The sequence below is a fragment of the Chrysemys picta genome, chromosome 4, assembly GCF_011386835.1.
Source record: "Chrysemys picta bellii isolate R12L10 chromosome 4, ASM1138683v2, whole genome shotgun sequence".
NCBI classification, from domain to species: domain Eukaryota; kingdom Metazoa; phylum Chordata; order Testudines; family Emydidae; genus Chrysemys; species Chrysemys picta.
In genome coordinates this window covers 120,578,565-120,722,743 of record NC_088794.1, presented here as the reverse complement: position 1 = coordinate 120,722,743, position 144,179 = coordinate 120,578,565, and the positions used below count along the sequence as shown (strand labels likewise).

General features: G+C 41.0%; 1 protein-coding gene across 6 annotated transcripts; it reads right to left on the bottom strand.

Annotated features, from left to right (window-relative positions):
- Positions 1–42,808: 42,808 nt before the first annotated feature.
- On the bottom strand, positions 42,809–108,889 carry FLRT2 (fibronectin leucine rich transmembrane protein 2). 6 transcript variants are annotated; one of them, XM_065593479.1, is made up of 4 exons: positions 105,954–106,189; positions 71,884–71,977; positions 67,336–67,374; positions 42,809–49,152 (listed from the first exon to the last, which is right to left on the bottom strand). In XM_065593479.1, the coding sequence occupies exon 4, from the start codon at positions 48,730–48,732 to the stop codon at positions 46,747–46,749; it is 1,986 nt and encodes a 661-aa protein (XP_065449551.1). In that variant the 5' UTR covers positions 48,733–49,152; positions 67,336–67,374; positions 71,884–71,977; positions 105,954–106,189; the 3' UTR covers positions 42,809–46,746. The 6 variants fall into 6 exon arrangements, with proteins under 6 accessions (XP_065449551.1, XP_005285410.2, XP_005285409.2 ...); XM_005285353.4 differs by lacking the exons at positions 71,884–71,977; positions 105,954–106,189 and adding an exon at positions 108,634–108,889; XM_005285352.4 differs by lacking the exon at positions 71,884–71,977 and having other exon boundaries at positions 105,954–106,684.
- Between the last annotated feature and the right edge of the window lie 35,290 nt (positions 108,890–144,179).

Genomic DNA, 144,179 nt, shown 5'->3' with positions numbered 1-144,179 from the left:
TGCTACTCTCAGACTTCAGGCCCTCACCGCGGTGCCGTAGCCTCCTCGCCTGACTTATCTGCATCTGCCTCAGGGAAAGGTGGATGATAAGCTGCGAGGCGTTGAGAGCGGCCACAACTGCAGCGATGGTCGCAGCGTGCTCCATGCTCGCAGTGCTGTGGCGTCCATGCTGTCACTGACTAGAAAAGTGTGCGAACTGATTTCCCGCCGGCGCTTTCAGGGAGGGAGGGCAGGAGTGATGGACGGATGACGACAGTTACCCAAAAGCACCCTGGACACATTTTTTTTACCCAGAAGGCATTTGCGGCTCCACCCAGAATTCCAATGGTCAGCGGTGACAGCGGGAACTGTGGGATAGCTGCCCACAGTGCACCCACAGTGCACCGCTTCCAATGTTGACGCTTTCCCCGTTACTGTGGACTCATAAAGTCGAATTACTGTCCTTAGTGTGGACACACACGTTCGACTTTGCAATATCGATTCCAAAATTCGATTTAAGTAAAATCGAACTACTCTCGTAGTGTAGACATACCCTTAGTGTGTTTATTCCATAATGTATCCTAGTGTACCCACAATGCTTCTGTGGGTTATACTTATTTCACACAGGACTGTGCTCAGGATATAAGCATGCAAGGTTTGCACTGGAGCTGTATGGGAAAAGATGTGCTAAGTGTACTGAGTTCTTCCTACATGCTTTGCAAATTTGAACTGTAGAAGGTAAAGCCACTCTACAATAATATGACAATTACTCTATATATGACTAGCTTCACCTCTACTTTCATTTCTATTAGGTCAGATTATTAATGAACATGAATAGGGTGAAAGCTGTGTCTACAGTAGCAGACCTGCTCTGGGGAAACTATTCCATTTAAAAAGATCCTTCGATACAGGAATTGTGCAATACAATTTTTTTTAATGTTTATATCAGTGAGAAACTGAACATCTGAAATTTTGTACAACCTTATAGCTATTCTGACCTTTTTTATTTGTACTTTTGGGTCCATCCCTAGTCATTCCTTGACCTCTTTTCCGAAACTGTTGACCATGAAAGCAAATCTGATAGAGACATCTGTCCACTAAGTACAAGGTCTAGGAGACCATCCAATTCATTTCACATAAACCACTGTGCAACCATCAGATAATAATCAGTTGAATTGCAGTCATTGCAACCCAAGGACAAGATGTAAAAGTGTGACTTTACAGATGAAAGGCTCCTTATCTCATTACTTATTCCCAGCCACCTAATCACCCACCAATTCGTTAATGTATTCTGACCTAAACTCTGGCATTATTCTGTGCTACATTTCCCCATTTCCTTTTTTCTTTTTCTTTTCTTTCTCTTTTTTATTAGAAGAGCAATACATTTTATTTTACATCGTAGTCATTCAAAACTTTTGACAAAATTGTCCTTTGCAAAAAGTTAATATGTTCTTACACTAAGCCTTTTAAACATGATTCATTTAACAATTGCTGTATTAAGGCTTTGATCAGGTAGTTTAGTGTTGCTGTTGCATGGGAAACATGCTCACTCATTTTACTACCAAGACGTGCCTAGAAAAGAAAACTTTATAAAAATGTAATTAATTACACACTTTAAAGGTCACCATTAATAAAAATGAACGTGTAGATTATTAAGCCCGTAGAGAAAATCATTAGTGATACATTCGGGTGTTGTTAAAGCGAAATATTCTAAAATGCAAGTATAATGCATTATATTTGAAGGATACAGCAGACTCCTTGTCCCTTGTCATATAGGAAAGACCTTCATAACTTATTGTGGCTACATCACTATTTGAGTTATGAGGTCTTCGAGAAAAGTTTCTCCATAAATTTTAGTCTTCGTAGTTGCTCATAATGTATCCTTCAGTGCTTCATCAGGATAATCCATTTTATCCAGGGTTATTGTGATGCTGCTTTTCTTCCTAGATAGAATTATGGGGTTTGGAAAATTCTTCAGTTCTTGCCATTTCTCTTTTTCCCACTAATCACCATAAAAGTGTCATTGGAAGACATTAATATAGAAAGTAATAGTAAAGACATTATTAATAACCCAACTTGTCCATTAAGAAGGAATTCAGAATCACTGATTATTCACAATCAAAAAACTTTGTTCAAAAGAATCCAGGCAGTTTCCCACTGCCATGAAAACTGTAGCAGATCACGCAACCCAGATTAGACCATCCAATCATGACTTTCTTCCCCTATTTGATTCTTTTCTGGAAATAATCTGTTGGATGTCTCTTGTTGTTTTCATTTGGGCTGATTCAGGGTCAGATTCTGATATGTTTACCCACGTTGGCTGGTTCCTTACTCCATGAGCAGTCCCAGAGAAGTCAAAACGGGACGCCTGGTATGTGCAGTAAAGATTTCCAAACAAATATAATCCCAAAATATGTTGGGGCTGATACTTACTTACATGAAGACCCCTTTACACAACTCTGGCAGTGGGAAGGGACCCTAATCAGGGCTGGCTCCAGGCACCAGGCACCCAAGCACATGCTTGGGGCGGCACCTGGTAAGGGGCGGCGGGGGGAGCACGGCACAGCATTCTGCGAGGGGGGGGGCGCTCCGGCGGCGCGGCGCAGCGCTCGGCGGGGGGGTGGCGCAGGGGCGGCGCTCCGGGGGGGGTTTCGGTGGCGCTCGGCGGGGGGCGGGGGCGGGCTCCGGTGGCGCGGAGCTCGGCGGGGCGGGGGGGGGGGGGGCAGCACAGGGCTTGGCGCTCGGGGGGGGTTTCCGGTGGCGCGGCGCTCGGCGGGGGGGCGGCGCGGGGCTCGGCGCTCGGGGGGGTGGGGTTCCGGCGCGCGGCGCTCGGCGGGGGGGGGCGGTGCGGGAGGGCGGCGCTCTGGGGGGGGGTTCCGGCAGCGCTCGGCAGGGGGCGGCGCGGCGCTCGGCGGGGGACCTCGGGGGGCGGCGCTTTTTTTTGCTGCTTGGGGCAGCAAAAAAGCTAGAGTTGGCCCTGACCCTAATGACTACATATAAATGTATTTTTTTGCCCAATTTCAGGGCCCTGTATGCTGCCAGAGTTATAAAATACAGAATTCAGCTATAATAGGCCTGGTTCCCATTTACATATTTTTATTTTTATTTTTATTTTTCAACTGTTGCTTTGTACAGATGTAAAAAGAACTCCTTATATCTTTGTATTACTTACACTCATACTTCCAAAAATACTAAGAGACACTCACGAAGGCCAACAAAATAAATCTGGAGTTTGCAGGCCAAGCCAAAAAGGAGTCAAAATGAAAACAAAAGTTAGGGGCTTTTAAAAACAAAAAGTCAAAGATAGGGACATTTTTGAAACACCGTTCCTTTCTTAATTTTTGTCCAGAACTCCAAGAAGTTAAGATAGGAAATGTTAAATACCAGGAGAATAGGTTTCATTCGGGCGTGCTTTGTAAGTTTACAGGCTTGGTGAAAACCCAGCTTGTAAAGAGAATGTGGCATCAGTCTTAACTATAGAGTGGCTATGCCCATGTAATGAGAAATGAAAATTATTAAATGAATTTCACAAGTGCAATCCCATGTGATTTATAGAAGTATCTACATATGAGGACATCTGGTCTCCTGTCTTGGATAGGATGTTTTGTAAAAGCAATTTTTTTAAACGCCTTTTTGATTTAGATCTGCTCTAATAGTTCAAGGTTGGAGCTGTGAGAGAAGCAGATATGGGGAACTGAACATAATATGGAGTCTCTCTATTGTACCTGAAAGGAGACAATAGCAGAGAAACATGACATCTTTACTTGGTTAAGGCCCAAAACCTGGGCAGCAGCACCCAGCCTGAGTTCCACTCTGTGCAGTTTGCTACACGGAGAGAAGGAACCATTCGTCAAACTTCCTCTTACCAGAAGGTCCTCTGGCCCCATCCTTGTCTCCACATCTTTCTTACATGCTTGTGTGCCAAGGTTCCAATGGACTCCTGTCCACCAAAAAGCATGCTGTTCCCTCTGCCAAATAAGCCTGCAATCATAGAGGTGGGGGCAGGATTTACCCCTATAAGGAGAAGTTTCTTTTCTGAATTACTCTTCTCTCTATGAAGTTAGAGTCCAAGTCTGTGATGTGTTCAAATTCTTCCACTCCTACTGAACAGCTGAAAGCAGTCAGCATCTCACAGGATTGGGTGCTTACCCTGTGCTTCCATGTAGGGCCAGACTAGTCTCTTTATCAGTGCGAACAGAGATGCATTGAAGACAGAGATGCACTCTTATTTGCTGCCTCATCTGTGCCTCTGTTGCAGTGTGGCAACTATGGACTGCTGCCAGGGTAAAGAATTGCTGTGGTGCAGCTCTGCCCTGGGCAGGCTTCCTCTGTCCCTCATCTACCACTTTTGCCCCATCCTTGGCTTGTACTAAAATGCCCCATCCCCTGGACCCAGAGCTCCTACAGAGCTGGTACAGAGTTGATGGAGATGGCTCTGCATCAAGCAAAGAGAGTTCTTTTGCCTCTCCTTGTGGGAGGTTTACATCTGCTTTACAGACCCTTTGCACCAGCCTAGCTTGAATGATATACAGAGCCCATGTTTTCCATTCAGACACTGAAGTAGACTATATAGTTCCCTGGACTCAAGTCATTATAATGAAAGTGAGTAGCTGGGTTGATTAGCGTGATGGTGTTTTGTGTTTGTGACCAGCAAAGCTGAAGGCAAAACTTTGATTCTTATTCCCACTATACAGTGCAAAATTCCTTCTGACATTTTTTCTAAGGGTTTTGAGGAAATGGATTTGCTCTAAAGGTCTCGCAGCATCGAATGAAAAATAGACGCTGCCTGCCATCATGAAAAGAGTGTGGAAAGTTTGTCTCTAAATACAGATGATTTTGATCCTCATGGACAGAGACTCAAGAGGAAAAAAAAGTTGAAATGTCTTGGAGGAAATCCAAATGGCAGTCTGGTATTGAGGGGAATGACAAATATGCACACCAAGAACAAAATATTCAGACATAGTTATAAAAACCAGAAAGCTTTATGTGTACATGTAAATCAGGAACATCCAAACGGCAGAAGAGTCTTATAATATTGCATGGAGACTTTACTACCCTTTTTTTCATAGGGCCTATTTCTATTTTTCTCTCTCTTTGTTCTTTTACCCATATGATTTTTTGTTGTTGTTTGCCCAATTTTTATTGTGATTACATTTTAAGTGCTAGGGTTTGAATAGCAATTTGAATGTCATTAATGGTTATTGCCAGCTTTTAGCCTCTGAGACCAGCATGTACACACTGTCTGGGATAAAGTTCATTATCCACTGTGGACCTGATCCTGCACTACTGAAGTGAAGGGAGCATTACTATTCACCTCAACAGCAGTAGGATCAAGCTCTATATGAACATGAAAGATGTTCACTTCCCAGAGTGACAAGTCATTGATTTTTCTGTATTTCAGACTGTCTCTCTTGTAAAGGATGCATATAAAATGTTTATCAGTGAAGTATAAAATGTTACAAATACTTAAATCAAGTTTTAGTTGTGGACTACAGGGATCAGGTATATTCATGATGTGATCAAATCACATTTTAATCAGAAGTCCAAATCAAGTCCACGCTGAAAATTATTACCATCTGGCAGATGTTGGATGTCCTACATTAAATGAATTAGTGGGTCTCAGCCCCATTCCTAGTAGACAAGTGTCCATAACCCAAAAGCAACCATTAAAATTCACACACTTATTGGGGAGTCTGAATGGGCTAAGGAGACTTGAACACTATGGCACCGTGAGGTGGTTCTAAAAGGCTCAGCACCATTAAGATATAGGCGTATACTAGGGGAAGCCTATACTGCTGTTGCACTATTTCTGCCCCTACCTATATCATCTATATCTATATCTATATCTATATATTAGCCATTTCACAAATAACTTGGTAAAAGATTTATCTAGCTTATCAAACAAACCTGTAAGGTCTGCACATAAGGATGCTGTTTAATGTCAACAGCAGATTTTCCATTGATTTCAGTCAGTCCAGGATTCATCTCCTAATAGCACCTAGCTCTTATACCATCAGGAGATCTCAAAGTGCTTTATGAAGGAGGAAAGTATCATTATCCTCATTTCACACATGGGAGAATGGTGACACAGAGAGGTTGAAGTGACTTGCCCAGGGACTTGCCCAAGATAGCAGCAGAGCTGGAAATAGGACTTCCTAGATCTTCTTAGATTCCAATCCAGTGTTTTATCCATTAGGTCTCACTGCCTCCCTTACTACTGTAACTGTAGAGAGGAAGCAGAGACCATTCTAGCATATTGCCTTTCCAGGACAGTAATGCACATCCATACATGAAAAATAAGAAATAAATGTACTGGTTCTATCCTGTTGTAGGTGATGCCAGTTTTTGTTTTTTTTCTATTGTATTTCAGTGATGACTCACATAGCAGGTACCAGTGCAGTAAAGAGAGCGGCTATAAAAGCCTGGAGACACCAAGGGAGCTTTGGGAGCAAGAATCAGAGAGCTTAAGGGTGAGCAGAAACCCGGAACAGCCAGACTCATTGCTCATCATTCCTTACCATCTGTAATCTCCTAGTCATGAATTCAAAATTAGGCATTAAGGAGAGATTGCATGGCTGCAGCACAAAATGATTTTGTAGGGTTAGAGGCATAGAAGATGCAAAGTTAAAAATGCTCATTCAAAGGCACACACTCAGTTGATATAACTGCTCTAACTTTCTAGAGACCGGGACTAATTTTCCTAGCAGGTTTGAGCGAACTCAACCCCAGTGATACCAGACATGGGGTTACTTCATTTACAAGCTGTTTGTTATGATATCACAATGCAAATGTATCACTTTATGCCACCAGATTAGATCCGATGAAATCCAGGAGTGCACCCGCAGACTTCAGGCAAGAGAGGGATGTGCATAGGGAAATTGTGATGCTTCTTAGGGGCACCAAGGGTTGGGAGGCACCTCACTACTACCTGCCCTTAGTGTGAGGAAGCCTTGTCTTCATCTGCTGTGTGTCAGCTCCCCAACTACTCCACTGGTCACGTGCAACACAAACACTCCCCTATTATTCTATACAGGCTCTACTGACCCTCTGCAGGTTAGAGATTGGCATTCTCCAACTCCTGAGACCTCCAAGTGCCCCCAGAGAATGGCCAGCCCTTGTTCCACAGAATAATTGCAGTATTGGCAAATTCACTGCTTCTAAGGCAACAGAACACCCCCATTTACCAATTACACCTCAGGTCACATTAACACATAGCACTTAGATACATTTATAAGAAAAACAGGTAAAAGTTTATTTAACAAAGTCTAGATATTCAAGTGATAGCCAGCAGAAATATTGAAAATAAATGGTTGCATATTAAAAAAACCCATAACACACTTTCTAGAATCTAGACTTATTTAACTAGCTAGTGTCATATCTTACAGAGAAAAAGCTCACCCAGAATCCTTCCAGCGTATTACAGCCAGGCTTGGCTGTGATCTTCTGTTAACGAGACAGGTCATGCCATCAGCTGAAAAAGAGTGGAAAAGATCCCAGGTGTCTCTCTATACCCCTTTCTATATCCAATCCAATCCCCAATCCATTGTCTTTACCTGTAAACAGGATGGCCCCCTGTTGATTGTTCTTTTCCTGTGTACCTTTTTCTTGTCATTTTCACAATCTCTTGATTAGCATTTGGCTCAGACTGTAGATAAGCCTCTACTGGGGACAATAATCAGAACACACATGACTGGGGCCCTACCAAATTCATGGTCCATTCTGGTCAATTTCAGGGCCAGAGGGTTTAAAAATTGGTCATTTTCATGATTTCAGATGTTTACATCTGAAATTTCATGGTGTTGTAACATGAGGGTCCTGACCCAAAATGGGATCATCGGTGCGCGGGGAGGAAGGGGGGTTGCAAAGTTGTTATGATGTCACAATGCAAAAGTTGGACTGAAGGGGATTCCCAAGATTAGCACCCTCCTGCAGTTAGAGGAGGTTCCTGGAGGTGGATAGGAGCCCGCCCCTTCCCCCACTGCTGGGAGCACCCCAGCTGGGGGCTCCTAGCTGCTAGTTCATGCCAGGGACAGATTAAGGCAGGGGCCTCCAGCCAATTTGGGCCCCTCCAGGAAAAACGGGTGCCCCAGCCCCAGAAGAAGCCCCAGGGCAGAAGCCACTAGCGGGTCACACCGAGCCCTGGTAGGATGCACGGGGGGAAGAAGCACTGACCCTGGGCGCCCTGAACCCCGGCTGCAGCCGCGGGGCTGAAGCCTCGAGCCCGAGCAGCCCGCAGTCAAGACTGTCTCAAGTCCCAACTGGAGTGGCAGGGCGACAGAAGCCCCTAGCCCGGGCTGCCCCTGCTGGAGGCGGGGGGTGGTGGGTGGAAGCCCTGAGCCCAGGCTGGAGCGGAAGGGCGAGAAGGGGACGGAAGCCCTGAGCCTGACTGCCCCAAGCTCGGCTGGAGCTGTGGGGGGGGGCAGAAGCCCTGGGCCCAGGCTGCTCCAGCTGCAACCACCGGGCGCAAAAGCTCCTAGCCCGACAAGAGCCGCTGTGGGGGAAGCCCCAAGCTTAGCACCCGGAGCCGCAGGGGCAGGAGCCCAGGCTGCCCCGGCTGGAGGTGGCGGAACCCCCGAGCCAGTGCTGCCCCGACTGGAGCAGCAGAGGAAGCCCCTGGCCCAGGCTACCCTGAGTCCTGGCTGCAGCCTCGAAGCTGGAGCCACTGCAGGAGCCGTGGGGGAAGGGGCAGAAACCCAGGCTGCTCCAGCTGCAAACACTGGGAGCAAAAGCTCCCAGCCCCACTGTGGGAGGAAGCCCCGAGCTTGGTTTCTGGTGCTGCGGCGGGGGACGGAAGCCCAGAGCCCAGATCCTGGGCTGCTGCAGTGGAAGTGGTCCTGCTTTGAGCAGGGGGTTGGACTAGATGACCTCTTGAGGTCCCTTCCAACTCTGATATTCTATGATTCTATGATTCTAAGTGGGGGTGTGCCACCCTAATTTCTGCACTGCCTCTGGAGGTGGGTCTGATCTCCCCACCAAGAGTGGCGCTGCAGGGGAAGGACAACTCCTGTCCCTCCCCAGCGTGGCCTGAATAGCAGCGTGGAGCCCTGGGCTCCCAGCAGCAGGGGAGATCGGATTTCAAGGGGGAGGACTGATTTCACAGTCTGTGACACGTTTTTCACAGAGGTGAAATTGGTAGGGCCTACACATGACCAACCAAAGAGAGAGAAGTGTCTCTTCCTCCCTCCTTCCTTGTGTATCACCTCTTGGTGACCTGTCTTAACTCATATACCTTAACACCACCATTTTCAGCACAGATACATAATTCCTTAAACATTATTTGTACATACATTTTGCAAATGAGCTCTTGGCAAAGACCTCACTTGCCACCTTTGGTAAACTTAATATGCATACGTCTCACCCAAGGGATCCCTGTAAAACTCTAAGAACCCTCTGTGCCCTCTGCCAGGCAGCACCAAGATGTTCCTGGGTCATAGAAGCTATCAGTCCTGGTGAGCTTATCTTTGTCATCAGAGGGAATTGAATGCAGGACCTACAGAGCTAAAAGCCTTTACAGCTTGAGCTAAAATAAGGATCTTATTCAAGGCCCACTACAGTTCATGGACTCATTTTCATGTCGGTGGTCTCTGAGCTAGCCTCCTAGGTAGCAACTGTAACAGACTCATATCTATCCTCTCTGGGTCAAGCACAGAGAGGGATGCTCAGCACACACTGAACAAAGGTTATGTTTGCACAGTGGAATCCCCTGTCTTTGGAGCTCATGTGGCAGGAGACGCACTAGTTGCATGGATAGGTGAGCAGCCACTGGGAAAAAAATACACTTGTTTGGGATTCTATGCTTTGTACATGAGGAGGGGGAGAGACTGCTGAGTGCAGGATCACAATGCTAATCTTTGGGCTCAATCCTCCAAAGTGATGAGCACCTTTTGGTGGTGGTGAGCACTGTCAATGTTCCCTTTGAGATTGAATTATTATTAACCCATCTCAGAAGGGTTCATGCAGTACCCAGACCTTTTGTGATCATGAATAGAACCAGTATCCCTACTTCTGCTCTAGTTCCTAATATGTTTATCAATTTCTTAAAAGGCCTACTTCCCCTTGTAAAGACCACATCCCATGCTCCCTGATGAATCACTTCATGTATCCTTGTAAACGTCCCTCTGTCACTAACTTCCAGGTGTAGGTGTTCACTTGAGTCAATATATCTAACAATATTAATTGAAACAAATCTACAAACATGGAGCAGCTACAGGTTTTTGAAAAATGCTTTATGGGCACAGACTCATCATCGCCCCCCTTGCAGTCAAACTTTCACCTGCGTGCGCACCCCCTCCCCCCCAATACAACTCTGCAGCCATTCTCTGCAGCATTTATTCTACTTTAAACCGTCTGTCAAAACAGCCATTTAATTAACTTAAGCTGTCTGGCTTTGTGAAACCGTTTTACTGTTCTCTGTTGTCTTTGCAACAAAATTAATAGTTTGACTAACTTCTAAGGGAAAGAAGTTTTTGCACATCTGAAAGTCAAATTAAAGCCACCTTTGCCAAACAGGATAAAAAAGAATTCTTCAAGTCTGAAACTTTGAAAGCAGCACTTCATTTATTATAATCTTTTTTTAGTGCCAAGGTACAAATTATGTAAAGGAGTAAAACTGCAGCTTTGGGGAAGCCAGGATTATAACGTGTAGCACATACAACCCCTGCAGTTGGTAGGACAGTTGAAAGATAATGAGCTGATCAGAAAGCATGAACTGCCTACTGCACAGCCTAGTTACTAACCAAGGCTCTGAAAGGTCATAGAATCATAGAAATGTAAGACTGCAAGGGACCTTGAGAAATCATCTAGTCCATCCACCTGTGCGGAGGCAAAACCAAATACACCTAGAACAGGGGTGGCCAACATGAGCCTGAGAACGAGCCACAATTTACCGATGTATGTTGCCAAAGAACCACAGTAAGACGTCAGCAGCCCCCCACTCCCAGTGCCTCCCAGCCACTGGCAGCCCCACCAATCAGCGCCTCCCCCTCCCTCCCCGAACTTCCCTATCAGCTGTTTCAAGGCGTTCAGGAGGCTCTGGGGTGGGGGTGTCGGGTAGAGCAAGAGCACAGCAAACTCAGGGGAGGGAAGGGGAAGGGGTGGAGTTGGGGCAGGGCCTGTGGCAGAGCCAGGGTTTGAGCAGTGAGCACCCCCCAGCACATTGGAAAGTTGGCGCCTGTAGCTCCAGCCCCAGAGTCAGTGACTATACAAGGAGCCGCATATTAACTTCTGAAGAGCCGCATGTGGCTCCAGAGCCACAGGTTGGCCACCCCTGACCTAGACCATCCCTGACAGGTGTTTGTCTAACTTGTTCTTAAAAACCTCCAGTGATGGAGATTCCACAACCTCCCTTCGTAACATATTCCAGAACTTAACTAGCCTAATAGAGTCAGATGAGGGAAGGAAGTTTTCAGTGATTATTATGATGCTAAATATTGATGTTATTATTTAATAGTTTTATTAAAAGGGTGTCTGAGGACTCAGGTCAAGATCTGGGCTCCATTGTGCCAGGCTCTATAAAAATATAAAACATTAAAACTATAAAATTATAAAACTGCTCTGAGAAGCTTTCATGTAAGAAGACAATTGTGTGAAATGTGAGGGAGAGAGATTTTATTGATTTATTGTTGTTTTGTAGTAACATACAAGTATTGACTATCCCCAACTGCCCCTCAGGAAGGTCATTAAACATTGACTAATTTGTTTAAGTGTAATACTTCCCTTCTTGCATAATGGTCCATGGGATCTTTAGTGGTCATAGGTGGTCAGAAACTTGATTTTGTGTTTCATCTGAATGATGGCACCTCCAATAGCAGAGAGGTGGGGCACTGGTTTAGTCCTTCCTCAGGAGAATGGTACCACCTATTGAATCACCCATACCTCATTATTTTCAGCATTACCCTGAGTTTTCCTTGAAGAGATCTCTTCTTTACTAGGTTTCATCTTGCTTAATTTATGAGAATTGATGTGATCCTAGCCTGAGATGGAGTTGCAGACTGTCATTTGATTTCCCCTGTAGAGATATGAGCTTTAGAATGGTGTATCCCCTCTCCTGTTGTCCCAAGCAGACATCAGTATGGGCCTTAACCTTACCTCACAGTCAACAAAAAAATCCTACAAAAGATGACATGATGACTCAAGATCTTGTTCTGACTGTTTTCTTACATTTGGTGCTGCTAACATTTTAATTTTCCACTGACTTGTGGTGTGATTTTTCATGCATTTTCATCATCAAAAGTTGAATGGATATACTCAAAAATCCCACAGATTTAAAAGGGGTTAATTGGACACAAGGGCTTCTCTCCATGTCACCCACTTGGCTACAAATCCAGAGATCTCTCTCTCTCTCCTTCTCTCTCACACACACATATGTGTGCACACACACAGAGTCTTCCCACTCAAAATACCAAATCATTATATAACACACAAAGCACTCTGACAGATATGATATTACACGAGGCTATTATTATTGCCACGCAGAAGTTTTGACAACAAAATGTATTTTAAAAATCTGTGGCGTACTTAATTTGTTTCTCTAATAGTGCTTTTTAAAACATTGCAAAAGAGAAAAAGAGAGGGAGAGAGAACATGTTTATCTTATAATAAACTTTTTGATTCTAAGAGCATATGACATATAGTTCTGTAATTTAGCAAGTGTAACCCAGAAAAAAAAACCACCTCTGTGTGTGTGAGTGTATGAGTTTGTGTGTGTGTGTGTGTGTGAGAGAGAGAGAGAGAGAGAGAGAGTGCTTATGAATTGGTTGGTTGATCTGCAAATTCTTTTCTCTGACTGTCTATCACATTTCATCAATCTCATTTTCACTTTATAGCTTCATGGGAAAAGAATGATCAGTGCTTGAAAAGCACTTGGCACAATGCTGTATTGATGCTAGTAACTGCTGGTAGATGAAAGGTTTGCCTGAGCATTGAGTCCATAAGAAGCTTTTGTGACTGAACATCCTGAGTTGCTCCACTTTAAAATTACTGATGACAAAGGGCTAGATGCTGACACCCCTGCCTTATATGATGCCTCATTCCACAAACAGTCCCATTGACTTCAATGGAGTTTTGATGGGGCCATTTGTGGAGTCAGGAGTATCTGCTAAAATCAAGCTAAGTCCTTCAACATAGCTGAAGACCGCAGGAAAATAGCTAGATTACACTGTGATATTTAGGGGATTGGTGTGACTTTGCACAATGTCAGTATGGCCACAGGAATCCCAAATTTAAAGGAGAAATAACTCTTCCACTCTCTCTGGTTGTATTAAGAGTACTTATTTTATTTGGCCTCTAAACAATGTTACATATGATACTTCTGGGGGTGCTGAATCCTATACACATGAGTTAGAGTGACCAGACATTCCGTATCTAAAGGGACAGTTCTGTATTTAAGCCCTCCTGCAGGTACCCCGACTTTTTCTTTAAAATGGGCAAATTGTCCCGTATTTTTTGTCTCCCCACCATTAGTACTGGTGGGTCCTGCTGCTGGACAGATCCCTGCTCACCAGCCACTCGCCCACCAGCAGCGGGTCCAGTGGCTGACAATGGGGCTGGGTGTGCAAGGCTGGTGGTGGGGCGAAGATGCAGCATGCAGGGCTGGCTGCTCCCCCTACTGGCCCGCCAGCGCAGTCCCTGCTGTATTCTGGCTCTTGACCAGCAAGACCCCCACCCCGGTCCTGTTTCCGGGAGGTGCTGGCTGTGTACTGTGAGCTGTGGTGGCTGGTGAGTGTGGGCAGGAGCCAGGGAGTGGCCGGTTATGTCACCTCTGCTACCCACCCATCGTCCCTTTACGTGCTCCCCCTGTCACTGTCCTCTCCCTGCTTTGCCCCTTTGCCCTGCTGTTCCTCCATACACCCATCTCCCCCCGCTTCCCCGATGGGGCACGTCTGGCTCCCAGTGCTGTACAGAGAACCAGCCCCTGGTCAGAGTGCTCAGCTCACCAACAGCCTGGCCGGCACGGCAGGCTCCTTCCTTCCCCCACTGCCTCTGGCCGGGCCAGCGCCCCAGGAAAGCCCAAGACCCTCTGGCCCGGGGTGCTGGCCAGGAGGAGCCAAGCCCTGCATTTGCCAAAGCCCTGCACAGCGCTGGTACAGGGAAGCCTCCCCGCCCCTCAGCTAAGCTCTGGAGTGGCCATGTGGGGGAAGTGATTTCCATCCTGTTCGCGCCCCAACCTTGCAGGCTCCACAGCAGCCCCCCAGGCAGGGGCTTAGCACCCTCTTCACCTGTCCCCTCCCTCCCCCCCACTGCCCTGGGTCCTGCCTCCGGAAGCGTGGGGTTGCTCCATCCCCTGGGCACTCTCCCCTGCTGAGCTATCTCTGGCAGAAATTATGTGTGTGTGTGTGTGTGTGTGACCCCACATGCCCTCCTCCCACGTGTTGCCTCAGGAAAATGTGGCGCCAGATACCAGGAGAGAGGCGGGTCCATCCTGGGAGCCCAACCAGGCATGGAGGGCAGAGAGCGCTGAGCAGGGAGGGTTGGGTCAGTTGGTCTCCCCCATGTGTGAGAGAGATGTATGTGTGTGTGTCACCTCTCCCCATGTGTGTGTATGGGGGGGGGGAGTAAGGATGTGTGTGTCACCCCCTCCCCTTGTGAACCCTAAAACCTTAAAGATAAGATGGTAAATAAAAAGAATCCAACTATGCAGTATTTCTTTTTAAGAGGGGCTCAGTCAACTTGATGTTAATTGAACATTTGTACTGCATAATTCTGATTTCTTGCTGTTGGTCTCGCTTGAATACGAGTAATTTTACCAGGTGTCCCATATTCAGCATAGGGAAATATGGTCACCCTAACATGAGATAGCAGCTGAACCCTGTTTGTTTTCACACATTCATTTTCCCACCTCCAGTTGACCAGCTGAAGTGAATACAAACTCCCTCCACCAAGAATGAAGATAAAATGCAAGTCACACACAGCTCCTGCCCAGGCAATGGATGCAAGTCTAAAAGGCGCTCAGAAGGGCAGGGCTACAACTGTAACACACTAGGAACACTGTAATCTTACTATGAAGGCTTGCTTTCATTAAGGAAATTTGCATCAATGTAACTACATCAGTGCAAACTTCTACTGGTGATGTGCTACTAAGGCTTGGCTATGCTAGCAGATTAAGCTGCTCTGAATGTAAGCCCTGCTTTCTGACAATACGTTATGTCCGAATTAGGGACTTGAACCACTGTAACCACATCAACATAGCTATACTGATGCAAATTTCCTTAATTACGTAAGGCCTAAAAGTTTAACACATTTAGTCCAGGGGTAAAAATGACTGGTGTTCTATCCATAAAATAATTTAAAGTATTTTGGAAAGGGAGACAAAAACATGGCACCTATAAATTATATAGACTTTGGGCTTGAGTGAGTCATCTGAAACCTTCTGGAGGAAACAAAAAAATATATGGGGGAAGCCATTCTCATTTTATTACATATAATTTGTAATTTATGTTAGTAGGAGTTAGTACGTGCATCAGTGGAGATATATAGACCATAATAGTAATAAATAGCACTTATATAGCTTCTCACAGCCAATGCTCTCCAAGCGCTTTACAAATATTTACTAACTAAAACTCGCAATCCCAATGGGATGCCAGTGCAGTATTGCCTACCCATTTTACAGGAAATGGAGGTGCAAAAAAGTTAGTGACTTGTTCAAGATAACAGTGGGCAAATGAGAAGTCTGGTTTCTTAGGTCCAGATCCTTAAATGTACTTAGATGTTGCTCTGCTCAGCATTGCAATGCCTAGCTCCCAGGTGACCTGCCACCTAGTCATATCCTCAGCCCCCAAGCTAGGTACCCAAGCTCCCCATACATAGCATGGGGTGACTTAGGCACCTAAGAAAGGGATCCTCACAAGCCAGCAGGCTGAGCAGGGACCTATGGTACCACATAAGCTAGCCAGGAGTGTAATGCAGAGGAGAGGAATGGGGTTTTGTTGCCTAAATGACTAACCTAGTACACCTGACTGACAGGCCAAAGTTGGGATCCTCCCTCTTTGGGGCTCCTCAGCCACAAAATTCCTGCTGGAGTTAGGCACATGAGTCCAGTCAGCTCCTTAAGGAGTCCATGCCTTGGCATCTGAACCCATTATTCTGTGTGTGTGTGTGTGTCTCCTGCTCACACTTGATACCTCTATCGTGCTCTCTTTGAATGTCTTTTGTGTGGATACCATTCTGCCCCCTACTACCAGGTGGCCTGCCTCCAGAACCTCCTTCTGTAACCCGGTATAACTGGTATCAGGTCTTAGACATGCTCAAAGAATGCTGACAGGCCATTTGTCCAAGTTTAAGCCAGACCATCTTGCTTTTCAGAAGGTTTGTCCCCCATCCAGTACTGAGACCAAACGGGATGTGGTTTTGTCTGGTATTGAATGGGAGATGCCATTTTGTATTGTGCACTGCCTCACCCCCACTGGCGTGACCTCACACAGTGCATGCAAGGTCATGTTGGCTGGGAGGGCTCACGGCATTTCAAGAAGTATTGAAAGGTCTGGTATTCTGGGGATGCATGAGTGGCCTCCCTGATTGGGTCCCCAGGTGAGATAGGTATTCTCCTCCTTAGTTTGAGAATCCTGCTTCGGGGCCTCTGGATATTCAGCTTGAGCAAGGGCTCTAAGCTGCTCATTAACAATGGGGCATTGTCTGGGCTTAGGTAGCTTTGAGAATGCTGACCAGCAGGATGTGCCTATCGGTTTAGGTGGCAGCAGAGTGGTGGTTTTGAAAATGTCACTGGAGCATAAATATTGGACTTGGTGCCTAAAGAGGCAGATAGGTGCCTAACTACCTTTGAGGATGTTGGCCTCAGTCCCCTGCTGGCAATAAGGCATGCCACAATATGTTTTGAAGAACAAGGAATGTTTCTGCAATCTCAGTATTGTATCTGTTCCTTACACAAGCTGCAGAATGGGGAGATGATTCCTGCCATCTTCCTCCCACGCGGCACACCCATGCAAGGAATAGATACAAGCTGGCTCCAAGTAAATACAGTGTTTGGAGTAATAGACATAGAAGGTCCGACCACACACTCAAAAAATAACAATTGTTATATTAAGAAGCTTAGTTCAACTACAAAAAGAAATGTCCTCGCTTATTCCAGAACTGCACCCACCCAACATTGCCAGTAGGAAACCCTCATCTAAGTAGAGATATACGTGATGGAGGCATTACATCATCTAAAAACTTCTCATAGGTTGAACATACACTGTAGGCATGACACTGCTTCCTCAACAACATGTGAGTGCTGCTCTGTATCTTTTGGGTAGGTGGAGTGGCCGCTCAGTATTTTTTGCATGGTATAGATGCCACAGTAAAGAAACTTAAGGATGCTCTAATAACCGTCTCAGATCTTTCCTGTGTAACTGACAGAACAAATATTATCTCTGACTATTTGTGTGGTAATGACACCAAAGGCAGGGCATTGTCTACTGAATAATCAATACCTTGTCCTGAAATATGCTGAGTTTTCCTTGAGGGTCTTTGATTCAGAGGTCTCCTCTGCTTAATTGGGGAGATATGACAAATGACAGTCTAAGGTGGCATGGCTAGAAGCCAAAATTAGTTAGTTTTTTGGGGGAGGGGTTAAGATTATATATTTTGGGGACTGAATTCTTGAGTGATTTTATTTTTCAAATACTATCTGGTTAAACTATAGACTCCCAATGGTTTTACAGAGCCCACTTTCAGTTACCTGTGAGGTGTTGTCTAGGCTTGTTTACAGAGTTCAGTACACGGTGAAGCTTGTATTAAGTACCACCCGAGGGACCAGAAAGATGTGTTGCTCTGTTGAGATGGTCTTTAGGTAAAGGTCAGATAAAACTGTAATGGAAACCTTGGGGATGCTTTAAAGTGGTTGCTTGAGACAGGGAGCTGCTTATCATGCCTGGGGTTTGTAGTTCAAGTTTCACTGTATTTCGTAAAAGTCAGAGTTTAGGTGAGGTACATCTTCAGGAAAGGGGGTCTGTAAAATTTGTCAGCATTGTCATTATATGTGCACACAGGCATTGATCCTGTAAGTCAGCGGTTCTCAAACTGTGGGTCAGGACCCCAAAGTGGGTCACGACCCCCTTTTAATGGGGTCAGCAAGGCTGGCTTAGACTTGCCAGGGCCAAAGCCGAAGCCCGAGGAATTCAGCCCTGTGTAGTGGGGCTCAAGTTACAGGCCCCCTGACTGGGGCTGAAGCCCTTGGGCTTCGGCTTCACCTCTACAGCCCCCAGGGCTGTGGGGCTCAGCTTTGGCTCGCCCACCCAAGGAAGTGGGAATCAGGTGGACTTAGGCTTTGGTCCCCCCTCCTGGGGTCGTGTAGTAATTTTTGTTGTCAGAAGGGGGTTATGGTGCAATGAAGTTTGAGAAGTCCTTGTGAGTCCTTGTGAGGTGCACAGCAGGGAGAACAAGGCTATTGCACTCTGGCGCAAGTGTGAGTGGAAGCTATGTGTGGGTACAAGTAAGGCTAAGCACTAGGTTTGATCCTCCACAAAAACCAGCAGTATGTCTCAAGCCCCCTGTGAACACACTCTCAAGAGACCAGGAGAAAAATGGGGCAGAGTGAATGAAGATTATGTGTGTATCTGAAGAGACATGGGCTATAGTCATACTAATAAGGTGCTTTGCTTATATTCCTGTTACTGGACAGGAGTAACCTGGCATCGAGGCAGCAGTGCTTTCACTAATGCATGAGCAGTTTCTGTTGCACTTTGCACCCTGCTCACTACTTTTAACTGCATTTATACAGGTAACACTACACCAGTGCTGGGCAGGACCATTCTCAGAGTGTTCAAATGACCTTGTAGTCCTAGAATGCTGCGGCTGGTGACCCAATAATGTTTCTCACCTGGAATAAAATGTGAGCATCTCACTTTGTGTCTATGTGAGCCCGACTTCCAGCAATAAATGCAATAGAAGAGTCCTTGCAAGCCAGGGACAATAACATGGTGTGACATTTAAGGAAACTTTGCTGTGCTGGCTTGTACCCTGAGTGGTCCAAGACCAGACTTTCTGTCATTTGTGCATTCTGGGTCACTTTTGTCTGCCTTTGAAACCAGTGTCCATAAAATGAAAGATTAATGAGATCATCTGTAGCCATCCCTCACGCAAATAACATTCATCCCCTCATCACTCTGCCTCTGCAGCCATGACATTTAGCCTGCTTCACACAATGCTGTCGGATATTACAAATCGTGCAGGGTCATTTCCTCTAGCATCCCGCTTCTAAAACAAAAGAAATAAGAAGAGTGAGATTTCGAACCAGCAGGGATTTCTGAAAATTCATTCCCCTGAAAAGGGTGCTCAGCCCAAATGCTCACAGGGATGAGTTTTGAAAGACAGACCAATCACTCTGCTGAGGCTTTGCCTCTTTGAAAGAGTTAATTTTTCCTTGCCTGGTAACATACTTTTTTAAACTACCTTTGACTGGCCACCTCACTATGACAAAGTAATCAGTTTAAGCAGACCAGTTTTGCAGGATAATTTACTGATTTTTTTCTACTCCCCACTCTGTTTTGGCTGGAAATTGATACTCAACATAACTTCTAAACCTGGCATTAAGCAAGGTTTTGTAGCAAGAAGGAAAGAAAGAAAGAAAGAATAGGAATTGGCTACTGTAAATAAGTGCATACATAGTGCATTCCTTAATGTACAGTAACTGCTGGCTCCTACCACCCCATCAAACTCCTGTGCAAAATGATTTATACCAAAGGTAGAGATGCATTTGGCTTTGTGTCCACATGGGCCATTTATTTTGGGTAAGGAAGAAACTACAGATCTGCAACTCAACTCCTTTTTTTTTTTTTTGGAATTAGCCATTTAACTAAAGGTTGGCTGGTTACCAATTTTTCAGTTGCTCATTGAAAATCCATTGGTATTTTGATCTTCAAAGGACCCCCCCCCCAAAAGGGGAAATTAATCCTTGCTCTACCATCCCTTTCTGCCAGCTGCACTGGTGCAAGGAGGCCACAGTGCAGGCAAAAGTCCTCCCTTCGGGAATCTGATGCCAGAGGCTCTGTGTGGTGACTGCAGAGCTGGTTTAATTCCCCTTCCCCCAATTTCTTTGTGGGAAGCCCCAGGCTAGGGAACATTTTAAGAAGAGCTATAGGCAGGGGAGGGATAGCTCAGTGGTTTGAGCATTGGTCTGCTAAACCCAGAGTTGTTAGTTCAATCCTTAAGGGGGCCATGTAAGGAACTGGGGTAAACATTTGTCTGGGGATTGGGCCTGCTTTGAGCAGGGGGTTAGACTAGATGACCTCCTGAGGTTCCTTCCAACCCTGATGATCTATGATTAATCAGGAGGTGAACTAGAGAATAGGGCTGATGTGTTCATAGACCCTGGGGATTCTGCGCTCCTACAAATCCCATAAGGATCCACTGCAACAGAAGCACAATTTAGGGTCACCCTCAGGGCTGCTCTAATCTACACTAGGGCTGAACTGCCCCAAGCAACTCCAGAATAGAGGTGGCACAAGCTGCCTCACCTCATCAATTTTCCACCCAGTCCTACATCAGAGTAACTCATCATTAATGTATTTTGTCCTAACAACAGCCCACTGAGTCAGGGAAATATAACCCCCATTTTACAGATGAGGCACAGAGTAGACTAAGTGATTTTCCCAAGATCTCACAAGATGTCTGTTGCTTAGGTGGAAATTACATGCAGGTGTTTTGAATCTAAGTCCAGTGCCCTAACCACTAGACTGCCCTTCCTCCTTTACATGAGGATTTTCTAACAGGAAAAAAAAAAACTAGACAGTGGAGCATTTGCCCATATTCTTTGCAGAACACAGGGACTAAATATTCAGTCAATTTGGCAGTTCTGTAGCTTGGCCTCTGTTTTCGTTCTTTCTCATTTATGTTCCTTTGCTCCATATTGCTCATTGTGCATTTGTAACAGCATCAGATATAAAACCCTTAAGAGTCTCATTTGAAGGAAGCAGTTTGACATGCTAAATTAAATGAAGCGCTATAGACAGCCATTCTGGGCAATAGAGATAAATAAGTGAAACAACAAAACAACCCACCCAAAAACAAACAAAAACCCTAAAGCCGAGTGTATCGGATTTGAAACCTTATTTCTCCCTCTGTGTGTGTGTATTTAACAGACAATAAAGCAAATGTAAAGGAGTCACATGGAGAGCAGTGAGAAAATAAGCTGCAAATTTGAAAGTCAGAGGCTGAATATTGGAGTAGGTGGAATGCAATGATAAAGCAATGGGTGGTGACTGTGTCATCATTAGGGATTCTCATATTTCTTTCATTTCAATCCCAGTTATAAAGTCCAGGGAAATGGATCTTGGTAATTGCAAAGTTGATTGCTGAATTGGGTTGCGGAAAATGAATATTGTTATTACTGCTGTGTGCACTGTCACTCTCTCTCTTCTTGCTCACTCATTGACTCCACTGATGGGACGCAGAGAAAGCTTTCTCAGCTAGCATGTGATTTATATATTTATTTATTTATTTTAACTAGCACTGGCATTCCCATGGCCTCTACGCACAGGGCAATTCTCTCCTTAAAGTGATACCATCTGCGGATGACAAAGCTGGAACTGCAAATCTGGCTCCCTGAACAAAACAAAACAAACTCCCTAACCACAAACTTAGAGTGGGAAAGGACATGTCTTGAGAGGAAAGCGGTAAGACTATGTGGCTTGAGAAACTGGAAATTGGAGTGTGTAAGATATGGATAGTATCACTTTAAATAGCTTGTGAGTTCTTTAATGGTCCTCACTGTCTTCTGTGTTTCAGAAGCCACCAGAATCTTGCTAGCACACTGGTGTATTTTATGTGCCTATGCCTTAAAAGCTATTAAAGTTATGAAAATAGTTATTTGGACCCCATGGTGCCAATGGAGTTTTTTTCATCTGATGTTTGTGTGAAGAGCAATAGACATAGTAACAATGCAATTCAGAATCTGTTACTGTAGGTCACTAGTTCAAACCCAACCCAGGTTGCTAGGAATGGAAAGTCATTTCCATTTGATGTCTCTGTTAGTTTTTGGTTGTTTCAATCTGCTTAACAGATAGGTAATCACAAACCACCACACGTTTGACACCTTTATTGGCAGGGTCAGAAGAAAGTCCAAATATTCAGGGTTGATTCTGCTACCATTATTTATGCTATGCAGTATATTACTTGGCAAGCAGTCTATGGGACTATATGTGCAGTAAGGTATACACTGGAAAAGTGGAAAGATGGAAGCTTGTCCTGCTGCTGTCCATGCTAGAATAATTGTGCTTCCAAAACAATGTATAGCCATTAACAGATTTCGTTTCATAGTCTTTATAAAGTAGGTATCATCACCCTCATTTTACAGATCAGGAAACTGAAGCAGAAACTGTGGTACAAGTCACTGTAGCTCTATCACATAGCAGGGGTCAATATCCACTAACACCAGACCTTACTGTTACAGAGAAAGATTGAGGACACACAGAAAGTCTATAACAGAATCAGGACATGATCCCAGAGCTCCTGACTCTGGAACCTGAGTCTTCTCCACAAGTCCTCCCCATGGTAATGGAAAAATGTAAGACTTAATTCTCAAGGGCTGTCAATATGTCATCTTTATTTTGTTCAACAGCTTCATTAATGATCTGGATGATGGGATAGATTGCACCCTCAGCAAGTTCGCAGATGAAACTAAGCTGCGGGGAGAGGTAGATACGCTGGAGGGTAGGGATAGGGTCCAGAGTGACCTACACAAGTTGGAGGATTGAGCCAAAATAAATCTGATGAGGCTCAACAAAGACAAGAATGGAAGAATCCCATGCACTGCAACAGGCTGGGTACTGACTGGCTAAGCAGCAGTTCTGCAGAAAAGGACCTGGGGATTACAGCGGATGAGAAGCTGGATATGAGTCAACAGTGTGCCCTTATTGCCAAGAAGGCTAACTGCCTATTGGGCTGCATTGGTAGGAGCATTGCCAGCAGATCGAGGGAAGTGATTATTCCCCTCTATTGGGCACCTGTGAGGCCACATCTGGAGTATTGCGTCCAGTTTTGAGCCCGCCACTACAGAAAGGATGTGGACAAATTGGAGAGAGTCCAGCGGAGGGCAACAAAAATGAATTCGGGACTGGGCACATGACTTATGAGGAGAGGCTGAGGGAACTGGGCTTATTTAGTCTGCTGAAGAGAAGAGTGAGGGGGGTTTGAAAGCAGCCTTCAACTACCTGAAGGGGGTTCCAAAGAGGATGGAGCTAGGCTGCTCTCAGTGGTGGCAGATGACAGAACAAGAAGCAATGGTCTCAAGTTGTAGTGCGGATGGTCTAGGTTGGCTATTAGGAAAAACTTTTTCACTAGGAGGGTGGTGAAGCACTGGAATGGATTACCTAGGGAGGTGGTGAAATCTCCATCCTTAGAGGTTTTTAAGGCCTGGCTTGACAAAGCCCTTGCTGAGATGATTTAGTTGGGGTTGGTCCTGCTTTAAGCAGGGGATTGGACTAGATGACCTCCTGAGGTCTCTTCCAATCCTAATCTTCTATGATTCTATGATCTTTCACCAACACTGATTAGCTTTTAAAAATGGGCAGAGTTTGGTGTGTGAGCACAGGATTAGATTAAAAAACAAATCAGAAAACCTATGAGAATTTGCTTTTCTGACATTTATGAACTGGAGTAATTTCTGAACCCAGCAGTATTTATGGAATCAGAAATAATATCTACTGAAAAACAAACAAACAAACAAAACCAACACTCAACATTCTTCCCAACCATTAAAAAGAGCATCCAAGCTGTCAGCTGTTGAACTAGACTGGATAGTTTTCAGCCTTGGGGGATGTTAGCTTTGACCTTTCCGACCCTTTGATTTAATAATTTTGCAGTGTAATTGAATTCTGATATTCAGGTACCTAGGGAGGGTAGACTGATTTGGGGCTGGTATTGCTTAGACTGAGCAGATGGTGAACACTGTGCCTGGGAAGAAGTGACTGATATTCTACGTTAGTTATGTTTGCACTGTGGGTTGCAATTAAATAAATGGAGTAAAAATGCATGCCCTATTTTTTTAAAGAAAGAGCACATTCTTCACCTGTTTGTGAGAGATAAGCTATAATGTATTTTTAATGTACACTTTTTATCTCTGCTCAGCAATAAAGTTGGTTTACAAATGATATCTCAGCCATAAGGTAAGCAAAGATAATAGGTCTGATTTGTAGGTAGCATATGGACCCATGGATTCAATCTATTTCCTTTTTCCTTCTTTTGTTTGCCTAAAGATTCTGTTCTGTGTGTTTGGGGTTTATTCCAGAAATGAGTCTTAAAGACTCCTCTTCATATTATGCATTTTTCTTATTATTAACAAGGTGTAATTCAGACATCTGTTAAAAAGTCCCTTAATATAGTCTTAACAAGGACAAATCTAATACAGTTCTAGCCAATTATTGTGTTAATTTTACAACGTGGAATTTGAGCCACCTGTCTAAAATAGAAACATGTTATTAATGGAAATATCAAGCAGTTTAAAACCAGCTCCTGAAATTCAGCCAATAACCTAGAGAGGAGCACATTTTTGTATATAAATAAATGTCAAGTGTCTCTTTTATATCATCCTTCTTGCATCACTTGCATGGAGAGAAATAGCTCTGTTTCTGTTCAGGTTTCTTTTTAAAGACAGGAGAATTAAATTAAACTGGCAAACATAAAGTCTCGTTTGTCTGAGCCTAAAATGCCAGGCCTTCCATAATTTTCTTCTTGAAATTCTGGCTCCACTGAAGTCCATAGCAAAACTTTTATTGACTTCAATTGGTCCAGAATTTGACCCCGTGTTTCTACAATATCAAACTTTATTATAAGAATACAGAGTTTAGGTTACTTTTATCCCCTCTGTCTTCAATGCAAAATAAAACTGCTCACTTTCTTTACTTCTTGAGCTTGAAATTCTGCCAGCAATTTATACTGAGGGCACAAGCTATGATTTGTATTCCTTACCCACATATAAACCAAGAATTCCAAAGGCTGGGATTTATATTCAGAGCATCAGATCTTGAATGCTGAAATAGAAAATATCCCTTTCTCCCAGAACTCTATCAGAATCATCAGGCAGTCCTCCTTAATCACATGCAGGAGGGATGGGATCTGGTTTTTATGCCTTGCCCTATAGAAGAAGCATTTTTATGTTCCAGTGAGTGAAATAACCACCAGAGTTGGTCTCTAAAGGAAACATAATCCATGCTCGCAGGCTTTGAAATTTCACTGATTCTGCTATTGGAAAAGCAGTAACTAAACAACAGGTCTTCACCTTGCATGTCCACTGGTAATGAATGCTACAGTGAAGCCAGGTTATGCTGACTCATTAGAGTTAACCCAAAAGGTTTTGAGGGAGATTGTCAAAGGCACAACGGGTAATTAGGCATCCAATTCTCATTTGTGCCCTTGAAAAACTCTATCTTAATTCACAATTATACTGACCCTAGTGCAGATTTTCTGTGGATTTTCTCAATGATGATGAAGAAACTGTGTTGATGACTCAGCAGGTGGTGCATTCTGGGTCAGTTGTAGTTAAAATTCCATTATTTGTTAAGGGGCTCTGTGCTGTTGGAAGTCCTATCTTTAGTATGAGACATAAAACTGTAGTTCTGGTACTTATGGTAATTACTTATGGTAATTTAAGAGTCCATGATGATTTTGTTGTTGTTTGTGATTTTTTGCAAAAGTCTAGAGTTTCCTGGCATCTTGTTTCCTGGCAAAATTTCCATGTTATGAAATTCCATTTTGCTCAGCTAAATTCCCTTTGCAGCTCAGTTCAGCTTTCCTGAAGAGCCCGGCACTAATTTCATATTTACTGATGTTACAATGGTGTGACTAGACCTGGCTGAAAATTTTCTGATGGAGCAGTTTTTCACTGGAAAATGTCAGTTCAGCAAAATCAAAATGTTTTACAGGGATGTATTGATTTGATCAAAATTGTCACAGGAAATTATTGGAACATTTTGTTTTGAAAAGGATGGAAAGTTTCATTTTTGACTTTGTCATTTCAATGTTCTATTTTAGTCAAAACAAAACATTCCCACCATAATGAAACATTTCAATAAGGTCAGATGAAATTTTTCAGAATATTTTGTTTCATGAAAAATTCCAAGATACCTACATTTTGTCCTGATTCAGGACCAAACAACATTTTGAAATCTCATAATTTCCTGCAGGATAAGATTTCCAATTTTTGACCAGCTCTAGATGTTACCCTATTGATTTCAGTAGAGTTATTCCTGATTTATAGTATGCGAGTGAAATCAGTATCAGATCCTGCTCTGGAAGAATGCTGGGATTTCAGTGTTGCCAACATTTATGATTTTATCATGAATCTCATGACACTTGGTATTTTTCTTAAAGCCTTAGCTCTTGGGTTAAACAATTGTATGAGAATCTCAACTTTCATTTAAATGATTGCAGAGAAAAGCATGACACATGTCCCGAGTGTACACAAATGTTCAAAAACCAAAGGCAAATAAAAAACACAACATATATATAGTTGGTTTAATTGTTATGGGAGGCTTGGTCCATGATCTTTTGAACACATGGACTGTTGTTTTATTGCAATCTGTTTGCCCAACCCCAGATCAGGACCTGGCTGTCTCCTCGTCCTTCTCAGAGCTATGCAAAAGAGCAATTTTGCTTTCCTGGGGCTTCCGTGGAATTTTTAAAAATGCTTTGTAATCATTTGCCTGTGAGATTTTTACTCTACGTTTCAGGTTTAAATTAACTCAAAGGTTCATAGGAAAACTGAGTTCAAACTGCTGAACATTGCATGAATTTGGGTCAGAAAATGATGCAAAACTGTTAAGTTTTGTGCAGTGTTTCATTTGAGTTAGACCTTAATTGTGAGTCCCCTCAAACAATGGGCTGAATTTATTAGCTTGGACCCATCTCTTTTGTCTAATTTTTAAAGCATAAGCTAGACTGTTCCTTTTTTAAAAAAAAATCTTAGTGAAATTCACTGCTGTGCATAGGGCTAGCACAAGAGTTATGTATCACTTAAATCCCACTTAACCCCCTTAAAACAAGAATTAGTTGAAATCTGAGTGCTGCACAGGCTTTTGCCCTGAATGAATTTCACCCTCAGTTACTACTTTCCCAATTTTTTTCTTTAATAATCTGTAACAATTACTGAGTGAACACTTTGACTTGAGAAGGATAAGCATGATAAGTGATAAAGACAACTGGATTAAACTGGCAGTTTTTCCCAATATGCTTAGAAAATTTGACAAATTGGAGAATTGCTTTGAAATCACCAAGATGAAAGTCAATAAAGACAAGTGCAAAGTACTACACTTAAGAAGAAAAAAATCAAATGCACAGCTACAAAATGGAGAATAACTTGTTAGGCAGTAGTATTTCTGAAAATGGGGGGAGAGGTTATAGTGGAGCACAAACTGAATATGAGGCAGCCATGCAATATATTTGTGAAAAAAGGTTAACAGCAACAAATAAACCAAAGGTCTAGAAAACCTGACCTATAAGGAAAGGTTAAAGAAACTGGGCATGTTTAGTCTTGAGAAAAGAAGACTGTGGTGGGGTGGGGTGGGGTGGGGACCTGATAACAGTCTTTAGATATATTAGGGTCTGTTATAAAGAGGACGGTGATCTACTGTTCTCTGTGTCCATTGAAGGTAGGACAAGAAGTCACAGGCTTAATCTGTAGCAAGGGAGATTTAGGTTAGATACTAGGGAAAATTTTCTAACAATAAGGATAGTTAAGAACTGGAATACACGGGGTCAAGGGAGGTTTGAAATTCCCATCACTGGAGGTTTTGAAGAACAGGTTAGACAAACACCTGTCAGGGATGGTCTAGGTATAGTTGGTCCTCCTCTGTACAGATGGCTGGACCAGATGTCCTCTTGAGGTCCCTTCCAGATACAAAAATTACAATTCTGTGATTATTTTCCCCTCCTCCATTTTTTCTCCATCCTTCTGAATTTACCTTTTGTTGTTGTTGTTGTTGGAATGGATAGCTGGAAGCTTGCACACTTCAGGGTTTCATTTTCCCGTGTTGTATTCTGGGATGGAATTCTGGTACTTGGTCAACAAAAGAAGTTAAGAAATATGAGGTCCTTTAGCAGAAAACAGATGATCTAATACGGTAAATAAAGCTGTATATTATTGTAAAAGATCACTAGATTGCATTCTTCTGCTAGATAAAAACAGAACATTCCAAGTTTAAAAAATAAAGTGTTTTTTGGTATCATATCTGGAGCTGGAAAAAAGACACATTCAAGGATGAAAGGGGGAAAAAAAGCATAAAGAGGCCACCCAGCTGAGCAGTGATCAGAAGCAAAACCCAGAGCATATTCATGAGTTTGTTTTTGCTGTGCTAAATTCTGTTTGGTAAACAAGTTCAAATAATTTCATTTAATGCTAGAATGAAGGAGAGAAACACCCACTCTTATAGAAGAAGCCCATAGAATTTGACAGAAAATCCTTTTAAAATCCAGCTTGTGGAATTTTACAGCAGGGATATAATTATATATTACATTCTATCAGTTGGTTTGGAAATTCTACAGGAAGGTTCTCATTCTTTATTAAATTCTTTAGGCTGCTTAGAGTGATTTCTGTAGAAGCCTATTTGTTTCATCATTATTAACTCCAGTAGGATTTTTTTTTTCACTAGGGCAGAAAATCTTTAGTTATTAATGAGGTTAATAATAGTCCTGAGGTTCCTTTATTTTGAATCTGTGGGTTTTTCATCCTTGCACATCACTTTAATATGTGAGATGTGTTTTCTTTGTTGTTCATCACCTGATAATACTTAATTAGATCAAAACAAAAGACTTTTAACCTACTGTGAATTTATAAATACACTGTGTCTCTATAAGATAGAAAAAAATAAAAAACAGTTCTTTATGATATGCCTACCAAAACTGAAAAATAAAATGAGACTTCAAAGCTTCAAACTTACAGTCTTTGAGAATGTCCTTGATTTAAAGACTTGGAACTAGACCTGTTTTATCAAAGCAACTAAGAATTTTGTTTAATTAATAAAATTGGTCAGAGCATCCTATAGAGCTTTTGTGAGAAAGTGCAGATGCACTGATGACCTTATTTAAATATAATATAACCTCCTATTATACATATACTTATTGCATTCAGCCTGCAACTGGCTGGATAGTTCCTATGCCTTTGTGAAGGAGTGAGGAGCTGGCATATAAAATGTAATAGTAGGAGGCAACATCTCTGTTACAATCAGAGAAAGTAAAGAAGGCAGTGACTTAGAGTGTCTATCTATGTATCTACTCTCTTAGGAATAAGCAATGCTTCGGCACACTTTTGTTACTTACAAGTGACTATCTCAATATTAATCTTAATTAATCTAAAATACCTACAACCTCAGAATAACAGAGATTTATTTATTTATTTATTTATTTATTTATTTATTTATTTATTTTTAATTAACTGAAGAAAATTCCAGCCAAAATGTGTCTGGGAATAACCCTTTGGAAGAATCTTATGAGAATTTTTTCCTTGATGGAGCAGAAAAGTATCATAGAGTAGCAGACACCACTTCTAAAAGGAAGTTCAACAACTTGTAACAGCTCAGTGAGAAAAGATGAGGCTTATGCGAAAAAGCGGTTTCCTGCCCCAGCTGAGATAGCAGAATCACTAACACCAACCTTTAATAGTCTGGGATCTATTTACACTAGTACAACAAAGGCTTAGGTCCACTAGGAACTTTTCTTTTAAAAGGGTTTATATAGAGTTCCTCAATCACATACCTTAATTTGGTGCTAGACATCAGTGCAAAATAAAAATAATCCGTTTGACCATTTCTAAAATTGGTACAAAAGTTTCTTTCACTCAGTTTACGCCACCTTGTATGTGTTCAACCCTGGTATCATTTGGGGTTTTTTTAAGCAGGCCCTTGTTTGTTTGTTTGTTTGTTTTCTAACAGCAAAATTATTACATTTGAACTGTATTTGGTGAGCATGCCCAGTGACTTTTTCTTTTTCATAACATTTTTAATACACATACATGATCATATATGACCATAACTCCATTCCGTGAGAGGGAATGCTGGGGGTATCATGGCTGAGGTCCTTTTGGAGCCTATCTATTGGGTCAAAGAAATTTGCTTTGTTAAATGGGTAGCCAAGTCTTAATTACACCATCATGTATCTGGGTGAATCCCATGGATTTCAGTTAAGTTCATCTAGGTTTATGCTGGAGTAATAATAATGATAATGCCTAGTTCTTATATGCCATTTACATACCAGATCAAAACGGAAGTCAATATTGTTATCTCCATTTTACAGAGGGGGAAACTGTGGCACAGGGAGGGGAAGTGACTTGCCCTGGTCACTCAGCAGGCTGGTGACATAACCAGGAGCAGAACCCTGGTCTCTTGAGTCTCAGTCCAGTGTTGTATTCACTAGGAAACACTGCTTATCAGAGCCTAACCAAGCCCCTAAATATGGATTTGCAGAAGCGCTCATAACTGATCTAACTGTATAAGTACTGCATCCTTTATCAAATTACAAGAAATACATCCAGAGGATCAGAATGTCTCCAAAAAGGTGTTGTAATCAGGTGATCAAGACAAGTTTTTGTCTAAAGTTGAATTTCTCAGTTAGGCCTCAATCCAAACCCCAATGAAGTAAATAGAAAAACTGCCACTGACCCCAATGTTTTTGGAGCAGGCCCTTACACAATATTCCCTTTGCTCTTTTAAACTTCCATGTGAATTATATATTTGATAGTACCATTAAAAAATGAAATCTCAACTACCACAGATAAATTCAAATAATCTTCAACAGTCTCAATTTGACTTAAAAAAAGCAAGAATAGTCAAAGCAAGGTTCAAATCCTCTTGTTTGCTTTAAATGCTGTTAGTTTCAGGAGTTTAAGTTAGGCCCTTAACATCATTTGAACAAAACAATTTGTGGTTAATGAATAAAAAGTGGAATATATGGGGCCAGATTCTCAAACCAGTTTAGAGTCCCCTTTGCACCATTCAGATTGTGCAAAGGGAACACAATTTCACTGCAAAGACCCAGCAGAAGATTCTCAAACTGGTCTATCAGTGCCAGCTCCAAGACTGACACACTCCTTCCTGCTTCCCTACACCCAAAGGGGTGTGTGTAAGGGCATGTGTGTGGTGGGGAGAGTGTTGACACAGCTACACTTCACTACTCTAATCCTCCCCAGAACCCTATGTCTGTAGTGTAATGTAGATTGGCCTGGCAAGTTGTGTTGAGCCTGGGGAAACGCTCAGATTCAGGCAACCAGAACTAGCTTTCACATTCCTCCCCCGGCCTCGCCCCCATACCCTTCCTGCCTCGAGCAGAGCTCTGGCATGTGACAAAAAGGGTCCAATACCGTCTTCCTATATGAGCTGCTTCAGCAACAAGAGCAAAACTGAAATAATAATAATAATAATAATAATAATAATAATAATAATAATAATAATAATAATAACCCAGCAAGATTAAAGAAAGTTTGAACAAGGGAGAAGAGAAAATCAGCATGACTGATACGTTTTACTGAAGTGTATGAACGATAGAACCAAGTATATTGTTCTACTTAAATAATTAGGGTATATATCCCATGAATAAAATTGCAAGGGCCACTATATTCATTAGATAATGTAATTGGCTAGCAAAGTGGCAAATTCTGACATAAAGGAAATCCAGTTATTTCTGATATATAAACCAAATATAAGAGTAAAGCAAGCTTATAATGTATATTGCTCATAATTTTTTTATCTCTTATGGTCATTTCAATCACATTCTTGCAGCATTTGTCAAAAGCCAAATCCAGCCATGTGCATGCAGTGTGTAAGAATCAATGCAGTTAAGGACCTCATCTGACAATAAATTTCTGTGTTATTTCAAATTAAGGTGGGCCTTTGAAACCCACAGATCCATTGCATCCCCTGATCAAACTCCTTTTGCTGGATTATTGGAGCATGCAACAATTTTTCTCCAAAAGACAAATCTCCTATGTAAAGGAGGAACAATTCCTGCTATATGGATTATTGTTTATTTATTTTTACCTGCATGAGCCTAGTTTTCCAAATTTGCTATAAACTGATTTAAAATATTACCAGGAAGAGGACACTTATATTGTCTGAAGAAAATGAAAAATGTACTTTCAATGAAGACAAATAAAAATTAAACACTTGTCAAATGTAAGGATTAAGTATTGGACCACTTCTTTGATTCCATACAGATACCACAGCAATGGGTTTGATAGAAACATCTAGATAGGGACAGAGGTTGTTATTTGTATTATTTCATTAGTGAATAAGTATATTTCTCTAGTACCTGGAAGACAAGGACTATGGAGCTCACTAACAATTTCTGAGGTTAATATGCATGTTGTGTGCTGGAGAGTTTATACTTCTTCAATTAATACATATGGTATATCCAGCATCATATACACAATATTACATACAGAACACCTGCATTAAAAAAAAACAGTACTTAGGTTGCAAAATTAATCATTCAAAAGGGATGGAATGAAATGAAATTTATTGTTGCCTGTGCAACTTTAATTATTCCCTGTTTTTCCTCCAACCTGAGCACTGAATGAGGCAAGGCTTCTGTGAAAAAAAATAGTAGATGATCATGTAATTAATGGCAGTATCAGAATGCCTGTGCACAAGGGGTATGAACCAAGGTTTCTTGGGAAATAATAAATCTGGGATTTCTTAACTTCCAAGTGCTTGATTTTACAACTTTCATGTTCTTTTAATGTATTTCCTAGTGTTACCAATCTCCCCCTAATGCATCAACAGCACAATTTGCATCCAGAACTTTTATCATGACAACACTTCAACCACTTCAACTACAAGGCTAATCTTGGAAGCAGGAGAAAGCTGTTATGCCAGAGGGAGGATGGATTACAGGGCCCAGAAGGTGGTTGGCAGTGGGGGCACAGATTGGCTCTCTTCCTCCCCACCAGGAGTTGGGAGAGCTCCAGCACCATGTGGTACCTCCAAAGAGGGAAGGGATGGGTTGCTGGAGCCAAGAGCTAGGTCTTGGAGGATTTGAGGGGGATGTGTCTAACCTATTTCTTGCCCCGTGCAGTGTCCTCAGAGGGGAGCATAAGTCATTAAAGGTATGTGCTGGGTCAATGAAGCCTGGCTTTCACTCCCCCCCTACCTCACTATGACCCTAGTACACCTGCTCTGGCAGCTACTTTGGCATCAACATGAGCTTGGCTTAGATTGTTTGTGTTCAGTTATTATTTTGGCATGCTGACAAAATTTTCCTGCTGAACAAAAGTAAGAGAAGGGAGATGTGGGCATCTAACAGCTCATATATCAGCAAAAAGGTGAACGGAATTTCATGGGACAAAGAAAAGCCACTTCTGTAACCTGAGGGTTATCCCTTTATTGCACATCAGAGTAGTATTGCAAACAATGGAGATGTGAAGATGTCTGAAATAAAAGGTTGGGAAAATTCTTCATAAATGGAAATTATAAGGCAACTTTAAGACATGATCGCTACCTGCTCCCCATATAATAATACACAATATGTTTATCCATGTTACTCCATCCCTGCTCAATGTTATTTCAACCATTATACAAATAAATTGAGGAGGAGATGGGGTTCATGAACTGAAGAGGGACTTATTTGGACCAGCTGAACTGCAGTAGGTAAGTGAGCTGAAGAGGTGGAGCATGAGTGGGGGGTGACTTAATTGGGTATCACAGTAAAAAGACCAGTGATGGAGTAGAGGACACATAGCAAATTACTACTACAGTAGAGCCAAACTTTTAGCCTGCCAGAACCCCTCTTTCTTTCTTTCTTTCTTTCTTTCTTTCTTTCTTTCTTTCTTTCTTTCTTTCTTTCTTTCTTTCTTTCTTTCTTTCTTTCTTTCTTTCTTTCACCGGACTCCTCATTGTTGCTTCCAGGGTGCTTATTTCTTGCATTGTGACTGTAATGAGTATTAAATATTTATTTAATAATATTGCCAAAAACAGCTCTAGAATCAAACCATGGAGTGGTGGAGACAAGAAATCTTAGCAGGCATATATTTAGGGCCTGATCCAAAGCCCGTTGAAGTCAATGGGAGTCTTTCTATTACTTCAAGAGGTCTTAGAGCTGACCTCTGATTTGTAACGCCATATATGGTATCTACTGTGATTTGCAACTACTTAATTAGACATGGAGAGAGAGCAGGTGGGTGAGGTAATATCTTTTATTGGACTAAATTCTGTTGGTGAGAGAGAGGAGCTTTCAGCCTATACAGAGCTCTTTCTCAGTTCTGGGAAAGGTACTCAAGTTGTCACAGCTAAATACAAGGTTAAACAGATAGTTTAGCATAAGTAGTTAGCACATATTATAAGGGACCATTCAAGGTAATGTGGCTTATTAACACCTCTGACTACTAAGATTTCATCAATAAAAGTAGACTGGGACACTAATAATTGTGCCTGAATTCTATCAGATTAACAAATCTATTCTTCTCTGCTACCATTTTCCAGGCCTGATTCTGATCTCTGTTACAGTGGTGTAAATCAGGAGTAACTGCAGTTAAGTCAATGCAGTTTTATCCTTGAAATCTACTGTAAAATCAGAATGAGACACACACACACCCCTTTGTATTTTCCTTTTTGTTGCACTGAAATTGTATTAATTTTTCTTGTGTTTTCCTCTGTCAAATATTCATATAAAGGAATATTGTCAAGGCAGACAATGAATATATACCCCCACTTTACTAATGACAGCTGAAATTATTTCAGCTAGAAGAATTGTGCAATCTGGAAAACTTTTCATCATTTATAATGTCCATTTATTATGACACTTCACTTTTTTTGAGCAATTCAGTTTGACTTACAGACTAAATTTCTTGTTTCTTGAGCAACAGTGCAGCATTGCTGTGTCTGGAATTCTTTCACTCCAGGAAAATATTTTAATATTAAAGACACTCCCCTCCACCAAAAAAACCCAAACAAAAAACAAAATGAAACAAACAAACTTTCCTCCTTCCCACCCCCACCCCCACCCTGCTTCTATAAGGCCGTATTGTCTCTTTGACACATCTCTTGTAAGCCTAGAAAGACTTAGGCATACCACCTCAGTGAGGAGCAGCGGGAGGCATTGTGCCTCAAAGACTGCCAACACAGAGTTCCCATTTTTCACTGTAGGGAGATGGTAATTTCCTACATCCTTTTACTGTGTGCAGTTTGTTGTCCTTCCACTGTCCTCCCCGCCCCCCCATACATACACAGACATCTGCTAGCTCCATTGGTTGACAAATAGGGGCTGGAGATACGACTCCACCTATTCTCCCTCTCTCTGCCATCCCATTTGTTTAAGGGAATATATGTTGCAGCTGTTGTTCTCCAGTGCTGGAAACCATGATATAGGCCATCCTAATACTCCTCAGCAAAGGGAAAGGAATCATTTCTCCTCCTCATCTCCTTGTGCACTTGTGCTAGAACTAGTAACACCCTCACCCATAGAAGTATAGGCTGTGACTCGGCAAGCCCTCATTCACCCACAACAATGATTCACTATAAACATTTGTACTCTTATGAAGTGTTAACAAATGTAGAACTGAAATTGAGTAGAAAAGGGCTTCCTTGCCACTGTCATCTTCTTGAATACATTCTTGATTGGGGAATTCATGGGAAACATATTTCTGACCATTCCTATTTCCTTAACAGGTGCTGGTTTAAATTGGCTCTACAGACTCTATTTTCTTTATATTGTTTTTAATGCTAATTGATAAAGGATACAGACATAACAAAACAAAACAAACAAAAATAAGAATGAAGTACCAGAAATAAAAATCTGTCATGGAGGTGAGTAGACAAATTATAAAATAACTTCTCCCTTAGAGGGCTCCTCGATGGTCATGTAAATATGTATGCGGAGTAACTTCCAGATGCACATCATTACCAACCTGGCAGACCATAAGGTACCATGGGTCTGATGCTATTCTCTTTACTCAGGCATAAATACCATTGACTTCAGCACTGGGCCTACAATATGAAAGAAGGTAACAGACCCCAATAAGTGTACCTAGATACAATACTTATGAAATGAAAGTAGTTAGAATGTGTGTTCAGTCGCATTCTTTCAATATCCAATGCTTCAGCAGTTCTGTGGGATTTTTTTACATGCCCAAAGTACTCAGTGGATAATATTAGATTCACTCAGTGTGTCTCCTTCAGATTTCCATTTCTTTTCTCTTTTCTTGCCAATCCAGATACGTGTAAATTGAATATGCATTGTACATCCTAGTCCTATGAGTACCTATGGTGAAAATAGTGAGCACCTATGAATGTATAGGAGGTAATATCTTCTTATAGTGTTAGAGAAGCAACATAATCCTGTCAGAAGAGGAACAGTACAATACAGCCCTATTTACAATCAGTGTGGTACTTGTCAGAAAAGTAGCTGTTTTAAAATGGCACATAGTTACTTTACATAGACTTGCTCCTGAAATCCCTACTCAACACAAGTCACTCTTAAATCTCACTACAATACATGGGACTGCCTATATTAACATATGTTGAAGTACTGGACACTGTGTCAGCTCATGTTTGTTTGGTTTTTTCCAATTCTTAACTGCAGTGGCAGTCAAAAAACCTAACCAAAGGGTAGGAGCCATTAGGAAAGGGATAGATAATAAGACAGATAATATTATAATGACACTATATAAATCCATGGTATGCCCAAACCGTGAATATTGAGTGCAGTTCTAGAACCCATCTCAAAAAAATATATTGGAATTGGAAAAACTACAGAAAATGGCAAGAAAAATGATCAAGGGTATGGAATAGCTTCCATATGAGGAGAGATTAAGAAGACTGGGACTTTTCATCTTGGAAAAGAGAAGACTAAGAGGGGATAAGACAGAGGTCTATAAAATCATGAATGGTATGGTGAACGTGAATAAGGAATGTTATTTACTCCTTCACATGACACAAGAACCAGGGGTGACCCAGTGAAATAAATGGGCAGCAGGTTTAAAACAAGTGAACGGAAGTACTTTTTCACACAATGCACAGTAAACCTGTGGAACTCGTTGCCAGGGGATGATGTAAAGGCCAAAACTATAACCAGGTTCAAAAAAAGAACTAGATAAGTTCATGGAGGATAGGTCCATCTATTTTTATTAGCCAAGATGGGCCGGTATGCAACCCCATGCTATGAGTGTCTCTAGCCTCTGATCACCAGAAGCTGGGAGTGGATGATAGGGAAAGGATCACTCAATGATTGCCTGTTCACTCTGAAGCACCTGGGATTGATCACTGTTGGAAGACAGGACACTGGGCTAGATAGACCATTAATCTGATCCAGTATATCTGTTCTTATGTAACTGTTTCTTTTAATGGAGAAAAAAATCCTCTTTTCAGTATCTCAAAACAGAGAGAACTGTATACTATATCAGTCCTTGCATCATCGACAAATTTGCCAGGTGATTCCAGAATTTTTATTGTTAACGTGAAACTGTGGATATATGAATCAGTTTATGATGATGAGACAAGGTCGAGCTTATAGCACTGCCAGTTAGAATGGAATCCTGGTTTGACTTTAAAGCAACTTAGATATGTTGAAGGAGCAATAGAAAGAATAAATATGGAATGAAGAGGTTTCATTTTACTGTCTCTTTTTTAACCACACTTTTTTTAAAATTTTACTACAAGTGTTTGAGAAAGTACTTTGCATTTTCTGAGACTATTTTATCACTTCATTTCCATGGTTATAGTCACTCAAATGGAGAATAATCACTTATATCTTATAGGAAAGCAATTCATTTTAATTGTCCCTATGAAAACTTCATTAACCAGAGTTCTTCACAGTTTGGAATGTTCTGTATGTTCCAAAAGTGGATCTGAGCTGAACACCCCAGAAACTGGGATGGGGGTGGGGAGGAGGGAGATTTGAATCAAACCAGACTTATCTCTAATATATATACGTTTCCACAGTATTTATGTGTATATTTCATCAGTGTGGCATGATTTGTATATTCATGCAATAAAAATGCACTATGAACTTTGCCCATGATAACTGTATTTCATCTTCATGGGAAAATATACCTGTCATTTTTCACTGAGATCACATCATCCACAGCACACAAATCATAACACTGTTTCTTTGGAGACATTCTCCTGTTCCCATTTCACAGTGACACCTCATGTGATCATTGGCTCATTATCTAGTGATGTGGACTTATTTACATTGTACAATAAATATGCCTTTTTGAGGGAATCATTATGGCAAATGTCCTTACCAACCAGATTTGTATCTAATTTAGCACCCTGGCTGGTATCTATCATTGAAAAATCTAATGCAAGCACTGTGCTTGTCAGAGTTGTAGATGCATGAGCAAACTTGGGTTGAAACTAGATTCTGCACTGTGTTCATTCTTCAAGACACTCCACACTTCTGGAATAGAAAATGGGGTATTGAGCTTGGTTTTTTTGTTTGTTTTTCACTGGTTATAACAAACATTTCAATCACAATGTTCACAACAACTTGTGAAAATAAAATGAGTATATAGCTTGTTTGGTGTACCAATTCTTTCTCTACAGAGTGAGAAAAATGATTTATACCTTCATGCACATAATCAAATCCTATTCTCCTTCTTCAGGGTGAGAAGCCCTAAAGTAATACACAGGACTTGTATGAGTGAGTTAAACAGAATGTGGCCTGTACAACATGCACACCAAACTTCTAACATTTATCTGAGTTGTGTTCAGAAAACATGGGTGGATCCGTGCAACTAGGTAACGCTTGGGTAAGTTATGAAGATACAAGCATACACTGTGTGCTTGTGTGTGTTCATAAAACTGCATCTTCTGTGCACTCGTTGACTGTTTCCACTCACACATACCCCCATTTTATGTGTGCAGCTTTACATTTGAAAATGTGGATCAAGCTGTTTGTTTTTTTCTGTACACATTTTTTGTGTTGCATTTAATTCTTCCTGCAACCCAAAGAAGATAGCCAAAATTACAAGGCAGTATATTGACCTGACAAAGTGCTCTGTCTAGCTCAAAAGCTTGTCTCTTTCACTGATAGATGTTGGTCCAATTAAAAGATATTACCTCATCCACATTGTCTCTTTATAATGCAGTACATAGTCATATTGCCTTATTTAGTAATCTTATTTATTTTTATATGGGAATTCACTGGTATATAGCATTCACTGGTTATGCAGGAGGTTAGACTAGGTGATTTTAATAATCCCTTCAGACCTCAAAATCTATGAATGAGATCAATGGGGCCAGGATTATACCCTATGAATATATAAATTTATTTCACTAATGGAGACTAATGGAAACTTTTTTAACACATGTGTTTATATAATGGATGCATGTATATATGTGTGTTCAGTGTATAATGGAGCCATCAATAGTGACTCCATATCTAAGATTTTATTGAGAGTTGCACATCCATCCATGTTTCATACCTGGTTGAACGCAGTCTCCAAATCTGGCACAATAATTCTTCCTAGGACAACTGAACTTGTATGTACTTTTTATAGGAACACATTCACTAATTTTTGCTGAGAAAACTTGGAGAAATGTTCCCTGTATTAAAATTTGCCCTGTTTTCTTGTTTCTTTGAGTTCCTCTTTTTAGGCAACCACAATTGTCATAAACTAGAAACACTACACACAGACAAATATACATATCACATTCTGATAACGTGTCAGATACCAGCCACTTTTGAAATATTCAAACAACATTTAAAGGATTGTTTCCCTTATTCAGATTAACAGTTTTTGGCTACACAAAGATTAGCTCATGAAACTACCAGTGTTCATCAACTACTTCCATTCTGGCAGAAAACAAAAATAAACTTTGAAAATGTTTCTATTTTGCTTCTATTTTTTTGTCATAAACTTCTAACCTGCTGTCTATCCCATCTCTCTGTGTTCTCATATATGCATGATGAGACAGGTTGCTTAGAAAAGAGAGTAGGAGTTGCTTCTGTGGGAGAGACAGACTCTGGGGGATCATGGTGGGTGAGCAGCAATGTGTGTGTGTTAAGCTACACACAACCTTATACCATGACTTGAGCTTTGCAGATCTTACAGAGAAAGAAAGAAAGAACTCATCAGTGAAATGCAAGACTCTTGAAAATGACCTTTTTCTAGACATAAAAAATGACACAACTATATGTTTGATACTGCAGGCCCTTCCAGGGCCAGAAGTGAGTGCTGTGTATATCACTGGAAGTTGGGAATTTTCTCAAATGTCTAAATCTCCTGTTTGCAGTGTAGTTGTAGCTGTGTCAGTCCTAGGATATTAAAGAGACAAGGTGGGAGACGTAATACCTTTTACTGGACCAACTTCGGCTGGTGAAAGAGACAAGCTTTTGAGCCACACAGAGCTCTTCTTCAGGTCTGGGAAAGATAATCCCAGCATGACAGCAAAACGCAAGGTGGAACAGATTGTTTAGCATAAGTAGTGAGCACATATTGTAAGGGACCATTCCGAACTCACACAGAAAAATGATAAAAAGACAAACACCCTATCAGCTCTGGGTGAACACTTTTCACAAAACCATCGCTCTATATCTGACATCTCAGTCCATATCGTCAAAGGAAAGGTGCACAAGACTTTCAAAAGACGAGGCTGGGAGCTTAAATACATTACTTTGCTAGATACTAAAAATCATGAACTGAAAAGAGAAACTGGATTTATGGTTTATTACAACAATCTGTAACCCACTAACCCCCTCTTTTTGTCCTATGATTGCACAAATGGGTCACTCCACCTCAAATGGTCCCTTACAATATGTGCTAACCACTTATCCTAAACAATATATTCCACCTTGCATTTTGCTGTGACACTGGGAGTACATTTCCCAGACCTGAAGAAGAGCTCTATGTGGCTCGAAAGTTTGTCTCTCTAAACAACAGACGTTGGTCCAATAAAAGGCATTACCTCACCCACCTTGTCTCTCTAAAGCTCCTGTATACACATATACTAGGTGCGAGATATATCAAATCTGCCAACTATCCTATGGCTGAATCCTGTTCTTCTTGGGTCTCAACCAGAACTGATTTTTCTGGGAGAAACTGGAGGAGAAGGAGGAATATTTCATTCCTGGAAAATAGATTAATGGATAAAAGGCAGGTTAGGGACCCAAAGATGCAAGATACATGCATTTATCCTATGACTCTGCAATTTCTCACATGGATTGGATATCACCTCCACATACACACGTAGCATTTATATATATACACATACTCTCTCACACACATACTATATGCAAACATTATGTTACATTCTTGTCTTCTTGAACAGTGATTTCCTAAATGCATATCAAGATGAGAATGTGTCTATAGCTAAGATAATCTTTCAGAAAATGACGCCAACAAGTAGTTCTCATTATAGGGGCAAAACTGCTTTGAACACAAAGAGATAAAACAAACAAGTCAGTTGGTTAGAATTTAAGGAGAGAGCAGATGTACAGCAAAACACTTTTTTAAAAATATGCAAAAATGAAAATTTGGAATCCTGACCTTTTTTTTTTTACTCCATTCCCTTATGGATGAGATTTTTGATGAGATTAGATGTCTGAATTTTAATGCAGGCTCTCATAAAACACAGCAGGGTTTTGCGGTGGTTTTTTTCCCAGTAAGTCTTTACTGAATAAGCCAACAAGATACTGTATAGTGTAGAATGGAGTCTTGAAGTTAAACATGGCAGGTCTCAGAAGATGGATAATGCAGGCTTCAAACTACTTGTACTATCTCATTATAGATAAAATATACCAAACACAAAGAAGAACCAAATTTGCATATGTCTCAATTAATAACAATGTTTTATGATTATTTTTCAATTAATATATTTGGAGCCACTATATCTGGGACCCAGTATTCATGACAATTTGTTCCGTGCCTTGTCTGTATTCGAGAGGCTCAGAATTTAACTCTAATGGGATGTGTTTCGTTTAGAGTCCCCAATATAGTCAATGCTTGCTGCATCCCCTTTGTGCTAGACTGCTGGGTGTGCTACTAGAAAGAACTGTCTTATTGAAGAGAAAATACAGTACCATGCTTGTGCAAAAACTTCACAAATAAATCTTTTACAAGCATCCTCTAGTGTCTTCTGTGATCCAAACTGACCTCTCCTGTAGATCTTAGGGAAGAATGTCAGCTTCAGCTTCCTAGAATTATCCTTTGTGTAAAAAGGAGAGTATCAGACAGGATTTGATGAAGCTTAGAGCTAGTTACTTTTGTTTTTGGCACTAATTTCTGTTTTGTTTTTTCATGCAGCTGGAAAGATAAGTCATGAGTAAAACCATTATTCTCATATTCTAAAGTAAAACTTTAATGTCTCTGTTATAAGTTAGAGCAAAGAAATGCTATAAACAAAGGACTCAATGGAAATTAACCACTTCACTGTCAAAAGCTGAGACTGAAACTGCTATTTAGTGTCATTAAAAAAAGTGCCTTACTTAGTTCTCTGAAGACTACACCAATTATACATTAAGAATTGGATTTCTTTGCTTGCAATTTTGGAGGGATTCTTTCCTCAGATGGAAGAATTTTCTCACTCTGATAAAGATATAAAATGATTGGAAAAAATAAAATAAAAAGTGAGCTGGTCCAGTAGCAAATGGAACTGTAGCATTAGCTACTTCATTGTCATATTTGATATCAGGTTCATTTTATGTATTTATTGTCCCACATGGAAAACTCCTAATGTATTTTCAGCCAGGGGAAGTGGGGAATACAGAACATAAATATTCTTACAAAGGAGTCTATTGATGGCCTCCTCAATGCAAACCATACAGTTTAAAGATGTGCGACCTCCAGCTGTTTGTTTCTGCTTTTAAACTACATGATATGAATGTTTGTCACATTGACAGAGTATATGAAAATTGGGACTAGTTTGTAAAGAAAAAGTCTTTGGAAAACCAATGCAGTGAGTACAAATCACAGTTCTTTTGATGTTTTCATGATATTTAATTTACATCATTTCATTCCAACCCTTTTTATTCCCCACAGTGATCTGTTCTATATATTCACATGAGGTGAATGGGTCTATTGTAAAAAATGGATCAGACTTTCATTTGTGCACAAGTCCAACTCCTGAGCACGTAGACCCTAATGAATGTGTACACCCAGATCTATGGAAATCAGGATTAGCAAATGCACATTTCAGAGGTTCTGCTTGGGTTTTGTGTGCACACATTTGAAACTTTTCTCCATGGTGTATGCTAGCTAATGTAAGTATGCAGATCTTACACTAATTGAGGCAGATCCCATAATCTGCAGCATTAATGAAGCCTGTTTGGAATATACTCTGTACAAGATGAAAGCTTGTGATATTAATTTAATATTAAATGTCCAATCACAAAAAATATATTTGTCAACATTTATTTTTAGCTGAGAGGTTCCCAGTCTTTTCAGACATTTTACCAGACTCAGACTTCAGCTAGTGCCTATCACCTTCTTAGAATCATAGAATCAAAGGGACCGCAAGGGTCATCTAGTCTAACTTCTGCCAAGATGCAGAATTTGTGGTGTCTAAACCATCCAAGACAGACGGCTATCCAGCCTCTTTTGAAAACCTCCACCAAATGAAGCGTAGTCAACTATGTGCTAAAATGGAGTGTGAGCCGTTTGTATGACTGTGGAACCTAATTTGAAATAATCCAAACTTTGTTGTGTGTTCCAAAACATATATCTAAACTTTTGTTTGAATAAAACAGTGAATTTGTTGAGCTAGTACTCCCAGTTCTTTCAATTTGTTTTTCAGGGAAATCTGGTATAAGTGGTTTTTTTTTTTCAACATAACGTTCATGTAAAATGAGTCCTATGAACACTCCATGCCAATATGTTTGCACAAGGGTTCACTACCCGACGCCCAAACTCTGTCATCTTTGAAATTTCTTGGATTTCCCTCCTGCTGTTTATAAAAGTTCCCATCATCAGTCAGGGAGCAGAATTAATGACATGTGACTTAGCTGGCCCAGTCACGCACCATGAATAGTCCAAGATATAGTCAAACTGAACAGTTTGTGAACAACCCCTCTTCTGGATCACATTCACAGGAGTATTCATCAAACAATTTTGAATAGCAAGCACAATCATATCAATCAATCTGTGCATAGATAATTCACAATTGGAAATAAAGGGCTAAACTCACTGAAGAGGCAATTTGGTATTAATAATTCACCTAGCTCTAGTAACTACGATATACTAAGACCTAGTTCAGCTGATTAGAATTACAGAAGAGAAAAGTACTTACGGTATCAGACATCGAAGCATGAAGTACCAGTACTGGTATACATACCAATGATTGGGAACCATTATTAAATATGTGAGGTGGCTTTTTCAAACCAAACATATAATTAGCTATTTCAGTGAAATTAAATACTACATCCATGCCCAGAATGAATTCACTAACTCTACTTAATCTAAAATAAACTTTCATGTATACCGCATGCCACAGGTGTGTGCACATGCACATGTCTTGCTGCTCGTCGTGTGGGGGAGCTAAAACATATTAAACTAACAAAAAAATACAGCATTCTCTCAGTTATCTTGAGTAAATAGGTCACATACTAGGAAAAAACACTTTGCATAGACTTTTCTACCTAAAATTACACAATTTGAGATCATATGGCAGCCTTTTATTCAGCAAAATTTCAGTGACTTTACTATTACAGTAGCCACACAGGTTGCCTAAAATACCGGTTATAGCCGGAGAAAATAGCAAATATACAGAATATAGAATGGAATTCCCAAATGGGATTATAAAAGGTGTCGGTGGGGAGGGTGTAGTTCCTCAGATAATGATTGTACTTTGCCATCTACAACTAAAGATCAGATTAATCTCTTCAGTGCAGAAGCGAAATGTTTTCATGCCATTTTAGAAGTAGCACGCTCAAAGACTGCTGGGGTTCAGGGATGGGCCTGGTGAAATTCACAGAGGAAAGGACCACAGCTCTCTCTCCCAACATACAAAGCCATCAATGATCATATAACCCCAAGTTTTTCAGAGTGATTTTGTTAAATCTTTAATTAATGGGTCACTTTAACTGGAATACCAACTTTTGCTGGACCTTTCTATGATCTCTGTAGCAAGCATGCATGCATGCATGCATTCCCTTCTCCCTTGGAAAAAATGTTAGAAAACAAGCCCTGTGAGCTTTTTGTATGAGGGACTTACTGATATTTGTGTGGTCTTCTTCCTCTTTGTTGTGAACTTGTGTGTGTTCCCTAGGCTCAGGAGACAGAGTGCGCCAAAGTGTAAAAAAAAAAAAAAAAAGAATAAAAATCCATCACTGAGCTGGCAAGAGAACCAGAGCTTTTGGCAAGCACAGGAGTCAGGAGTTGCTGGAACCTTATGTAACTTTCCGAACAACATCATGATTTTAGTAGAAGCATGATGTTCCATACAATCTGTGTCAAGCCCAGGGATGCAGAATTGATTCCAACTGAAGAGTTGAGGGCAGAAGACAGCAAAATCTAGGCCCAGATACTACTTTTAAAGCACAGATCATTGTTGAAAAAGTGGCCAAAAGACTAAGGATTGAAGAAGGGAGAGTAAAAGGGGCAGCATGGACTAGTATCCATGCAAATCCCTCAACTCACCAAATGTTTAGTTAGTGCCTATCGCCATTCACCTAAAACAATAGGAATTTGATGTGATTATTTCACTGAAGTTAATTCAGTTCATAGCAGGTCTGAGAGCCTTTCAAAAAACAAAACAAACAAACAAAAGCTCTCTCACTTGCCAGGTAGCTTCTTCCTAGTTCTCTGTACTGAACTTTATTCAGGCCATTAAACCAGTCAGGGCCTAATCCAAAATCCACAGAAGCCAGTGGAAGTCTTTCCATGGATCTCATTGGATTTTTGGATGAGGCTTTCAGTGATTTGGATAGGTATATTGCCATTAAGGCACAGCAATTCCTATAGGATTTGGACATTTGATGTCAATAGGAGTTGACGGCACTCAGCATCTCACAGGTCCAGGCCTTAACTGAACATGCTAGTTCTGCCAAAGTTGCTCTCTTAGAAGGTCATGTGATCTGATGAGAGCCACCTGATAGCTGATGAGCACCCTCATTTCCCATTGAAGTTGGTTAGAAAATGTGTAAAACTTCTTAACGTTAATGAAAAATGGGGAAAAAATTCTCATGAAAATGTATCTGATATTTTGGGACCATTTTCTGACTAGCTCTTATGAATAGAATACAGAGAACTCTGAATCTTGCAGAAAGTGTCTGATGCTTTTTTGTTTCCATCCATATCAGGAAAAAAAAAAAAAAAACACCACTGAAACAGCCTCTCTGGTAGCACTTCAGAACTCCCACTTCTAGGTGGAACCAGGAAATACAGAGACAGGTGAGAGTGACAAATGGGGAACAGAGTTACTCCAACTTGTTTGAACCTCAGTAGAAGTTCATTATGAGTTTGGGTGAGAGGATTGTACTCATTTTATCAGAACTGGCTTTGCCCATCCCTAGTGACCCTGTTTTAATGAACACTTATGTCCCATACTACAGGACTACCTAGGGACCTACATCCTTCAGACAGCTTCGACAGCAAAGTGGTTAATGTTTGAAGAATGAGTCTCTCTATCCTTTGCCATGGCATTGGGTTCTTATTGTACAACCCTGTACAGTACTTCAGCAATATTTTTTTTAAAGATTTAAAAAGCAAAGAGTTACAAAACCATTTGCAATTAACTTGAAATAGAAAAGATAGCACTTTTTTTTAAATCCCATTATATAGTACACCGTATAAATTACAGAGTATTCAAATGCACAAATGCATCTGTGTAACATTTATCAAATGTAATTTTTTTGTGTGTGTATTTTTTTTCCAGAGTTTTTGCTCGTAGTTCTATGCATCTCGCTTTCCCCTCACTATCACGTATGACAGTGTTCCAGATCTGAGACACTGCTGTTGCAGTATCGCATGTTGTTGGGGATGTGGCAGTCTGTGTAGTTAATTCCCCCGTTTGGGGTATAAATGGGCTGCAGTCTGAAATCTCCTTTAAGGAGCTGATCGTTATTTAAGGAGACAATCTGGAAGCTGGTTTCCGTCATCTCCAGGATGGAGTTGTCCTTCTTGGTCCCCGCCTCACAATAGTCATCTTTCCGCCGGCCCCGGTTGTATTTCCACTTCTGGGAGGTGTAGCGCCCCTTTTTATGCATGTGCCAGCAAAAGATGCTGAGCAGGACCACAAGAACAAATATCACTGCACCCCCAATCAAGCCTGCCAGCAAAAAGGGGGAGCCCATATTCTGAGAAGTCGTCTGCTCATGGCTGGAGGCTGTGTTGCTGCCATTGTTTAAGTGGGAAGCCTTGGTTGTGGCTTCTGAACAGACAGTGTCTTCTCCAGCTCGGTAATTATTAAAAGCATCCAGTGGAACCAAACAAATCCGATAAGTGGATTTGGGTTCAAGATTCACCAAGCTTAAGTGTTGTTTCTCACCACTTACTATCCGTTCCTGGACAATGCCCCCTACCAGGCTGTGGCCCATTTTAACCCATGTGAGTTTGTATGCCATCACGGTAAAAAGGGACAGCCAGTTGACTTGGATGCAAGTGTCATTCACAAAATGGATGGAGAGTTGGATCCTTTCGGAAATGGGAGGTGTCACCATTTCTCCGCCCTCCCTGTCAGGCACAGTGGGGAGTGTGGATGTGATGGGTGGGAGAGGACTGTATTTATCACTTGGAGTTGGAACTGATGAAGTGGGAACCAGTGTGGTTGGCAAGGTGGTAGCAGGGGCTGGGGTGATAAGTGGCAGACCAGGAGTGGTGGTGGGGCATGACAACATATTCATATTGAGCTCCCTGACAGCCATACCTCGGACCTGTTCTGGTCCCTGGCACATAAAACCCCGGACATTGATGGATGAAGGAATAAATTTGAGCCATTCAGTGACCCATTTAATACTGCAGTCACATAACCAGGGATTATTCCGCGCAGTGAGCTGCTTCAGGTTGTGGAGGTTATCAAAGACCCCTTTCACCAGCATCCGGAGCTGATTGTTGGAAATATCAAGCCGCTCCAGCTTGTGGAGGTTTGAAAAGGCTGAAAGTGGTATGTGGGTTATCTGGTTGTCCTGCAGGTAAAGCCTCAGCAGATGTGTACCTGGAAGATCAGGGGGAGGGTAGAATAGTGAATTCCGTACTATTGAGAATTCCTTGAGCTTGGTCAGATGGCTGAAGGTGCCCTCAGCTATACCTTTATTGGTAAGGAGATTGCCATCCACAATAAGACGTTCCAAGCTCGTGAGATTCTGGAAGGCCATGTCTGAAATTATGGCAATTCGGTTTTCATCAACTCGTAATTCTTGTAAGTCCACTGGAAGGCCAACTGGTACACTGCTCAGGTGATTCTTAGATAAGAACAGAAGCTTGAGGCTGACAGCTTCCCGAAATGCTCCATCCTCAACCCCTACAGTAGAGATGGAGTTGTCATCTAGGTGCAGCTCTTCCAGCTTCAGGAGCTGGGCCAGGGCAGCCCGCGAAATGGTTTGAATGTTGTTTTCCTGCAGGTGAAGAACCCTGACATTCTTGGGCAGGTTCATGGGAAACTCATCCAATTGGTTGCCATATAGGTAGACCGTGTGCACAGACTGGACGTTGTGCAGCTCTGCAGGGAATCCAGCATTATTAATTTGGTTATTGTGGAGGTAGAGTACGGTTACACCCTCCGGTATCCCAAGAGGCACTGAGGTCAAGCTTCGCTCATTACAGTAGACAAAGTTTCGGTCACAGCGGCACACATTTGGACAGGCCAGAGCTTTGGAGACCTGCATGCAGAGCCCCAGGGAAATTATGAGCCAGGATTTCAGGAAAGCAGCCCAATCTTTGGGCCACATTCTCGTCCACAGGCCCATTTTGAACTTAAAGAAACAGAATACCAAAGAAAGAGAAATTAAAACAATGATAAAGAACAGGTAGTGAAAACTCAGATTGTTGGAATCGGCTTGTATTTGTGTCCAGTGATCAGGTCAGAGGTAAAGTCCAGGAGGCTAACTGTGAAATAATTCTTTTATGATTGGCCTTCTGCTCTTCATAGGAAAGCCACAGTTTGATTAGCCAGGGTTACACACTTTGCTGCCTTCCTCCATGTGTGCTGAAAAAAGCAATAACTGTGTCTTTCAAGGTAAGCAACCGGCAATTTAAAGCTACCAAAAGTCGTCAGGAGAAAGGTTGGCTGGACCAGTAGTTCCTTTCTCTGAAGCAACGTAGTGGTGCACTCAGCTTTCTTCAGCCTCCAAGGTCTTCATTTCAGCTTGATGATGGATCTGAGAAGCCTGTTAAAGAAAAGCAAGAGAGGAAATTAAATAACATGATATATTTAATAGAGAAGAACATCAATGGAAGAATATTCTGTTCACACAGCATATAACTCTTGTGGCATTTTGGAAATAGCTATGGTATTAAACAGTGGGCTAATATTACTACAGAAATATTCTAATAATAGATTCGATCCAAACCCCTTTGCGGTGATGGAAGTGCAATGAAAATTAACCACTTCACTGTCAAAAGCTGAGACTGAAAGTGTTAGTTAGCATCACTAATAAAGTACAGTATTCAGTCCCCTGAAGGCTACACTAATAACACATTAAGAATTGGATTTCTTTGCTTGCAATATTAGGAGGGATTCTGTCCCCAGACTAATGAATTTTCTCACTCTGATAGACATAAAATGATTGGGGGGAAAGTGAGCTGATCCACTAACAAATGGAAATGTAGCATTTGTTATCATATTTGATATCAGATTTGTTTTATCCATTTATTGTCCCACAAGGAAAACTCCTACTCTATTTTCAGCCAGGGGGAAGAGGGGAGTACAGAACATAAATATTCTTACAAAGGAGTCCATAGATGGCCTTCTCACTACAAGCCATACAGCTTAAAGATATGCAACCACCAGGTATTCGTTTCTGCTTGTAAGCTACATGCTGTGAATGTTTGTTACATTGACAGAGTATATGAAAATTGGGACAAGTTTGTAAAGAAAAGTCTTTGGAAAGCCAATGCAGTGAGTACAAATCACAGTTCTTATGATGTTGTCATGATATTTAATTTACATCATTTCATTCCAACCCTTTTTATTCCCCACAGTGATCTGTTCTATATATTTTCACATGAGGTGAATGGGTCTATTGTAAAAAATGGATCAGACTTTCATTTGTGCACAAGTCCAACTCTTGAGCGCACAGACCCTAATGAATGTGTACAATCCATGATTTCAGTGAGGTTTGGATCAGTTCCGTATGTTTGCCTATAACATTCTCAGACTCTTGTCCTACCATGATCTATTTAACATATTAAAACTCATACATTTTATTTTTAAAAGGCTTAAGTATTTTCTCCTTTTGAAAAAGAAAAAAGAAATTTATTGACTCACAGAGACAGAGTCAGAGGTATGTCATTGACATCAATGGGAAGAGGATCAAGCCCTAATTAATGAATCACACTGTATGCTTTTTCTTTTCATTTAATCTTTTCTAATCTGTTCTGTTCAGATCTCTGCATATTCCCATGTACAGGGCCGGCTCCAGGCACCAGCGAAGGAAGCAGGTGCTTGGGGCAGCCAATGGAAAGGGGCGGTATGTGTGGGTCTTCGATGGCAATTCGGCGGCGGGTCCCTCTCGGAGGAAAGGCCCTTCTGCTGAATTGCCACCGAAGAATGAAGCAGTGTGGTAGAGCTGCCGCCAAAGTGCTGCTGATCGTGGCTTTATCTTTTTTTTTTTTTTGCTTCGCTGCTTGGGGCGGCAAAAAAGCTGGAGCCAGCCCTGCCCAGGTACTTCCTTCTCTGCCCCAGTGCACTCTAAGTATCTACAATTTCACCTTAATGGATTATCAGCAGATCATCTGAGTATTTTTACTAAAACTATCAGCAGTGAAATAGTTAATAATGCTGGCACTCACACTGACATCATTAGACTTAAGAACTAATATTCCATTGAGAGGAATAAGGTAGTTTGCACCTGTCAAAGTTATTATTTTATGATATCAGCAGAGATTCAGAAATGCAACACTGTAGCAGTTCATATTTGGAGGGTTTTCTTTGCAACCATGAAAGTTAAGATACTTATTTTATTTAAAATGAAGCTTAGATTCTGTTACATAGGTCTATGACATACGGTGTATTCTGCAGAAAATTCCTTTGCACTAGAATACATGAGATTTTGAACATATGTTTTTTCTCCCCTGCTTGTGTCTCTTAATTTCTCTCTCCTTATGATATTATTTATTATTCAACTTTATAACTGAATTATTTAACTCTGTAAAGCAATTTGGAATACAGTAGCTATGAAAGATACTTCATGAGTAGGGCCCTTCATTTTTAGTTTTTATTTTATTTAATTTTTCCTGGGAATTTATCAGTGTTTATTACCACAACAACAAAAACAGGTGAAAATCAGTGCAAACAACTATTAATAATTTTTCTGGATAAATATTAGGGTTTATTTTGGTGGACGGAAAGATGGGAAAAAGTATTTAGTAGATTAATGCTTTGAATTCCGTTGATCAATGTGATTTGCCACAGAACAAAAACAGAACTGAAGACACAAGGCCAACTCTGAGTTTAAGAAAACAATATATCTCTAATACCCAAATAAAACTTTTCATTTGAATAAACAGTTTACTGTTGTAGACTTAGAACTATTAGCCTATAAATGTTTACATTTAATAATTGGGCCACATCCTTAGCAGCACATTCACTGAACTTCAGCCTTTTCTCCTGGTTTTGTCTTTTTAAAACTTTCAAATACTTCCTTGTGTTCTGAAACGTATTCTGATACAGACTTTTGTTTTCTTCCCATTTTAGCGTGTCAGATCTTTAAACCATTATCTGCTAACAGCTTGAAATGTGTGTGTGATGGGAGTAAGATTCATCAGTACATTCAGATGCTCATGCCCTTCAAAGATTGTATACATGCCTGTTTGTTTATTGTGTGTATCTTCTAGACTAATACACAGCCTTACTTCAACAGGCAGCTTTGCATACACACACAGACTAATGTATTATTGTAATACATATATCTCATGCAATGTATTGTATTTTCCTACTAAAACAAGTAATTTTTATATATTTGAATTATACAAAAGTAGGGTGAAAATCAGAAAAAAATGAATAATACTTTTTGTAAAACCCAGTAATTTTTTGGTAAAAATCAATTTAAGCTGAAAACGAAGGAGCTTATACATGAGGTAGTGTTGCCTTGTTAAAGCTACAGTGTCCCTAATACTTAAGCCTCTGTACAGATGTTTTTAAAATAATTGCATTACCCTACCACACCTTGCTTAACGCAATCTGAAATTCATGAGCTGATCATCCATTGACCTCAGCTGAAATTGCAGGTACTCGGTTCTTTTCAGGATTTGGCCCAAAATACAACTGTTGAAAGAATGTCTCTTCAAAAAGAAATATGAGTAATTACAATAGGCACTCAGTATGGTATTGAGGGGCACAAGAAAACCTAGCTAGATAATATCCTCTTTAAAAAACACTGTCTCTTTTCAAATAGCATAGTGGCATCCATCTCTAAATGTAGTGCAAGAAATTTAATTCAGGAGCAAACAGCATCTTAAAGCTTATACCTGTACTACTGCCAAACACTGTACAGTGTCCCCCAAATGCTGCCCTGGGGAACACTACGACTTGGGAGTTTAGCAACTGTGTTTTGGAGCCAAGATATTATAACCTTACAACAGGAAACTTTGTACTTGAAGATTATTGTGGTTATTTAGAAGGCTCATCAGGTATCAGCCCCTAGGCTAAAACAGTCAGAGCTAAAAAGCAAGCACCAGAATAGTCTCCTAGCTTATTATTATGCATCCAAATGATAAATTTACCACATGCCTCTACTCTACGCCATGCTCCTATAGAAACAGAAAGATTAGTTAACCTGCTGCTCAAGGCTTTGCTCTCTTGCAGGCCTATTTCAGTCAAGAGCGGTTTCTTTTCAATTATGTAAAATGATGTGATGCTGTAGAGAAACTCTAACAGGATTACATTCTAATGTGAGTCTAAGGGTGACAGTTTATCCTCCTTTAATATGACCAGGCTCCAATCTAGATCATGCTGTCCTGATCAGTCAGGACAATTTCTATATAAAATGATGAAGGGCTCACAGAGCCTTTTTCGGATGCTTGGGACCACACAGAGTGATAGTGGCTCCTGCACTCCTGTTCTGTGATTGGAAGTAGCCTGTGTGTGTCAGCAGTGTCTAAAAGAGAGACCACACGGTACTGTGGTTGTTCCTCCAGTCGCTAAAGAGATTGGGCTTAATTCTGCCCTGGCATATGTTGGAGAGCCTACCTGGAGAGGGATTGCCAGGCAATCACAGCTTCTGCCTTCACAAGAAGCCCACAGGGGGTCACAGTCGCACTGAAAGTAAGTGTAATTTATATAGGCCTTGTATTGGCCCCAAGCAATGGGATGACTTTCACCCTCACAGAGGAAGCTCATGAAGAAAGAGATTATAATTCCTACCTAGTAAAGAAACGCAACACACGCAACGCTGCTCATTAAGTAATACACTTAGAAGATCTTCAATTGAGAATACCAGCATTGGCTACACTCACAAGAAGCTGGTGCTTCGGGGTTTATCTCTTGCGGTTACACAGGTTTTGCCTTCATAAATCTTTTAAAAGTTTCCTGCAACATGTTTTCTCCCCGTTCATCTGCTGTGGAAGTGACTCTGTTTTATTAATTCCAGGATCCTAAACTTCAGCCAGTGGTGGTTAATAAACTGAGACTATAAAACTCATAGTACAGAAAATAGGGATTGTCACTCAGTCAGTAACCACCGCTGATTGTATTAAGCAACAGCACAAGGACAAATCTAATCAGACATTTATGACTTCAGTGTTGACTGTGGTGTGACAGAGGAAAAGAATAGGAGCAAAGGTGCAAATGAAAGGGAAATATTTTATCTCAGTATCATGCTGCAATCGTTATTATTAGTGTTAGATATATATTTTACAGTAGAACTCAGAGACCCCAATCCAAATGGAAACTCCTTTATGTTAGGAGCTGTACTATAGGTCTCTACTCCAAATTGCTGAAAATGTAAGCTGAGGCTTACAGATTAAAGAATAGGCAATCTGCTTGGTTAAACAAAATAACACTGCAGGCAGGGGCGGCTCCAGGCACCAATGCAGCAAGAGCGTGCCTGGGGCGGCAAGCTGCGGGGGGAGACCTGCTGGTCGCTGGGAGAATGGTAGGCAGGCAGCTTTCGGCAGCATGCCTGCGGGAGGTCCGCTGGTCCCGCGGCTTCGGCGGCAATTCGGCAGCAGGGACGCCGATGGCACGGCACCCGCGAACCTCCCGCAGGCATGCCGCCGAATCCGCGTGACCAGCGGACCGCCCGCAGGCGCGCCACCGAAAGCCGCCTGCCTGCCATGCTTGGGGCGGCAAATAACATAGAGCCGCCCCTAACTGCAGGGGATACAGTCACAGTTCAATCCATGCCTAAGCAAACTCCAAGGAATTGGAAAAACTGAAGCAGTTGATCTGTAGTTAATTTTCAACACTGAAGGCAGGTAAAATACAAACAAATACTCACACGTTCTCCCATTTCTGTGCTATGGTCAGGAAGGCAACTATTGTCTCCTCATTCAGATCCTCCCAATCCCCACCCCAAAGACCTTCTTTCATGATGTGTACAAGAGACTAGCTTACCATCTGCTAGTAAACTGATCATTTGTGGAGGTCAAATCGAGGTACTCTGCATGGCCAAAGCTCAGCACTTTATTTTAGCCAATTTCATTATTTGGGGGCAAATGATTCATGAATTACAAATGATTTTGGTTGGCAAAACTCAGACACTGGATCTGAAGTTGAGATTTGCTGCTGGAGAGAACTGTGGGGGAAGGGTAGGGAGAGGGGATCTAGTGTGTTTAACTTAAAATAGAACCATCAATAATGAAATAAATACATGTGCCCATCATCACCTCCACAGCCTTTATCTTTCACAGCAGGGACTGTGTCTTCCCCTCTGGAAAGGGCCCAGCACATTTCAGACCCTAGTGAAGTAGAAATAATAAACACGCAGAAGATACAAAGGGTCAAATAATAGGGATGAATGAACTGTTTCGGAATAAATAAGAACACACATACACACACTTTATGTACCTATCTTTGAAAATTGCAGCTTAAGGGCCTGATCTTGCAACCACTGAAGTCAATGGCAAAGCCGCCATTCACTTCTTGGGAGGAGCTCCCCTTAAACATCTTCAAAGCTACCTTATTGTCCTCCTTCAAATCCAGACAGGATGGCTACAAAAAAAAACCTTGGCAACAGTTAGGCACCTTGTGTGCAGAGATCACAGCCAGTCATCCTGCCCAACATTATCTTATTGTTTCCTTGTGCTCTCCTATCTACGTGCATCCACCTCTTATACTTAGCCTGTAAGCTCTTTGGGGCAAGGACTTCTCTCTTTGTTTTGCATTTGTACAGTGCCTAGCACAATAGGGTCCTGATCCATGATTAGGGCTCCTAGGTGTCATCACAATACTATAACTACTACTACTATTTCAGTGGTACAGGAAAATCATGACTCCTTGTCCAATATTTCAATCACCCAGCAACAATTTGCCTGGAGATGCTTACATTTTCCTAGACCTGTCCTGACTGTATCTATACCTTGCATATTATAAGTGACAATTCAAGCAGCAACCAAAAAGTTAAATGATAAATCCACCCTCGTTTAGAACTATTACAAGTGAATCAATCCTATTCAGCATAAATCTATTCTGAATACATCTATTGTGTCCTAGAGTAGAATAAGGTCATAATCAAGTCATGATCTCACCTCACACCTTTATCATGTACAGTAAGTACAAGACTATTATGTACAAAATTGAATAACAGCAAGAAGAAAAAAATCTAATTACATTCCTTTGGAGCCTAGAATAGTCTGTGTTACAGCCACTTGGACCTGTTTTTATATCATCTGATAACAAAAGATAATATGGAATAATACATGCTACAGCCCTCTGCCTATATAAATCCTGTATATGCTCATTCTCAATGCACACCTACAAATAAATGGACATTATGGTCTCCTAAATTGATTAAGAGACTAAGATGATGATTTATTTTATATCTTTCATATGAGTTTTTTGGTTTTGAAACTGGAATTGGAAAATTCATGGCATAAGATCTATGCATCAGAATATAAATGGAAACATTATCAAAGAACCAATGTGCCTTTTTAATAAGCCTTATCACATGTACCCATAGATAGTCAGTCTCTCTCTCTCTCTCTCTCTCTCTCTAGCTGTATGGGAGAGGAGGAAAAAGGTAGGAGTGGAAAGATGTTCCATCCTTGATTTCCCATTATCCTAAAGGAGATATCCCTTTCTAGATGACTATCTGCTGGGGAAAGGAAAACATAAGGTATCCCCTTGCAGCTGCTGTAGAGCAGACACAGTGAAGTCCATGGCGGCAGATTTTCTGCAAGCAAGGTAACAGTCCCACAGCAATACTGAGGCTGTTATCAAAATGACTCAGCAGATGTAAGTAGATATTTCTGCCCTCAAATCTCCCTCTTTTCACACCTGTTTAATTGATGAGGACATTTCTGCTTTTGCTTGCCAACCAGCACTGACAATTTTTCTCATAAACACTGATACAGCACCTTGCTGGAGGAAATTTAAATGGATTTGGGCTGGCATTGCTGTGGACATGTCAGCATATTCTTGGAGACAATTTAAGAAATGGTGCTAATGATAAAACGCATCTAAGGAGACTTCAGACATAGCATCTTTGTACTCCTTTTATCTCCATCAAACTATAGCCATACAAATTATTTATTTTAAAGAGAAATTTCTTATAAAGACACAAGCTTCAGGAAATCCCTTCATTAAAAACAAAACAAATCATGATGCTATCATTGACAAAAGCTTTATCTTTTTGAAATTCAGGCCATGTTCAGATTCCCTGAAGTTGCCAACTGACAGCAACCCACATCAGCTATCTTTGTAGTTGCCACTAGGGGGACCTATTACGGCAGCAAACTTTTTTTTTCTCCACCAAAACAAAATAAAACAAAACACATCCCAAAACACTTTGGGAAACAGGGATCCTGTACAGCAGGGATGGGCTCCACCTAAACCAAATGGAATCAGTTTGCTGGCTCTTAAAATTAGAGCAGTTTTCAAACTAAGGGCTGGGGGGAGCCGACAGGTGTGGAGGAGCAGACAGAGACATATCTTAGGTGTGGATCTATTAATAGAGATTCTCTATGGCCTAGTAAGGAGGAGAGGAATCATTAAGAAAGGGATAAATAATAAGACAGAAAATATCATGTTGCCTCTATATAAATCGATGGTATACTCACATCTTGAATATTGCGTGCAGATGTGGCCACCCCATCTCAAAAAGTTATACTGGAATTTGGAAAAGGTTCAGAAAGGGGCAACAAAAATGATTAGGGATTTGGAACGGCTTCCATATGAGGAGAGATTAATAAGACTGGGAGTTTGCAGCTTGGAAAAGAGATGACTAAAGGGGATACGATAGAGGTCTATAAAATCATGACTGGTGTGCAGAAAGTAAATAAGGAAGTGTTATTTACTCCTTCTCATTACACAAGAACTAGGGGCCACTAAATGAAATTAATAGACAGCAGGTTTAAAACAAACAAAAGTAAGTATTTCTTCACACAATGCACAGTCAGCCTGTGGAACTCCTTGCCGGAGGATGTTGTGAAGGCCAAGACAATAACAGAGTTCAAAAAAGAACTAGATAAATTCATGGATGATAGGTCCATCAATGGCTATTAGCCAGGATGGGCAGGGATGGAGCCCTTAGCCTCTGTTTGCCAGAAGCTGGGAAAGGGCAACAGGTGGTGGATCACTTGATGATTACTTGTTCCGTTCATTCCCTCTGGGGCACCTGGCATCGGAAGACAGGATACTGGGCTAGATGGACCTTTGGTCTGACCCAGTATAGCCATTCTTATATACATCTATGAATATTTTACTCACCACCCCCCCACCCCCGTCTTGTTTCTCCCCTCCCACCCGCCTATTTACTGATTGGTAGCAAAAATGTCTTGGAATATTAGTTTTGCAAAATTGCTCTCAATCAAGTTATCAGGTGATGGACTATTAGAGCTACTCAGAAAAAAAATTGTTAAAACAGTTTTCCATTGGAAAAAGATTTTTCAATAAAACCTTTCTTCATGAAATGGTGTTGATTTCAATGAACATTAGTTTTTTGGGGGAAAACAAACAAACAAACAAAAAACGGAAAACAAGTGCCCAAAATGTCAAAATATCTTGTTTTGATTTTTCATTTTGAAATAACTTTATTTTGAAATGTATTTTATTTTGTATTTTTTTTAAATAAAGATTGAAATTGAAGAATTGGGGGAGGAGGGGTGATTTATTGAAATGAAACATTTTGGTTGACCCAAAACATTTTTTTTATTTCTATTTAGCAAAAAGTTTTGATTGGGGGAGTATTTTTTCTTTGAAACCTCAAAAATTTTCATGAGACAGAAAATCCATTTTCTGACCAGCACTATATACAACCCATTTAATCAATAAAAATTAATCTTTCTATTGTTATTATATATTAAATATATTTTGCTTATATTTATTTATGCTATCCCATCCTCCATCCTCCATGTCAATGAGGGCATTTTCTGCATTAAAAAAATATATAGTTCCATTATGTAGTTTGTGTGTCTGTCTCTCTGTGTGTTTGGGGCTGTGTGTGTGGGGAGAGGGTGGGGGGGAGTAGGAAGATGCTGGATTTGGGGGCCTTGTGCAAGCGGTTTGCATTCCTGATGGAGCCCAGATACATCAGGATTTCCACTTTTCCCCAAGTGGTAGAAAACGATGGCAAGCCAACGGAGAAGACTAGTGAATCCATAGCTATGTGGTTCCACTGGTCATTACACCTCACGGACCAGGGTTAAGCAGGAGTAGGAATTGTGCTATAAAGGGCTAAGATAAAACAGGAAGTTCAAAGTTGACACAAATCCTGTAGACACTATGCAGTGCCACACTTTCAAACACTCTCTCAAACACACACACACTCTTTGAATTTCAGAAATAGGAGTCCACTGCACCAGCCTCTGGACACCTTTACATAGTAAAAAATATCATTAAATATCGAAGACACAACATATGGCCTACCATAAGCAGCATTAATGGACATTGACCTATTGTCCATCCCAATTTATCTTTTAAATCTCCTTCAGATCTTACCCACTCTCAAATAAATGCCTGGATATACAAACAAACCTTACACCATGCTTTAAAGATCAACAGCCTGAGGCCCTAGAAGAGCCAGAAGGGGCGTGAGTTTTAAATCTGAAAATACTGTACCAAGAAGTTCCTGCCTGTAGTCTCCAGAGTTCAAATCTAGGGTCTGTCAACAGGAGCTACCTCAGCTGATCTCAATTGTCAGAGAAGAGAGAGATCCAGTGAGGACACAGATCATGTATGTAACTTTTCAAATTAAAACCATTTATAAGCACATATGAAGCCAATGTAGCGTACCAAGTACAGGCAGACCAAATAGGCTGCCACGTTTTGCACAAGCTGGAGCTTCTGCCTGGTATTCAGTGGCAGTCCCAAGTCTGTGAGGGCCCAAGCACCCTTATATAAGGAAATATCTGTATTTTCAGTATAAAACTGCTGAGTGCTGCTCCCTTTGCCAGTCTCACGCCAGATGGTCACTTCCATGCTATTTTCACTCAGGCATGCAGAGAGGAACAGATGATCACCTCCAAGACTGATATTAAATGGAGATCCACATCTCATAGGATAATTCTACTCAACAGACCAGTTTTTGTCTCTATTAACCTTTCCCCAAGGCCAAGTTTGTCAGACTCTTCATCACTTTAACCCCGTACAGATTGAAACTTTGTAAATGTGTGTGTGTTGAGGAGATTAAGTTGGTGATTTATTACACAAATCTTTCACCTCAGAAGATCTGATTTCCCATCTGGATTCCATCATAGATTAAGTGGGTTTGATAGGTCTCACCTTAGCTTCTTGCCTGGTAGTTTCCACTCAGTTGAAACTGGAAATTAGACTATCAAGGGGGTGTGATGATGGATCTCTGGATTGAGAGTATGTGGAAGTGGGAGTTGGAGAAAAAATGAAGCTGACATGTAGAACTGGTTGAATATTTTCAGTGAAATGTATGTTCATTGAAATACACTGTTTCATTGAACTGAAATGTTTCACAAAGACGTATCTACTTTATCGAAGTTTTGAGTGGGATGTTTTCTCAGATCCTGGGCTCTCTGGTCACTTCTGACTATAAAGAGAGAGAAATAAAAAATCCTGTCCTTTTTTTATTTAAAAACAGGCATTTTGACACAATTCCATTTCATGGAAACGTTCAAAAGGTTTTGTTTTCATTCCAGTGTGGAACAACAACAAATTTAGAAACTCAAAAGTTGTTGCAAAATGTAGTTGTCATCTTCTGGCCAGCTCTATTTGCATGGCAAGAGAGTAAAAATGAGTCCTTTTGTTTGCTTTCTTGATCCTTCTCCAGAGAGCTTAGATCTTTCTATGACAAAAACTTGGCATGTCTGTTTGGTAAAACTAATAACACCAAATTAATTAAAAGAATCCCTCTCTCTGAACACAGACACTCTGTACTGCATTTAGCATAATGAATTTTGTACTGAGAAAAAGGAAGGCAACCTGCTGTTTCTTTGCAAGCAAATTGGTCTCTACCTATAAATTATTCTACACAGTGAAGCAAACAGTTTGCTTTTATCTAGAGATATGTGGGCAGCCTGGCAAAAAAATCTGTGGATAATTTGAAAAAGCTGCTTTTAGTGACCTAAGTGACTAAACATTGCTTCAGTGGAGGCAACATCTTGACACATTTTAAATGTCTTGCATGGTGTGCTACATCATTGATGAGATTCTGCACTGTGTCACATTAGCATAGGTGAGGGTATCATTCACTTAGGGTCTCTGGAAAATGAGTGTGGTTGCCTCTTTCTTATCTTCCTTATGACATGGGGCAAAGGGTATACTCCAACCACACTCCAACCTGTAGGACAGTGTTTCTCCACCGCCAGTATCTGAATTCTCCCTGATAGTTTAGGAAGGCAGCAAGCCAGTCCCCGATATCTGAAAGGTTGAGAAACACTGGACTAGGATACGTTGATATAAATAAAGTTGTAAGCACCACAGCTACACACATATAATACCATCCCAGTCAAATGGAGCCCACCATTTCCCCCTTTCATATTACTTGCACACAGTGCCTTCCCAGCTTTCAGCACCACTCCATAAGCACTGCTGAGGAGTTATTAAGAAAAAAATAATATTTCCTGCACCCTAACTGAGAGGAGCCCATCACTGATGCTTTAAACATGTATGGGCCCACTGAAGAGAAGGTGTTCCCCAGGTAAAGCCTGAATCCTACTGTACATTACACGGTCTCTGGAACAGGCAAAGGCGATGCTATTGAAAGAAAGAAATTGAGATTTTTTTTAAAAAATCATTATAATTAGATAATCTGTTAACAGAAAAGGGGAAAGGTATTAAAAAGGTGGATGAAGAATGTACAAAGTCTTTGCAACCCCTGCTAGCATCTGAGCAACTGAATTATTCATGAGCTGTACAGTAGCTCTGCACCAACTGTGGCTAGAAATGGTTTGGTTTTGTAATGTTTTCTTAGTGACTCCACAAAAATTCTTCACACCCACATGGTTAAAAGTGCAATTCTTCCACTGTTCCAATGCCAAGCACAATGGAGTCCTGCTCCACAACGGGGGCTACTAGATGCTATCACAACACAAATCATAAATAACAAATCTCATTTCCAAGCCCATTTTACAGCCTCATTAGTGCCTCACACATTCAGTGGCGTTCTCATAAAACCTACTGTTTCTGTGGACTCTCCTACCAGCGATGATATTCTCTAGAATATTTGTGGTAAAGAAACACCAAAGAGACAGTTGAAGTGAATCACTTTAGACATTTTGATGAACAGTCACCATTTTAAAGAGGATTCTTGTAGCTCTACTGTTAACTTTTTATGTGTTTTTTTTAAATGATACAATTAATTTTGTTGGTTTAGTAATTCCCCGCCCCTGTTTTTTCAACTGTCCCAGAATTTTCCCATTCCGGCCAAGTCCCAAAATGCTGAGAGGGACTAAATTTACTCTATATGTTGCTACCCATTTTTGACAATGAGTGTGTCCTACCTCCTCTTTTCAGGATTCATGGCCAGAGCCATGTCGTCCCCTTCTCCCTTCTCCCCTCCCACCGCAAATATGCAGATTCAAGGAATGATAGAATCAAATAAAACAGAGGTAAAGGAAGGTCTTGTGCTTAAAGCACTTGCTGGGTACTCAAGGATCTTTACAAATCTGGCCCTGTTTGACTTGCCCAACGTCACAAAGAAAATCTCTGGCAGGACTAGGAACTGAACCAAGATCTCCTAACTGCTGTTGATTTGTATGGATGTTAGGTGCCTAATATCTTCACAAATCTGGTCTTTAATCTCACTGTGCCTCAGTTCTCCATTGGTCAAATTACACTTCATTTCCCCCAACTTTTGCTCTGTCTTGTCTATTTTACTGGTAAGGTCTTTGGGCAGGAACTGTCTCTCTTTCTGTGTGTATGTACAGTGCTTAGCACAATGGGGCCCTGATCTCAGCTACAAGTACAAATAATAGCAGTACACATAATAAAGCCGAAGAAGAAGAAAGTACAAGAAGGCCAGTACAAGTTTATTCTCTACAGTACATTCTCCATTGCTTTGCCAAATCTAGATTATAATTTTGTAACTAGTACAGTAAAATGAGGTTCAGGCCATGAGTATAGGAGAGAGGATATAGTAACAGCAACAGGTAAATATCTAACCTTATAGGTTTGTCTACGCTGCCATTGGATTGCAGCACATCTAGACATCCCCAAGCTAGCTCTAATTTAGCTCACTCAGGTACCATTACCACTGAAGCTGTGGCAGTATAGTTTTCAGCATGGGCTAGCTGCCTGAGTACATATCCAGGGTTCTGGGCAGCTGTGTACAGCTGCGGTAGCTTCAGTGCTATTGGTATTCAAACTAGCTAGATTAAAGCTAGTGCAGGTATGTCTGCACATGCTGCAATCCCCCCACACACTGCAATTGTAGAGTATACATATTCTGTAAGGCTGCCGGCTGCATTCAGTGATAGAAAGGTCTCTGCTGTCCATGCATGTTTACACATAGGCATCTAACAGCAAACTTAGCCCTTGCTATTCAATTCTAGATTTTTAAACTATCCTTATGTTTGCCCAATAACAATTCTGAAACTGCTTGCTAAAAAGCCCTGCTAGGCTCATCTGAACTTACAGTCTTCTCACTGAATGAAGCCTCACAGAGACAAAAGGAAGCGCAGAAAGCAATTCCGCTTTGTTTTTCAACTTCTCTCCCCACCCTAGGGAGCTATGTTTGGTTGCATTAGTGAGATCAAAATTGCCATTGGTCCCACAAATGGCACCTTACAGCAGCAGAGTGCTGCAGGAAGCACCCCGTGTGGGGTGACCAGATGAGAGGAAGAAAATATCGGGACACATGGGGGGCATGGGAGTCCCCCGGTGGAGCAAAAAAAAGCCGAGTGCTGCCGGCGGAGAAAAAAAAAACCAGTGCTGCCGGCGGAGCGAAATATCGGGACAAATTGCGTCCCAACCAAAGATCGGTTGGGACGCGGGACAAACACCTAAATATCGGGACGTCTGGTCACCCTAACCCCATGGGACTGCTCTGTAGCTAGTGCTGCACAATGGAGGCCTGTACACCAGTTACGCTCTCTTAGTGGCTTTTATGTGGGAGTTAAGTGGTGCATAGGGCTTATGTTGGACTTCTGCTCAAGAGTCAATTCCAGTCTTCATGTACCAAAGCATTCCAGGCAAATGGACTGGTTGCAAAAGTTCTGCCCTATGTTATTTTCCAGTATGGTGATTATTTTAGGGCATCATAATAATAATTAATATTTTTGTGCTTATATAGCACTAGACATTCATGGAGCTGGGTAGACACCACACCATAAAGCCTGATCAGGTCAAGTAGGGAGACATTTGTACAGTGTAGGAGAAAATGGGAGGCAGTGAGGTTAAAGAGATCCCCCTGGCTTCAGAATAGTATCTGCTGTGAATATAATACATGTCTTCCTGCCTGGCTGTAAAACATCCACCATCCTGTGGCATTATATTAATTATTAATAAAAAAGTTTACAAGTTCTGGTTGCTCCTGTGCACCTTTTGGATCATTCAAATGGGGATGGTAATCTCATGAGAAGAAGCTTTAGTGAGAGATTTCTTAGACTTCCTTCTTGTGGCTAGACCAGAAAAGAGGTATAGTCCCTAGCGCTGGGCACCCCAAGCTGTGGAAAGTTTGGATCTGGATCCAGTTCCACATCCACATTGTGTAGCTTACAGTCAGTCATAGGACTTGATTCTGATCTTACACTGGTGTAAATTAGGAACAACTTCACTGTAGCCAATGGAAGTATCCTGGTGTAAAACCAATAGATCAGACTCGGGTCCATGGTATTTTACCACTTCTACTTCCAACCCTGCCCAATTCTGGTCTCTGCCCAGTCCCTGTATCCCCCTCCAGTGGCATATAGAGGTTTTAAACAAGCCATAGGGGGCAAAGGCAGAATTTCCACAGCACAGGAACAGCATAGGGCTACTGACCTTCCCCTTGCAAGCCCTGGGGTAGATGCATGATTAATTGTGGCCATAGGAGGGAGCGTGCACACTGGAGGTGGAAGGGAGTGGAGATTCTTGGCTGCAGTAGAATCCGTAGGCAGCTTGGGAAAGGCAGCTGTAAGTTAGAACTGCCCTCCATGCTGCTGTAGATTACACCAGGAACTGTTTTGTACCCAACAGCAGCCTGGAATCCGTGCAACGCTAATGTGGTCTAAAGCCACTTTTACCCCTCCCCTCCCTCTGGGCTACTCTTTTTGTGCTGTGTCTCTCAGATGACACAGCCTGGAGTGTGACCCTATCTGGAATATTGTGTGCAGTTCCCGTCTCCATGTTTAAAAAAGATGAATTCAAACTGGAACAGGTGCAGAGAAGGGCTACTAGGCTGATCGGAGGAGGAATAGATAATCTACTTTATGAGAGGAGATTTAGGGAGTTTGGCTGGGTTAGCCTAACAAAACAAAGTCTGAGGGGAGGTATGATTGCTCTCTGTAAATACATCAGAGGAATAAACTATTTTAAACACCAGGGAGGGGCAGGAGTTATTTAAGTTAAGAGCCAATGTTGGCACAGGAACAAATGGATATAAATTGGCCATCAATACGTTTAGGTATGAAATTAGACAAAGCTTTCTAACCATCAGGGAAGTGAAATTTTGGAACAGTCTGTCAAGGGGAGTAGTGGGGTAAAAAACCTAACTTGTTTCAAGGCCAAGCTTGATAAATTTATGGAGGGGAGATTGAGATTGCCTGCACTGGCGTATGGCTCATCTGCGACAGCTATTAGCAAATATCTCCAGTGGCTGGAGATGGGACACTAGATGGGGAGGGCTCTTAGTTACTACAGAGAATTCCTTCCAAGGTGTTTCACTGGTGGTTCTCGACACATGCTTAGGGTTTAACTGATTACCATGTTTGGGGTTGGGAGGGAATTTCCCCCCAGATCAGATTGGCAGAGACTGTGGGTGGGTTTTGCCTTCCTCTGCAGGTGTGAGGCCTGGGACATGTGCAGGTTTGAACTAAACTAAATGGTGGAGTCTTTGTAGCTTGAAGACTTTAAATCAAATTTTGAGGACTTCAGTAACTCAGTCAGAGGTTTAGGGTCTATTACTGACTGGAAGGGCGAGGTTCTGTGGCCTGTGATGTGCAGGAGGTCAGACTAGATAATCATGATGGTCCCTTCTGACCTTAAAGCTATGAATACAGAAACTGCACAGAAATGAAAAATACAAGGCGAAAAGTTTCCTGAATATATTTATTCTCTCTCTCACACACACACACACCACACACACACACACACACACACACACACACACACACACACTTACTTCAGTTTGGATTTGGTACAAATTTGGGTCAGAAGTTCCATTTCTGTTTTATCTGGACTAATTTGTATCTGCATTCAGCTCAGAAGGTAATAGTAAAATAACAAAGGACAAAAAGTAAATCATTGCGAGCGTTCAACAGAGTAATAAATTTCCTGTCTCCAAAGAACTTGAATCAGCCCTATCCGGTGCAATTGGGTTTGTTTACTGTACAGTATTATTATAAAAATCCTTTCCTTGCTTGCTGAATCAAAATTAACTGTATTTCCTAATTCTATGCTTCCTGAGAGATACTGCCACATGCTCTATCCAAACACAAGCTAAAACTAACCCACCCTTGCAGCAATTATCTTCAAGGCTTTCAAGCCTCTGGGGAGATGTTGCCCTCCTATTTGCCATTGAAGCAGAAAACCACCTTGTATCCAAGAGGAAAAAACTCTGTTTTCGTATTCAATGCAAATATTTTAAGCATTTTTTTTAAACAATCCATTTTACTCAAATCCTCTACTGAGGGATTATAGTAGGGAGGAATTAAACAGTGTGTTTTTTCTAGATGTAGGTGCATATTGAAAAATATTTTAAGTGAATAATCACTCTGTATTTTAATGAATTCGTTTGGCTGGGCTAATCTCCTTTTTAGAATCCCTTTCTGTGAACATTTGAGTTATAGAGTTATGCTGCTATGAGGAAAGCTAATTTTAGAGTGGCTTGTGCATGTATCCATAGAAAGTGAATTTTAAATTCACAAGGCACACATTTGCACATGAGAAATTCATGTGTAATGCTGCTATTTTAACTAACACCAAAGAATGAACATGGGGCCCTCCTGAGCTGATATGGTTAAGTTCGATAGCAGGGGTCGGCAACGTTCGGCACGCGGCTCGCCAGGGTAAGCACCCTGGTGGGCCGGGCCAGTTTTATTTACCTGCTGACGTGGCAGGTTCGGCCGATCGCGGCCCCCACTGGCCGCGGTTCGCCGTCCTGGGCCAATGGGGGCGGTGAGAAGTGGCGTGGGTGAGCGATGTGCTGGCCGCAGCTTTTCGCCACCCCCATTGGCCCAGGACGGCGAACCACGGCCAGTGGGGGCTGCGATCGGCTGAACCTGCCGCATCAGCAGGTAAATAAAACTGGCCCGGCCAAGCCGGGTGCCGAACATTGCCCCCCATTAACTATAGCTTGAGTTAATGAAGCGAGCTGTGTAGTTAGGGGCTGTAATAGACCCATCTCCTCTGTGGATTGGGCACAGTGGTGGAAACATAACACTCATTGACCAGAGGGTTACACTTCTTCCAGTGAAGGATAAAATACAACAGCATGTGGCTTATCTGATGAATCACAGCTAACTGGCACAGCTTAAATTCTGAATACAGAAGGTCTCAGGTAACTGTTAATGAACACAGACACAAAATTAAACCCAAAATTGTTCAAATGAAGACAATATTTGAGTGGTGGTGAGGGAAAGGTTACCTTTAAGGGAGAGTTTACTGCTTCTGAGTCCATGTGTTTCTGAAGAAAAAAATAAAAATAAAATGGTGAAGCAAAGATGTTACAGATGCTTACTAGTGCTACTTTGAGTTCTGAGTCCATAAATAGCCACTTCTCAGTTTAGCTCTGGTGGATTAGAAACCTTGTAGAATGAAGCATTGACCACAGGAGGAACTGAAACTTATCATCATGGTCTGGAGTCATGTCTTCAATGACCCTTTTAGTACGGATCTGAACTCTCTTGAAGTTAAGAAGGCTTTGAATTAGGGGTTTGGGTTTGAACACATCTATAATTTTCAGTCTCTCAAATCTTGCTAAAGCAGCATTAAACTCTTCCTCCACCCCCCAATTCAGTTTCTGACATGGAAGGATGCCCTTTTCCTTCAGTTTCATTCCCATCTTTGGAGAGAGGAATCACTGGCTCTGTCATCAAATCCAGTTTCTGCCTGTGAATGGGTTAACTTATGTGTTTCACTTTTCAATTATGGGGAAGATTCTTAAAGGATAGAACCTTTTGTAAGAACAACTACTTCCTCATTACCCCTGAGCTTAGATTTCTAAAAGGAGTCTCATTTTTGACTAAAGTGTGGAGTCTGCAACTGTTTCTCTGGCACAGAGAAGGCTAGAGAAAAAGGTTAATTCTCTCCAAATCATTCAGAGGAATTGAAATGATTAGGAAAAAAACAACAACCCAAAACAGATGAGGCACTGTCCTGCTCCCACTGATCCAATATTCAATTTCATGTCATTACTTCTGGTCATACCCTGTGGATCACTCTAATAATTCTTCTACTTCCTGGGTAACTAAACCCTTCAAATATAAATACACCTCTTTGTCATTTTTTACCTGAGCTATACCTACTTCATTCTTTTAAATCTCTCCTCCCAGATCAATCGCACCAACCCCTTAAATCATTTTTGTTGCTTTTCCCTGAATTATTTCCAATTAATAACTATCTTTTTGCTATTCAAGTCTCCAGAATGAATATAGTATTCTAGACATGGTCTCTTGACACGTCTGGCTCTGCCAGTCAATAAATAGAGAGCAAAAAGGCTTGTTAGCGACCTCCCTCCATGCAAAAAAAAAAAAAAAAAAAAAAAGAGTCTGGGCTCAGAAATGTGGATTTCCCTCTCTTCTACTTCAAATTCCTTTCAGTAAGAACAAACCCAGCCTTTGCTTCAGTGACTGCAACACACTTCAAAGATGATCTCATTGATAATGGTAACCACACCACAATGTCTTATAAACTGCCTTATCACTAAAGTATAAGTGCCTTTGGGGACATGATAGCCAAGGGGAATTGGTAATAGGTCATTGTCTTTCACCTGTAGATCTCCTTTTAAAATCTAGTTTGGGTCAGTAGTGTCCAACCAGAAGTCATTAGAAATGGTGATTTGAGGCCTGTGTAAAACGAGCTAGTGGTTTCAGTGCATTTTTAGTAGCACTACAGCTTGAAGGCAGGGTAGTCTAGTGGGTAGGGCTCAGAAAATATGGGTTCCATTTTTGCTATTGCCTTGTTAGGTAACCATGAATGAGTCTCTGTGCCTCAGTTTCCCCACTTGCAAAATGGGGATAATAATATTAATCTTTCTAAAGACGGCTGAGCTCTATTGATGAGAAGTACTATATAAGGGGTAGTGTTGTTACTAACGAGGAGACTGAGAGTCAGAAGATCAGAGTTCTCTTGCTGACTCTTCCACTGACTGTGTGATAATGAGCAAGTAACTTTGGGGCAGATTGTGGTTGTGCCTCTGTGCAGATACACAAAGGGGGTGGGGTAGGCAGGAGGAGCTCTTCCCTTTAACACTCCTCCTCAGAAAGAAGACACAATTTCAGCCTCCACATTCTACTGATTGCAATGATGGCTTTCCTCTTACAGCAGCCTGGGGTGGAAGCCACCATCTAGTGGGCTTAAGCAGTGAAAGGAGATGACTGGACTCAAAGAAAAGCACATCCTGCATCCTGCTAAGAGGCAGTGCAAGGAGCACATTCCCCCTGAACACCAGGGAGCTGCAAGTGGCATTATGTTAAGTATTCATTTCACTTTCTGAGGGACAATTAAGTGGATAGAGACCTGAGTTCTATTTATATTGTAACTGGCTCTTCAGGCAGGGCAGTAAGACAGTCTCTTACTGTGTTATGCACAGTGTGGTCCAGTCTTAGCTGAAGCATCTAGCTATTGTAATACAAATAGTAAATAATGGGGTTCACATTTTAAAGCTTTTCTCTGCAACCATGAGGGCTAGAAAGTTATATTTTAATTAAAAACATAGAAAGCTGAAATTCTCCCTTAATCACATGATTCGGGGAACTGGAGCTTTAATAAAAGTGCCAAATATTACAAAATTCACAATAAAATCATGGGGATTGGCAACACTGCAAGGAAGAAATTGTAATCGGCCATAAAACCAGTGACGTTTCTTAAGCTCAATGTGAACATTAAGTAAATGTGACTGATCAATCCAATTATCCCACTTGGCTCCTCACTGGAATATTTATGAAAACTCTATCCCCACGAGCATAATAGAAGGTAAAATGAAGCCAAGCACCTAAAAACATCCCCTATTAAGCTACATGGGCAGCCTGTCCCAGATATTTCACTACAAGGGTGACGAAAACGAACAAGATAAAGTATCCTTTGCTGGCTAGTGTTCAACAAGGCAAAGCCCACATTGAAAAGGACCATGCTTATGTCAGTATCACCATCCAAACGGAGCTCTTTTGTTTTCGGGTGAATTTCTTCAAGTTTCTCTCTCTTCTTGGGGTTGAATTATCAAAACAGGAAGTCTAAGTTGCACCCCCCTAAAATCTGCATGTGCACCCCACTGCACAGGCATTCACAGGAAATGGTTTGAGATTTAACATAAAGTTGTCAGATTTACCTAAGTAAATGCCCGTCTGTATGTACAAATTCAGAATTCATGGGGTCAGTATTTGGAGTTGCAACACTAAGATACCTCTACAGTGTTTATAAGTAGATGGCTGTCACTAGAGGACTGACTAATTCCCTTAGTGGTTGGGAGCCATTAAGGGGTGCTATATTAGTACGTAGATGATGGGTGATAAATCTGTCCTGTAGTGAATGCCAACTGGCCCTTCCATTCTCCTGCTGGGGACAAAGCCCTGTGCTTCAGTGGGATTTTTGTCCTAAGACTTAACTAACTGTTCCTCACAAAACCATGCTGTGATGTTATTAACTTCATTTTGAGACAGAGAAGCTGATTGCATGGTTGTGGACAGGGAGTGTGATTGTGGGTCCCACTACAACCACCACACAGAATGTTGTGGCAGCATACAGGGGCTGTAAAACCCCCAGAGCCTACCCAGGGAGAAATGTAAGACAGTCTTGGCTATTCTACAAGCCCTTCTTGTGTAAACCCCGGGATATAGGTTGTACTGCTTGTGGGGCCACAGGTTGTAGGGGATGAGGCGGTAGTGACACATTCTACAGCTGTTCTGAGTAGGGCTACCCATAGGCTGCTTATGTTGGGCTGTCTCCAGACTGGAGGCATTTTCATCCCCTGGAGCAGCCCATAATCAGGAGGGCTCAAAAAGTGGCTTAAAGCCACCTTTTCCCCCATAGGGTTTGTGCTGTGCTTCTCAGAGGCACAGCTCAAAATCTGCCCCAGATCATTAAAGGGACTTGCTCAAGGTCACAAAATGAGTCACTAGCAGAACTAGGATTAAAAGTCACAAGTTCCCATCTTCTAGCCCTAAACCACATTTCCTCTCTACTGAGTCATCCCCCTTTGAAAACTCGGTTCTTAATGGCCTGAGCTGTGAGTGCTCCAGCTTTGTTGCTTTTCTTCCTTCAGTCTCTAGTACCAACCTCAGCCAGAGTCATTCAATGCAAGTGTAGGGCAGAGGCTTGAAGTCGCAGTGGGGAATTTAACTTAATGAAAGCGCTTGCAGAAACTCTCCTGTTTATAGAAAGCGTGAAAATGGACTGTATGATTTACAAGGTTAGAGTGAAACGAGTGCACAACTTCCTCTGAGCTGTGGTTAAGATAGCCTGGAAATTACTGTACTGTGTGATGGAACAGTGCATGCTCACGCACCTCCAAGAGTCAGTGTCTAACTACATCTTTGTTGTAAGTACCTGTTATTGGAGTTATCACACTGTTTTCACCTTGTTCTCTCTGACAGTGTGAGACAAAAACACATTGAAACATTGAAAATTTGCACCTGTCACTTCTCTGACATATAGGGAGAATCTGTATTTTGAGTGGAATTGTGAAACCAAAGGCAAAGAGAGAACTTCCTCCTACTGTGGCAAAATGGGCAGTGGTTGGAAAGCTAGTTCTTGGATGTTGAGCTCACATGGATTATATCAGAGGTCTAGATTCTCAAAGATATTTAGGCACCTCATGCCCATTGAAACCAATGGGAGTTAGGGGCCTAAATGTTTGAGGATCTGAGAAAAAGTTCCTAATCTTTACTGCAGTCAGACTTCAGTGCAGCCAGAAACTGGAGATATTATAACATTTAGCAGTAGATTTAACATGCATTCTACTATAGTAACAACATGCCTTGTGCGCACGGTAAGTAATGCCAGGATGTCAGAACATGAGTTTAGTTCAGATGTTCAGGTAACTTTCCAAATCTTGCTCCAATCTCTTGAAACTAAAAAAAAAAAAAATGGCTGGAAATCTTGTGTCAAGAACAAATTTTGTTTTAAGATCTCTAGGAATTCCCGATACTAGTATGGCCAGAAATATCAAAACAACAGTCTTCCTTACCAGCAGAAGTAAACAAATAAACTGTAATAGCTTACTGACAAATTGCCCTTCATTTTCTGTTCATGGAATGCTCATGGTTTAACACATGATTTTCTGAAAAGTATTCATAATTCAAAGTTATTCCATTACATCTTCTGTGAATTACTTATTACTAAACATCTGATTGTGCTAAACTATGTTGCTTAGTTGTGATTGGTCATAGTAGTCATGTGGAAGAGTTCTGTTCCCTAATTCAGTCGGTATAACTCCTATAATCAGATTTCTGGTGCAAATGTTCATGGAAAGAAAATTTAAAATTAGCTTTACATTAGAGTTTGAAATTCACTTCCAAAAGGTTTTGCAAAACTCAGTCACACAAATATACATAGAGATCAAGAAGTAAAGAGGTGTGACTTGGTGAAAAAATTCAAATGAAAATTCATAGCAATGTCTTCGCAGTTTTCATACACCTATGCCCACAGGGCCAAATACCCAGTTGGTGTAGGTGGTACAATTCATTGTACACTGATTAACACCAGCCTAGAACTTGACCCACAATGTTTTGGGATTTTCATTTATAATTGTGTCCAGACTCAGGAAGTAAAGAGGTAGATCAAAAAGGGAAAAAAAATAATGGAGAAAAGGCATCCCTATACTTTTTAGAACCTTCCAAAAAGTTCATTTCAGGCTCAATTCTAAAACCATCTAACATGCATGATGAAGGATTTGTTATTCTTTCTGAAGCTGTTGGCACAATTCTGGTTGTGAGGTATGAGGCTGAAAACTAAGTAACAAATTCTGATCTCAGTTACAGTGGTATATGGTAACTTTTGAATAATTTAGATTAGAATCTAGTCCTAAATCCTTCCAGAACCTACGTGTTGTTATTAGAGCATAAAGCAAATGCCTATTGATTTGTTGTTCATTATAGGTATTTAATTGTTTAGCTTTTAAAAGATATTAGGTTTTCTTATATTATTTATTTCATGGTGTTTTTACTTTTACTGGCCTTTGAAGAATTTCTTCTGCATCCCAAGTGCCTCAGAAGATGGGTAGAGGGACGAGCTTTTCAAATAAAATTATTATTGTGTGCCGATATAAGTCAGCAGTCATGGATTCCTTCCCCTGAAGCCAGGTTTGAAGCTCCCATAGCTTTGGGTCCTATGCTGCTACCACTGAATCAATGGGGGAAAATGATTTCCCCAGCCCATTTTATAATTCAAAGTATATAACCCAGCAGTCTATGCAATAAATATATTGTGAACAGTGGCAGTTCTTGAAAACACAGTTAACAAGTTGTGTCACCCCCATAAAATGGCAAAGAGATACAACTATAACAGAGTACTTTTGATACATTAGAAAGCAAACAAAAAGGCAATTTTCTCCAACTTTCTCGGACTTATCTGAATTATGTTAGGCATAATAGGTTTAAGGACAATATTTTGAAGAAAACATCTAAAATTTTGGTTCCATAAAGTCAGTTGATTCTGGCAGGCAATTACTGCTGCATCAAGGGATTCTTTAAAGACTTGAATAATAAAACAAGATAATGGACTCCGTCAGTTACTCAGGATACTTAAGTGTTTAATTCACTGTTCAAAATGAAAATTTAGCCTGAAGTTTCAGCGAGTGATGCAGTACACCATCACACACTGTATAAAATCTAACAGCCACGGTTTGATTTAGTTTGAAGTGAGGCTAAAACAGGCCTGCATGTTAAAGTGACTTTCTCAGTGTTCGTCAGCCCAAATTTTAACCTGATGGTGTTTTTTTTTCTTTTTTGTCCTTGAATCCTTTTTCAAAGTCAATGTCATTTTTTTTTAATATGCAGTCAGTTCCATTTTCTAAACAAAGAACTTGAATGTTCTTTTCTTTGCCGAAAGAATAAATCATTGTTAATAGCAAAGCAGTCAGGAAGACCCCAATAATCACAGAAATAAATGATTATCTGGATGATCCCTTGTAAGCAATTCATGATCCTGTGTCCCCTAAATGAAGGCCAGCAGTTTTTTTCCTCGTTCCCATCTGTTCCTTCCCTCGCTGTTCTCATCCCCTTTTCCCTCTTCTCTCCCCATCCCTCAACAAAAATTCAAATACAGTCCATATAAATACTCTCACTTATTTCAGTGGGAGCTGGTCATTGCTCTCTCCTTCCCTGTGACTGGTACAAATCAAAGTGGTACCCGGTTTCTCAGACAGAAATAATCACCCTATGTGGCTGGCAATGGGATACTTCTTTGATTCACAATGTTTCAAACCAGCACTTGTAAGTCTTTTCCTTCTTTTGAACATTAAAGAGACGGAGAGATTCTATTAGCTTTAACTAAGCTCCCCTTAGGCTTGTGAACTGTTTTCTTTAGCATCTAGATATTTCTCCAAGATGGCAGGATAAAGGCGTAGCAAATATCCCCCATCTCCTTAAAACAGATCCTCTGTACTAAATAAATGGCTGTAAGGACAACCTGACTCTCCCCCTCTCAGATAATAACAATACTTAGCACTTACAGTAATTGTACAGGGCTTTGCATCTTTCAAGCACTTTATAACTAATGAAGCTATAGTCCAATAGGAAAACAAGAAAGAGAGAATTAAGACAACAATAAAAATTAGGAAACCTATCCAAACCCAGATGTGTGGGTAAGCCAGTTCATTAAATTCAGACTAACTTCAAACTACCCTGAACTATACTATCCAACAGATACCCACCTGCTGGAAGCTGAATGTGCACAGAATCTCTTGACCTTCTACTGATTTTAATCAAATGCTTGTTTAAAATGTTACTTTTTAAATGTTCTAACGTCTGTTTCTCAGCATCCCAGGCAGCAGAGTAAAATAAGCAGAAGATAGTGATGTTGAGATTTAGGCAACATCAGTCATTGTTGGTAAAAGGGTATGAGAGGAGAGTCATGGAGCTAAGGAATGAAAGATCCTCACAAGACTCAAAACGAAAGGAAAAAATATACTATTAATACAGCCCATATGGTAAAAAAATAAATGCATTCAAATAGATTTCCCTGCATGACAAAGATTAATAGACCACCACAGAAATATAAAAACTAAAGAAAAGGAAATGTACCTAGAAAAAAGAAATGTATCATAGAAAGGAAGAGAGAAGACCAGTGTAGGAAGGCTTCATGGAAGACATGAGTTTCAAGGATGATGGATCAGATTCAGTGCTTAGTCTCCACTGGGAGACTAAGGAGTGTACAAAGGAGTTGGTTGCAGCCTCCTGATTCTCAGGCTGACACCATGACACTCCAACACCATTTCTTTAAGGCAGCAATAGGTCAAGCGTAGTTTAGAGGAACCTCAGGGCTCCTGTAAACTCAGCCAGCTGGTAACAGCCTTCAAGTGGCCATCTACCATCTGAGACTAGTTGAAACACTCTGGCCCAGCTGCCCTCAGTGATCCTCAGCATGCCCCACTATTCAGTGGTGGTGGAGAAATTAACAGTTGGGAAGATCCAACCCATTTTTAGTCCATTTGTGTCACCAGAGTAAGGCTAGATTGTAAAAGAGGACCTGACCTTATACCTCTATTATACCTAGTATATTACATACAAAAAGCTATGTTAAAAGACCATTATTTAGGTTGTAAAGTCAAGCACTCAAAAGTTGGGAAATGAACAATTTATGGTTGGTTGCCCATGCAATCTTGTGTGTCCAACCTGTGCACTGAGCGAGGGTGGTCAGGATCCCTTACCTGGCTTTCTCTCTTCCTCACCCCAGATGGTGGGGAGCTTATGCCCCATGTGGAGCTCCTAGATGGGAGGATGGGCTGCTGGGGCATGGACTTTATGGCAGGAACCTGGCTCAGCTCTCTGTCCCCAACTTTAGAGTTGGGAGAGCTCTTGCCCCATTTGGTGTCTCAAGGCAAAGGAAGGGAAGGATGGGAAGTTGGGGCCATATGCCAGGTCTGTGGCAGGGAAGTTATGAGCAAGGAAGCCCAACTTGTTTCTTTCTCTTCCCCTTCTCTCAAAATCAGAGTTCCTGCTCCATTTGGTACCCGCTGGGTGGGACGGGACACTGGGGGTATACGCCACATCTGGAGGAAGGAGGAGGCGAGATTGTGGGTGCAAGAAGCCTGGCTCTCCCAACTCCTTCTAAAACTGCTGCTCTGGAAGCTCACACATGTTCTCAGTGCAGTATCTGCTGCTGCTGCTGCCTTTGTTTTGGTGGCACCATTAGCCTGGCTGTGGCCCTGGAATGTTCACTGATTTTGGTATTCTGACACTTTTTTCCTGGGGAACACAAGTGAGAGAAGAGAAATGATATTTTTGAACACTTTATAACTCAACTAAATCTGAAAGGAATTTCATGGGACACAGAAAAGGCACTTGACTATCCCCTGCCAAATATCAAGGCCTTCTGAAAAAAATGGAGGTGAGAGAGCTTCCGAAAGAAAAGGTCACAAGATTTTTTTATAATGGAAATTGTTAGGGAACTTAAATATAGGGCATAGGACAACCAGGTCCCCATGTAATCACTGTATTGTTACCAAGAGTAGAATTCTGGAGATGGAAAAGCAAATCCTTAGTTCTACTTAACAATAGAGGCAAGTAATATTGTGCATGTGTCCCAGAGGAAAATGTCTGAAGATTTTAATAAAGTTCCTAGTTTTCAGTCACATAATTATAACAATGCTAATGCTTTAGCACTTTCTAAATGCCAAATCATTATTTCTGCCATTTAGAAATTGTGGCTGTGTTAGGAAAATAAGATGTTTCTGATCTCCAGAATGAATGCCAAAATTAATGAAAGTTAGAGCTACAGGAATCAGACCTTGAGTGAAGTCAGAAGGTTTTTCAGGCTCTGAGCTGTTCAACAAAATATATACTGTAACAATACTTTGATTTATGTAGCATTTTATATCACAAAGTATGTTATTGTTAACTAATCATCACAGCTTCTGTAAGATGGGTAGGTGTTATCATTGACTTTTGGAGATAGGCAAATTGAGACAGGAATTTTCAGAGGTGCTGAGCACTCATAGATTCCAGCAACTTCTGCTGGAATTCTGGGTGCTCAGTACTACAGCTGGTCAGAAATTTGCCGATTGGGAAATGCTGGTTTGACAAAAATGAAATGATTTGGGGGAATGTATTGATTTTGTCAAAAAATATAGGAAATTATCATAATGTAGGAATAGGAATAATTGTTTGTCTCTTGATTCATTCTTAATTTCCTTTTATAAATGTCTAGAACGGAGCTTTTGATCTGATAAGAACATAGGATGCAACTGTGATATTAAAATAATACAATTGTGAGGGATTAGCTGACTAAAGGGCTTGAAAATAGGATTATGGTTCCTTTAACATTTGGTTTATTGGTTCCAATCCAGTTCAGATTAATGCTAACCATCCTAATGTCATTACAATCTGATGGCAATTCACTGCTCTGTATGAAATGAGTAGGTGAATCTCAGGACAGTTCTTTTTGGATAGGTGCACACAGCACAAAATCACAGTCCGCATTTGCAGTAACTGATTCCTTGTGAGGCCAAACATTTAATAGGCATGAAGACTAAATTACCCACTCATTCCTAAAAATGGTTGCTCTGGGTCAAGATTGAGGCACATAGTGGATGTGGATGTGATGGGTTTACATCTCTTCTATGGCTAAATAGAGGCTTTCAATTTTTCAGGGCAGTCATTCTGGCTCCTTTTAGCAGCACTGTAATCACTAAACATTGTAAAGGAGTAAATAAAATAAATCTTTCTTATTCAGGAAGGTGACAAGGGTCACTACAGTGCAAGCACCTCAATAAACTTTCTTCTTATGTACTAAAATGTTAATCTATTTACTGTCCTTTATTTTTTTTTCTTAATAAGATTTAAAAAAAAATCTATATCATGATTCTTCCTGAGAAAACCATAAAATCATGGGGTAAGATTTCTTCACGTTGCACAGGGATTTAGCTTCTATTAGCAATAATGGAAGCCATGTGGCTAAAACCTTATTCCCCATATAATTTAGGTAAGAACTGTGAAGATGGTGCCAACCAGTAACAACACATCAGAAGCAATATAGTTGCCAGAACTGTGATCAAGAGACAGAGTGCCAATGAAAATCCACTGGAGCAGTTTGCTGTTTGCAAAGAAAGAACATTCTTCTGAGACTACAAAAGCACATGACTTCCCCCACCCCCAATATTTAAAAAGCAAAGCTTGTGTAAAAGAGGGATTCTAGTAGTGACACATACTGGGACCTTAGCAGCTGAAGAAGGCTGGCAGCCTGGCAAGCCCCCTGCCCCCACCCCCAAAGTAGTTGAAGGGCCCTTCTGTGATGGTCCTGAATGGAAGACCTGGTAGTATTTTCCTGGGCTGAACTGAGGTGAGGACCTAACATCTGCACCCTGTGTTACACCAATGCATAATTGCCTAATTGGAATGCAATTTATCTGTCCCTGTTTGAGCAAAGAAAATATGAAATACACACACACACACACACACACACACACAATTACTCTTGTGTCAGGAATCAGTTTTTTTTCTGGCAAACAACATGAAAAAATATGGTGAAACAGACAAGATCTAATTACAGAGACTGTACATTAAATGCAGTTCTACTCTACAATAGTCATTCAATATTTTTACATTTCCTTTATTCCTATTATCACCAGCTGAATTCCTTTCTCCACAGTAAAGGGGCTTTGAAAGAAAATGAGATAAATTCAGGGGATCATTTAAGTCGGAGTCGGCAACGTTCGGCACGTGGTTCTCCGGGGTAAGCATCCTGGCGGGACGGGCCAGTTTTATTTACCTGCTGACGCGGCAGGTTTGGCCGATCGCACCCCCCACTGGCCGCGGTTCGCCGTCCTGGGCCAATGGGGGTGGCGAGAAGTTGCACGGGCGAGCGATGTGCTGGCCGCGGCTTCTCGCTGCCCCCATTGGCCCAGGACGGTGAACTGTGGCCAGTGGCGGCCATGATCTGCCGAACCTGCCGCGTCAGCAGGTAAATAAAACTGGCCCGGCCCGCCAGGGTGCTTACCCTAGCGAGCCGTGTGCCGAACGTTGCCGACCCCTGATTTAAGTGATCATTTACTTGAATAATGTAGCTGAAGTCAACGTACTTAGATCTACTTACCATGGTGTTTTCACTGCGGTAAGTCAACGGTTGATGCTCTCCCGTTGACTCCGCCTGTGCCTCCAGCACAGGTGGAGTACTGGAGTCGACAGGACAGTCTTTGGCGGTCAATTAGATGCGATAAATCGACCCCCACTGGATTGATCGCTGCCCATCGATCCAGCGGGTAATATAGACAAGCCCTCAGACTCCCTACGTACCAGAAGAGTTTTAGGGAGATTAAACCAGGGATCAATTCAGTGGTGGAAGTAGGGCGGTCCGGTTTGGTACTCCATACCAGTAAGACCGGAGAGACACAGAAGGAGCAGAACGTGGGGCTGCTGGGTGGCCCCACACTGGCAGCAGCTCCAGCGTGGCTGTACTGTCCCCCAGCCCTTCCACGCAGCTGCGTGCCTGCATCTCCCATCCAGGGTCTGTAGAGCAGCTCCACTGGAGAATAAGGCTGGGGGTGGGTCTGTGGGCAGTACAGCCACGCCGGAGGAGTTGCTGGCGTGGGGCTGCCCAGTGGCCCTATGTTCTGCACCTTTCACCGCTGAAATTCCAGAGCGCCCTGCAGTTGAGAAGTCTTGGGCACAGGGGGCCTCCTGCCAGGTATCATGGGATGTGTCATGGGGACGGGAGCGGGAGAGCGCAGGGCCCGGGCTGGGGGTGGAGCAGGGTCATGCGACAAGTCACGTGGGGAGGTCACATTCCCTCTCTCTCCCCCCCCCCCCCCCCCCGTTAGCCGGTGCAGCATGCCGGTAAGAAATAAATTATACTTGCATCACTGGATCAATTTGACCCAAATTGAGAATAATGGAAACCTATACGGGAAAGGAAGGGCAGATAATCTAATTTATATCAGTTTACACATAATCACCTTTGAATTTAGCTAAAGCCAAACTAAATCTAAAGGATTCTAAAATGACATAATTTACAGGAACACAGGAGGTATAACAGGAAAAGCAACTATTTGGAGGGTGTAGGTAAGTGTAGGTTAAAGCAGTCCATCCCTAATATGGGGGTGAGTTTCTCAGTCTGACTACACACTTTGTGATGCAGTATTCCCAACTTTTTATATAGCTGTGACAGAATGTGAGCGTCCTGCCATGTCCCTGACAAATGAGGCATGAATAGAACTCAGGTTCAAACAGGTGCTCCAAGGAAGGGGCATAAAAGCAGCTTGTCCAGGAGAAGGAAGGGAGATCCTGTTTGGGAGAATGTTATTCTCTGAGCCCAGAGCTGTGAGCCTAAACTGAGAAATCCAGAGAGGGGGAATACTTTTGTGCTGCATTTTGAGATTTGTTATCGGATTTTCTGTGACCAGTACATGAGTTATCACTGGAAAACAGAGGCCCTGAGTTGCTTATCCTGTTTTGTTTTCTTTTTCTTCTTTTTTTCTTACTTCACTAGCTGATAGCACCATTCTATTATTTATTCAAGCCATTACTCATACCTTGTTTTCCACTCATCAATGAGCCATAAGTTTGCCCCAAATTTCTGTAATGAGACTCAGTTACCTTCAGCTTGCTCTTCTCATAAACCATCATTCTGGCTCCACTGTAACCCTCTTCACACTTTGCAGTTAATCATATGTACAGGTAGATATTTTATTTTATGACTCAAGAGTCAGTAGAGTTGTTTGAGCCTGGGGGCTATGAAGAAAAGCTTCCTTGTATACCATAGTGGTGGATGACATATAAGAACATTAGATAGGTAGAAAAAACTGGGGTCTGAGGATACCATTGAAAAGGGCATTGCAGTAGTCAAGGTGGGAGAGGTTTGCCCTGGAACAGTTGAACAGTACATTAACTGGTACTCCCTGCTCTGTATTAGGTGGTACTTGAAGTTCAGCTGTTGTTGAAGGAAACACTGACCTAGAGCTGCGTAACTGTCAGGTAGTGAAGAAGGAACTGATTTTTAAATACGTGGTGTCTGATTTTCCTTTCACTTACCTCAGTGTAGATAAAGTGTAATTACATTAATATGCTCAGTGTGAGCGGACAATCAGGCATTCGCTGGCATTTCACTGTAGTATTGAAATCTATGCATTTATTTTATTGTTGATTTGGACCGGTCCCCTTCTCCCCTCTTAAAGCCTTTTGCACTCACCTTGAACATAGACACACACTTAGCCAGGGCTCCAACACAAAAGGGGTTAAGGACATAATGTTTATACTACAGTACATCCGTCAGCAATTTATGAAGGTATGGTGGGTTTTAGTGCCAGAAGCTATGGAACAAGAGAGATTATTGTTATAACAGCATGATTCTGTAGTAAAGCCTGTCACCTTCTGTTCTTGAACCTTTGCTAATGCACAAACACAATGTGCCCAAACGGAAAAGTAGTGCTTTTCAACTGTTATGTGGTGGCTATTAATGTAGATACTGTCGGTAGACAGGATACTGGGCTAGATGGACCTTTGGTCTGGCCGTTCTTATGTACTATAATACAATAAATACGCTGCTACTGCTTACCATCACTCTTAATTGCAATGGAAATAAGAATATTTTGTGATACTATTGTTTCTTTGAGGCTAAATCCTGCAATCCTTGCTCAGGCAAAACCCTCCCTGAACTAATTCAATAGGAGTTTCCCTGAGAAAAAGAATGGTAAGCCCTTGTGAATACCCTGGGGCAAAAACTATGTAGCATCACACCTCACTCAATGCCATTGGGCTCAGGGAGGTAGCATGGGGTGTGATTCAACACAGAACATTGCTGCCTTTTGTCTGTGCTCTCACACTAGTTTTATGTTCTTGTAACTCCTGTCACATCACTGGAGTTACTCTTGATTTACATCACTGTAAGGGAGAGCAGAGTCCAACACACATGTTCAGTAGTGGAAAGATGGAGATGAGCACTTTTAATAGTGGTGTCAAGTATCAGAGGGGTAGCCGTGTTAGTCTGAATCTGTAAAAAGCAACAGAGGGTCCTGTGGCACCTTTGAGACTAACAGAAGTACTGGGAGCATAAGCTTTCGTGGGTAAGAACCTCACTTCTTCAGATGCAAGTCTTGCATCTGAAGAAGTGAGGTTCTTACCCACGAAAGCTTATGCTCCCAGTACTTCTGTTAGTCTCAAAGGTGCCACAGGACCCTCTGTTGCTTTTTAATAGTGGGTTTATCATAACCACTGACAACATAGAGTGGGTGGGTATGGGATTTGGAATTTCTCTAGACCACCACCACCAGCACTCTTTTCTTTCTCTTCCTCCCACCTAGTTCCGCAATCCACCCATCAGTGTCAATTCTTCTCCCAAAAAGTTCTCTCTATTTCTGCCCAGTTGCTTGCAAATGTGAGAAAGAATCAGGTGAAAAGAAGCTTTCAAGTGGTGAAGAGGGATTTGGGACTGGCTTTTACTAGGTGTATGCCCTTCTGCACATAGTGCTATTATGGTTGGTGACCTCTGACATAGTCTTTACCAAAGGAATCTCCAGATTACCCTTGTGCATAAGTCAGTGATACTGAACGTGTTGCTCTATTAAAATAAACTCTTTAGGGCCCTGTGGATAGCTTTATTATTATTTGAAGTAGTTGAAGTAGGGGTACAATAGCATGTACAATGTGCTGGGGGCTGTCTATACCTTTAGGGAGAGACAGTTTCCATCATAATAGTTTACAATCTAGGTCTCATGAAGCCCAGTGCTTTCATTAGGGCTCCCTTTGTTTTGCCTAAAACATGTGAGCCAGCTCTAGGTATATGTGCTCATTATCCTCTTTATTCCATACCTTAAAACCAAAAAGGAAGGGCCATGAGAGGAAGAAAGGAAAAGCTAACATTGCCTCCCTGACTGTGTTAGAGCTGGAATCAAAAACTGAGGAGAGAGTAGATAGAGTTGAATGGATTCTTGGCAGAAAATAACCAACTAATCATAGAGACATGTCTTGTTGTGTAGTCTATTGCTCACAGCACAGACCTGAGAGTCATCAGTGCCAGAATTTTAATCCTGGTTCTGACACTGACTTATTCAGCCTGGAAATAAAGTGCAATTTCTAACAGTGAGCATAATTAACCATTGGAACAATTTATCAAGGATTGTGGTGGATTCTCCCTCACTGGCGATTTTAAAATCAAGATTGAAAGTTTGTCTAAAAAGGTTTTTTTCTCGTTCAAACAGGAATTAATCCAGAGAAGTCCTCTGGCCTGTGTTATACAGAAGGCCAGACTAGATTATAACAATGGTTCCTTCTGGCCTTTTAATCTATGAATCTATGCGTCTATGAAGTGACTTGGCTGAAGGTCACACAAACCTTTCTGTTCTTCAGTTTCCCCATAGGTAAAACTGGAATAGTAGTAATTACCCATTCACAATAGTGAGTTTCAATTGTGAGTTTCAATTTTTCATGTTTGTCCTGCTTTGAGCATGAAAAAACATTAAGAACAGCATCACCTTATAAGTAACAGCATCATAATCCTAACATAATTCCCACTCTGAGACTGTGTGTCTGTCAGACACTCGGTAGGATGTAATGCCGGTCACTTATTTAGATATTTACTAGATATAAGAATAGCTGGTAACACTACAGTACCTTTTTGCTACTGCACACCACTCTAAAATATCCTGATGTTATCTGTGAACCAGTGACTAATGCCATAGTGTTAAAAATGACTATCATTTTGCCACCATTGCTTCATAATTGTTGAAAACAGGTGAAAAGGAAGGACCACTCTTATATTGGCACAACTCTGGTCAAAATTCAAACATGAAGGAACTAGTTTGTATAGCATTATATATATAAAAACATCTCTGGAAAAGATAACTGCATGTAATACAAAGCAGCAGCTCAAATAAAGGAGCTTTAATCAATGCTAAACCTGATAAGTAGACACTGGAAAAGGCTACATGGTATTAGACTGAATGAGAGGATTAGTGCTAAAAATATATGAAAAAGAAGCTAATATAAAGTTTTAAATAATGCAGTTGCCAAGTTTCAGCACCTGGGTACAAAAATCTATTGTTTAATATCAGAGATATATGAAGTAATGCTGGGGTATAAGAACAAAAATTGTAGCATGCTGGTTCAGAAAAGAGGTCTATCGAGTCCAGTATCCTGTCACTGCTTTGTTGAAGGTGCAAGAAACCTCTAATGGAATATCATGTATATACGCTATCCATAGGGGAAATTTCATCTTAATTCCTGAGCAGTTAGTTATTCATGAGGCTATATATACAAATACTACACATATATGTCTTTGTAGTACTGTATATTTACCGTAATGAGTTTGGGAGAAATAGAGAGAGATACCTTTGCAATTTTTATCTTATCTACGTAACTGTGGAAAATCTCATTATCCATATAAATGCCTGACCCTTTTTTTGAATCATAAGCTCTTGGCTTCAATACTATCTTGTGCCAGTGAGCTCCACAGTTTAATTCTCCATTGTGTAAAAGGTATTTTGGGTATTTTCGAAATATGTTGCCTTTTGGTTTCGTTTGATTGTTCTTTGTTCTTGTATAATGAAAAAGGTAAATTGAAATATCCAGTTTATGCTCTATAGACCATTCATTATATTATATATTTCTGTTATATCTCCTCTCTTTAAACTCCTCTCTAAAACTAAATAGGCCTAACCTTTTAAATTTCTCCTCATATCTAAAGTCAATGTGGATGCTCGAAGTGCAAACCAAGCCTTATTTGATCCATAGGTTTCTTTATAAAAAGTAAGATGAATAGAAACTTTATCTTTCTGCTACTGAGTTACATTTTGTGTGAACTTGTAGAAATGTATTTCTATAAATGACAATTGATGATACACTTACAGCATCTTTAATACAAAGATCTCAAAGCATTTTACAAACATGAATCAATTAGGCCCCACAATGCCACTCTGTTGTAGGCTGGTGTTATTAACCCTAGTTCACAGAAAGGTAAAGAGAGATATCAAAAGGTTAAATGACTTGTCCAAGTAAACTCAATGAGTCAGTGGCACAGACAGGAATAAAAACCAAGGGTGAAATCCTGGCCACTTAAAGTAAATGGCGAAATTCCTATTGACTTCAATGGAGCCAGGATTTCACCTGATTAGTCCCAGTCCCGTCCCCTGCTGTAACCACGAGAACACAATCTGTTTAAGTGAATTTAAATTTAAATGTCTGTTCCTTCCACCCTCCCCCTTTGTATTTTCAATATGATTTCACAAAAGTGCTGATCACACACTATTACAACTATATGAACTTTAGGCTAGTAGCTATAATCCATTATGTGCTGGCCGGGGCTTCTCGCCGCCCCCATTGGCCCGGGACGGCGAACCATGGCCAGTGGGGGCCGCGATCGGCCGAACCTGCCACGTCAGCAGGTAAATAAAACTGGCCTGGCCTGCCAGGGTGCTTACCCTGGCGAGCCCCGCATGCCGAACGTTGCCGACCCCTGTTTTAGAACATATATAAATCACTGACTGCTCCACCTTGATGCTGGTCCCTTGATCCCTTAATACTTTTATGATAGTACTAATGATATTCTTCTAATTATATGCCTTTGCTTTTACAGCATTTCCATTGACTTGCTTTTCTTTCCTCCAAATACCCTACAAGTATTTCAAACAACAATAGTGATTTTTTTTTTATTTAACACATATATTTTTAAACCAATAATGCAAGAGTTGGTAATACTGAAAGGTATATTTTCCCCGTACATTTTTGATGCCGCCACTGACATTAAATCTGGACAACTAAGGTGCTTACTTTACTAAGATAATGTTATTGCTATTAATAGTCTTGAAGAACTACTGGGTTTGGAGCCACTGCATAAAGTCATAGATGGCTGTATAAAGGCCATTACTTTTATAGGTAGAACATTAAAAAGAACAGGAAACTCCACACATATGACTTTGTACTACTGTACATTTACCTTCAAAGGGCCAGAAATGAATTTGACAGGAAGAGTACTTGTGAGAAATATAATACTATATAAATGACACTACGGTGCAAGCTAAGTTTATGACTATATAAATATTGATGTTATTAATGCCACCTAGAGTATGCAAGTACAAAATATACCACCACATATTGTATGTAGTGTAGCAGTTTATGTCAGTGAGGCATTACTTCTGTTGCAATAAGATCTGTTTTAAAATGATTTATTGCATTTAAGCTCTATGAGAGAAAAAGAGAGGGAGAGAGGTGGATATGGGGGCATGTGTGCAGAACTTGATAACAAAAAAGACCACCACATTTCCCCTTAAGTTTATTGCTACACTATTCTGCATAGCAATCTAATAATGTTGGATTTGGCATATCTACAACAGGAGCATAATCACCCCATCACTTACATATACCTGGCCTCAATAAAGTGAATGGGAGCTTGGGTGCTCATAAATGGTGGGTTATTTGGACCCATGAATATTGGATCTGGAATATATACATAACAGATCATATCAACTGGAGTTTGGAGAAGAACTCTGTCAAAGGACAATGATCTCCTCGGCTCCATTATTCTTTCAATTACTCATACATAGCTCTCCTTGAAGAAAAAGTTATTCAAAGTCCTTGAAGTTTGGGCATGGCTTTTTGAAGCAGGAGAACTGAATCCTGTGAAAATGTTCTACCCTGCAGACTTCATTACTGCTACACCAAATGACCAACATAGATTTAATCATTTTTATCATAAAATCATAGAAATTAGACTTGGTATGCCAACTACTCCAACCTCTGCATTCCAGGCTTGTTTCCAACACTGTTTGCCAGTGCTTTGCCAGGTCTAAATCTAATTGTGTCCAGCAATGGGGCTTCCACAAGTTCTCTTTGGAGACTGTTCCACAGATCTCATCATTAGGAAAATTATCCTGATATTCAGCTTAGTTTAAATGGAAGTTAGAGATATTGTAGTGAAAAAAGTCTTGATTTTCAAAGCTTCTGAATACTCAGCAACTGCCTTTCATTTCAATGGGATCTTCTGGAGACCTAATACTTTTGAAAATCTGGTTAATATAGTGTCCCAATGATTTCAAGGGGGTGACTTACATGCTTAATCAGGGCTTATCTATGGTGAAATATGTGCTTAGGAGCCTACTTTTAGGAACCCATTTGTGAAACTCTTGGCCAACATTCGTTAAATTCCAAATTATTGTTACTTATGGTATGTTGACAGTTGCGGAGAAAAATCCGGCATTGGTACAATCATGTTGGACACCAATCAAGATTACATGTACCTTTTATACGTCTTTTCATTCTGACTTTGGGGTATCTGCTCATCTCAGTATTTATACATGTGCCATTAATGTAACGGGTATCAAGAAGTGAATAACGTGCACCTTGTTAGATGGTGGTAGAACTTTGCCATGGACTTACAATCTTACAGTTACAAAGCAGCCAGATTTTATTCAGATGAATTCTCTTTTGCATAGGAGAAAAAACGTAAAGAAATCAATGTCTTAGCCTTTATAATAAATTGCTAATAAAAGAAAGTATTCAAATATTACTGCCGCTTGGATTTTAGACTTTTAGTGCATTTCATGAATTATGTGGAAGGTGACAAGGTTACAGTTAAAACTGGGAGAATAATATAGTAATAGGGGTTTTACAGTTTTCACAGCTGAGAAGACAAAGTAAAAGTGCCTCTCATTTTATAATTCCCTGTAGAAGTCATAGTCAGCCATCCCACATACAGGATAAGAACTCAGGGTATGAAATCCTGACCCCATTGCCCCATTGACCTTATTGGATATGTTTACACAGCCCACAGCAGTGAGCCTCCCAGTCAGAGCTGATAAATTCGGTCTTGAAGGGCTCACTCTAGCGCACTAAAAATAGTTGTGCAGATAGTGCTTTGAAGTAGCAGCTTAGGCTAGATCTTGGGCTCTGAAACCTAGGAAGGGGAATTGGTTTCAGAACCTGAGCTGCAACTTAAAGCACTGTCTACACTGCTATTTTTAGAGTGTTAGCATGAGCCCCACTAGCTCAAGTCTGTTGACACAGGCTGGAAGGCTTACTTTTGTGGGCTGTGTAGACGTACCCATTGGGACCATTATTTCACCCAGGGCCTTTGACTCCAGAAACACAGATTATTGTCACTTTTGTTAAAGAATGAATTTAAAGTTCACATTTAAATATTATAGTTCTGGTGCTCAGATATGTGCCCAGACAGACAGACAGACACTAATTATTGAAAATGATTGAATGTCATACATGATTATAATGCATAATTAGTGCTGTGTAGGAACTGGAAATTCCATTTCACAGGAAATTCCACAATTTCAAATTTTGTTTTCATTCCAAATCAGAACAAAAATAAATAATTTTGAAATTTTGCATGAAATCAAAATATTTCAATTGTCTTTTTACTTAAAAAGAAAAAGAAATATTAAATGAAAAGTAATTTCAAAATGAAAAATCAAAATGTTCCATTCTGAAATTGTCCTTATCGAAGCACTTTTTTCAAATTTTGTTTCAAAATAAAATTTCATCAAAAGTGATACATTCCTATGGGAAGTTTTGGTTTTGACAAAATGACGTTTTCCAACAGAAAAATGTTCTTGCACAAAAATTTCAGCCAGCTGTATTCAGGATGCTAAAGCCATAGGTCAAATTGATGACCTTATGGTAAAGCTAAAGGCTTGTATACATTGGCACGCTAAATCAGTGCTGCTGCGATCGATTGCAGCAGTGTTGATTTAGTGGGTGTGGAGAAGACGCAATATGTCGATGGCAGAGCACTCTCCCATCGACTTCAATACTCTACCTCTCCAAGAGGCGGAAGCTAAGTCAGCAGAAGAGTAGTTCCTTAAGCAGCAATGTAGACCAGGCCTAAAAGAAATTACCTAGCTAGTGTTATATGCTTTTCTCTTCTACCCCTAATAATCTAGGAGGATTTTGCAGCTGACTAGTCATACATTCAGAGTGCCAGATTCTGCACAGGTGTGAATCAACACTGGTGTGGCTCCAGAAAGCCAACAGAAGTATGCCAATATACACAAGCTAAGGATCTGACTTAACGTGTGTAAATTACACAGTGCATATGCTAATATCAGATTAGTTGGAAATGGGTATTGGAACATCCACTTCTCCTGAGTGTACTCAGATATACTCTAATTATTTGATTTACCAAGAGATAAATCAGTAACTGGCTGCTACATTTTTATGCCACTCATTAAATTACTGTCTCAGTAAGGCAATGGCAGATACTGCAGTGCAATCTCTCAGGTATTACTTTTAGAGATAGACTATCCAGCACTGATATAACTACTCAACAGGAGGCACCAGTGCATTGGGTTTGAGGTGCATCAGCTGGCAAAAGCCCTCAGAGGAATACTTCAATATTCATTTGGGAAATTATCTCTGGCCATTCTCTTTTCCAGTGACCTGGTTTCATGCTGAAAGCTTTAGGCTAGGAAAAGGGTAACAATGTAATTTTGCTTCAAACAAACAAAAAACAAAGAGCTTGTAGGAACATAGAAAGGCTTATCCTTTGAAAATATATTTCAATTCCCCCCATGTTTCTGGAAGGAAAACATTTTTGGTAGTCTATATTTTACCACTGTTTCATTTAATAATGCAGATCAACATTTATCCAGGGAGCTCTTTCTGTGCTTTAATTCACATTGTATGTCTGCCAACCTGCTGTCTCTTCTGATGACTCTTATTGTTTGCCAGTTATTTTGTGGACCATGCCAGTAATACCACTACAATTAAAGAGCGTACTGGCATTTTCATGAGAAACCTGGATTTTTAGCAGGAGGGATGTAGTGACTTCTCCCCATTTCAAACAGGCTTAGATTTATACCTTAGCATATCTGAATGAATGCTTTCTAGTGAGATCTATCTCAGAGAGAACCTAGCATCATTATGTGTAATGTTACCTTTTGTACATGAAAAAGACAATTGCAAATCATGTGCGGTGGCTGCAATTTAACATACATCAAAAAGACCTGATCCTGTGAACTGCTTAACATGTTCAAAACCTATTGACTTTAACTGGAGTTGAAGATGCTCAGCATCCTGCAGGATTGGGGCAGAGGATTGTTTCTTCCGGTGGCTCTGAAAAATGAGTGTAGATGCCACCATTCTCAAGGCTTGCAGGAAATAAATTCAGTCTCTGGTATAAGTAAAATCAACTCAGGCTTATGGACAATAAATTCAGTCCCTGGCATAAGCAAACTCAGTTCATCTGGATTAAATTCTCACATACAGCCATCTACATACATTGCAATCAATGGAATTACTCTAACTGTGAACAGAACCTGGCCTTGAGAAAACAGCAGTGACAACTTTAGGGACACTGAAACTCATTCTAGCTCCACTAATTAGTTTATGCTGATAAAGTGCTCTCACAATGCAAAATGCTATGTAAGTGTCAAGGTTTATTATTATTATTCCTCTTTTAAGGTCCCCCTAAGTTCTTTGCTGTGGCTGCTGGTCTGTTACACGAAGTCCTGCTCCCATATGCCACCAGCCCTCTTTTTGCTTGTGCACTGCAAACTCCAGGGCAGTGAAGCAGCAGTTTCCCAGACATAGACCCTTCCTGAGGAAGAGTAATTTTGTTAAATTACCAGCTATGAATGGTGCCTGGAAGACATCTACGTATAACACTTTCCCTGAGTTCAATGAGAATTCTGTACACAGAGGGTATGCAGCATCTGCTTTCATTGTACAATAGGAATGACACCCATTCATATTTCTTGAGTCTTTACAATTTTCATCCTCTGTATCAAACCACAGGGGTCCATAGTCTATGTGTTGAGATATCTAGGCCCTGTACACAGCTTAATGTGTTTGTGAAGGCCTTTCTCTGCCCCATTTGTGTCTCAGCTCTAGCATTATTTTAAATTAGTTTTGTTGGACTGAATATTCTGGGCTAGATTGTTTCTTTAAGGTGCAGCCTTGTGCTGGCTGCTGGCGGTGCTGAACCACTTTGCCCCAAGGGAAGCTCCCGAAATCATTATGCGACAGGGCAGAACCGAGCACCGTGGTTAACTCAGGTTTGTGCATCTTGCTCCTTTGTGTTCCTGGCCTGCTCTGTGACCCACTGCAGCAGAGGGGAAGGGGATGGGATATAGGTCTATGTCCTTGCTTCCTCTCAGCCCCCATTGCAGTGCATGGAGGGAGCAGTTCCTCTTTTCTTCCCTGAGCACAGAGACTCCTGTTGCCCAGGCAAGGGATGGAAGAACCCCTGTGCACTCACGTAAGATTCCAATTATAATATTGTCCATTGTTAGCAAATGTGCCCTTGGCTACACCCCTTCATTTTAAAATATTGGTCACTCTGCCACTGAATTGTAAAACTTACCACTGACTAAGCAAATAAAAACAAAATTATGTGTAGGTCCTATATATAAATAAAGCTTGCAAATGACTGATGCATTGCATGATCACATGGCATCTGCAAGCACATCAATTAGTTTAATATATGGAGCATATAAGCATCTCTCCTGTCACCTCTCTTTATTCCTCACAGTATTTCCATCGGCACCTGCTATTCCAGTTCAGGGCTTTCACATAGCTCTGCCACTGCACTGCAGTCCTGATCTCCTGTAGTGCTGAATCTTTCCTGGAGTCAGACTGCTAATTTTTCTGTATTATACAATATTTTTCTGATGTAGATACATATCCACCATTAACAGGGATGACATCCCTAAGCTCCTTTTTATCTGTTCTTTAAGTAAAGATTTGAAAGTAGGGCCAGAGTTTTCCCTCAGTTATAGCTGTGTGAGTTTTGAAATAATTGCACAAGCTTTGTTGGATTTAATCTAGATTCACATCGTTGTAAATAAGAAAATATTTTGAGTATTGTTAGCAAAATTCTGGTTTTCATTCCTCTACCTTCATGTCTGCACTTACTGGCCTTTTTGCCTTTATTGGGACCTGAAGTCTCATAAGATTTAAGTTATATTGAGAGAATGATTCTCAGCTGTGTCAGGCATTATGAGATAATGAGAAAAGTGATTACTACACACCATTGCATTCTCTGTGCCCAGGTTTACATTAGCGGGAGGGTCGACCTAAGATACGCAACTTCAGCCATTCCCCCGTCGATTCTGCTTCCGCCTCTCACGACCTGGAGTTCGGGAGTCGACAGGGAGTGCAATCGGGGATCGATTTTATCGCGTCTACACTAGACGCGATAAATTGACCCCCGATAAATTGATCACTACCCGCCGATCCGGCAGGTAGTGAAGACCTCCCCTATGTTGCAGCACATATGAAAAAAATGCATACGTACACACAGACCCACACACACGTGCAAAAACTCTGAGGCAAAGCATCTTGGTGGAAATAGCCTGCAAAGCAAGGAGTTAACTGCATGCAAAACAATTAATTAGATTTTTAGCGGTAAGAAAAAAAGATTTTCCTCTTGCCAGGTCAACCCAGAGCTTTTCTTAACACTGTACATTAAGCCAGCTTTGTCCATATATCTATAAGTGATCCTGGATACTCCTTCCTGGTGCAGCTCTCACACATGAGAAATGTTGAGATAGATAAAATCACAGGTCCATGTAAGCAGATCTCTTGTATGTTGTCAAGAAGACCAGTATATTTATGGCTATAAATGCAATGATTTTGATAGTCAGGAGGTGCTGTGAATTTGGGAGATGGGGAGAGAAAGATACTGTTCATTCTAGTTTTAAAAAACTAACAGTCGGAATTTGGAGCACTAATAATTACAGCTGTAATTTGATGTCTAACTAATCACTCTATTATTAGGTCACTAAGTGTCTGAATATTATCCATTGCTCCCATCAATAATTGTTGGTACTAAAAAAACAACGAGGAGTCCGGTGGTACCTTAAAGACTAACATATTTATTTGGGCATAAGCTTTCATGGGTAAAAACCTCCCACTTCTTCAGATGCCATGAAAGCTGATGCCAAATAAATCTGTTGGTCTTTAAGGTGCCACCAGACTCCTCGTTGTTTTTGTGGCTACAGACTAACATGGCAACCACTCTGATACTTGGCAGTACTAAATTGCACCCTAAATTGCAAGTGCAGGGAAGGGATTCTTAACCTTAAAACTCTGCCTATGTCCATAGGTCTCCCATTGCATATATAGATGACACTTTGGATGAAAAAAATATCCTTTCAGCCAATAAAAAATACTACAGTATTCTACTCTGATGGTCTATGCACTTCAGTTTTACAAAGTGGCATCAGGATACTACGGTGATGAGTATGATATAAGAATAGAATAGAATAGAATAGAATAGAATAGAATAGAGGAGGACTTGCCTAATTTAGCTACAATGATTTCAGCACTGACTAACAAAACACTATAGTAGTTTTTATACAATCAATATTGAATCAAAATGTCCTAATCATCACTCTCCTAGGTTAACTACACCTTGAATATCATTTGAGTCTGTAATGGCAATAGCCAACTGGTTTTTATCTACTAAGCCCTGTCCCCAGCTACCAGTTAGCAAAACCACCCATACTTTGCTTCCCACTGCTGTTTCACAGCTGTGATACAAAGTCTTGCCCTAAATTCTAAGGTTAAACATTCTCTCGCAAAGTATCAGCATTGCTCTTATGTGTTATTGACAGATGAATTATCTTTAGCATCATAACAGCAAGTTGCTCACATGGTTAATATCTCACTTAGACAACTCCAGTATCAGAATACAGACACCTCCAGTTTTAACTGAACCAAAAGGAAGTAGCAAATGAGTAGCGGACATCTGCTATCTTCTTCCCCCGCCCCCATCCCACCCCACCCCACCCCCAGTAGGCAAGAGAAAGTATTTAATTCACTAAAACTGATCAGTTACAATTAAATACAAATGCCAAATGTCTAGAGCTGCATCAATACAATCATTATGCCTGCAGTCTTCTGACACAAGGAGATGAAGGTTACGCCAGTAAATTTTTCAAAGGCTTATTATATGCCCATGCTGATCAGACGCACATGAGAAGCAAGACTCAATAGACGTAGCAATGGAGGAGAGCCTAAAAAGTCACAGAAATTCATGTGCATGAATTCCAAAGGATCTAGCATTTGTTATAAAACTGACATAAGAAACATGAATTAAAGGATACAAAGATCCCTTAGTAAATTAAATAACTAAATTCTACATTTCTTTCTGAAGCCCGCAAGCTACCCAGAGCAAATTATTAGGACAATGCTAAAATTGATCTTACATGATCTCTCGTTCAAAAGTCCCAGCATCTACTTGAGTCCATGACCTTTAGAAGAGGAAAAGGGCTTAAGCCTTCACAAAACAGACAAATAATACTATTCGCCATTGTGTTTAGAGTGAAAGAATGATGCTATATTCAAAGCTCTGAAACCTAAAGTCCTCTGTTTATTTAAAGGACAAAGAGGGCAGAAATAGTTGCAGTAGAAGCTTCCAGAATACCTCTCCTCCCCAGTACAAATACACCTCACTGAGGAATAAGGAAGGATGGACTTGTGGTTAAGACATTGCAGTTGACACAAAGTTCAGTCATGATACCATTCTTGAACTAAAGAAAAACATACGGACAGAAAATGTATAGAAAATGTATATTGTTCTATTTTTTACTCATGCCTGGTTTTATGAAACACAGACTAGAAGACTTCTGAAAATCTGCCAGAATGCAGGTTTCTTACAAACACATGAAAAGATGTTTAAAAAACTATTCTAGGTTGCATTTTAGTGCTTTGAAAATGGGAGACACATAATAATGAATCAGGCGTAGTATGGCCAGGTACACAAGTTTCCTGAGGCACTGTCAATGCAGCTCAGTCACACACCTGTCTTGAAACTGTTCAATGGTTCTAATTTGTGAAGTGCTTTTCCCATATGGGAAAATATCCACTACAGGCTTAGCTGAGCCCAGCCAAACTCATTTCATTTGTGATTTAAATAATCTTGGAACATGGATCTCATAGTATGTAGGACTAGTGTATTAACCCACACAGTGCCACCTTTCCATTGGCTTTTTCCCCCTACGTCTTTTAGGGCTGTAGTAACAGGATCCTGGTCACACTCTGCAAGATTTCCTGGCACCAAGTGCACATGCATATTGTCCCAGATACTACTTATGGTCCCTGGAAAACACACAAATCATACAAGTGACAAAGCCTCATACTCACGACAGGTACATCCATCAATAGGATATCCTTACTCCTGGACAGTCTGTTCCCTTCTCCTTATGAACCCATAACTGGCATGGACATAAGAGGGAATTTGGACTGCATAAAGAAAGAGATCCTTACACACAATGTAGATTTAATCCATTGTATGCACCACTTTTCATCACTTCACTGTGTGTAGAATGCAATACCAGGTTCTACTTCGCCTTCAACTGAGGGGGCGGGAAGAGAGAGCTCATAACATCCGTGTAGATTTTGATCAACATTTGACCTACCAGGGATTTAATCAACAGGACAGCATGAAACAGGAAATAACATGACAATGCTATATGCTTGAGAGCAATTAGCAATTTACTTATAAAGAAGAAGCAATAACTACACATTTTAGCATTGTTTTCATCATTTGGGGCCCCATTGTACTATCTCCAGCTTTCTTCTGATTTAAATGGAACTCTTTTCAATGTCAAATGAGAGGCTTAATGTCACTAGAAATCTACCTGGCTCTAGAAAAGTAGGTGGCATATATCCCAAATCATAAAGAATCTGAAATTAATTGACAAGAAATGCTGTTGGGTTATAAATTATGTATTTTAAATAACATATTTCGTTAATTAGTATGAGCCATGTCATGCCCCTTTGATCCACATATGTGGGATGGACTTTCTGTACACAGATCTCCCATGTTTGCAAGGAAAGGTTGGAATCAGCTGTTTCTTTACCATTATCCCCCCTATGTCCCAGATACTACAGGGACCTTTCAAGGAAGCATGCCTAGGAAGGGAGAATGAAAAGGTGGAATAGGGTTAGTGATGGGGACACAGAATAACCCACCAACCTGGTATGGATTCACATCTGAAGTTAATAGAACCTGATACTGTGTGCTCATTCCTCAAGAGAATGATTTGGGGGAATCTCACAGACTTTTCCTCTTTTCCTCCTCTCTTGACTCCAACCTTTGTTCTTTTACTTTTGGGGGGGGGGAAGGGGAGAGCAAATGCTTACATTATTAAAACCGTGACCATTATGAAACTCAGATGTACTTGTTGCTTTGAACACTGGTTGTTTACCTCTTGATTTCACCCCCTTGGCCGGTCATTACAGATTACTCACTTTCATCCTGTTTTCCCTGCTCATTTTCTAGTCACTTTCCCCTGCTGGCTCTCATCCTATACAGGCACAATGCTGCAATGTTTGAGTCACAAACACAACATGGGCAATGTTTAAATCCAAATAAAAAGATTATTTAATTGGAATTTTAAATAAAAAATTTTTTTTATCTTAGCTTTTGTAAAAAACTTGGCTTTACAAACCTAATTGTGAGTTCTAATTAGCCTAAAGAACTGGCAACTTTATTCACCAGATCATTTCTGGTTGGATGTCTTCATACAACTAACTAAATACTTCAGAAGTCCTGTCTCAGACTGTGTTGTGTAAAACGAGAGAGAGTCTTACTGTCTAAATACAAACATACATCAATAAATTCACCCGAGTTAGTGCAAGGGAATGTAAATTACACTCCTTTAACAGTCAGGGCTGCTAAACCTTGCATTTGTTCCCTTCCAGGGCACAATAGCTGTTCTTTCTGCCTGGCATGAGATGGTACTCTCCTGCCAATCATGGTCATCATTCAACCCAAACCAATACATAGATTATACTTACACAACTCCTTAAAATCCCTGACTGTTTCCTCACCAGATATAACAAAGTAGCCTATGAACTCAGACTGATATTTTTGAAATTTGGCTATGTTTGTTCTCTTACTAATATTGGGGAGTAGGGTAGGGTGTGGGACATCGTCTCTTGGTGGGTACATGTATAACCAAACCATCATCCTGCAACTTGTAAAATATGACTGCATAGGAGATACTGATAGCCTAAGGGAAGTTCTGGATAATAGAGACTCATAATCAGAATTCCCATGTATTTGATCCAATACAGTTTCCATCAATGTCACAGAAATATGAGTGGTTGTGAAATTCAGAGTCATCATTGCCCCTAGAAACTGATGTATACACTTCCAACTTTGGACAAATGAAGGGCAAAGAACTCATGCCAAAAAATTCCAGTCATACAACTCCTTAACCTTAGGGTGGCTGCTGAAACTTACAGTAGTTCAAGATCTAGCCGTTTCAGTTGGTAGCACATGACCTACTTATGCTGATGCCCAATCCATCTACTTGTAATCAAACTGCCCCTTTATCTGTAAATCCCCAATCACAACATGTAGGATGTGTGGATCTGCTGATAAGAAATTTTTGCAGGAAAAGAGAATCTGGGCAGATAACAGTTTTATTTCCAGGGCTGCTGGCAGCAACTCTAACACCTCATTTATTCCAGATTTATAAAGGTCCACTGTGTAGATCTGAGGGTAGAGCTGAACATTTAACAGCTATGGTAACAGAATGTGTACCCACACACTATATTTGATGCTAAATATCAAGTTAAAATGATATTGATCATACTATTCCAATTTGGAATGAAAACAATTATCTTGTTAGCATTTAGTTTTCCATCAGGCCCGATTCTCTAATCTGTTATCCTGGTTTTACAGCTATGTAATGTGATATGATTTCAATGGAAATATACCAATCCAGGTAGGCGACTCAGACCCATAGTCTTCCAAAAGAAATGGTAGTAACCCAGCTGCATGAGTCATTTAAAACTGTACTGGACAAAGTAATACTTTTGGGAGCACTCCTGTATTGGCTATGACAGCAAAGTAGAGCGAAAAGGAGGACAGACAAAACTGAAGGCATCTTTTCCATCTCTACATTCTGTGATAACACTAATTCCTATATATCCTAGTCCAATAAACAGCTATGTGGAAGGTCTGAACTAATTAGTCTCCAAAATCAGAAGGAAATGAACTTGCCAAATGAGCCTTTGTAATTCAAATTCTCTTAAAGGGTTTTCTTTCTGCCATAAATATAATTCTGCATACACAGTATCATATACATGGAAGATTTTGTTAAAACAGTTCATGGATAAAGCAATTAAAGCAATAGTATGTTAGCTGGTCTGCTACAGAGATTATGAAAAGTGTGTGTATATGGTGATGGGAGATCTAACACTGTTCACGGCATTCAGAGTACAAATTTTACAAAGAGAGATATACCTTGTATTCTTTTATTGCCTATTTTCAAAGCTATAATAGTAGACACTTTTCTCTCTGAGTAAAGACTGTTATTGTGTTATACACCACTGCTAAAGCAAGAGGTTCTGAAATTAATTTTGTCAAAAGGTGAAAGTAATTTCTCAGACAAAAAGAGTGTGCTACTGGCAGGATGCATTTTACAGTTTTCCGCTGAATTGCAGATCAACTTAAAAAACAATAACAAAACAAAACAAAAGCATCCTCCCTAAGCTCTATGACAGAGCCAGAGCAAAATATTTCAAAGGTCACTGTTGAGCATATATCAATTTGATACAAAGAGTTAAATGACACAGTTTGAAAGGGCTTTTATTCATTCATTTATTCATGTACGTGTGCTGCTACATTCATGCAGTGTTACATTGTATACCCATCTGCAGCATTAGACAACTTTGTTTTTAGATTGGCCTTTGTTCATTTCATTTTCAAGGTACTGAAATGTATGCTGGACAATCACCCTTTTCAAATACATAATTGTACATAAATGAAAAAATTGAAATTCATTTTCTGTGGGCACTTGAGAGGGGAAAATGTCTCAGCTGGTATTTGAGACATTTAAAACAAGACTGGATGATTTACAGAGGACAATCTTGAGCAAGACAAGATGACCTAATAGGTCTTCTCCATCTCTCTCTTTTATGATTCAGTGAACAATATGTGGCTAACAGCAGTAAATCAGTAAAGAGAGATGCAATATGCATGTGGAACATTACTATATTTGGTTGGAGTCTTCTAACTGTGATCCAGAGCAAACATTGGAAGTACTGATTTCACATTTCCTTAGGCATTTTTCTATGCTTATTATTTATTATAAAGCAATCATTAACTTTTTCAACTGATATGACTTAAGAAAGAAAATTCAGCCTGATGGAACTTGTAAATAGCCCTGAAGTCTGGTTAGGATAAGGGATAAGATGAAAAGCTATCACAGGCCAAATCCAGTTAGTTGTTTTCAAGGGGATTGCTCATGAAAATGAAGCAAACTAGATTTGGCCCAGGAAGCCCGTCACATAGACTGGTGTAACTTAGCCCCGCAGAAACCTTTCAATGCTGGCGCAACTGTCACTCACAATCAGGGATGCCTCCACTCCCAGTCCAAGAACAAAATTACGATGAGATACTAAAATACTGCTGACAAATATTCCCACTTTTACAGATACTCCAGCTCTTTAATTAACATCATTCCATACGCAAAATAGTTCACTACATCCAGCTTGCCAATGAAAAAATAACCCAAAGTGAACTTTTCAAGCCTGGTCTACACACAGCTTGTGTATGGGTATAACTCTGTTGGTTAGGGGGTATGGTATTTCACTGAAATACTTGTATAACCCCAAATGTTGACACAGTTATATCAGTTTAAATGTGCCTTGAGCCATAGATTGCTTCCCGCCTGTGTGAGAACATTTATATCAGTATAACTGCAACCACACTAGGGGAATTGTACTGCTTTAGCTATCCCAGTATAAAATCAATTTGCCTATGTCAGGGTAGCAGGATTGGCCCCACAGTCAAAAAACTTAATTGTGACATTGTTTTTCATCCATAGAGTTTTGTTTAGCAGTTGTATGTATCATTTTCTAGAGAGTCTACCAAATAAATCATCAAAAGCAAGGCACATAAATCCAGATGGAATGTTCATAGTGCTGACTTGATGCCCAATTTGACTGATATTAATGAGAGTTGAGAGCACTCAATACCTAGAAGACTGGGATCCATGGTCTAGAAACTTACAGTGAAGAAAAAAATTCTAAATTATCTTTTTGTTGGGGTTGCGTTTCTATTGACAAAAGCAATTTCTGATTTTTTTTTTAAACTGACAGTAACTTTACTCAATCATGGGAGGTTTTGTAGGACAATTCAGGGGAGACATTGTTGCACTTTAATTGTTACTGCAGTTGTTTTTCTTCTATGTGAAGAAAGTACAGGAGAGTTAAAGTGAGGGAAATGTTTGTAATTTTTAACATAAAATAAGGGATATTTTACCCTATGATTGCTAAATTGTGGTCAAGTTGCAATCTATGACCCTGAGGATTTGTGTCTGTGTATCTATATCATGCATATCTATATCAAATACTAGAACACATGCAATCAATTCTACATCTCACACAAGTAACCCTTATGCATGAGAGAAGTCTTGTTTACTTCTATGGAACTACCCAAATAGCTAAGAACCATTTGTGTGACTAAATGGTGTAAGACTGTGCCTTTGGTTAAGAAGTGAAACATTCTCTTTGCTCTAATTTTACTTTCCCTATTGTTTTTTGATTATGCAGTGATATGAGCTGCCAACTTCAGTAGGGAAAGACACAATCTTACAGTATGAGCCTATTTCAGTCCTGATAAGGTGCTGATAATGCTTTCCATGCAGGTATCTGACCTTTTCTGGCTTTAATAGATCATGTAATATTTGTGTACAGTTTATAATAGCTGCTGTGGGAGAAGTGCCTAGCACCAGCTTGCACAGGTATTACTGTAGGCAGAAGTCATTCCAAGTAGAGGCCCAATAGCTTTACGAGGAATTTTTTGATGGAAGGGGGTGGTATTTTAAAATCATGTGGCCTAACCCTGCACTTCTCACTCAAATTCATTGATATTAATAGGAATCTTGCCCGAGCAAAAAGTGCAGAACAGAGCAGTTGGCTTATTTTATTATTTCAAAAGGCAATTGATTGGATGTCTGCCAGCATGAGAGCTGTTTTATTTTTAGTGAATCCCAATTAAATTATACATAAAACAGCCTTTTGAACAGAGGAGAAATCACCCCTCTCTCTCTCCCCCTGCCCCCCACACCTTCTGGCCACCTCAATCCAAGTAGTTCTAATATGGTCCCATGTTGGGAAGAGGAGTGATAAAAGGAACAAAGGATCCTCTCCTGCTTAACTCTTACTCAGGATCTGGCCCCACATGAGTAAAGACTTACAGGATCAGACCCTAGATTATTATGAGTATTTAAAGGTTATCTCCCCAAATATATTTCAAAATTATTATTATTTTTTTTTTAATTTCTGTGACTGGGGGTTTTAACCCATAACTGTCACAGAGAATTACAATATTAATTTATCAGTTGAATAGCTGGCCAGTGATTAATAATTATGAAGGTGGCCTTTTGACTTGAAAGCCATGTCAGAAAATTTTCTGTGACCTTTCGGTACTCATGCTCTGTAAGGGCCTGATCTTGCAATGTGCCAATCAGCTCCTGTGAGATGCAGGGCACCCTTCACCTTGCATGAACTTCAATGGGGGCTGAGGGGTGCCCAGCACCTGGCAGGATTGAGCAGGATGGACCTGATCCTGCATCATTTGAAGTTTATGGGAGTTTTGCCTGAACAAGGTCTGCGGGGTCAATTTCAATGACATTGGTCTCTTGAATGAACCACAAGGTCTACACACTTATATAAATACATCCTCACATTAAACTAAGTTGAGGAAGGTTGCTTTTAAAATACATTAATAACATGGTTCCAATTTAAGGTAAAATATACAGAAGACCTTTAAGCAGCAGAACTACGAGCACAAGATTTCTTTTTCTTTTTTAAAAAATGATGTTTACAGAACTCTTTATGCATCATTAAGTTTTCTGGAATCCTGACCATAGCATGATGGATTTGTTTTAAAAGGTTGCTGGTGTTTAGTTTTGATTCACTTCAAAGGGGCATGTCAGAAGGAAGAAAATAAAGGCAGTTAGTTGCGTAAATCACAAGTAAAAAATGAGAGGGAACATGAAGGTTCCAACAACTTTGCCATCAACTGAAAATAACAACATTTATTGTACTAATACAAGCTTTTACTGTTTGATGCAACTAGAATATGTTTGGTTTAAGGGAGAATAGTTTTTATTTAAAATATTTTTCATAGGGTTAGTGATGGTAGTGCTGGGTTTTTTTTTAATCTGTTTGTTTTAATAAAACAGCTCTAAAAAGTAATAGGGTTTAATAATCATGTTTAATGGTCATTTTCTTTGTCAGTTAATTGAAAAGACTAGGTCAAACATTACATAGAGGGGAAATAAACCTAGTGTCTTCAATATATGCTAATTTAGCCTTCTTTAAAATAGTAACTTTACTGTTGTACCTTTCTGCTCCCTTTAAACACAAATATTTTCCACAAGTAAATGCAAATCTGTATCTTTCTGCCGCAAATACAAGCTCTTTTAATTTTTTTAGCAAATAAATAAATAAAAAACCCACATAAAAGCTCCTGAGTAAAGACTGCCCAAGGGGAGGGAGAAGAAAACAAAACAAAACACCTAAAACCACCATATTACCAAGCAGTAATGCACCAAATACTATCTGGAACATGTCAAACAATGGTATCCACCCACCTAAGAAATGTGCTAATCTAAATCCTCAATTGCTGTTAACAATAATTAACTAAAACATGAAATATGAATGTGGATACAAGCAAGAGACAAATTAGTATTGAGAAGCTGTGTTTAATAATCTCCTAAAAGAGACCATCTGTTTATAAAGACCCCTTTTCCCTTGATCTCTGACATGTATTCATAATATAGACACAGCTGGATTTTTTTTATTTTTTAAAATACCCCGATACTATAAAGTCCTACCTACGGTATATCTGGTCCAAATGTTTGTCTCAAGTTTCAGTTGTTATGTAAGCACTCTGGGGCAATAAAATTTCACTTACAATCAGGCTTTGGAGTAAGTATTAAAACATCAGATGGACTGCACTGCTTTCTTTATTGGCTTTGGACAGTACTTGATTTATTTTTTTAACGCTGATCCTATTCTCAATGCTCTCTGGAATAGCTGTCTAGATGTCTCTTTTTCTTTAAATTACTAGTACTTACTTGGGCTTGGGTTTGTTTTGTTTGTTGGTTTAAATAGTTGTTAAATTACATTACCAACAGAGGACACTACTTTGGGAAGATTGCAAGAAAGTTAGGTGACTTCTAGGTATCAAAAAGCAAAGCAATTCATATACCATGTTTTCAATCTACTTTAGAGAAAAAGAGAGAAAAAAAACACACACCATCGATCCTACACTTCTCACAGATAGAGGTCACTAATGGACTGAATTTGAATCAGTGTGGTAGAAACCGCAAAGTTATATGAAAGTAATCTAGTGAAAAATGAACTCATTTTGAGATTAAAGAAGAGGTAGCAGAGATGATTAAGAAAAGCCCTCACCTTCACAGAAACAATGTTATCCTAAAGGTACCCTCTTTTCAGTCTGTTAAACAGAAAGTGCGGTACTGGGAAAGCCTGATACTATTGCATATTTGAACTCCTGCTTGTTTTTGAGTTTGTAAACCTCAGTTTACCTTTTTCTTCTGTTAAAGGGTATGGAAAAACCAAACCTGATAAGATTTTGCACTTTGGAGATCTGCTATTTTAAGCAATTCAAGACTAGTACATTCTTGATTCTGGATTGAAACCATAGCCCATGTAATGCAGATTCCAACTGGGAGGGTGTAGAGTTGCTATAGGGTGATATGCCTGAATCCTAAATCAAGCTATCCAACAGGCCAGGATATAAATGTGACTTGTAACAGTGGCTCAGATTAGATCCAGACAGAGGCAAACCCGGATAAAATATCATCATAAGAAATATAGGGTGTATGTGTGTGTCAGGAGGGAATCTTTTTAGAATACCATGTGCATTCCAACACAATTCCTCTTTGTTATAGCCTTGGACTTTGAAAACTGTGAGGAGTCTTCTGATCACAGATAATTTTACAAGCACTGCATTAACACAGGGATTGGAATTGCTTCATTTACAGAGTTTCTGCCCTACATGATCATTCTTTTAACTGCCTCGCTACCCAGTCAGGAGGGAGAACAGCAATTTAGATGGCAAATCCTCTACAAATGGAGAAGTTCAAGGTGCATATGTAATGCCCCATCATAGCCCAGTAGCAGGGGCTAGTTGCATAGATATTTTGCAATGTTTCATTCTGGATTCATTTTCAAGAGAAACATGAACCTGGAACAAATCAGCATTGTATTTTTTTTTATACAAGTCACTTTTTAAACTTAGTAATTATGGCTTTTAGAGGCATCTGTTGTATCACAGTGATGCATAGCCATGCCCCAATGATAGCAATGCACATTATGACTCTATTTCAAAGAGAGAGAAAAAAAGATTTATTGGTGCTGTACCTTTAAATTAATTTGGAAAAATGACAGAAGGCTAATATTGTTCCCCCCCCCCCCCCACACACACACACACTTTCATTTCCATATAGATTTAGAGCCCTCTCAGTGAGTTTTCTCTGAATCCATGGTTGAATAAAAGGTGCCTTTGGGTAAAAATCACATCATGCCATGAATGAGGTGCATGGGAGGTTTGTGGTTTTTTTTTTTTTCTGAGTAAAGACTGTAGGATTTGACTCCACATGTTAGATCAAGCTTGAGGTCTATTAGATTCTATTAGTTTGCAAGCTCTGAGAAGTTAGATGCAGTAAATAAATGTGTGTGTGCGAGAGAGAGAGCGAGAGAGCGCTCTCTCTGGAGTATCTCTCCCGCTTCCCAGAAAATGCAACCAACCTCTTCTTTTCGGTTTAGCAGGGGCTCTGCGTGGCCAAAAAGCAGCATCTGAAGAAATCTAATTAGCACCTTCCACACACTGCACAGGCATTTACACGGGTTTGTACCTTTGACTTTATTAGCTTATTATAAGCCTTAAAACAGGTTTCCTCCATTACAATTAATTAAAAGCTCCTGTTGACTGATTCCCACTCCAAGGAGAAGGTAGATAGATTCTCCCTTACTTTGCAGCCGGTGTTTTGTTTTTGTTTTTATCCTCACACGATGGAGAGGGTGTGTGTGTGTGTGTGTGTGTGTTAAATAATCATGATTTGACTATTTACATTAGAGGCTGCTGTGTATTTGGAAGACTTGATGCAATTGTTTCTCTCTTGCGCTCACTCATGCACCCACCCCTGTTCATGTCGCTATAGATAGGGGTCTGATGAATTCTGATGCTTGTACAGTTAGTTCCCTTTTCTCCCCTTGTCTGTTCATTTGGATTTCTTAATGCTTGTCAGCAGTGAACAATCTGCCATCTCTTCCTAGCCTGGCTCATCTGTTAAAGTTCCAGTTGCCAAAAGGATTCCCCCCTCCCCCCCCAAAAAATCGAACATTATTTCCACCCCTCGAGATTACAACTCAGAGGTTCGTCTCTACAGATCTTCTAGGTGTTTCCTTTGAAAGCTGGAGCCTTGTTTCTCTATCATGGAGAGGTTGGGGTGCACATACGTGCGCGGGGAGGAGGGTTGTCTTTTGTATGGATGCTAAAATGGTAGCGGGCAATCTATGGTCATTAAAATGATTTGCGATGATGAGGGTGAAAGCTTTGAGATCCATTCAAAATACACTCTGATTGAAACAAACCAAAGCCAGGAAACTTACATTGAAATTCACTAACTGGCGTAAAATAACCGAGCAACCCTCCTGACACTTGTCACATACCATTCATAAATCTGTGTGTGCGTGTGTATGTTTGTCACACACACACACACACACACACACACACAGTCTCTAATGCGATGGAGGGTGATATTTCTAGTATAGAACCCGATCCTGGATCATTAACTTCTTACCTCCTTCTATTGAAGTAGGAGGGTAGCTGCAAACTGCTGGGGAACTGGAATTAGCAGGGAGGAAAAGGGGAGAAATGAAATCCCATCTGTACCTGGCAGGGCTGGGAATCCTTCTCCGGCACCGATCATAATCCCCCTCTGCGCCTTTTGCCCCCCACACCAAAACTTTTGCTGCAGCTGACGGCGCTTCTCCTTGGTGGTGGCCGTGCTGGTCGCCTTTGGCAGTATCCAATGTGGTGCGGGCGAAAAGCTGCCGGAGCCCGAGCCCGCCCTGCAGGCTCCGCTTCCCCGCAGGCTGGCGCTTGCCTGAGCCTCCTCTCCGGAGCGCTCCGTTCCCCTTCTCTCTCCTTCCTCCCTTAGGAGGCAGCGGCATCATCCTCCCCCTTTCTCCTCCACCTCCTCCTCCAACGCGCAGCCCAGGGCGCTGGCATCCCCAGCACACTTTCTCTCCGCGCTTCTCTTCCTGCCCTCCCGCTGCCCCCAAATAAATAAAGGAAGGAAGGGAGGGAAGGAGAAGCCGAAGGAACCCGATCAAGCCTGGTCGTTTTCTCCGCTGGAGACGATGAGTGGATCACATGAGGAGGAGCCACACAGACCCAGGACCCCGTGAAGTCTCAGGAGGGACCGGACACATATGTGTGAACAGTCGCGTGTCTGTCGGTCTCCCTTTCTCTCCTAGTCCTGGGCTTGCTTTCAGCTGGGCTTGCAGTCTGATCTTAGCCGTTATGATGCCCCAGATCTGACTATTCCCTGCTAATGTAAGTCGTGCTTTTTTCTCTCTCTCTCTTCCCCCCTCCCTGCCTGACACCCCAGGGAGATGTTTACAGTAATGAATTCAGTTGATAGCCATCTCTCTCTCCCCCTCTCCTGGAGTCCCTCCCACATTGCTAGTTTAAAGAATGCTTGGAAGGCAGCGCTGGGCTGCAACCTAGAGCTTTCCAAGAGGCAAAGTCAGGCTCTGGGTTGTTGTTTTTTTAACCCACCCCTTGCCGAAAGCGGTGTTTGCTCCATCAGAATAGTGCCTACGCGAAATGTACTATATGGCGCTGGCAATGCGAAGCATCCTAGAAGTGTGTTACAGTCTAGATCCGGGCCGATGTGTGGGGTTAGTTGCTTTAATTGCAAAGAGGGGTTCTCCTCTCGCCAAATAGCTGTGCCAAAGAAGGTAACACCGGCAACATAGCGCTATTCTTGCATAATGAATGCCCCCCTCTCCCCGTTAGGAATAAGGCCACCGTGTGCTCTGCGACTGTTCCTTTCTCCTGTCTGAGGGCTGTTGGATCATATCAACGGGGATTATTTTAAATAAAAGAAACTCCCGGGGCCAGTGATCCAAAAGAAGAGGTGCCCAAATTATAATAATCCTCTCCGCCAACATGGCGTTATTTCACGTGCGTGCAACCTCTGACGATTTCTCTCTCTCTCCCTTTTCCCCTCTCTACGAACTTTTATCTGGGAAATAACAACAAAACAATAAAATCATATCACTGGGGAAATAAACGGATCTTTTTTAATACGCTGTCTGATTGCCGTGATCAGCCAGACAGATTTAAAACTGCTGGAGAAACCTGAGGATGTATTTTATGGCCAACTATGTCTTGCCATACATATCAGATAATCCCCATACTGATGTCTTGTACGGAGCCAAGAACCCCTTTTAGGGTTTTTTTGTTTGTTTGTTGTTTTGTTTTTTGCACATTTTCCGGATTGTCTGCAATTCTCTCAGTGGGAAAGAAAAAAAAAACCCTTCCTAGTTCTATAGTAAGTGCCTGCCATGTTCTAACAAGTCCAGATAAACGCTGTGTTATTTAATTTTGAAGAGCAAGTTGCAATATAGACTTTCCGAGGGTGGGAGCCATGGCTACCTAGAAAGTGCAGGACACAGACTGTGTTTTAAGTTATTATAGAGGTGGGGAGAGAGGAAAAGAGGAGGGAGAATAGGTGAATTCAATCAATTCCATGTGTCTATTAGCCAGGAAAGGCAATTGAAGTGTCTCGGGATGTATTTATTCATTGCCTTTGGCTGCATGATGAACTTGCAATGTCTGTTCATCTGTAGTTTAAAAGTGGAGCCATCTGACATAGGTTTCTAAATCTTATTCTAAATTCATTTGGGGTCTAAATTATTCCCCCCTTTTCAAGGGCATACCTCATCCTGAGGCCGCTTGATGTGGGATGCTCTGTTTGATGCAATCAATAGAGATGGCCAATGTTTTAGAGAATGGACTTGTGCGCAATATTCTGTGCCCCTCTCTCCTTTATAAACCCCCTCCACACACACAACCACCACCACCAGCGCTACCACCACTTTGACTTTCCCTTCCACGCGCCAACCTTTTCCCACAGTGTAGTGCCCTTAAAGGTGGATAAAGAAAGACTACAATTATAGCGCACTGAAATAGCCCGCACCCCAGACAAGTTGTATTGCAGAAGTGCGCTGAAAAGAATGCCAAGGGGCAAATCAGGGGCGAAGGGCAGCCTGCCTGTGCCATCTTGCCAGGAACTTCCCTCAGCGGATGCAACATCAAAGCTTGCTGCTCACTACACTGCCCAGTCCCGGAGCTTTATTTCTCCGAGCACAGCAGAAGTCGCCTGTGACCGCCACCACCCCTGACCTTGATCTTACTTCCAGATGAGACATGTATCTACCCCGGTGCAGTGCCGTGACCCGGGAGGGGGGAGACTAGAATATCCTGCCCTTCTGTAGGGACTCGGGGGGTGAGGGTGATAGGAGTTGTCGGCATGATGGCAAACACCTAGCGGCTCTATTACCTTTGCAGCACAGGGGTGGCAGGTGTCTTCTCCAGAGTCCCACAGGGATCAGTAGGATTCTGTTCACAAAGCATAGCTAAGGCGCTTGTGCCGCGACTTCGCCCGGGCTCAGACAGGAGTACTGTGCAAACCAGGGAAAGCTGACGCGCAGAGCTGGCACCGTTCAAGGCAGGGTGGAAATAATCACCAATGAAGAGAAGGGCTGCTGCCATCAAACCTACTCTCTGCGTGCAGCTTCATGCTGGCCCCGAGGAATGAAAGTAGCGCCAGCCCTAAGGGGTTAAAATCGGACCTAAACATTCCAGAGAATGAACGGAGTCTTTCAAAGCTCGATTCGGAGTTTTTTTTTAAAGGGCCAGGAGCCCTGTTGGGTGGGGAGTATGTGTGTGGGGGGGGCGGGGTAGGGAGGGGGGTTAAAGGTAATTATTTTAAAGTTAGTTTTACTGAAGCTGAGTGATTGGTACAAGGTGAGAGACATTTTCTCCTTGTCAACCCCTACAAATAGACTTTTTTAAAAAGCTATCAATGGGACTGATTGCAAGAGATGTTTGCTGCACTATCCCCCCTCCCCCCATGATAGAGCCGCTCTCGCAAATGCCTGACTATAAGTGGTGCTGGAACTAGGGGTGCTGCAGCACCCCTACTTGAAGCGGTTTCCATTCTATACAGGGTTTGCAGTTTGGTTCAACGGCTCTCAGCCACCCCCACTATACAAATTGTCCCAGCCCCCCCTGACTGACTCGGTGAGATCTGCTTTGCGTAGCGATGTTGGAGCTTGCTGCTCTGACCTGTAGGCACAGAGAGTGCCCATAGAGTTATGTCTGGCTCCCCTATCCCAAGTTAAGGTCAAAGAAGGGGGGGGGGGGGTTTAGACCAACACAGTCATCAATTCTAGCTCATCCCATCCCAGAAGGAAAGATGCAACTGACCCAGCTGTTACCTGCTGCAGCGGAAGTTCCTCCTAGGGATCTCACCCAAACCCCACTGGGTCAGGAAGGTTGAAAGGAGAGAAGCTTGCAGAAGAGAGGGACTCCTGCATGGTATTGTTTTAAGGATCACCACCAAGGTCTCCCTTTTTCTATAGCTAGCGATGGTCACCATCACCCCAGCTTCCTCTCAAGGAAAGGGGGAAAGGAAAGGCGCTTCCGGAGCTGCTGTCCAGCTGGCCATTGAACCCTGACACCCCACTGGCTGGCACTGACCGAGCTCACGGCTGAAGTGGTTAAAACGCCCGTTTTATTTTTTTTTATGTTCTTCCCCCTTCCCCCAGCGCTTCCAGCTCAACAAGGCTGAGCGATCTTATCGATGGGTGATCATTACTCACTGGTGACAAGCGGAGCTGCAGAACTCCTAAGTGAGTGTGACAGCTTTCCAACGTGTGGCTGCAGCGCACCCAGCCTTAGACATATTCTTCAGCAAGCAAGGCAGCGGCTTAACCCTTTGCAGCCTCACTGAAGAGCAGTCGCACAGGTCACTGGGAAACCCCAACCCAGCTGGGGTTGCCTATTGAAGGTCAACAGCAAAGATGCTTGGCTTATGTCTTTTTATAGCGTGTCAGTTTCTATTCTTAGTTTGCTTTAAATGGACAGTGTAACTCCGTTCTAGCTTGGGAGACAAACATTTCTTCTCTGAGTTTAGGGACTTACTGGATCCTGTAGGAAAAACAGACCCCTTTGGGGACCACATCTTTTGTCCCTGGCTTGGGAGAGATCTCTAATCTAGCAAGCAAAACTTAATGCAAGTCGTCCGCCTTTGTTATTTCTCCCTCTGTCCCACCCCTGGCACTTTAACCATCGAGGAGTGTGATGGAGCCGAAAGTACGTGTTTGGAAATACGACTCCATTCAAAACACTGGCTCCACCTTTTGGAAGACTATTTATAGTAGCTTCAACAGGGACAAGTAAAAGTACCCACAAGAAAAAGTGAAAGTCTCGCTCACATAGGCACTTCGCCAGTGTTCAAAGGAAAGCTTTACCACCACCATTAAACTTGAACATGTGGGAAGACGTTTCTTTCGGGGGGAGAAAAGGGCATTTTGAAATGGGAGAGATAAGTCACAAGGCGGGGGGGTGGGGGGGAGGAGAATCTTTCAAAACTAGATCCCACCAGGCTCGATTCTGCTCCGGGACACTTCCACTGCTTTGTAAAGTTTTAAACACTGAAGAAAAAGGGAGAGAAAGAAACCGACAGGCAGAGGTATTATCAACGCTCCACCGATTTTTAATGTGCATTTAAAAACAACTTTCCAATATCTGATTGTGTCCCCCTCTAAAGAGTTAACATCAATTGAAGGAAACCCATCAACTAAAAGTAGTAAAGATTCTGTAAGGAAGTTTTTTCCAGAGCTTCAAACTGATAGTCAGGTCAATACAATCTGCTTTTTCTTTTCATTAAGCCTTTAAAACTCAGCTGGACAAAACACAGAAGGGAATCATGCTCTACTTGCCAAGGGATAGATCAAGTATATCCCCCCATCTCTTTAATTTCTTTGATTTAAACACAAAATCAAACAAGCCTCCTTGAAAGACCTTATAAAACGCATGAAATATTCCGGATGCAGTTGTTAAAAAAACCCCGATGGCATAAGTACCGTGATTATGCCAGAATGAGTCAAGTCTCACAAACATGATTATCATTTCTATCATCCCTCTTATGTACAAACAGGAAGCTTTCTAAACTGGAAAAATTACACATTAATGCCCAGAGAAGCATTAAACAGCAAGACAAGCACTATGCTGTTGTGGAATTGCTTGTAAGTCTCTTTGCTTTGCCAAGGTGGCAGCATAGCACAGGGTTAGGCTCCTTGGAGGAACACAAGAAACATCAACATTCAAGAACACATTGTGGGATAGCTGAGGAGTGCTAACCTACCAGCTTTTAAAACCTCCCCCCACCTATTTTAGGCTGATTTATTTATTTATTTCCCTCCTTTGAATGATTAATCTTGGTTATAGTCTGATTGCTTAGACCTTAAACAGTGTCTTTTTCTAAAATTGATGAAGCTTTTTTTTTAAACAAACTGCTTTATACGGTTGTAAAGGCAATCAACTGAAAGGAGAACACAGAAGTATATACTTCTTAAATTATCTGTGATTATAAGTGGGGCTAGCCTAGAGTGACGTGCCAGTGATCCATACTAAAAACCGGCTGATGCAATTACTTTTAAGAGAGAATGAAACACTATAACATAAAAAACAAAACAAAAGAGCTTATTTTGCAGAGATGGCATTAGAGTGATATTTGTACATTATAAGAGGAAGAAAGGGTAAAGGGAGCTCAAGATATTTCTCTTGATTCAAATGAATAAGAGTCTGTCACAGAATGCCTTCCCTCACCCTGGATTTCTCTTTGCAAACATTCTTCACACACTCTTCATAAGTTCACCACAGTGTACTTCATTTACAATATCACATACAACTTCATGTCCCAGCCCCACAAGGCTTTTCCCAAGCACTGGGTGAAAGGGTGGGAGGAAAGGTCTCACCACTCTGAGATCCTGGCAGGGCCGCCCAGAGGATTCAGGGGGCCTGGGGCAAAGTGGGGGAGTTGCGGTGCTTATACTCACCCGGTGGTGGTCTGGGTCTTCGGCGGCATTTCGGTGGCGGGGAGCCTTTCAGTTGCTCTGCGTCTTCAGCAGCACTGAAGGGCTCCCCACCGCTGAAATGCCACCGAAGACCTGGACCGCCGCCGGGCAGGGTTTGCAGGGCCCCTGCGGGGCCCGGGGCAAATTGCCCCACTTCCCCCTGCCCCGGGCGGCCCTGGATCCTGGGCTTGTTTACCCTTCCTTCCAGCTTCCCTTCCTGTCTACCTTTTAACAGTGCCCACTGGATATACTGAATCCCCTTGTTAACTAGTTAAGTACCCCACCCTTAATTGAGTATCTCCCCAATTTGGCTCCTGCCCAGTGGAAGCTTGCAGAGCTTAGGCTTACTCCCATTCTGTCACAGAACCTGATCAAAAATCTATTAATAGAATATTGGGGTTGGAAGGGACCTCAGGAGGTCATCTAGTCTAACCGTCTACTCAAAGCAGGATAAATCCCCAGACAGATTTTTACCCCAGTTCCCTAAATGGATTGAACTCACAACCCTGGTTTAGCAGGTCAATGCTCAAACCACTGAGCTATTCCTCCCCCTATAATATATGGAGATATACCTATCTCATAGAACTTGAAGGGACCCTGAAAAGTCATCGAGTCCAGCACCCTGCTTTCACTAGCAGGACCAAGTACTGATTTTTCCCCCAGATCCCTAAGAGGCCCCCTCAAGATTAAACTCACAACCGTGAATTTAGCAGACTAATGCTCAAACCACTGAGCTATCATTTACTTCAATGGGCTTTGGATTCTGAATTCACAGGAGACAGAAGGGGAAATTAGGACTGTAGTCAATTGTTCACCAATTTCAGGCAAATAAAATATGTGCTTTTTACTTAGGAACATTTTTTTGTTTTTATCACTGTGGTTTGGAAGGGAAAGGGTGTTTAGAAGGTGAGAAAGAAAGAAAGAAAGAAATAATTCAGTAATTTCCCCAGATACCTACAAGAAGAAAAGTCTGTGCAGTGACAGGCCACTATGTTTTTTAATCATTACTATATTGTATTTTGGGACAGAATGAAGGTATAAAACGGTTTGTCTGCAAATTAATAACACAATTAAGGACATAACAATGGCCATACTGGGTCAGATCAATTGTCCATCTAGCCCAGTATCTTTCTTCCAACAGTGGCCAATGCTAAATGCTTCCGAAGGAATGAACAGAATAGGGCAATGATCCATCCCCTGTTGTCCAGTCCCATCTCTAGCAGTTGAGGCTTAGGGGACACCCAGAGCATGGGGTTGCACATCCCTGACCATGTTGGCTAATAGCCATTGATGGACCTGTCCTCCATTAAAACAGTTTGGTTAGAGTTATATAAACTTGGAAGACAACATTGGATTATCAGATTTTCTCTGAGCTCTTAATTTTAGAGTGAACTAATGTAATGTAAAAGTACCATTTGTGTTCTGAACTTGAGTCTTTTATGTAACCAAGGACAGGATCTGATATTGAGCCTGTAAATGGCAAACTATCGCTGAACTGCAGGATAAGGTCCTGCAATTTCCAAATATAACATTTATCTATTTTGGAGGCTTTTCTTTCTTTTCTTAATTCCCAATTCATAGTTATCTGCTATATATTGACTAGGAAGGGTCACTTCAGTATCACCAAGTAATAGTGTGCACAGTGCCTTAGGGTGCTGCACTTTACTTCACAGGCTTGCCCTAGCAGAGATCCTCCCTTCTTTCCTCTAGGTGGTTTCTGCAATAAGCTTTTGACAAAATCATGACAACCTATTTCTGAGAATTGCCTTCAGGCCATTCCTCACCATCTCTTTCCAAGAGACACAGGCATCTGGGGAGTTCTGTGGATTTCCTCTTATATCTAAGCATGACCAACATGTTTCAAAGTTTTCTGTTTGCAGCTTCTTTGTTGGTCTTGTTCTTCCAATATAATCAGGAAATAAGTTGGGCAAAGTCATTCTAAGATCAAAGTCTCCTGAAAATATTTGCTTTTATTTATGTATGTATTTAATTGTATTTATTTATTGATAGTTGTTGTGGACACCTTAGAGACACCTTGTCAAAGACTGTTGAAGCCTGACAAGATGTAGCTAGATAGTATGTGAAGAGAGAAACATTAGAAATTAGACAGATAAAACTAGACTACAATACAAAATGTTGCTGTTCAAAAGGAGGCTGGATAGCCATTTGTCTTGGATGGTTTAGACACAACAAATCCTGAATCTTGGCAGGTGGTTAGACTAGATGACCCTTGCAGTTACCCTATGATTCTGTGTTTGAGGAGAGGCCCTTTACCCACTATTAGCTGGCAGGATTTGTGCCCAGTGTCCAGGGCCGGCTCCAGGCACCAGCTGAGTAAGCTGGTGCTTGGGGCGGCAGATTGTTGGAGGAGGCATTCCGCCCAATCCTAGGGCAGCACAGCCGCTTTTTGTTGTTGTTGTTGTTCTTGTTCCACTCTGGCCGCCCTGTAGGGGGCGGCGGCGCGGAGAACCAGAGCACCCTGTAGGGCAGTCCTCTTCCTTCCCTCCCCGCCGACCGGAGCGGAGCCCTTGTGACAGGTGGCAGGAGGCGGTGCAGCGGGAGGGGCCGCGTGGCAGCGCCCCTGCTGTAGCCCTGGCCGCCCCCTTCTCTCTCTCTCCCGCCCGCTTCCTCCCCCTCCCGTCCCCCCCCCAGCTGGTCCCCCTGCACCCGCGCTCTGGCCTGTTCTGGCTGCCCGTTTTTGTTTTTTTTTTGCTTGGGGCGGCCAAAAAGCCAGAGCCGGCTCTGCCAGTGTCACTCAGGTCAAATTGTGGTCAGCTTCATGTCAGCCAACAGTGGTTAAAAGGGCCTATAGTGAAGGCAACCCCACAGAGAAATTTCAATCACTGGTGTCCACTTTTGTGCAACACATAGTGTTTTCAAATAATCACAGGTTCAGTTTTGGCCAATAATTTGCACCTGAAATTCAGGTCACTTAGTTAACTAAATAACTGGCTTGTGAGGACAAGAAGCTGGCTAAGAACCAACAGGCATATGAATTGCTCCTGCAGTTATTTGTGTGCCCAAAATCTGAAGTGAAAAATGGAAGACTGATTAAGGACAAGATAAACATATGATCCCTACCTCAGATGAGAGAGAAAGAGAGCTTATTTGTTACTTCACTACCTAGCATGGTGAACGCTGGAACTGTAAGGAAAGCCCTTTCTCCATGATGAAAAATGGCCCTTGTGGGTTGTTCCTGAAACAGGTTCTCAATAAAAGCATAGAAACTCTTTTATCTATTAAAACTAGCCATTCAATTGAGTAGGGAAGTTGTCCATCTCCGGCTCTGTGATGGAATCTCTATCCATTCTCAAAGCCATCCAGCACACGCCTATCAGAGAGACACTCTGCTGGCCATGTACAGAAACTGAAAAAGTGAACTACAATAAAAGTCACTCCACCAAATTCATTATGTTGTCTCTTGTGCCTTCATCTCTCCTCTTTCACTTTAAGGGGAGAAGGGCCAGAAGACAGACAATCAATACAGATCTAGAAACAACACCAACTTTTGATCAACAAGGCCATCTGCCTTACTTCCCAAATAATCTCAAAAACCTATTGATTCTAATTTTCTACTGATTAAAAAGTCATATTCATTTTTACTTGCATATTCATAGATTCAAGAGGCAGAAATCCTTCCTTCTCTTCTGTGTCATTCAGTCTGTTTTCAGCAGGTCTCAATGACCTTTAGTATTTTCAAGGGGACCATTGTTATGAAAGGGACATTCCAAATGATTGAACAGGATCCACTATGCTTACAGCTCAATAAACAAATCAAAAGAGAGAAGTTCAATCCCCTTTTGAAAGTACATATATCTCTGCTTATGAGTCAAATGTAACTGTGATACAAGCATTGATAAAAGCTGTACTGCTAGATTTGAGGAATAATGATTTTGATTCCTCTATGAGGTTGGGGGAAATCACATGACACACTGAACTCTTAGTGGTCTGGGGTATTTTGAATGTTCATTGTACTTTTGAAATATTTTGAACCAGTGTGACTCAGGTATCACTTTCTGAAGACTCAGATAGTACAATGAAGGTAACGGTTGGGATTGTCAGGGGAGCTAGGCACCCAAATCCCATTGAAATTCAGTGGAAATTGAGCACCTAACTCCCATAGGCTCCTCTGAAAACTCCAGCTGATAATTCCAGAGGAGTACCATACTGAATCACATTGAAATCCTCAAATAACAAAGAAACAAAACAATCCCTTAGCATCAGAACATTTTAGGAGTAATGGATAGTCTGAAGGGAAATAACTGTTGACCAAACACCAGCGATTCTAATGAAAACTCTTATTACACCCATTTTACACTCCATTGTCATCAGTGGAGTAATATATGATTTGCATCAGTGTAAGCAAAAGGAAATGGCCTTATATGTACACTAAAGGATTAATCCCCACCTTCTCCCTGGGAAGCTGAGGGGGAGATTCCTCTATATGAGCTGGGAGCTTGAGACAGGAAGAAACATATTTGTCTTGAGAATGACAGAAAAAGACTCCATTTTGAGGGCAGAACATAGGCTGCAGGAGATCACAATAGACAGAGAACTATGGGTTCCACAAGAATAATTCATAGTTTAAAGCTTTAAATTCCTTAAATAATAGTTCCTTTCCATTTTGAAACTAGAATAGTTTCCCTAAACCTATCAGATGCTTAGAGTTGTTAAATGTTTAACTTAAAAAACAAACAAACAACCCAAACCCTAAACTGGACCTTTAATAGCAAGTAGGTTACAGAAGAGAATTTTTTTAAAGTGTTTGCTGTAGTTAATTTAGTTGGGGCAAGGTATTGACATGTCTAAGATTACATTACTCCTCTCTTTTGGCCAGAGGTAGGTAAAATTGGTCAGTATTCATCATTATTTTTTGGTTAAGGGTAAAGAAGAAGTGAGGTCTCTACTGATTAAAAGACCAATTAGGAAGTGTGAGGATTCAGAGAGGACACGGAAGAACAAAAAATGACCTCAAAATAACAGGCCAAAGTCGCTCTTGGAATGTTAAAGGTCTCCTTCAAAGTGGTACCATCAACAGAAATGTGTTATAGATACAGTATAGAGCCCTTTCCTCATTTGAATAATCCTATTTATTTCCATGGACCTACTGTCATAAGACAAGCAGGGTTTTCCCATAGCTTTTGAGAAATTTCTGAAATATTGAGATCTTTCCACTAGCTGGTGGCAAAGCAGTATTCAGTGCCAGAGATAGTTAATCTTATGTATCAGTATCTGAAGAGGGGGAAAATATAGCTTTCATGTTGAAATCCATTCAGAAGGAGTCTTTTTGGGGACACTCCCTATTTATGACAGAACACAGATGATATTTTGACAGAAGATGGTGGACATTTTATATTTATGTTTTTTTTAAAGAAAATGTTACTGCAAAACAGCTGGGTGAAAAATAAAATCAGACAGATCAGTTTCCTTAAGAAGAAAACATAAAGAAAATAACTTGACCATCAGAGAGCACAGACCAAGAATCTTTCTCTTCTGAGTGTATGTCGACACAGCTGATGTTAAAGGGCTGCGGTGGCAGCGCTTTAATGTGGCTGTGTAGTCGTGGCTCCCGCATGGGGAGAGAGCTCTCCCCACGCTGTAATAAAACCATCTCTACGAGGGGAAAAGCTACCAGTGCTGGGATCACAGCTCCCAGCGCTGTAGCACTCTGTACACTGTCTCTTTACAGCGCTGAAACTTGCATCGCTCAGGAGGTATTTGATGCCGCTACAGAGCAGAGCACAAAGATAAATAAACAAGAATCACATTATGCTGCTTCTCCAGAAGGTCCCTGTTCCAATGTCTATTACTTGAGGGCAGAAAAGCATGTCATTCTGCTGCAGACTGATCACCTGAAAGAAAAGCTAAAAAGCAAGCAGAATTGCCAAGCAGATGGTATCTATTTGGCATCCTGATAAATTGACACTAAATTTTCAGATCTTTGAGAGGATTCTGAGGTAATGAAAATGTCTTGTGAAACAATTTGTTTAGCTCTTCAGCGGTACAAAGCACCCATGTTACAGGTTTGTAGACAGTGAGAGATAGAAAGGTAGCCAGAGTAGTCAACACCTTTTCAATCTGGGTTAAAACAAAGGACCAGGTTGATGCACTGGTTTCATTTCTCTCAATCCCAAGCTTGTTTTCAAGATCTGGTAAAAGAGAGTTTATGCCACTTTAATGGTCTCTTTATAGCCAGGAAGATTTTGCATTTTAGACTTAGACGAACTGTTGATAGAATGAAGGAGGTTAGAACTCTGACTAGTTCTACTGAACCAGTGAAACATTCATCACCCACACAGGAAAATATTCCCTTATGGTTGAAAGATGGAAGGGATGTAGTTTAATGAGGTGTGAGTACTATATGGAAGTGGAAATACACTGCTGAAAGGTATGAGGCTACTTGTGTTGATATTATGAAGAATATTTTGTCATTGATATGAATCACATTTCTCATAATGCCATTCCCATTCTTTAGAAGGGACTGGGAAAGATACTGTATTTTATTTGGCCTTTGGGATACTGAGAGAATCTGTCTGGTGAGCAAACTCATTTACAAAAGCTTACCAGGACTGCAATCTTAGAGTGAGCTTAATTAAGCTTAGGGAAGGCATTATCAAATGATAATTTTGTCTCTCTTGTTTCTTCTTCTCTCAGCCTCTGCAGTTCTCAAACCCACAAGTCTCTGGAGAACAGCCTGTTCCAGCTGTACATTTTATACCTTGGTGCAATATGCGATAGAAAGAGGATCATTATATTTAAAGCAACCAGTTCTACACGTAGTGTTTGCATGGATCACACACCATTATTTTTTTCCCCATGAAACACAGTACTTATTTCAATCTGATTTCTTGCCTTTAACTCAAAAGACATCTTCCTCAAATCACAGTAAGTTTTTGCTTTGTCTTCAGTTACTGCTGCTTCTTTGGTGGCTATCAGTGTTACTAGGAGTGAGTTATGGTGGGCTCATTTAGTCAAACACTACATAGACACCATGTCACAAGCAGAGTAGTTATTAGGAACAGTCATGAGAATATCCTCAGGATAAGTTGAGTTTCTCATTTGAATCATAAAATGTTCTTCCTTTCTTTGTCTCAGGCAGAAAGAATACTAAGAACTTATAACTCTTTTTTTTTTTTTTTTTTTTTTTAGGGTCAGGAGGAGGCAATGAAATCTTTCCTGAAAAAAACTGAGCAGCTTGAGTATTTAATAGTTTATTGAGGACTTTGCGTGAGACAAAATGATGGGAGGGAAGAAGGGAAAGATTTCATTTATTTTATTACTATACTTTACGCTCAGAGTTCTAAGAGGCAGTGGGGCCAATTCTCACAATTTTATCATGAATTTCATGATATTTAATGTTTATGTTAAATCCCTAGTTTCTGGAGTCAGCTGATTATATGAGAATCCCAGCTCTCATTTTTTTTAAAGAAGTAAGTTTCTGTTTCTCAGAAAAGCTTGAAAATGTGAACCCTAGAGGCTCAAAACCCAGATGGCAAGTAAAAAGAACTCAGACAATATTATTTTTAATATCTCATTATTTTAAATCCAGTCTCATGATTTATGGAGATGTGAGTTGTAAATGCTTGGACTTGGCAGTTCTGCTGTTATCTCTATCCCAGGTATTTCTCAGTTATCCATCACCATGGTACATAATCTGTCTCTGATTCTCAATTATTTTTCAGTAGCCAGACAGTGTGCAAATCCATGCACTTCACTACTATCTTTAGGACTTTCTATCCCTTCACCCACAATGAACATGGCCACGTTGACATTTTAATCCAGATGCCCCAAGATGAAAATCTTCTCATTATAAATCAATTATAGCCACAAATATTTCATCATTAGAGAGTTCAGTATAATGATAATTACCTGAAGATGCTGTTATGTTTCAAGTAACAGGGGAACTTCTTAGTTCAAGGCACAGAGGATAAAAAATGAGATACAGACACCATAGACTGCTTAAATCATGCCTTCATTACATGAGTTTTCACATAGCACTGCCTAAACTCTCATGGTCTGATTTTTGCTCTTCCTTACACAGCTTTTATATTGATGGAACTCCACTGACTTGACTTTATTTATTCTTGATTAGAGTAGATGATTACCGAATTGGGGCCTCAAAATCCTGTCCCAACAGATACTGGGATGGATTCTCTGAGAAAATTTCTTCTTTAATTGTTTCAAAGTCCTAATCATGAATTTAGGGGGGGACGTCCTTATAGTTGTTCCCTGCCAACTTAGTAATGACCATCCATATGGAGTTATACATATGTGAGTGCAGATAAATGGGGAAAAATTGTCTACTGGGGTAAGTAGGTGAAACTCTATTGAAGTCAATGGAGCTGTACCCATTTATACCAGCAGAGAACGTAGCTTTTGCTGTAATGGATCAGGCCTCTAGTACACCTAGAACAGCATCCTGACAATGGCCAGTATCTGAAGTTTAAGAGCAATGTGCACTAATATGTAAAGAACCTGACTAATCGTACAAGCTACAGTTCTTGATTAAAAAATAAAATAATAAAAAAAAAAGCTAAGGATGAAGAAACAGAAGTCAAAGAAATTGATGATCTTATTCTAGTTGAGTAGCCAGCAAGGCACATTGTATTTAATGGCACATGGAGGAGTTCTCTTTGGTTTTGAACAGTTTTTTTAAATGCTCATATTTTGTGAAGCATGTGCGCACATACACTAACACACACAATTGGGTTATTAAGACTCAATAGATGCATTGATTTGTCTTTCTTCTTTCTTTTTTTCATCATTCATTAAATGATACACAATGACTTGCCTCCCCATATTTTTAAAAAATCTATTTCTTTACTCTTCATGTTTTATTGTGAACAAAAAGTAGTCTTGTGCCACAAAGGCTCATCAAAGTCATAATTATATTTCTTTTGTCTGCATTGAACTGTCTGTCATCTGTTAGCATTTGAATGTGCTATATGTCTTTCTGCATTTGTCTGCATTCTTCCTCATTATTTACTGCTCCTCCATCATCCACTACTGATTGTCAACTTCTTTCTGCTCTCTTTGCCTTTAATTTTTCTGGCCTGTTATTAACCTTCTAGCTATTCCAAACCAGATACCTTGGTGATGCTTTTTTATATTTTAATTTTGCAAATTTATTAAAATATATTATTTATACTAATAGCACTGATGTTTATCTACATGACCAATCTGCTAACGTAATCTGCCAAAAGAAGGGAGGAAGTTTTGTTAAGCAACATAAATTGGAATCATGCGATCCCAGATCAGACAACCTTCACATTTCCCCCCCCAGTCTTCCCTTTACGCCTGGAGCACCCTCTCTGAAGTACTCGGTGAAGTCAAAACCTCTTCCAAATCCTACCTCAAAATCCACTTCTATTGTGATGCCTATGATAAATTGTCAGTTGACAATGGTTGGAGAGGTGGCCAGTAAGGATTAAGGACTGCTGTTATAATTTCAGATTTTGGTTTATTTTTAGCATTCATAATTCTGGTTTATTATAGTTAATTATAAATATGTCATCTTGAAATCTGCTAATTGTCCCATAGCTGGTAAAAGGTGTTCATAGCAATGTTACATTTGTCCTTCCTCCCTCTGACCCCCCCATCCCCCAAGTGCCTGTTACAGCACTTGCTGTGTCTTGATTTAATTCAGATGGGTCTTTGAACATGTGTTTGAACAGCATCTAGCACAATGGAGCCTTTGAAGGCTACTGTAACACAAATAGTAGATCCGTACGTCCTGCTCCCACTGAAGTCAATGTGGGTTTTGCCATTTACTTCTCTGAGAGCAGGCCCTTAATCTTTGGGGTCATCATCTGTAAAATGGGAATAACGATGCTCACTTATTTCTCAGGGATATTCTGAGACTTTTTGGAAAGCAGGTTGAGATAATCAGTAACGACACACAAAAGGGGGGCAAAATATTCTAAATTGTGGCCCAGAACCTTAGATGGTGTAAATTAGAATTAGTAGAGCTACATTGATTTACAGATACGGAGGATATAGTCTTGAATGTCTTATTTTAACATAGATTTAAGCAAATTTGTCACAAGTCATTAAGGCTGACTTCAAAAACTTTGGAATTTCACTTTAATTGATAATAACAGTGCCTGGTTCTTATATAGTATTTTACATCATTAGATCTCAAAGTGTTTTAAAAAGCAGAAGAGCATCATTGTTTGGGTTCTGAGGAACACTACAATATTCTCATGTTTCTCCAGCTAGAAGGTTACTAAGCCCTTGGGACTGAAATATTCAGCTAGAAATCTGACCAGGACAAGTTTTCTTTCACATTCGATTGCTATTTATTTTTTCTCCTATTGTTATATGGGGTTGAGCTTTCTCATGGTATTTGGGGCACTTCTACCTGGCATCAAAGAGAGCAGAGGTGATCACAAAAGTGAAATAATGTTTATCAACTTAACTGGACATTTTTCATAGTTTGCAAAAGCTTTGGTTTCAGTCTATTTTGACTTATGGGCAAATGTTTGTATCGGTTCTTATTTTATCCAAACAAGATTCCTAGATTTTATTGCCAGAAAGGGACTATTATTATAATCTAATTTGCTCTTCAGCATAACCCAGGCGATAAAATTTCAACCAGCAATACTTGCACTAAACTCAATAAAATGTGGTTGAGCTACAGAATATCTTTTAGAAAGACATCTGCTCCTTTGGTAAGCTGTTCCAATGGTTAATTGTCCTCAGTGTTAAAAAATATGTGCCTTATTTCCAGTTTGCATTTGTCTAGGTTCAAATTCCAGCCATTAGAACCTGTCATGTCTTTTTTATTTGCTAGAATAAAGAGCCTTCTAGCATCTTTCCCCCATGTAGCTACTTATATACTGTGATCAAATGATCTTTCACTTTCTCTTCAATAAGCAAAGGAGACTGAACTCCGTAAGTCTTTCAAGGTTTTACCCATCCCTAGAATGCAATTTAATAAAACATCACACATTAGTTTCTTTCTCTCTCTCTGTTCTTTCCTTTCTCAAATTTTGTTGGCCACCAGTTCCCTGTCAACTAGCACTTCACCCACCCACACTCCCCAGCTGCCACTGGTTTTCATTTTACATCCAAAGGAGCAGAATGCATCACCTGCTATCAACACTGCCATTCTTCCCTCTGTGCTGGGAGGTGATGAGTCATCCCTGAACGAGAGTCTAGTCAATCCACAAACCAGGAGCTCATCTGGTGACTCTGAAAGCAGGTATATAAGCCTCAGAAGATAGACAGCAGTTGCTTTGTGGCCTGGAACTCTCTGCTGCTTGACAGTGGTGATGGACTCTTTATCCTACTCCAGTCTTGTCCTTAATCCTGCTACAGCTCTGCTTGGGCAGCAGCCTAATTCCAGCCCCTATGTTTACCTTGTTCCAATCCTGCTTTTTATGCCTGATTCTGGCTCTGACCCTTGGCCTGACTGCCACTAGTCCAACTACCAGGTGTGACCATCTTCACTTCAGTTTTATACATGCAAAGTATCAAGAAAAGGTACTTGTACAGATCTTCATTGGCCTAGGATGGGATATAGTCAAGAGATCATTTCTGAACCTTAGAGGTCAGCACAGTATTCTGCTACCCAAATTAATCTTTTGCTTCATTTATGCCACAGACAAAATGTATATCTTCTGTAGCAGGAAGAGTACTGAGCATATGGACATGTGGGGGTGTCTGTCAGGAGCCAGGTTTTCATGCAAGAAGGAAACTTGGAAAATCCCTAGAAATGGAAAGCAGTACTTGGACTATGTCCACCCCACCTTGCCTTCACCATAAGAAGACAAGGTTGCCTCTGTATACATTGATGATTTAGGTAATGGAAAGGTTTAGTGCTTCAAAACCATACCCTGAGATCCTTTGCACTGGCTGAAATACTGCTTCAGAAGAGGTGCTGCAGGAGCCAGTGCAGAAGATTTCATGGCTCTGGGCTGTATAGGAGGCAGAGGGTATCTCACAGTTGGGTACAAATTAGGTACCCTTAAATAGCCTAATATCAGTTCAAACAGTTTTCTAATTGGAAGAATTAGCCATATGTCCCCTTAGATATAGCATCTTGGACAGCCCCCTCTATTGTTTATGCCTAATGCCAGAGAAGGGAGAAGGTTGAGAGCAAAGCGATTCTTCCACCACCTACCCTCTGCTTCTTCTCCCACCTCAGTGGAGGGTGGGGAATAAATATGCATTGACAGCCTTGTTCATATTTTATGTGCAATTTTTATCTTGCAATGCCTTTTGGAGGCAGGGAGATTCACTGGGGTGTTGTGAGGACTCCTTAGTTAATGCTTGTACAGGACTTTGGGGATGGAACATGCTAGCTAAGTACTATGTGTTAGTCTTTTCCCATCAAGACTATGTTGCCTACTGTAGAATTTGGTGCCATTCTTCTTCAGATATGAAGGGATCTCACCACAGAATTTCAGCCCAACTTGCTGCAGAGTTCACAAAGCCAATAAGAAGGTAGCACCGTGTTATACTATGTATTGCATATCAGAGTAAGGAGCTACTGCTTGCCAGCTCCGCATGACTGGGTGAGTGAATTAGATCCACTGATCACTCCCCTACCCTCCCACCAGGATCAAAGTAAAGCAGGAGTTCATAAAAATAATCTTTTATTCCTTTCTTCCAGCAAAGACACTCACCAGCATGCACACCCAGACCTGCACATATACAAGCACATTGAATACACTCATGAGATCTTAATACACACTGCCAGTTTCAACGTATATAAATAAAACTGTTCCTTTCCCATTCTAATGCAACCGGAGGGAGCAAAACCTGTAAGATCAGGAGCTGGTTTATGAAAGGTCAGACAGTCTTCTGCACTCCAAAGCCCAATAGGGAGTGAAGAAATCCCCAGAACAGTGGATCTGAGCAGACAAGGTAAGAAAGGGTGCTGGCTCCCTGGCATGTTCCTCCTCACCCCCACAGTGACCCAGCAGAAGGCAATCCATGAGAGCTCACTGGGGATTGTGCTCCATGGAGGGCAGTCTTAGGGTGACCAGGCAGCAAATGTGAAAAATTGGGACAGGGAGTGGGAGGTAATAGGAGCCTATATAAGAAAAAGACCCCAAAATCGGGACTGTCCCTATAAAATCGGGACATCTTAGGCGGTCCAGTGGCTACAGCATTGTGTCCCATTCAATTTATGTTAGCACTTACCGTTGCAGTATTAACTTAAGGTGATTCCTCTGCTACTGAGTTAACTGCCTTCTCCTAACTTCTGAGAGTGAGTCTGGCAGTGCTGGAACGTGGGATAGCACTGGTGCGCTCATGGAGGCCAGCAGGAGCTTGGAGATGGTGTATAGGCACAGAATCCATGCAGAGTCCAGTCCTAGGAGATCTGCATGCTCAGTGGAGAGAAGCCTCTGTCATCCTCAGAAGGGAAATACCCTCCCTCTCTAACCTGCCCACATGGAAATGATTAGTTGGAAACTCTGAAAGTAAATATTCAGGGAGTTTTTTAGTCCTCCTGTGTGGGAATAACCCACATTGATCTGGTATCTCAGAAGCCACTGGGGCTAGCAATAAATTCCTCTCTGTATTGAAACATTGAAAACCCTGGGCTTCCTGGCAAGGTCTGAGCTATCAGGTCATAAAATTACATCACTCTCATGACTAGCTCAACTTTTCCCCTGTGTTTGTTTTTTGATAGTATTGTAGTGGCTAGTTTCTTAACAATTAATGAGGTCAACCACTTGAAAGCTGGAATTGACAGTTTACACACAGTGTAATAAAACTTTGGTTTCTCAGCAGAGCTGGTCAAAATGGTGGGGTGTTTGTTTTTTGTAAAATTCTACAGACCATGCTGCATGAATTATAAGATCCACTTCACCCACAGTCCCAGCACTACCTGATACAGAAAGTGGGTGTGGGGTATCCCAACCTCCCAGGAAAAAGTTTTTATAGTTCATGGTGACATTGTTTTTCAGATCCTCATATAAAGTGAGCTTAGTATGGCAAAGCTGTTGGCACTGGAAAGCATAAAGTTATGTTTTGAATAAGTCACTGGTGTGTAAATACTATATCCTCAGCTGACCTAACTGTGGTCTGTTTAGTTGTGTCAGTACTGAATGGTTTATATACCTTTCATGGGGATTGAAGTAATATTCATAGTAAACATTATTTGTCGTAGAATGTATAGAATTAAAAAATATAGGGGTATAAAATGTATAGTATATAGAAAGACTAATGTTACTATGTGACCAGATATATATTTACACAATGAAGAGTAATGGCCCATTGGGTAAATAAGATAATTTTTCTAAATTGAATAAACAACTCCTTGCTGTGTTAGCAGAGAAAATAGGTTAATTATCAGTAAGGTTGCTTAAATGAGTTTCCTGTGCATATTTACCTGGAACACTCATACAGCTTCATAGGAGATTACAGCAATTACTATTTGACCTTTTAAAACAATGTCCCCTTTAATTTCTAACAAGAAGAAAGAGAAGAATTGAAAAACCATAAACAAGGTTTTACCTTCATTTTATTTGTTTGTTTAATTAAAGATAAACTAGCACTTAATGCAGTTCACACTTACAAGACAATGCAGCAAACCCAAAGAGTAAGAGATCCTGTAAACTGAAACCCACTCAGATTGAGTGAAACTCCATGTATGGAGAAGCAGAATGTCAGCTTTCAGTCTTCAATGCACAACACAATTCTGTTTCAAGTGAACTTCTGCTTCTCCTGAGGCTGCTGGAGCAGTGGGGGAACTTCCCTGTGACATGGCTCCACTTCAGGTTATGACCTCAAGGGATTGATGCTTGTTGGGCTGAGGTAGGAAAGGAAACTATGGGGGTTGGGTTCCCGCTCTGGAGCACACCATGGAAGTCTGGATTCTGCACCATCCATTTCCATGACATAACGTGGGTTCCCCATGTGTAACTATTATTAACTGGCTCTATGAGCCAGTGGAAGAGACTATCCCTGCCTCCTCACCCACAATCCCAGCCTCCTGTGGGTTAATTCGCATGCTGGGATGGTAGGAAAGAGCATTCTTTCTCCAGGTGCAAGCACTGTTATTGTGCCAGGCCTTTGTTCAGGAGGCACAAATAGCAGAGAGGTTTCTTCCCACTTCCTGTGTGAGCCTGACCAGATGTCCCAATTTTATATGGATAGTCCTGATATTTGGGGCTTTTTCTTATATAGGCTCCTATAACCCCCCCCCCCCCCACACACACACACACCCTACACACACACACAAACCCTCTGACCCGATTTGTGACACTTGCTATCTGGTCACTCTAAACTCTGTACATTTTATTCTCTGGCCTGTTATGCAGGAGGTCAGACTAGATTATCATAACAGTCTTTTCTGGCCTTTAAAATCTATTAGTCTATCTGGCCCCATATATATGTATATATATTAAACAAGACAGGTGGATCTTCTGTGGTGTTAATATCACTATCGTCCCCACAGTCCCATTGATGTCAATGGGTTTTCTTTCTGTGCAAGGATCAAAGGTAGTATGTAGCTTTTATAGATCAAATAAGTATGGAACACCCATGTTTCAAAGATAGTACAGGTAGCTTATTCTACCTCTTTGGGGCTGAAATCCCCAAAGGCTGTCTCTCGTAGCTACTTTTAGCTCTGCACCCTTTAATATTATTGGACTGGTTTGAATTAAGGACATATTTACAGACTGCATTGGAAAAAAATAATTGATTTTACTCGATTGGGAGTTTTGCCTGATTAAGGACTGGACATTCTGTCTCAGTATATGGTTCATAACATCAGGCAGGGTTTCAATAAAAGGATTTCAAGACAACCTTTGGTTCAGCAATGCACAAAAGCAAAGATTTTGATTTTCCAAGGCATGCACCAAAGTGCTGCCAGGGTGCATTTGGTGCATAATTGTAATTTCTAAGAATAAATTCAATTAAAACTGAAACAAAATCTCTGCAAGGAATATGGGCTTTAAAATGTAAATTTCACATGCTAAGGATTGTCATTATTTTAAGCCCTTTTTAGAAACATGAAATAAATGTTTTTTCAGACATGAACACAGTCCATTCAGATGACAAACTCCTTTGTTTCATTAAGTGTCCCTTTGAATGCTTTGGATTAGGTATTTAGCACTTGGCACCTAATTAAGTAATTATCATGGATGGAGTCACAGAGTGATGCCTGTCCCCTTTCTCCAGAGGATTAGAATCTGATGCTAAAATTGTGGGGCACATCCCTGTTAAATGACAGATCTGTATGATTAAAAACTTGGGACCCTATTTCCCTCCCAAACCAACATAATTCCTTAAAAAAAAAAAAGGTAAATATCACAGCAAATCAAAATTCAGGCCTCGCTTTTCCAGGCTTAAAAACAACCCCCCCATTTTATCCCACTCTGATAAATCTATTTCTCAGTATGTTTTAAAATTAACGGAGATAATATTCTGGGGGAAGATGGACAAGGGAGTTTGTGTATCTTCTAAAAACAAGACTTTCAAAGGACTAATTAAATTTCAGCTAGAATGACAGCAAAGCAGTTCCGTTGTTCACCTTCTCTGTGTATGGAGCAGGCCTTTTTTCCCCCTCCACTCACTGGGTTCATGAAATTTACATCGCCAGTTAATTAAATGTTTGCAACAATAATTGACCTTAGGAGTAAGTCATCTGGTAATAAATAGATTCCATTGTTTCTAAATAGTTGTTTACTGGCTCTGAGGAGCTATTTATAATCTGGTAAGTTTGCTACTACTCATCAACAATTTGCTTAAATACATATCCCATTGTATAATTGACAGTGAATCCGAATATAGATTAGCCAAAGTTTCAATGTGTGCCACATCAGAAGATAATGTAGGGTTATTTTTTTAAATCCTTTTGTTTTGTTCAGATGACAATCAGACAGACAGGATAGAGACAGATTTTTTCAATCACATTGAATTTTTCTGGCTTTTTGAGCTGCCCAACCTCCAAAAAAATTACACGTACATCTCCATTTTAGTTCACTATTTCAAGTCAACAAGCAAGAGAGTTTTGGTTGGCTGGTTTGATGGAGTACAGCAATAATGGCACTTGGTGATGCAAAACCATTATGGATATACAAATGGTACATACATTTCATATCCTCCTCCCCAACAAAAGATCATTTTTATACTCTGCTTTTGTTTAAAACCTAAAAGCCAAATTCAGAGGTGATGTGTAAATCAGTGTAATTTCGATTCCTTTATGCTCAGTTAAATACTCTTAGACCTACTATGATGTGGAGCTGGAAGAAAGTGTAAAATATACTAGGTAAAGTAGGGGATGGCCTTCTTTAATGTCTACTTCCTAACATTTAGTTGCTTTTCTTGCTCTGCTTCTGGCCCTCAGAGTAAATTACATCAATGTACACCTCTCTAGACTCCCTTACACTTATCTAGACTCACAGTGCCAAATGCACATTGATGTGTAAGAAGGGGCCTGGAAGTTGCATGCTGATAAGTAGGTGTGAGTCTAAGAAATAAGTAGATCAGTCTAAGCCCTGGTCTACACTGGGGGAGGGGGGAAGGGGATCGTCTAAGTTACTCAACTTCAGCTACGTGAATAATGTAGCTGAAGTCGACATACTTAGATCGATTTACTGTGGTGTCTTCACCGTGGTGAGTCGACTGCTGCCGCTCCCCTGTTGACTCTGCCTGTGGCGCTGGAGTTCAGGAGTCGACGGGAGAGCACTCGGGGGTCGATTTATCATGTCTAGACTAGATGCGATAAATTGATCCCCGCTGGATCGATCGCTGCCTGCCGATTCGGCGGGTAGTGTAGACATACCCTAAGGGAATCTAAATAAGGCCTCATCTCTAGGCCAGTTGTACAGATGGATAACTGAGGCACAAAGAGGCTACGTGACTTTCCCAAGATCACACACAAAGTCCATGGCAGAGTTGTAACTTGAACCCAAGTCTCCTATGTGCTAGGTCAGTGCCTTAACTATCAAACCATCCTTCTTTACACGAAGCATTGTACTGCTTTAATTTTATTGGTATAATTAAAGCAGTACAGCTCCTCCTCCCCAGCATGGACATTGTTATATTACTATCTTTTCTTCTTTCTTTCTTTGTCCTCCCACACCCTCAGGTGCATAAGGTGTCCACCAGTTTCTGTCATTTATTTCAGTCTTGTGGAGGTCTGTTCAGGCTACTGATGGATATGGCTTCTTTTGCTGCTGTTCTGTGTAACGTTCCTCTAGGTCACCCTACTTTTCTTTTCCCCAGGGATGTCCATATTATCAATTTACATAGAAGTCATGTTGGTGGCATCTTTAAAGTGTGTCTTAAATATGTCCATTGCTGTTTCTTTCCATATTTGATGCTTTATAACTGTATTGGTTTAATTCACACTTTAGGTTATACCAACACTCCCCTTCTCCTAAAAAATACTTTCCTGTGTAAACAAGGCCAAAAGCTTTATATAGACTACGATTTAAGGATGTGTTGTTGGACCATGTTGTTATCTAGCTCGATCCAGTTAACACTTTCTAAAACTTTAGCACATGGTCCAGTAAAGGCTATACTCCTCCATAGGCTTTGATTCAACCATCTTAGTATGTCTAAAGTACAACTTTCTTTGGCTAGGTCTACACTAGAGACTTTTAATGGTTTAGTAATGTCACTATGCGTTAATTATTATTATTATTTTATTATTAATGTTTACAACATATGAACAGTTATACCAGCACGACACTGCTTTTGCTGCTAGAGCTTATTTCATTCGGGAACTGGTATAAGCTATATGGGGAAAATAACTCTTTTGCCAGTATAAGCTGCTCCTACACTAAGAGAACTTGCTGGTATAGCTAGACCCTTTCTAGTGTAGACAAGGCTTTTGTCTTGACTAGAATTTTAGAAGGTATTAATAAGATTGTGATAGATAAAATCAGCTAACATGATCCAAGAATATACTTTTAACCCTAATCTAAGATAAAACCTTAGAATCCCCTCTGTATTTGGCCTTATGCATTTCCCAGGAACCTAACAATACTAGTATCTCAATTTATTTATTTTGGTTTTAAAAATACATGTTAGGATTGCCCATCCTATGTACCGAGTCACCCTTCCAATAATGAAAACACAGTAATCAACAATTACACCAAACAGATGGCCACAATCATAATCCATTCACACTCCATTGATCCCATTATATTGCAACTCCGAAATAACTAAATACCCATACTACTCCAATTGCCATTTTCCATTGTCCCCACACATTATCAAAAACCATTGCAGCAAAGCAAGAAATTATTTTGTTTTGAAGGTGGTTCCTAAAAAGAAAGCAAACAAAATCGAGTACTGAGACTTTAAAGTGAGACATTAATGGGAGGGAGGAGGAGTTGGGAGAATTTGATCCTAAAGTGACAATGGGTGTTTATCATACTGGTCACATTTGGTTTGAAAATAGAAAAAAAGAGAACATTCCCCAAATTGTGGTATCTGCCTTGTTCCCAAAACCAACTCAAGCCTAAAAGGATACATTGCTGGTTTCATGTGCATTCATGTGAGTGAAGGTTCCTTTATTTTAAATGAGACTGACTCAGAAAAACCCTGAATTCTAGCATATGCCAGTGAGGTAGTGTTCTATGAAGCAACCAGGCATCTGAAAAGCCTGGACACAGTGGATCCAGAGAGCAATCTCCATAGGAGTTCTTTCCTCAGCTGTGCTCAGAAAGTCATTGGCTGTTGCAACACTGAGGAGATCATCGGTTCCACAGTAGTGGCACCCCTAGGGACTCCCTGCTGGAACCAATGACACAGAACTTTGCCCCTGTGTTTAAAAGTGTTAATTTATTGGCATCATGTTGAAAGATGAAAGTCCAAGGCAAACATAATTATCTATGTATGTATTCATGCAACCCCAGTTACTGTGGTATCTTGGTATCAGTGTAAAAACTAGTATAAAACTATTGTCCCAAGTAGACCCTGCTCTTCCCATGCTAAGGTTTAGCTGATTATATCTGCAGAGGTTAATTTTCCTTTCTTCTTTGTCCTCCTTTCATATCTCCCATCTCTTCTTTTTACAGGATGTGTAAGGGCAATAGCTTATTATTAATTAGAATTAGCATAATAAACGCTGAAAAGTATCACTGTGTGGTGCTGAGTTTACTCCATAACACCCTGGAGTCTATTCATCTCTCCAGTTTCCCAAATAAAAGTATAAGAGAAAGGGGGTTTGGACTGTATTCTCTCTCATGAGACAGCCCAGTGAATCCTGAGCTAGGAACAGTTTCCTCAGCCCACATCTTCACTCCATTCTGCTTCCTCACTCACTGTCCTTTCATACTTGATCACTTTTCTTTGGATACTGTGGGATAAATTCTCAAAAATGACTTCTAATTGTGTATGCTTCCATTTCTGCATGTCCAGCTTTGGATAGCTGGCAATTTACGTCTGGGTGCCCCAAAGCTGAGGCAACCAAGAGTAGAGCTCACTTATGAAGATTTAGGCCTGTATCCCTCAGTTAGCCCCTGCATGTTGGCCAAAATTTATAAATATTGGTGTGGCGGTGGAGGTGGATCTGGGGGAAGGGCAGACTTGTACAACTGTTTTTAATTGTTACCAGTACTATGGAAATTAAAGACTGTTGTAGAGTGTACTAATTTGTTTTCTCCTTTGTAGATGCATTAAAAGCCTCTGCATGGGTAAATGAGGTGTGTGCTTCTTCCATTTCCTCTATATCCATGCCGTTCCCATACACTAAGCACTGGTGCAGATTTCCCCTTTGTGGAAGTATACTGTGTAAAGTGCGCAACATTAGCCAAATCCTCATTGCAAGTTTACTGAAGCTATGCTACAGATGTATTTGGCTATGTATGTCAAATCTGTATGGTTGCTTATAGTATATGATCCTGTAAAGACTTCACCTGGGATCAGATTGTTAAAGGTATTAAGGTGGCTAAAGATGCATATAAGCACCTAGTGGAATTTTCAGAAGCAGCTAAACTCATTAAGCACTTTTGCAATTTTAAGCACCCACATATTTTTTGAAGATCTGGCCTGTGATGTTTATACATTGACTTAATCTAACCCCTTTATCTGGCAGAATACAGAGCAAAGTGTATGACTGTCTTCTTATGGAAAGGATTCATGAGTTTGGGGTGAAGAAAAATATATACAGCATAAGTCCACAGAGCCAAACTCTTTCACACAGTTGTAAATCTAGAAATATCTCTGCTGAAGTCCGTGGAGTTACTCCAGATTTGGAACAGTGTAAAATGAGAACAGAATTTGTTCCTAGCATGTATTGCTTTAAATTTTAACACCATACATTTGTCCAAAATCTAAATGGATCCATGTCTATATTTGTCTTTGGAAGCATATGACATTTGAGAGAGTCGTTCTCTCTGCCAACAAGAATTAAAAATAGCACATAAAGGTATTTAATGCAGAGTAAAATCAGATATAAATGGTGTATGAGTGCATCACTGAACAACTCAGGCTGCAACCTCTTTTGACAGATTCATGAATAGCTTATCCCCTCCTAATTTCTGCATTAAGCAAAGTTATTCTTAATTTTATGATGCTACTTAAATCTTTGGTCACTGACAGATCTCAGATGAGTCAGATTCATTTGATCGTGCTTTTACTTTTCAAGGAAACAAATCTTCTCTGAATGTTACAAAATGTGAATAAATAATCAGCAAGAATAATACTATTTTGCACTTTTATGGCACTTGTCATCCACAAATCTCAGGAAACTCTAGAAAGCTGGCTACTTAATATTCCTATTTATAGATAGGTAAACTGAAACAGAGAGATAAGTGACTTGCTCAAGATCAAAGCAATCCAGTGATAGAGTCAGGAATTGAGTCCATGTTTCCTGATTCCTAGCCCCCAGATCTAGTCACTAAGTGGTGGATTGTCTCCTCTCATGAGAAAATCCATCCAAGTTGCTCAGGGGAAGAAATCTCCATGAGATTCCCTTCACAGAAATTCCCTCACATTGTTCTTTTGGGTTCACGGGGTTTGCCCTCAATGAAGCTGAAATCATCTATAGATCAGTATCTATGGGTACTACTTACCTCTCTGTGCTCCTTCCATCTATAAGGTTCTGAGGATATAATGGGGGACTGACCCCATGTTACCCCCAAACTATCTGAATCTCAAGGAGGCTGTCCCCATGGAGCTTTGTGCCCCTGATGCACTCCACTCCCCTGTCTTTAACTCCTTGGCAGCATGACTTCATCTGAGGGCATTGGTAGAAACCCAAAAGGGGTAGCTGCTGGTAAGAGCAAGGCTCTGGCCCCTTCTGCAATAGTCAGCAATGCTGACAGAATGGGGAAAACTCTACATCTGGTAAATAATGCCAGCAGAGTTAGCTGCTCTGTGCATTCCCAGCATGCTGTGCACCCCCTCCTCCATCCGCATCTAACAGTCTATATGGGCTTACAAGCCAGAATGTGGTCCTTAGGAAAGACACGTACCACACATGTTACCGAGCCTGCTCAGATCCTTAGGGAAGGCTCATCTCTTGTACAGTAGCAATTTTTCATAGCTTAATACCTCATCTGTGCCTCTTTAAATGCAAAATGCCAAAGACAATCAGGCCCTACTGCAGTGTTTTTGGCAATGGACCACAGACATAAATAGAGGCATCAACAATTTCTCTTCCCAGATCAGTCACTTTTTTCTAATAGGATCCAGCACACTGGGTTAATGACAAACAGAGTATGCTGCTGGATTATGATTCTCCCAGGATCAGGAAACAGCCTTTAGCTGAAGCAGCATTTCCCAGAGATCAGCCTTAACTTAGGCCCAGATTGTGCCCTTGAAACCACTGGGTGGACCTCCTCGCACTCCTAGAAAAGTGTGTCAGCCACTTCCCCAGCAACATCCTTCAGTTGACCCCACAAAGTTTCCATAGGTCTGGAAATCTGTCTGAGGTTCCTGCGTGAGACAGGGGAGGAGTAAGCGGGGCTGCAAGAGGAAACACATAGAAGCTATAATTGATTTCCACTGGAATTCAGCCCCTGTGGTGGGGCTTAGAGGGGATCTTCAGGGTAGTCAGAGCTATTGGAGTTTCTGGTATTGGTGAACAGCCACAGAAAATCCAGAGCACAGGGTAAGCACGGAGCTTCTATGCACATGGTCCTGTAAAGCCCTAATATTCATGTCGGATCTATATATTTTTGGGGCCAGGGACTACCTTTTTTCACAGTAGATGGACCCTTTCCCCTGATAGAAGCATTCAGAGGAAATAAGGCAGGCTGCCCTATTGCCAGTATGCCAGGAGAGTATATCCCTGGTATGCTGTTTAGGGAGTGCTGCATATTCTCTGTTGAGTGGCTGGCCTTCTAAGCATCCTTCCTTGCTCCCTTGGCAGTGCTTGCACTCTGGAGGGAGAGAGGGAGAGGGACCTTACCAGGAAGTGCATAGGCTGAAATGGGCTGGCCTGTGTGCAGAGTCATGAGGTGGGGTGAAGGTCCTTGTACGCTCTCCGCCTTAGCACCTCCAGTTGGGGCCCAGTCACGATGTGGCCTGAAATGAAAGTGGAGGGAGGGAATTTAGCTTTTGCACAATGTCCCTTTTTGTGCTGGCTCAAAAGGACCCATGGAGCAGGTGGAAGCTTCCCCTCCCAGGGACTACCCTGGCACAAGGAGCTCCAGGAGAGGAGGTGCTGGCTATTCTGGGGCAGAATGGAAGAGGGACAGTGGAAAGAGGAGTAGAAAGAGAGGTTCCACTCTCCTGCAATGGACCACAGCAGTGATGCAAGTTACATATGCCACCTGCATCCAATATGCAACAGAAAGACAAGGCATGCATTACAGGGAGCAGTTGCAGATTTGTCCATAATTAAGATGCCATGTTTCCTCTATGGTTTTTACAAATCTGTTGTTCAGAATGTTTTGAAGAATAGTTTTCACATACCGAGTTGAGCCTTGGGCTGTTTACAAACTCTTGGTAGAAGCATTCAGTTAACTATATAATATTCAGAAATCATGGTTTGAGATTTGTGTTTGTTTTCCTATCTCAAATGGTGTTTTGGTTTCGTCACTGGAGATGACCCAGCCTCCTTTATAAATCACAGTATTTCAGGGTGAAATTAATGTTGTTTCTTGATTTAAATCAATCATGGTTATAAACCTGAAAATCACTGTTCCCCAATGTGTGTGTTCAGTGCTGAGCAAACCAGGGTCCTGGGCCATGACATGACTAGGGCTCCTAGTCTCTATAATAATAATAATTAATAATTAAATAATGATTATTAATATAGATAATGAACAATGACTAATGAAGGGATTAGAGTTACAAGATACACATCTCTTTGCACTATTACAACTGCTATGAGGATCAACATAGAAGATAACTGGCATGGTCAAAGTCTGCCAGTGCACAGACAGGTAACTGCTCATATGAGCTGTGTTCATTGGATCTTCTTAATTGTGATAACCCACCCCATTGAATGATCCAGAGAACCAAGCTAATCGCTAATATAGTCCGGGTGAAAAATTCCTTTTTACCCCAACATCTGGAGATTGTTCTATGATTTAATTGAGCACATATCACTATAACTGTAGTAGGTTCTTTGTCTCAGAGCTGAGCTCTTGGGAATGTTCCCTTACCAGCTTATGAAATTCCTTACTTGTCAAGTTCTTAAAAATGAAGAGTGAGCATTAAGAGGAAGAAATCAGTTGGAAATTTCACTGGCAAAAGCAATATCTAGAAAATTGCTCTGTACTCTTGGGTGAATAGAAGAGCTGATGGTGCTACTGTCTGTCGCCAAATTCAGAAAGTAACATCAGAGAGTGATCTCTGAAATGCCTTCTTTGGAAGAGGAAGATTTTCATGGTGTGAGTGTGTGAGAACATCTAGAGTTTGAACATCACTTTTAAACAAACACCAGCTAGGAATCAAATATCTTACTTGTCCAGATACCCCTGGCTACTGTATTAAGGGCAGAACAGAAACTGACTGCCCTTAATTTGTTCTTATTCTGCAAAAGTACCACTACTGAAGTCCTCAGATACTACAGTAGTGGGTTTGATATAAAGGTCAGATAGACTAGGCAGACAGGTACGAAGTACAAATCTATTTAGGGTCCCTATCAGAAAGAAACATTAATCCTAGAATGGACAGAGAGGACATCAATGTTCCAATCCATCTTTGACACTAGCCCCTTTTTATAGGATGAGCAGATCACTTCACCTCTGCTTCAGTTTCCCCATCTCTAAAATGGGTGCAATTATTTTTATCTACTTCAAAGGGTATTGTAAAGGTCAGGACTATGTGCATCATGAAAATTAAAAATACTAAACTGTATCATAATTTGAGTCTCATCCAGGTGGTTAATAATTGGAAGTCATTGCCATTCTCAGATGGGTCAAGTTCCAATAGAGTTTTCTTTAATGTTTTTCCCATGTGTCTTCCAACACAGATTTCTGCTTTTTTTATTGCTGTTGAACCAACATGTTTTATCTGCCAAAGGCCTGATTCTGATCTGAAAATAGGTGTAAAACCAGATGAACTCCATATATGGAGTTGCAATTTTGTAAAACTGGTGTGAGATCAGGCCCAAAGCATTTTACCACATGATTCTGCACCACGACAGAAAGAACTGTCCTATGAGCAAGAAGTGGCTGTGTGATCAGAAAGCCACTGAGGATAAGAGATTGTAAAACAGTAGCTATTGACTGATGTTCACTAAGAGACCTCCTCCCATCTCCTGAGGATTCAGGTAGCCTGACCTTCATCCTAGGGAGTCTCCATTAATTGATTGAATTAGGTTGACTACATTGGGTTTAGCTGATATAATTTTGCTTCTTTGGTTGTTTTAAATAAAGTGGGAAAGGAAAAATTATAGCCATGGGAGACAGGGGCTACTGACACCTGCTGTGTGATTACGGTATCAATCTTCTGTCACGTTGACCCAGGTATGGTGACTGGAGCCAGGAAATAAAAACCAGACTCTTATCACCACTTCTCCGTTTCACATCTTTCTTCCCTTGCTCTCTGTAATAGCTGGGCACACAGATTATCTCCCTTCACTTACATGTCTCAGTCATACTTCTGTCCCTGCAGAGAAGCATGTTGCTACCCTTTTACCCAAAGGCTGCAAGAGCAAGACCAGGCACTTAATATCTCTTCAAGGAAAAACACCTTTATTCTTATTATATCTTCAAGGGTGTGTTTGCTCATTCTTCTTTATGTTGACCGTTGCCTTTTTGAATATTGCTGCAATGCTGGAAAAAAAAAATATCCTCAGTTGAATTGTACTTGGTAAACAGAGGGGTAGAGAGAATTTCTGTGACGTGCCTAATAGTCATGCCTTTGGTGACAGAAGTTTTAACAGTTGGGTGCACTGGGCCCATGAAATTGAAACAAGTCATCCCATTGATTATTAATGAGACTACCTAGCTGAATTTTTGTCGATCATTCAATGTTAGGGCTCCGGTGACACTGTAAAATAAGGTACCCCAGCTACCCTTTTAGAGTTTTCTGCAGAACTCTTCTAAAGATTTACAGCCATGTAATCTGCCTGGTGCTGTATATCTTTCTATAAGCAATGTAAAATATGTTTAGTTAAACACAAAAGTGTGAAACATTCCACTGTGGTGTTTCAGTTACCCTTGCTTCCTGTTTCCAACTTTCAGATTTACAGCCCTTTCCTGACAGAGCCATCAAGGTTCTTTTCTCTGCAGAAAACCAAATTTTACATATCAGGTTTTCTTTAAGGGTAAGGATTAAAAATATCACACTGAAATTATGCTTAGCTATGACTCTGAGCCTGGCTGTCCTCTCACGCTGCTGTGATACTGGTATAACTCCATTGACTTTACTGGAGTTACAGCTGGTGTCAGTGAGAAAAGAATCCTCCCGGTAGCACTTCTGATTTTCATGAGCATTCCCACAATGTACTGTGTTGTAGTTTAGCTGGGGGGGGGGCAAGGGCGGGAATACATGTGGGAGATTTACTGTAACTGAAGTACTTATCACTTCCCACTGTGTGATGGGGGTTCCCCTCCCCCCACCTCGCTACAAATACATCACACCGATATATGCACAGCAATATATGACTGCTGGTTGCTGTTTCACTTTTGGTAAATCAGATGCAGAAATCTTATGTACCGGTAGTCGGATTTTGATAGTTTTCATTCACCCTTAATTTCACTAGGGCTTTTGATAAATCGCTTGCATGTTTCTTTATTTTTTTTATTATTATTATTACCATGGTGCCTAGAAACCCTAGTCCTGGACCAGGATCCCATTGTGCTAGGTGCTGTACAAACAGAGAACAAAGAGACCAGTTCCTGCCCAAAGAGCTTTCAACCTAAGTATAAGACAATAGAAAACAAATGGCTAAAGACAAATGGGGAAATATAAGGAAATAATGAGACAATATTGACCAGGAAGTCGTCTCAGCACATCAATGGTATTAGGTAATCAAACCCAAACTTTGGAGACATCATCCCAGTCTCTGGATAAGCAAATCATATAGAATCCTGGGACAAATCCTCAGTTCCTTACTCAGAAAAAATCTCATCTACTTCAAGATCTTCATTAATGACTGAGCAAGGAATTCTGGATCTGGGCGCAATAAATCAGAGATAGAAAAGATTCATTGGTTCTTTAGCAAGATTATTCTGTGCAGTGAAATTTCTAATGCTTTGTCCAATGTAGTTTCCATTGTTCAAAGTGATGGGACTTTCACCACTTCCCTTGGGAGACTGATCGACAGCTTATTGAAAGTCACCACTAAGAAGTGTTTTATGATATTTATCCTAAACTTTCCTTTTCTTAATTTCATCCCACTAATTGTACCCATCCCCCATGTATAGTGCCTCTCGTTGCCTGGAGTTTATACACCAAATACTTGTAGAGTGAAAACAGGTTAGAGAGATTTGGAGAAGTGTAGCTTTCATTCCAACACTCCCTCGCAGGGAGATAATTGGAATAGCAGTGTCATACACTCTTGTCAATTCACTCTGCCTAAGTGTCAATTGATTCTGGCCAAACATTTCCACACAGCCAAGAGGAGTAGGTGCTGAGGAGACCTTCAGCTGACAGTGAGTTGAAAGATAATAATACTTTGCACTTATAAAACAAGGTTCCTCTCAAAGCACTTTGCGAACACTAGACCTGCTTCTCATTTACACTAAGGGTATGTCTACGCCAGGGACTGGCAACCTTTGGCATGCGGCCCATCAGGCAAAGCTGCTGGCGGGCCAGGACAGTTTGTTTACCTGCAGCAACCACAGGTTCGGCCGATCGCAGCTCCCACTGGCTGCAATTCGCCATCCCAGGCCAATGGGGCCTGCGGGAAGCGGCATGGGCTGAGGGATGTGCTGGCCGCCACTTCCCACAGCCCCCATTGGCCTAGGATGGCGAACCACAGCCTGTGGGAGCTGTGATCGGCCAAACCTGCGGACGCTGCAGGTAAACAAACCAGCCCAGCTCGTCAGCGGCTTTCCCTGATGGGCCGTGTGCCAAAGGCTGCCGATCCCTGGTCTACACTGCAATAAAAGACGGAGCACCAAATCTCAGAGCCTGCATCAATTGACTTGGGCTTGTAGGGATCCAGGACTTGTAGGGAGTGGAGATCCAGCACCCCCTGGGAAATCCCAAAGTTGGTGCTTCTGGAGCCTCCCAACCTCAGTGGGGCTCAGGGATTTACAGAGTGTCCCAGCGGGCAGGAGGAGCACACCCACAGCAGTATCCCTCAGGATGATGCAAGCAAGCACTCCCTTCCACAGCTGGTGTGCTCCATGGGTTACTGCAAAGTGGGTTGGGCCATGGGCCTACTCCTTGCCCATTTAAGGTAGTTAGCAGCTACCAAAGCACAAGCTAAAAACAACTTCTGTGTTCTGGAGAGGACAGGTAAAGCAATTGTGCTTTGCACCTCTACTGGGGGATGGTGCAAGGCTGGGGAGAAGAAACACTGCATTATCCACCTCTGTTGCACACCCATGCAAGGGTCAGCCAAAACGGAGCACTGAAAGGTTCAGTGACTTTCCCAAGTTCAGAGATGACCAGAGATGAGTGGCAAAGCTCAAAATACAACCCAGAAGCCCTGACTGCTGGTCTCCTGCTCCCACTGCTAAACCACATTCCATAGCAATGAGTAACGGGGATGTATGTGCTGAGGAATTTGCTTTGCAATAAATAAATAAAGCTTTCTATGGCTAATTGAGGACCTGATAAAACTCTAAAGTGTAATCTAACTGGATTTCAATTTCTTTTTAATCAAAGAAACATTTTTTCCTTCATCCAAATATATGGTTCAAATGAATTTGGAAAGGCCATTTATAATTATCTTCAAATATGATTCACATGAACAGGCTCTGTTTGAAGTCACTGAGTCTCAGCAATATTCTGAAGAAGAGTTTGAAAGAAAATATCAAAAATACTCATCACTCCAAAAATATGTATCTCATGTCATTGCTATTTGAGGGCCAAAATATCCTCGATTTCAGGTGTGGAGGGGATAAAAGGGGAACAAGCACCGACCATGAGGGACTAGTAAGAATATAAGATGATGAAAGAAGTCTTACTGGCATCATCATGCCGTCCCTTTATTGAATCTGAGGAAGTCTATCTGTGAAACATCAAGTGTCCCCATGGGTTTCGGTGAAAGTTACAAGGTGGGGAGGAGCAGGGCTCGAAACAATTACTACAGTGCTGGGCACTGTAAAAAACCTTAAAATAGAGAGATAAATTGATAACTTCTTCCAAAGCAACTCATGGGGAAATACCAGGAGGAGGTAAAGTTGATTCTGGGCATTTACCCTGGAAATGTTTACCATAGGAGGAGTTGAAGACATTCAGAACTTCACAGGAGAACACTGAGCACCTGTACTAGATTGTCCTGGTCTACCTTGTCAATATCTTTTTGGGAGCTGAGAGCTTCCCCTTGTTTAGATGGAAAGGCAAAGATTGCATAGGCCTTATATTCAGATAAACTTACACTCATTACAGGCACCAATATACTTCTATGATGGGCATTAAACAAATACAGATATTAGTGAGATAGGTAGATAAGGCAATTAAAATAAAATTTAAAATTTTAAAAGTTAAAGGTGATCAAAGAAAAGGAACATTTTCATGGAATTTGATTTTTTTTTTACCAGCTCTCTTAAGGTCAATGAGTGCCCCATTGTTGTTATTATCTGTGATGGTTTACTTTACCCCCAAAGTTAACCATGCTATGGCTTATTCAGCTTTCCCTGCCCACAATCACCAGCTAGAGCTTATTTTTCTAATCACAATAACTCCACTGCATCCTGGATGCATATTTTTTTCTGCTTTCCCGGTCTCTAGCAGTGACATGAATTCCAAAGCCCTTATTTTTCTCTTATAGAGTTACCACCAAATTATTGTTATAATTTTATTATTAGGTCTTCAGATGGTGTAAATCAACCTTGCTCTCACCATAGAAATGGAGCTACTTTGAATTATAACAGATGATTATCTAACTAATATCTCAAAAGAAAGAAAGATAGTGAATAACATATTAGGATTCATCTCACCTGAAAATAATATAAGAAGCTGTGTTAGTACCCTTGGATTTTATTAAATTAGGATCCTCTCCATTAGCATTAACCTGGTTTATGTCACTATCACCATCTTTAATTCAAGGAACCCTGACAAGCTGTAAAAATACAGAGACACATCCTGAAAGTGGGCAGACTGAAGGGTGACTAAAGAAGAGGTCAGACCCACTGCTATTTGCTTAGGAACAGATATCCTTCTGTAACTGCTATGGAGAGGAAATGATGACCGTGCAAGGTCAAAACCAGCTCAGTTTGCACCAGGCAGCTGGGAGATCATAGGTTAAACATGTGCTATCTTGTGCTATGCTGCATGCTAGAACAACACAGAGCATCATGGGACTGATGAATAGCTGTGATTAGTCAAACTGGTCCTGCTTCAGTACAGATTATGTCTGGGTCTGTCTGAGTTTACTCAGTGTTTGAGATAAGGAAAGATTATGAACCTCTCAACAAACCCGGGAGAAACCAGACACCTGGACTACAAACACATGACATTAGCAGTAGTGGTCAATAATTTAGGAGCTTATCTTGCTCCCATGAAATTCAAGGGATATTTTAACATTGATTTCCATGGGATCAGGTTTGGACAATTGGTTTCTAAGTACATTTTTAATCAGTGTGTATAAAAAATACTGAACTAAATTGTGTTTGTGATATTCTATGCCTCTCCCCCATCTGCACTCACCCTCACCCTATTGGCCTCAACTACACAGCCCCCTCAGTTTCCCATGTGCTAGAAACTCCTTCAATCAGCAGCACCACACCCAGCCACTCAGAACATAGCTCAAAGAATTGTGGGATATGGTGTGTCACAGGATGACTTGTTTGAGTCTCGCAGACAAACAAGCGTTGAGCAAGACTGTGGTTTGTTTCTAAGTAACTCCTCCCCTCCCCCCCCCCCCCAACAACTGTGACAATGGGACAGTCCTTTGGATTTTTCCATTAATGAGGATTAAAAAGTTGTTAGAATGAGCATTGAATCTAGTTTTCTGATCAGTTACACAGTTGCCACAGATTATAACAAGAAAATAACTCTTTGATTTTCTGGTAGGGAAAAAAGTCAGCACTTCATTCTAAACACTGTGTTATAGTAAACACCTACCCAACATTCATATCCATTAGTTATTGACATTGGTTTAGGTTGTGACTTGAGCTATTGAGTGAAAAAATTGTTTTGCCAATGAGATGATCACTTCACACTCAGTTTCCTTTCCCGAATAGACAGCAACAATCACAGAAACTTAGAGCAAACTGAAAGTTCATGAATGTTTGTGATGCTTGAACTAGTGCCAGGCAAAGTTTTGGAGTGTGAAGTTCTGTGAACCTATTGTTTTGGATTTGCAAAACTGGTTAGAGTTTGCAGACTTATTTTTCTTTTAATTAAGCTTTTTAAAAAAAATGTGATTTGGTGTTGAAGAACAAAAATGAACTTTATTTTATTTACACAAATAATATTTTACACAGCTCTGGCAGTGTAAAGGGACCTTAAAATGAGAGTACATTTGTTTTTC

Coding starts and splice junctions, on each gene's coding strand:
- FLRT2 (XM_005285353.4), bottom strand. CDS start 48,732: ATGGGCCTGTGGACGAGAATGTGGCCCAAAGATTGGGCTGCTTTCCTG.